The sequence below is a fragment of the Schistocerca piceifrons genome, unplaced genomic scaffold, assembly GCF_021461385.2.
Source record: "Schistocerca piceifrons isolate TAMUIC-IGC-003096 unplaced genomic scaffold, iqSchPice1.1 HiC_scaffold_866, whole genome shotgun sequence".
Classification (NCBI taxonomy): domain Eukaryota; kingdom Metazoa; phylum Arthropoda; class Insecta; order Orthoptera; family Acrididae; genus Schistocerca; species Schistocerca piceifrons.
Genome location: NW_025729131.1, coordinates 1,789,910 through 1,926,237, shown reverse-complemented (window position 1 = coordinate 1,926,237; position 136,328 = coordinate 1,789,910). Strand labels below are relative to the sequence as shown.

At 39.7% G+C, this 136,328-nt stretch overlaps 1 protein-coding gene across 1 annotated transcript; it reads left to right on the top strand.

The window, feature by feature from the left end:
- Window positions 1-15,025: 15,025 nt before the first annotated feature.
- On the top strand, window positions 15,026-101,628 carry LOC124771034 (protein HIRA-like; the record flags this gene model as incomplete). The annotated part of the gene is made up of 6 exons (XM_047249274.1): window positions 15,026-15,205; window positions 19,117-19,220; window positions 63,434-63,715; window positions 80,907-81,202; window positions 90,897-91,232; window positions 101,496-101,628. Coding segments are annotated over 6 exons (1,331 nt in total), but the record flags the coding sequence as incomplete, so codon positions are not given.
- Between the last annotated feature and the right edge of the window lie 34,700 nt (window positions 101,629-136,328).

Sequence of the window (136,328 nt, the reverse complement as noted above, 5' to 3'; positions counted from 1 at the left end):
GCATATGATTAATGGTACATCAAAACTTTACTTTCCAAATGCAGCAGTCATTTCTCTGTATCATGTGCAGTGTGAATGGGTGTTGTCTTTTCAATGTTAGCGTTGTAGCCTGATGGTTTGACATTCCATAGTAAACATCAGTATTGGTAGTGTGTTCTCAAGGCAAAAATGCTAAAACTATGCTAGTAGTGACCCTTCATTGTACCAAAATATCATTGACTGTATACTTTGGTATTATGTTGGAAATCTAGAGATTTTCTATGATGGTGAATGTGTCATGATGAACACAAGTTTCATCACTTGTTTTTGCCAGTCATAGTAGGCACAGTTTCCAGTAGCCTCATCTGTCTGTGACCACTTTATTAAGATTAGTTCTTGACATGCCTAGATATTTTTCATGAACTTAATTGATGAGTTATGCTTGGATCTTTCCTTGGGTGGTTATATGATTTCATAAGTCACTACAGTTTTTGTATGCTTCACCTGTTGGGAAATTTTCAGCATAAAAAGAAATCATATGCTGATACATTTTAAAAGCCTTTTTGTCATTTTTGTATAGAAAATGATTCTCAGTCTGATGATTGCATTTGGTGAGACTTTTAATTGATGCCATACTTTAGAAGTTACCTTTCATGCACATGAGTGGTAAAATTGGTGTCTGATAATTTAGGGCTTCTTGCGTGAATATTAGAAGAAAATACAATATTGACAACTCCAAAAAATTACTTTTCTTCCATTTCTTACCGCTCTGTTGCAAGAATTTTTTTAGGAAACTGATTTCAATGAAAGACCATCTGGTGGTAGGGACCAACACACATAATACAATATAACAGGTCAAACACAGAAATTTTGATTTATTCTATGTTTTGGGTTGTTGTCATATGGTAACAAACTGAAAATATTCATTAAATATTAATTGTTCTGTTACAGGGAATTGGAAACATAATGTGTGTTACCATAAAGCATCATTTTATGTTGTTGTTGTTGTTGTGGCCTTCAGTCCTGAGACTGGTTTGATGCAGCTCTCCATGCTACTCTATCCTGTGCAAGCTTCATCATCTCCCAGTACTTACTGCAACCTACATCCTTCTGAATCTGCTTAGTGTATTCAGCTCTTGGTCTCCCTCTTTGATTTTTACCCTCCACGCAGCCCTCCAATTCTAAATTGGTGATCCCCTGATGCCTCAGAACATGTCCTACCAACCGACCCCTTCTTCTAGTCACGTTGTGCCACAAACGCCTCTTCTCCCCAATTCTATTCAATACCTCCTCATTAGTTATGTGAACTACCCATCTAATCTTCAGCATTCTTCTGTAGCACCACATTTCCATTCTCATCTTGTCTAAACTATTTATCGACCATGTTTCACTTCCTTACATGGCCACACTCCATACAAATACTTTGAGAAACGATTTCCTGACACTTAAATCTATACTCCATGTTACGAAATTTCTCTTCTTCAGAAACACTTTCCTTGCCATTGCCAGTCTACATTTTATATCCTCTCTACTTCGAGCGTCATCAGTTATTTTGCTCCCCAAAAAGCAAAACTCCTTTACTACTTTAAGTGTCTCATTTCCTAATCTAATTCCCTCAGCATCACCCGACTTAATTCAACTACATTCCATTATCCTCATTTTGCTTTTGTTGATATTCATCTTATATTCTCCTTTCAAGACACTGTCCATTCCGTTCAACTGCTTGTCCAGGTTCTTTGCTGTCTCTGACAGAATTACAATGTCATCGGCAAACCTCAAAGTTTTTATTTCTTCTCCATGGATTTAAATACTTACTCCGAATTTTTCTTTTGTTTCCTTCACTACTTGCTCAATATACAGATTGAATAACATCGGGGAAAGGCTACAACCCTGTCTCACTCCCTTCCAAACCACTGCTTCCCTTTCATGCCCCTCAACTCTTATAACTGCCATCTGGTATCTGTACAAATTGTAAATAGCCTTCGCTCCCTGTATTTTACCCCTGCCACCTTTAGAATTTGAAAGAGAGTATTCCAGTCAACATTGTCAAAAGCTTTCTCTAAGTCTACAAATGCTAGAAACGTAGGTTTGCCTTTCCTTAATCTTTCTTCTAAGATAAGTTGCAAGATCAGTATTGCCTCACATGTTCGAACATTTCTACAGAGTCCAAACTGATCTTCCCCGAGGTCAGCTTTTACCAGTTTTTCCATTCGTCTGTAAACAATTCGCGTTAGTATTTTGCATCCGTGACTTATTAAACCGATAGTTCGTTAATTTTCACATCTGTCAACACCTGCTTTCTTTGGGATTGGAATTATTATATCCTTCTTCTAGTCTGAGGGTATTTTGCCTGTCTCGTACATCTTGCTCACCAGATGGTAGAGTTTTGTCAGGACTGGCTCTCGCAAGGCTGTCAGTAGTTCTAATGGAATGTTGTCTACTCCCGGGGCCTTGTTTCGACTTAGGTCTTTCAGTGCTCTGGCAAACTCTTCACACAGTATCATATCTCCCATTTCATCTTCATCTACATCGTCTTCCATTTCCATAATATTGTCCTCAAGAACATCGCCCTTGTATAGACCCTCTACATACTCCTTCCACCTTTCTGCTTTCCCTTCTTTGCTTAGAGCTGGGTTTCCATCTGAGCTCTTGATATTCATGCAAGTGGTTTTCATTCCTCCAAAGGTCTCTTTAATTTTCCTGTTGGCAGTATCTATCTTACCCCTAGTGATATGTGCCTCTACATGCTTACATTTGACCTCTAGCCATCCTTGCTTAGCCATTTTGCACTCCCTGTTTATCTAATTTTTGTATTCCTTTTTGCCTGCTTCATTTACTGCATTTTTATATTTTCTCCTTTCATCAATTAAATTCAATATTTCTTCTGTTACCCAAGGATTTCTACTAGCCCTCATCTTTTTACTTACTTGATCCTCTGCTGCCTTCCCTCAGAGCTAACCATTCTTCTTCTACTGTGTTTTTCCCCCATTCCTGTCAATTGTTCCTGTATGTTCTCCCTGAAACTCTGTACAACCTCTGGTTTAGTCAGTTTATCCAGGTCCAATCTCCTTAAATTCCCACCTTTTTGCAGTTTCTTCAGTTCTAATCTATAGTTCATAACCAATAGATTGTGGTCAGAGTCCGTATCTGACCCTGGAAGTGTCTTACAAGTTAAAACCTGGTTCCTGAATCTCTGTCTTACCATTATATGATCTATCTGATACCTTCTAGTATCTCCAGGGATTCTTCCATGTGTACAACCTTCTTTTATGGTTCTTGAACCAAGTGTTAGCTATGATTAAGTTGTGCTCTGTGCAAAATTCTGCCAGACGGCTTCCTCTTTCATTTCTTACCCCCAATCCATATTCACCTACTATGTTTCCTTCTCTCCCTTTTCCTACTCTCGAATTCCAATCACTCATGACTATTAAATTTTCGTCTCCCTTCACTACCTGAATAATTTCTTTTATCTCATCATACATTTCATGAATTTCTTCATCATCTGCAGAGCTAGTTGGCATATAAACTTGTACTACTACTGTAGTAGGTGTAGGCTTCGTGTCTATCTTGGCCACACTAATGCAATCACTACACTGTTTGTAGTAGCTTACCTGCACTTCTATTTTTTTATTCATTATCAAACCAACTCCTGCATTACCCTTATTTGATTTAGTATTTATAACCCTGTACTCGCCTGACCAGAAGTCTTGTTCCTCCCGCCACCGAACTTCACTAATTCCCACTATATCTAACCTTAACCTATCCATTTCCATTTATAAGTTTTCTAACCTACCTGCCAGATTAAGGGATCTGACATTCCACGCTCCGATCTGTAGAATGCTAGGTTTCTTTCTCCTGATAACGACATCCTCTTGAGTAGCCCCTGCCCGGACATCCGAAAGGGGGACTATTTTACCTCCAGAATATTTTACCCAAGAGGACGCCATCATCATTTAACCATACAGTAAAGCTGTATGCCCCTGGAAAAATTACAGCTGTAGTTTCCCCTTGCTTTCAGCCGTTCACAGTACCAGTACAGCTCAACCTTCACCAAAGATTGCCGCTAAACCCAGTCTGGGTCGATGCATCCAGATTGTGTGTGTTGCCAGATGTGTACATCATGCATATACAAGTGTTTTTCTTAACATTATATGTAAGTTTACAGTTTTTTGCTGCATGACAACACCATGCAATGCAGGGTTAATATTTTACATCATTACTTTCCAGATACTTGCTATATGCTGTGAGATACCAGAAACTTAAAATGATCCACCATTGAAAAAGCTACCAAACTTTTAATAGAAATATTTGTATTATTATTACCTTCTTACAAGAAGGGATGATTTTAAAATGTGCCAAGAAAGAAAAAGGTTGGTTGTAAATGCAATAACCTACTCTAGAGATTCTTGCATATTAATTTGGTGTTGTTGTTGTTGTTGTGGTGGTGGTGGTGGTGGTGGTGGTGGTGGTGGTCTTCAGTCCAAAGACTGGTTTGATGCAACTCTCCATGCTACTCTATCCTGTCCAAGCTTCTTCATCTCCAAGGAACTACTGCAACTTATACCCTTCTGAATCTGCTTACTGTATTCATCTCTTTGTCTCCCTGTACGATTCCCTCCAGCACTAAAATGATGATCCCTTGACGTCTCTAACTGTATACTACCAACTGATCCCTTCTTCTAGTCATGTTGTACCAGAAATTCCTTTTCTCTCCAATTTTATTCAGTACCTCATTGTTAGTTATATGGTCTACCCATCTAATCTTCAGCAGTCTTCTGTTGCACCACATTTCAAATGCTTCTAGTCTCTTTTTGTCTAGACTGTTCATCATCCATGTTTCACTTCAATACATGGCTATGCTCCATACAAATACTCTACGAAAGGGCTTCCTGACAGTTAAATCTGTACTTGATGTTACTATATTTCTCTTCTTTTGAAATGTCCGCCTCCTTAGCACAGCAGTAACTTTACCGCCTACCACGCTAGGGGGCCCGGGTTCGATTCCTGGCAGGGGACTTGGTGTTGTGTGTTCTTCATGATCATTTCATCATCACTGACACGCAAGTCACCGAAGTGGCTTCAACTAAAAAGACTTGCAATACAGCAGCTGAACCCCGAAAGGGATATCCCGGCCAATAAATGCCATATATTCATTTCATTTTTTCTTTTGAAATGCTTTTCTTGACACTGCCAGTCTGCAATTATATCCTCCTAACTTCAACCATCATCAGTTATTTTGCTTCTCAAATAGTGAAAGTCATCTACTACTTTAAGAGTCTCATTTCCTGGTCTAATTCCCCCTGCATCACCTGATATAATTAGACTAAATTCCATTATCTTTGTTTTGCTTTTGTTGATGTTTGTCTTATACCCTCCTTTCACGACACTGCCCATTGTGTTCAGCTGTTCTTCCAAGTCCTTTGCTGTCTCTGACAGAATTGCAATGTCAGTGCCAAACCTCAAAGTTTTTATTTCTTCTCCCTGTTTTGTTTTCTTTACTGCTTGGTCAATATACAGATTGAATAACATTGGGGATAGGCTACAGCCCTATCTCTCTGCCTTCTCAACCACTGCTTCCCTTTCGTGCCCCTCAACTCTTATGACTGTCATCTGGTTTCTGTACAAATTTTAAATAGCCTTTCTCTCCCTGTATTTTAGCCCTGCCACCTTTAGATTTGAAAAGAGTATTCCAGTCAACATTGTCAAAAGCTTTCTTTAAGTCTACAAATGCTATAAATGTAGGTTTGCTTTTCCTTAACCTGTCTTCTATTGGAAGTCGTAAAGTCAGTATTGCCTCACATCTCTACATTTCTATGGAATCCAAACTGGTCTCCCCTGAGGTCGACTTATACCAGTTTTTCCATTCTTCTGTAAAGGATTCATGTTAGTATTTTGCAGCCGTGACTTATTAAACTGATAGTTTGGTAATTTTCACACCTGTCAACAGCTGCTTTCTTTGGAATTGAAATTATTGTATTCTTCTTGAAGTCTGGGTGTTTCAAACACCTTGCTCACCAGATGGAAAAGTTTTCTCATGGCTGGCTCTCACAAGGCTATCAGTAGCTCTAACAGAATGTTGTCTACTCCCTGGGCCTTGTTTCGACTTAGGTCTTTCAGTGCTATGTCAAATTCTTCATGCAATATTATATCTTCCTTCTCATCTTCATCAACATCCTCTTTCATTTCGAAAATATTTCCCTCAAGTATATATGCTGTGTACTGACTCTCTAACTACTTCTTCCATCTTTCCGCTTTCCCTTCTTTGCTTAGGACTGGTTTTCTGTCTTAGCTCTTGATATTCATATAGGTGGTTCTCTTTCCTCCAAAGGTCTCTTTGATTTTCCTATAGACAGCATTTATCTCACCCCTAGTGATATATGCCTCTACATCCTTACATTTGTCCTCTAGCCATTCCTGTTTAGACATTTAGCACTTCCTTTTGATCTCATTTTTTAGAAGTTTGTATTCCCTTTTGTGTGCTTCATTTATTGCATCACTGGTAAAGTTAAATAGATAACTCTGGGTATAAAAATTTCTGGTGCTAGGAAGAGGCAACTACATAATGAACTGAAATATTTAATAAAAATAGGTATTTTACTGAATATGTTAGACTTTATAAAGCTACCTTCAAAAAAGTTGTGAAAGCAACCAAACAAATGCCAAACAATTAGTTCATTTCACAACATAAAAGTAAAACAAAGGCAGTGTGGTCTGTTGTCAAATCAGAGGTAGGTGTCAGAATTAATAGAAATGAAATATCTAGAATTAAAGTAAATGATAGCCTTATTGTAAACCCAGCTCAAATATCGGAGTGTTTAAATGAATTCTTTATAAATGTGGCAAAGTCAGATGTCGATATAGTAGAGAATCAGAGCAAAGTAAACCCCTTTGGATTCCAGCAAGGAGCTGAGTATGTCACAGATTTTAAAAAAGTCTAAATAAAGCATGTGCAAAATATTATATTATGATTAAAAAGTAAAAACTCAGCTGGGTGGAAGGGGATACCGACTAAAGTGATTAAAGCTGTGTATCACACAACAGCACCTCCACTAACTAAAATAATTAATCAATCTTTTCAACAGGGATACTTTCCTGATGTGTTGAAGTATGCTGAAGTCAGATTTCTGTTCAAGAAAGGGTCGAGGGAACACATGGGAAACTATCATCCTATTTCTATTCTTCCAATCTTGTCGAAAGTGTTTGAGAGAGTAGCTGCAAACCAGATACAAAATTTTATTGTGCAAAATGATATAATTATAAATAATCAATTTGGATTCCAACCAGGAAAAAACACCCTCAATACAGCAAATAACTTTATTGAAAAGATATGCAAAGCACTGGACCAGAGGAGTAAAGTTGCTGGTATTTTCTGTGATCTTACTAAAGCTTTCGACTCTGTAAGCCATGCCTTGCTTATCTGCAAATTAGATAAATATGGGTTTAAGGGCAATACTCTCAAATGGCTTACATTGTACCTGCAGAACTGAAAACAAAGGGTAACTATCACTTCAAATGTGGTGAATTATTTTTCAAAGTGGAGTTCTGTATCACAAGGTGTGCCTCAAGGCTCCAATTTGGGTCTAACTTGTTCCTATTCTATGTAAATGACTTATTCACAAATATCAATTCCCCATCAGTTCTGTTTGCCATCAATACTTGTGTTTTAATTGAAGATGGTGACGCAGACAAAAATTCCAAGCTTCATTGTGAGCACACTGGATACCCTAGAGAACTGGTTCCAGTTAAATGGGTTGAAACTGAACATTGCAAAAACCCATACGGGACATTTCCAAACCAAACACTCAAAATGTGGAGAGCTTAAAATACAATGCAATAATCAACTTATAGAAGAAGTTGACACTGTCAAATTTCTAGGACTAAATGTGGAAAAGTTCTTGAACTGGAACACACATATTGACTCATTATCAAATAAACTAAGCAGTTTTGCATTTGCAATGCAGATACTTGCAAATTCTACCGACATGAGTATACGAACAATAGCATACCATAGTTATTTTGAATCTGTAATTAGGTATGGTGTAATTTTCTGGGGAAGTTCAAGTAAAGTATTTTGTATGCTGAAACGTCAGAAAAAAATTATCAGATACATGTGTACCGTACAGAAAAAAGATTCTTGTTGCCCATTATTGCAACAACTGCAAATCCTAACTGTAGCCTCCATATACATTTATGAAATTATTATCTTCCTACATAGCAGGAAAAAATTATTTGAGGAAAATCAATTTATCCACATACACAACACAAGAAATAAAAATAATTTTATGCTTCCCCCACACAAATTGAAATTATATGAACAGGCTCCACAGTATATGGGGATGACAATAATAACAAATTAATGGGCAAAAATATATTTAATGTTAAGACAGAGATCCTAAAAATAAGAGTACGTCAGATTCTGGGGGAGACATGTTACTATTTGATAGAAGAATTTTTAGAGGATGACATGATAATTTGAGCTAGGGTAATTTAGTGTTAGATTTTTAGATGTTATTTTTATAATTGTTATTATTATTATTATTATTATTATTATTATTATTAGTCATAAAGCTCCCAACATGGAAGATGCTAAGTAAAGATGGTTCACTTCTGGGGCTTCTTATTCTTCTTGTTTGCCCACCAGGTCTTCATTCTTTGCGAGAATTCAGCTTTTCTTTCTTCGCTCCATTTCGTTCCAGTTCTCGGCGCTTTCGTCTCTGGTTTGACCTCCCATTTGTCAACTTTAAGTTTGAAATTGTTTCTTTTGTTCATGTCTTCAGTAGTAATGTTGGCTAATTCCAGATCTTTCTTTACATTTTTGATCCATTCTCCTCCATTAACAAGGGATGCTACATATCTTACTATTTTTTTTGTAAGTCTGTGATCGGGAAGTCTCATTATGTGGCCATAGAATTTTAGACGCCTCTTCCTCATGTCTATCTCTATGTTAGAATATTCTTCAATTTTAGAATTTTTCTGTAATCTATACCCCTCTTTGGTCCATCTTGGTCCCAGAATTTTCCTAATGATTTTCCTTTCCTCTTTCTTCAGGTTTTCCATATCTGTTTTCCTTTTAAGTGTCAAGGTTTCGCTGGCATATAGCATTATTGGTTTAATTACCGACTTATAATGTTTAATTTTTGTATTTATAGATAGACATTTTTTATTGTAAATGTTTTGTACCAGCCCTAGACCCCTACGAGCTTTTAATATTCTTTCTTGTTGTGACTATTTTTCAGAAAATATCTCTCCTAAATATTTAAAGTATGGTACCCTCTTAATTTCTCCATATTTGGTTTGTAACTTAGAAATTTCTCGATTTGTTGTTGTAAACACCGTTTTCTCAAAAGATATTTGTGGGCCAACTTTTCCTGCACACTCTTTTAAGGTTTCTATCTGTTTGACTGCCATTTCACTAGAATCTGCCATTATTGCAAGATCGTCTGCGTAGGCTAAGTAGGGGATTTGTAGGTCATCTTTTTTGGTTCCCAGTGATATTGGTTTCCAGTACTTTTCTTTTTTGAGTTCTTTTTCCCATTCTGCCATGACTCTATCCAGAACTAAGTTAAATAACAGAGGTGATAATCCATCACTTTGTCTAACCCCAGTTTTTATCTCAAATGATTTTGAAAGTTTTCCCATGAATTTCACTTTGCATTTTGTATTTGTTAATGTCTGCTCTATGATGTTCCATGTCTTCTTATCCAGTCCTTGTTCTTCAAGAATTTTAAATAGTGTGGGTCTGTGAATTGAATCATATGCCTTTTTAAAGTCGACAAAGACATGTATTATTATTATTATTATTATCATTATTATTATCATCATCATCATCTCTGCCACTTGTGTATATAAAACAAAATTGTGTTATTATTATGATGCTGTAGTATGGATGATTGACTGATCTGGCCTTGTAACACTAACCAATACAGCCTTGCTGTGCTGATACTGTGAATGGCTGAAATCAAGGGGAAACTACAGCTGTAATTTTTCCCGAGGGCATGCAGCTTTACCGTATGGTTAAATGATGATGGCGTCCTCTTGGGTAAAATATTCCGGAGGTAAAATAGACCCCCATTCGGATCTCCAGGCAGGGACTGCTCAAGAGGATGTCGTTATCAGGAGAAAGAAAACTGGCATTCTATGGATCGGAGTGTGGAATGTCAGATCCCTTAATCTGGCAGGTAGGTTAGAAAACTTAAAAAGGGAAATGGATAGGTTAAGGTTAGATATAGTGGGAATTAGTGAAGTTCGGTGGCAGGAGGAACAAGACTTCTGGTCAGGCGAGTACAGGGTTATAAATACTAAATCAAATAAGGTTAATGCAGGAGTCGGTTCAATAATGAATACAAAAATAGAAGTGTGGGTACGCTACTACAAACAGTATAGTGATTGCATTAGTGTGGCCAAGATAGACATGAAGCCCACACCTACTACAGTAGTACAAGGTTATATGCCAACTAGCTCTGCAGATGATGAAGAAATTGATGAAATGTATGATGAGATAAAAGAAATTATTCAGGTACTGAAGGGAAACTTGTAAGACACTTCCAGGGTCAGATAAGGACTCTGACCACAATCTATTGGTTATGAACTGTAGATTAGAACTGAAGAAACTGCAAAAAGGTGGGAATTTAAGGAGATGGGACCTGGATAAACTGACTAAACCAGAGATTGTACAGAGTTTCAGGGAGAGCATACAGGAACAATTGACAGAAATTGGGGAAAAAATACAGTAGAAGAAGAATGGTTAGCTCTGAGGGAAGGCAGCAGAGGATTAAGTAGGTAAAAAGACGAGGGCTAGTAGAAATCTTTGGGTAACAGAAGAAATATTGAATTTAATTGATGAAAGGAGAAAATATATCAATGCAGTAAATGAAGTAGGCAAAAAGAAATACAAACGTCTCAAAAATGAGATCGAACGGAAGTGCAAAATGGCTAAGAAGGCATGGCTAGAGGACAAATGTAAGGATGTAGAGGCTTATCTCACTAGGGGTAAGGTAGATACTGCCTACAGGAAAATTAAAGAGACCTTTGGAGAAAAGAGAGCCACTTGTATGAATATCAAGAGCTCAGATGGAAACCCAGCTCTAAGCAAAGAAGGGAAAGCAGAAAGGTGGAAGGAGTTTGTAGAGGGTCTATACAAGGGCGATGTTCTTGAGGACAATATTATGGAAATGGAAGACGATGTAGATGAAGATGAATTGGGAGATATGATACTGCGTGAAGAGTTTGACAGAGCACTGAAAGACCTAAGTCGAAACAAGGCCCCGGGAGTAGACAACATTCCATTAGAACTACTGACAGCCTTGGGAGAGCCAGTCCTGACAAAACTCTACCATCTGGTGAGCAAGATGTATGAGACAGGGGAAATACCCTCAGATTTGAAGCAGAATATAATAATTCCAATCCCAAAGAAAGCAGGTGTTGACAGATGTGAAAATTACTGAACTATCAGTTTAATAAGTCACTGCTGCAAAATACTAATGCGAATTATTTGCAGATGAATGGAAAAACTGGTAGAAGCCAACCTCAGGGAAGATCAGTTTGGATTCCATAGAAATCTTGGAACACATGAGGCAGTACTGACCTTACAACTTATCTTAGAAAATAGATTAAAGAAAGGCAAACATGTGTAGATTTAGAGAAAGCTTTTGACAATGTTGACTGGAATACTGTCTTTCAGGGGTAAAATACAGGGAGCGAAAGGCTATTTACAATGTGTACAGAAACAAGATGGCGGCTATAAGAGTAGAGGGGCATGAAAGGGAAGCAGTGGTTTGGAAGGGAGTGAGACAGGGTTGTATCCTTTCCCTGATGTTAATCAATCTGTATATTGAGCAAGCAGTGAAGGAAACAAAAGAAAAATTCAGAGTAGGTATTAAAATCCATGGAGAAGAAATAAAAACTTTGAGGTTCGCCGGTGACATTGTAATTCTGTCAGAGACAGCAAAGGACCTGGACAAGCAGTTGAATGGAATGGACAGTCTCTTAGAAGGAGGATATAAGATGAATGTCAACAAAACCAAAACAAGGATAACGGAATGTAGTCGAATTAAGTCAAGTGATGCTGAGGGAATTAGATTAGGAAATGAAACGCTTAAAGTAGTAAAGGAGTTTTGCTATTTGGGGAGCAAAATAACTGATGACGGTCGAGGTAGAGAGGATATAAAATGTAGACTGGCAATGGCAAGGAAAGCGTTTCTGAAGAAGAGAAAATTGTTAACATTCAGTATAGATTTAAGTGTCAGGAAGTCGTTTCTGAAAGTATTTGTATGGAATGTAGCCATGTATGGAAGTGAAACATGGTCGATAAATAGTTTGGACAAGAAGAGAATAGAAGCTTTCGAAATGTGGTTCTACAGAAGAATGTTGAAGATTAGGTGGGTAGATCACATAACTAATGAGGAGGTATTGAATAGGATTGGGGAGAAGAGAAGTTTGTGAAACAACTTGACTTGAAGAAGGGATCGGTTGGTAGGATATGTCCTGAGGCATCAAGGGATCACAAATTTAGCATTGGAGGGCAGCGTGGAGGGTAAAAATCGTAGAGGGAGACCAAGAGATGAATACACTAAACAGATTCAGAAGGATGTAGGTTGCAGTAGGTACTGGGAGATGAGGGTGCTTACGCAGGATAGAGTAGCATGAAGAGCTGCATCAAACCAATCTCAGGACTGAAGACCACAACAACAACAAATATAGACTTCAACTTTCTATGTCTATGGTAAATTTTACCAAACTTTGAAGTGTCTCCTGTACCTGAATCAAATGATTTTGATCATGTATGTTATGAGACACAATATATTTTCTTCTGTCATTGATTAAATTCAACCTCTTTTGTGTTACCCAAGGATTTCTACTATTGCTCCTCTTTTTACTTACTTGATGCTCTGCTGCATTCACTCTTTCATCTCTCAAAGCTACCCATTCTTCTTCTACAGTACTCATTTCCCCTGTTCTTGTCAGTCATTCTCTAATGCTCCCTCTGAAACATTCTAGTTTGCTGTTTCTTCAGTTTTAATCTGCAATTCATAATCAATAAATTGTAGTAAGAGTCCACATCTGCACCTGAAATGTCTTACTATTTAAAATCTGGTTCTGAAATCTCTGTCTTGCCATAATATAATCAATCTGGAACCTTCCAGTATCTCCAGGTCTCTTCCACATATAGAACCTTCTTTTACGATTCTTAAACCAAGTGTTAGCAGTGATTAAATTATCTCTGTGCAATCTTCTACCAGGTGGCTTCCTCTTTCATTTCTTTCTCTCAGTCCATATTAACCTACTACTTTTCCTTCTCTTCCTTTTCCTACTATGGAATTCCAGTCCCCCATGACTATTAAATTTTCATCTCCATTAACTATCTGAATAATTTCTTTTATCTCACCATACATTTTGTCTATGCCGTCCTCATCAGCAGAGCTAGTTGGCATATTAATCTTGTACTACTGTAGTGGGTGTGTGCTTTGCATCTATTTTGGCTACAATAATACGTTCAGTATGCTGGTCATCGTAGCTTATCCATATTCCTATTTTTTTATTCATTATTTTAGCTACTCCTGCATAACCCATATTTGATTTTGTATTTATAACCCTGTATTCACCTGACCAAAAGTCTTGTTCCTCCTGCCACTGAACTTCACTAATTCCCACTATATCTAGCTTTAACCTATCCATTTCCCTTTTTAAATTTTCTAACCTACTTACCCAATAAAGGAATCTGACATTCCACGCTCTGATCCATAGAACACCAGTTTTGTTTCCCCTTATAATGACGTCCTAAGTAGTCACCGCCCGGGGATCCATATGGGGGACTATTTTACCTCTGGAATTTTTTACACAAGAGGATGTCATCATAATTTAACCATACAGTAGAGCTGCATGACCTTGGAAAAATAACGCTGTAGTTTCCTCTTGCTTTCAGCCATTTTGAATAATGTTACAAGACCAGATCAGTCAATCATCCAGACTGTTGCCCCTGCAACTATTAAAAATGCTGCTGCCCCTCTTCAAGAACCACATGTTTGTCTGGCCTCTCAACAGATATCCCTCCATTATGGTTGCACATACGATGTGGCTATCCGTATCACTAAGGCATGCAAGCCTCCCCACCAAGGGCAAGGTCCATGGTTCATGTTAACTTATATCTATAAAATTTTCAAAATAACTGTAGCTTGGAAGTGATTCATTGTGGAACATTTTAAGGTGCTATGGTAGTTATGCATACAAGTAACTGATTTAATAGTCATGAAACATCAAAGAAAATGTGAATGAAACGTAAACACTCTTGGATGAGAATTTAAAATTTACCTAGCTATGACTGTTCACTTGAAACCATTATCTTCAGCTAAGTTGATTATTAACTGCACTTCTTAACATAACAGGTATTTGCTGTGGCAAGATAGTTTAAATGCACACACATGCACATGCTTGTCACCGATCGTCTGTCATTTTGTGGCTGTGGCACCATAATGGTACATTTCTGACCTTCGATTATTTCAGAAATTTTGTAGAATTTGAAGTCCCCCTGCTCAGAAATGACTATCAGGTTGTTTTTCTCCCCCTCTGTCCATGTATATGTTCACTGTTGGACAGACACAACAAAAAGACTGCTAAACAAGTGAGCTTTCACCTCAGCCAAAAAGCCTTCTCTTGAATTATACAAAAAGCGCACACACATATTCATGCAACTGCACATGACCACTGTCCACTGTCTCTGGCTGCTAAGGCAAAACTGTATGAAGAGTTGCATGTGCGTGAATGTGCGTGTGCTGTGTGTAGCTTACTTGTTTAGCAGTCTTTTGTTGCGCCTCAACATTTCTACTTTATGGTAAGATGAAATCTATCCTTTTTTATAATATTGTCGTTATTCCATCCTGGATTTTCCATTGTTTTAGATATTCACTCTGTGTCTTGTAGCCCCAACCCTATTTGATAAGTGTGTTGTAATTCTTTTGTGGGACTCTTGTTAGTCACCTTTTACAGTATTTGGTTTTTCCTATATCATATACATGATAACTTTTCTTCAGAAAGCATTGTAACATTGCAGGTGCAACAAATGTTTTTGGAAGTGTTGGGAAAGTAAATGTCGAGAGTTGGCATTGCTGCATGACTTTGTGTGGACATAATGGTGATGTCCTGGATATGGCATGGTCTCCACATGATGCGTGGCTTGCGTCTTGTTCTATTGACAACACAGTGATTGTGTGGAATGCTCTTAAGATGCCAGGTAATAACAATGATTTATACATTTCATACATAAAGTTTTGAAACACGAAGCAGTCCGTTGCTTCATAAATAGACAACTACTTGAACTATCGTTTGTGGTAAATATCTGTAAAGGTACCTCATAGGCTTTTGGAAAACAAATTAGATGAAAATAAACCAACTTAGAGGAGTTCCTCTTATTAAGGTTGTTTTTTGTTTTAGTAAATCCAGTCTCCTGAATTAAATGTAGTTCACAAACAAATAATCTTAGAATATTGAATAATATGCAGATTTTTGTGGCATTACAGAAGCACACAATTGTCAGATGATAGGGAATTTCTTGTTTATAAGGTAGTGCTCAGATGAGAGTTGGTCCTACAAATATATGTTCTGAAAAGCATGGCATGTTAAAACAGATGAAAACCTGATCATATCATAAGCAACAGAAAATAATTTTTGCTCATGAAGAATAAATATTAATGGCGTATGTCATATATATAGTGGAAATTAATGGTTAAAAAGTTGTTCTATAGTTCTGCCTTCTGTAAGACATCATTAATTTATTTTTTCTGCACCTGTACGTGTTTCAGCACATTATCGCACCTTCAGTGGACCATTTATTTGATTGTGTTATTTAAAAATAAGCAATATCTTGTATCGATAATGCCACAGGTACTCTTAACATCACGCTTTACTGGTTTAAATAATAAGTTATTATTTGACTTTTATTTATTTTGCAGATGAATTAGTTGGAACTCTAATTCAGTACATATTATCTAGAGTCAGTATTTTATCAGATAATAGTGAGAATAAGATAACGTGAATTCAACCAATGGAAAATCCTGAATGGAATGTAACAATAACATGAAAAGGATATTTGCTCTACTCACCATGTAGCAGAAATGTTGACTCGCAAGTAGGCTCAACAAAAAGACTGTCAGGGAGTGAGCTTTCAGCCAACTAAGCCTTCATCAGAAAAAAAACACACACACACACACACACACACACACACACACACACACACACACACACACACACACACCTGACAACAGTCTCTATATTCATGTGTGTGTGTGAGTTGTGAGTTGCATTTGTGTGTGTGTGTGTTTTTTATTTATTTCTGATGAAGGCTCACTTCCGGAGAGTCTTTTCGTTGTGCCTATCTGCAACTCAGCGTCTTCACTATAATGTGAATTCTTCACTTTGTTGTTGAATAAAGGGGTCCTGTGTTCTTAGACATAAATAAAATCCTGACAACATTTGTGTATGACTTCCCACTTATTTCTTTCCAGCCCAGCGGACAGATTAACAAATTTTAACAAACTTTGATTTGCTTTTGCAGATTAATCCAATTTCAAATCTTGATTTTACAGCCATCTTCATACAGTATTATGCAGAGAACTGGAAAACAATGTGCTGCTTGACATTTTATTTTAATATATTAGCTTATTTCAGCTTATTCCCTTCATCAGTACATGTCCTGATGTTGTAGGGACATATGTTAACTTAATATTATTTTCAAATTAATGATATGGTTGTAATAGAGGGAAACATTCCACGTAGCAAATATATATCTAAAAACAAAGATGATGTGACTTACCAAATGAAAGTGCTGGCAGGTCGACAGACACACAAACAAACACAAACATACACACAAAATTCAAGCTTTCGCAACAAACTGTTGCCTCGTCAGGAAAGAGGGAAGGAGAGGGAAAGACGAAAGGATGTTGGTTTTAAGGGAGAGGGTAAGGAGTCATTCCAATCCCGGGAGCGGAAAGACTTACATTAGGGGGAAAAAAGGACGGGTATACATTCGCACACACACACATATCCATCCACACATATACAGACACAAGCAGACATATGTCTGCAGAAATATGTCTGCTTGTGTCTGTATATGTGTGGATGGATATGTGTGTGTGTGCGAGTGTATACCCGTCCTTTTTTCCCCCTAATGTAAGTCTTTCCGCTCCCGGGATTGGAATGACTCCTTACCCTCTCCCTTAAAACCCACATCCTTTCGTCTTTCCCTCTCCTTCCCTCTTTCCTGATGAGGCAGCAGTTTGTTGCGAAAGCTTGAATTTTGTGTGTATGTTTGTGTGTCTGTCGACCTGCCAGCACTTTCATTTGGTAAGTCACATCATCTTTGTTTTTAGATAATATTATTTTCATATATTTGTATATTTTTCCCACGTTGAATGTTTCCCTATGATATTCATATCATTAATATTATTTTCACACAAACAAACACAAACATACACACAAAATTCTAGCTTTCGCAACCAATGGTTGCTTCGTCAGGAGAGAGGGAAGGAGAGGGAAAGACGAAAGGAACACACATACATATCCATCTGCACATACACAGACACAAGCAGACATTTGTAAAGGCAAAGAGTTTGGGCAGAGATGTCTCGACTGACATCTCTGCCCAAACTCTTTGCCTTTACAAATGTCTGCTTGTGTCTGTGTATGTGCAGATGGATATGTGTGTGTGTGCGAGTGTATACCCGTCCTTTTTTCCCCCTAAGGTAAGTCTTTCCGCTCCCGGGATTGGAATGACTCCTTACCCTCTCCCTTAAAACCCACATCCTTTCGTCTTTCCCTCTCCTTCCCTCTTTCCTGACGAAGCAACTGTTGGTTGCGAAAGCTAGAATTTTGTGTGTATGTTTGTGTTTGTTTGTGTGTCTATCGACCTGCCAGCACCTTTGTTTGGTAAGTCTCATCATCTTTGTTTTTAGATATATTTGTCCCACATGGAATGTTTCCCTTTATTATATTAATATTATTTTCAGCAACATTTTAAAATTGTCAATAATTTGCTGTTGTACATACATTACTACATAATTTTTTGGAAGCTAACAGTTGTAGGAGTTCAAGTTTGGCATCTAGTTGTTTCCTCAAAGATATTTCAACATATAATATATTCAGCATAACTTCATACAACTACTGCCATCATATATCTTCAACAATTACTAACTAACTGTGCTGACACAGCCACTTTAGTATGTATATTAATGTAACAAACACAAGCTTACAAGTGTTTTATTAAAACAGTTACTTTAATTACCTTAAAATGAAAATTACGTATTCACAAATATTCTGGTGCGACATTAGGCTTTACAAAAAGAAGGAAAAATATTTGATTTTCTGTGCAAACTTTCATGAAATGAATCTCTTTATGAAATTACTGTCAAGGTGCTTAATTATTTAAATTACTCTCATTTACAGAGGTTTCAATGGTGTAGCCAAATTATTTACTGCACCTAATTATTTTATGAGCTGTGTTGAAGGTCATGATCTAAAGAACACTATACAGTTTCAGTAATCAGACCGGACATTACTAAGTGTTTTTTTCTGGGACTTTATTTTTGTTAATTTTACAAAATTGGATTATCCAAGTGAAAATTCATCATTCTGGATTAGGAGTTACCATCCTAACAAAACAGAAAGATACATGCATGAAAATTCAAACTATCGTATTTTTGTAAATAAACTAGAATGACTGACTCGTCATTTGTGAGACATTTAGTAATCACAGATAGTATCAAATAAAGAATAATAACTGTGGAATAATTTCACTTAGGTTTAAATATAAGATAATGTGATAAAAGATACAGTGTATCAAGTAATATATTAAATATCGTACATCAAGGTGATTCGTAAACATACGTATCATATACTTCAATATTTGAGTCTCAGTCCATTATAGTACACACTCCTACAGCCTATTATAGTTTTTTTGTATTTTCTGTCTGTTTTTTAAATTGTTAAAGGTATAGCTAACAATAGATACACAATTGTGGTGATTAACAGTTTCCTGCCTGTGATAATGATACTTAAAGCAAGGCAGTTTCTTCTTCAGCTTTTGTTAGGAATAAGAGAATGCATAGAATATTTTCATGAATTAAGTCCCCAGTTTTCATCTTCTTACAGAAATGGTAGCAGTACTGAAAGGTCATTCTGGACTAGTGAAGGGTGTTGCATGGGATCCTGTAGGCAAATATATGGCTTCACAATCTGATGACAAGACATTGAGGGTTTGGAGAACAGCAGACTGGAAAGAGGATTCAGTCGTCACTGAATCATTTGAAGAGGATTTCATCTCTTAAAATTATAATTTTGCACAAATATTATTCTACGAATTTTCATGTTAATATGAATGTTGACTTCAGTGGCTGGTAACGTACTGGTGTCCTTATTTAAGTAATTACATTGTGGAAATACTGCTCCTTGTTTTATATCTGAGAGGGTAGAACATTAACAGTATTAGATCATAAATGTGTCCAAGAAACTCCTACTAGGGATTCAATTTTTAACTCTACCAAATCAGAAGGTATCATTTTAGGATGGAGCCAGATTTAAAAACCTGTTGATTGTTTCACTGTGGCTTCCTGAATAATCTGTTTGTTGATTGGCATATTTTCTTTCCCTTTGTTTATGTAACTGACACAGGTATTTGAAATGGGGTGCTGTGATTGAGGTAATGAATGCATGCCATTTGAATGAAATAAGGTCAAATGTAACTGTATTGTTGCATATTGCAACAGCATTGCCGGCAAGGCTTAGGAACATTGTTATTTGAATTTGATCATCTCAGTGTTATCTGATACATAAAATGAACACTAGGAATACAAGAATATACTCAAACCCTTACTCTTGGAGTACATTAATAATTTGATAAATAAAGTAGATACATTTTATGTATATTATTTCAGGATACTGCTGCTATTTTGGCTGGCTCTGAGCACTATGGGACTCAACTGCCGAAGTCATTAGTCCCCTAGAACTTAGAACTAGTTAAACCTAACTAACCTAAGGACATCACAAACACCCATGCCCGAGGCAGGATTCGAACCTGCGACCGTAGCGGTCTTGCGGTTCCAGACTGCAGCGCCTTTAACCGCACGGCCACTTCGGCCGGCTGCTGCTATTTTCTGAAGCTTGATTGTAGAGTTGTGTAGTTAGGTGATAAGTTTATTTCGGCAAGTTTATTTTGGCTGCAGGTGATCTGCAGTTAAAATGTGCTATTAATATATACAATTTTTATGTTATATATCTGATTGGTTTAGTAACAGTGTGTCGAATACTTACTTTCATATCTCATCATTGACATTGTGGCTGTCAAATTTTGCTGCTTATTGTATTTTGTAGTTGAAATTTTCATTTTTTATTAATTTTTAACAGCTTCACTTCACATAAGCCAATTATATTGTGTGGTTACATATTAATTTTTTTATCAGTACGGTTATGTGGTGGTTATATATTCTTTGTACAGGTCTGTATGAGTATTCTTTGCATATCATGTTATTTTTTACCACGTCCTAAAATTTTGACAAAATTTTCAATAAAATTTTTATGCTTGAGTTAAGTCAGTTCATTTAGGATCTTGTCTGGCCATTTTTTTATATTTAGCATCTATTTCTCTTTCTTCTAAAATGGTCATTATTGGGCCTTTTGGTATTATATGTAGGATTTTCATTGTGTGCTCAGACTGCTTTATGTTTTGGGTTTCTGTTTTCATATGGCAGAAAAATTTTGAGAGATTTGTGTCATTCTTTCAGCTGTGTTCTCGATATCTGATCAGAAAATTTCATTCTGTTTGGTTTACATAGAATTTTTACTATCATTAAAATTGATTTAATATAGTCCTGGATACTTGTGTGTTGGTGTTTTTGTTTTGCTGGCCTGGATTTGTGTTTTTATGTTATCTCACTGTAGTATTTTTTAACCCCATAACTTACCAATTTTTTTTAAAAATTATGTTCCAAAAAATGATTATTTTTTTTATTAATGAAAACATCCTGTAATGAATGGCAGCACCTACAGACATATGAAGACAACTTATAAAGCTCAAAATAATGAGTTACAAAGTTTTGAAAATAACCAATAATAAAATCCCATGTATATTTGGGCACTGAACTTTGACTAAAATATAGTGAAACTTGAATTCATTTTTTAGTTTTTGTATAGCTGTGAAATCTAACCATGTATTTCAGAATGTTTCCTGTGAACATAAACTTTGGAGGAGTTGTATGGAGCACAATGGATGTGTTTCATGTTGTTCCACTGGTGAGCACTTATCACCCTGCTGACGAACTGTCATCACTTTCAGTCTCTAATGAAGTAACATCATATTCTTCTTCACTTTCTGAGCTGCTAAACTCAGTGTCAAATTCAGGCTTGATATAGCAAATAGTTTTTGAAAGCATTGCTTAAACAACAATATAGGAGAAAGCACAAAGTTTGTTGTCAAATATCCAAAGCTGCACACAGTAAAGATGATATCTTATAGCAACCACATCAACCAAAACAGGACAACCAGGCTACAAATGTAGTACCGGGTGCTCTCTAGTGGCTGAACATGAAACTATTGTGCTGAAAGAGATATAAGCAGAGTCTTATGTTTTCAAAGCCCTCTTGTTAACTTGCCTGAGTGTACTTGGGAATTTTAAGTTTCTGTTAAAATAATAAATTCGAGGTAACTTGACATTTTATGTTAAGAATTTAGTAATGAATTTAATTTGTCTGATATATTCCCTATGTATGTATGTGGTTTTCCATCTTGTTGGCGTTTTTTGTGTTAGTTTTATGTCAGCATTAATATAAAATCAGTTGTAATGATTGCAAAAAATTCTATATAAGCCAGACAGGATGAAATTTTCTGTATATTGAGAGCAGTCCAGCAATAGAGATACAAATCCCTCCACTTTTTTTGCCCAATTGAAAACAGAAAACCATAATATAACTAATTTTATCATGCAATGAAAATTCTACATATAATACCTAAAGAAATGGAACCAATTATTCATCAGACTGGAAAACAGTTCCCCAAGGAGTCCCACAAGGTTCAATATTGGGTCCCTATCTGTTTCTTTTTTACATAAATGACCTACCACTTGCTATTGATGTTCATTCAGTCTTATTTGCTGATGATACATCAGTTCTAATTGAAAATGAGGTATCTGAAAATATTCAAGAAAAAGCCAAAAACACTTTAGAAAAACTTGAATCTTGGTTCTATCAAAATGGACTAAAACTAAATGTAACTAAAACCAAAATGATGCAATTTGAAGCTAAATCAGTAGAAAGGAGTGAAATAAAGATAACTTGCAATGATCAGGATATCACAGAAGCAAACCACGTGAAGTTCTTAGGCCTAAATCTTGACAAAAATTTAAATTGGAAGGTACACATAGATTACTTAGCAAATCAACTGAACAACTTAGCATTTGCAATGTGTATTTTGTCAGGTGCCACAAACATAGATACCAGAAAGGTAGTTTATCACTGCTACTTTGAGTCAGTTATTCGTTATGGCATAATCTTCTGGGGAAATTCAGCAAATGTCACTAGGCTCCTAGTATTACAAAAGAAAGTAATTAGAAACATGTGTGTTGCAAAAAAACGGGAATCCTGTCGACCACTGTTAAAAAATTTAAAAGTACTATCTATCCCCTCACTTTACATATATGAGATGGTGGTGTTCCTATATAGAAATCAACATACACTAGACAATTTCCATTTTGACCACAACTACAGCACTCGCCACAGAGATAACTTCAAACTTCCAACACATCGTTTAAAACTTTATGCCCAAACGCCAGAGTATATGGGGTTAAAAATTTTCAATAAAATAAAAGGCAGTAATATATTTAAAATGGAGATTGGTTCACTGAAAAGATTGCTCTTTACTCTCCTGGTGGAAAAGTGTTATTATTCTGTCGATGAATTCATTGAGGACAGCTTCACAATCTGAACACAGGGATTGTAATACATTTATTATTTTATGTACATGTGTAGCTGTAACTTAGAAATGTAAAATATAATGTAAACTTTTGTAGTTCTCTTAAAAAAGTGAAAAAGTTTCTTTTGTAAACCTTGACATGTCTCCTGTACATCAAATCAAATGATTTGAAAATTGTATGTAATGAGATGAATAAACCACATAACATAACATAACAAGAAAGAAAACTGGCCATCTGTGGATCAGAGCGTGGAATGTCACATCCCTTAATTGGGCAGGTAGGTTAGAAAATTTAAAAAGGGAAATGGAAAGGTTAAAGTTAGATATAGTGGGAATTAGTGAAGTTTGGTGGCAGAAGGAAGAAGACTTCTGGTCAGGTGAATACAGGGTTATAAATACAGAATCAAGTAGGGGTAATGTAGGAGTAGGTTTAATAATGTATAGCATAATAGGAATGTGGGTAAGCTACTACAAACAGCATAGTGAACGCATTATTGTGGTCAAGATAGATACGAAGCGTACCACAGTAGTACGAGTTTATATGCCAACTAGCTCCGCAGATGACAAAGAAAGTGGTGAAATGTATCATGAGATAAAAGAAATTATTCTTATAGTGAAGGGAGATGAAAATTTAATAGTCATGGGTGACTGGAGCTCGATAGTAGGAAAAGGAAGAGAAGGAAGCATAGTAGGTGAATATGGAATGGAAGTAAGGAATGAAAGAGGAAGCATCCTGGTAGAATTTTGTACAGAGCATAACTAAATCATAGCTAACACTTGGTTCAAGAATCATGAAAGAACGTTGTATACATGGAAGAAGCCTGGAGATACTGGGAGGTCTCAGATAGAGAATATAATGGTAAGACAGAGATTCAGGAACCAGGTTTTAACTTGTAAGACATTTCCAGGGGCAGATGTGGACTCTGACCTCAGTCTATTGGTTATGAACTGTAGATTAAAACTGAAGAAATTGGAAAAAGGTGGGAATTTAAGGAGATGGGACCTGGATAAACTGACTAAACCAGAGGTTGTATAGAGTTTCAGGGAGAGCATAAGGGAACAATTGACAGGGATGGGGGAAAGAAATACAGTAGAAGAAGAATGGGTAGCTCTGAGGGATGAAGTAGTGAAGGCAGCAGAGGATCAAGTAGGTAAAAAGTCAAGGGCTAATTGAATTGCTAGGGTAACAGAAGAGAGATTGCATTTAATTGATGAAAGGAGAAAATATAAAAATGCAGTAAATGAAGCAGGCAAAAAGAAATACAAATGTCTCAAAAATGAGATCGACAGGAAGTGCAAAGTGGCTAAGCAGGGATGGCTAGAGGACAAACGTAAGGATCTAGAGGCTTATCTCATGAGGGGTAAGATAGATACTGCCTACAGGAAAATTAAAGAGATTTTTGGAGAAATGAAAACCACTTGCATGAATATCAAGAGCTCAGATGGAAACCCAGTTCGAAGAAAAGAAGGGAAAGCAGAAAGGTGGAAGGAGTATATAGAGGGTCTATACAAGGGCGATGTTCTTGAGGGCAAATTTATGGAAGTGGAAGAGGATGTAGATGAAGAAGAAATAGGAGATATGTTACTGTGTGAAGAGTTTGACAGAGCACTGAAAGACATAAGTTGCAACAAGGCCCCGGGAGTAGACAACATTCCATTAGAACTACTGACAGCCTTGGAGAGTCAGGCCTAACAAAACTCTACCATCTAGTGAGCAAGATGTACGAGACAGGCAAAATATCCTCAGACTTCAAGAAGAATATAATAATTCCAGTCTGAAAGACAGCAGGTGTTGACAGATGTGAAAATTACCGAACTATCTATTTAATAAGCCACAGCTGCAAAATACTATCACAAATTCTTTACAGACGAATGGAAAAACTGGTAGAAGCCGACCTTGGGGAATTCCATAGAAAAGTTGGAACACATGAGGCAATACTGACCTTAAAACCTATATTAGAAAATAGATTAAAGAAAGGCAAACGTGTGTAGACTTAGAGAAAGCTTTTGACAATGTTGACTGGAATACTGTCTTTCAGGGGTAAAATACAGGGAGCGAAAGGCTATTTACAATGTGTACAGAAACAAGATGGCGGCTATAAGAGTAGATGGGCATGAAAGGGAAGCAGTGGTTTGGAAGGGAGTGAGACAGGGTTGTAGCCTATCCCCGATGTTATTCATTCTGTATATTGACCAAGCAGTAAAGGAAACAAAAGAAAAATTCGGAGTAGGTATTAAAATCCGTGGAGAAGAAATAAAAACTTTGAGGTTCACCAATGACATTGTAATTATGTCGAAGACAGCAAAGGACCTGGAAGAGCAGCTGAACAGAATGGACAGTGTCTTGAAAGGAGGATATAAGATGAACATCAACTAAAGCAAAACAAAGATAATGGAATGTAGTTAAATTAAATAGGGTGATGCTGAGGGAATTAGATTAGGAAATGAGACATTTAAAGTAGTAATTTTGCTATTTGGGGAGCAAAATAATTGATGATGGTCGAAGTAGAGAGGATATTAAATGTAGACTCGTAATTGTGAGGAAAGTGTTACTGAAGAAGAGAAATTTGTTAACATTGAGTATAGTTTTAAGTGTCAGGAAGTCGTTTCTGATAGTTTTTGTATGTAGTGTAGCCGTGTATGGAATTGAAATGTGGACGAAAAATAGTTTAGACAAGAAGAGAATAGAAGCTTTCGAAATGTGGTTCTACAGAAGAATGCTGAAGATAAGATGGGTAGATCACATAACTAATGAGGAGGTTTTGAAGAGAATTGGGGAGAAGAGAAATTTGTGGCACAACTTGACTAGAAGAAGGGATTGGTTGGTAGGGCATATTCTGAGGCATCAAGGGATCACCAATTTAGTATTGGAGGGCAGCATGCAGGGTAAAAATTGTAGAGGGAGACCAAGAGATGAATACACTAAACAGATTCAAAAGGACGTAGGTTGCAGTAGGTACTGGGAGATGAAGAAGCTTGCAGAGGATAGAGTAGCATGGAGAGCTGCATCAAACCAGTCTCTGGACTCAAGACCTCAACGACAACAACAACAACAACAACAACAACATCCAATAATGGCCCTTTTAGAAGAAGTAGAAACACACACACAAAAACCCCTAAGTGAACAGAGTGAACTTAAACATAAAAATTTTGTTAAAAGTTTTGTCAAAATAGATATTATGATAGGGAAAGACTATTCATACAAACCCGCACAGAGAATCTATAAGCACTATATAATTCCATAGATGAATAAGATAAATATGTAATGATACAACATCATCGACTTTGTCAAGGAAAGCTGTCAAATTTATAGAAAACAAAAATTTAAACCAAAAATTACTCAGCAACAACATCCTTTGTTGAGAAAAGAATATATATAATCAAAACCAACTCATTCTGCACTACAAATCCGATACATGGTCTTATTTGACAGCCACAATGTCAATGATGAGATATGGAAGTAAGTACTTGAACATTACTTTAAAAAAAAATTGCAATGTGCTGGTATAATATACATAAAATGTCACTAAAAGATAACTACTACACTTCAAGCCCTGACTAATACAAAATTGTACCACTATTGATAACTAAAGTGTTGAGTTTTATTGCAGAGAACATACATAAACTCTTCTTCTTCTTTCGAATAACCCATTTGGAGGGTACCATGAATCAACTTTGGCTACTCTTTGTTGTATTAGATTTCCTTAGTTTCCAAATTTCCTTCATCCTTTTAGAGTGTTGTTCCCTTTCTTCTTGGGTCCACTATTGTCTAGTTGTTTTCTTTCTCTCCTGAAATTCTGCTTTTCGAACTGCCTTTCTGAAATATGTTCTGTTTTCTATTGTGTCCATTGCAATTCCAGCATTTTCCATGTCCTTTTCAATCTCTTATGAACTATGCGGGCTTGGATTTGTAGCTATTGAGTAATGTGAATATCCACTTGGTCAGTCTGTTCTTATCGATTCTGAATATATGTCCAAAAAACTGCAGCCTCCTCTTCCTCATTACATCAGTTAGTTTTTCAGATTTCGAGTATAGCTCTCTGTTTGTTTATCAAATTATTTGTTGCTTGCTTAAGGTAGGTTTCAGGATGCTCTGACTCATCCTTTGCACACTGCTGTAGACCCCCAGAATCCGAATGCCTACTTTTAATTTCCTTACATAAACTCTGTGTGTCGCCTTTGTCGAAAATACCTATTTGGCATTCTGATAAAACCCAAATGTTGAATCAGATTCCAGTTGAGCTTGAGAGAAGTGTGTCATCTAATTATGCATTACAAAATCTTCAATGAGTGGCTTCCAGACTCTTGTTTTAACATATGTATACAAATGGAACTTAAAAATTTTGGTTCTTATTATTAATAATAAAGAGGGAATGGCAACTGGATCATATATTTATGGGTAAATTTCACCATCGTGAAATCTACAGTGTCAAAGTTTTAAGAGGTGAAGACTCAGGGTCAGACCACTATGTTCTGAAGATCAAAATAAAATTAACACCAATGGTAAAGAAAAGATCTCAGAAAAAAACTAGAAGAAAATTCAATCCAACCATCTTAACAAAAAATGAGGAAATACGCTAGGAAATCAGGTGAAGGATCTATCAACTATAATACGCTAGTAGAATTAACAACTAAATTAAAATCCATAGCAGAAGAGTTGGCTCCAATAAATCCTAGGAAGAAACATGAGTGGTGGAATGAAGGCATTAGAAAGAAGACACCAAGCTTGGATAAAGCATCAAGTCCAAAAGTCTGAAGAATCACATCTAGAACTTATGAAGCAAAGAAAGTCAAATCATAAAATCATCAGACAGACAAAACACAAACATCTTAAAATACCATAGAGAAGATAGAAGAAAACTTCCAGAAGAAACAGTCAAGAGATTATTACAAAACCTATGGGAGATATCTTAAAAAGTATGAGTTCCCAACATTGCTGCTGAGAGATAAGTCAGGAAAGTTGGGGCATAGTAATCAAGAAAATGCAGAGATCCTTGCAGAGACTTTCAATAAACTTTTAAATTGTGATGGCCCACTGGAAACATTTCAAGTAGACACTGAAGCACCTATTTTAACCACTCCAGAGCTAATAGACCCTCCAACTATCAAAGAGGTAGAGGTGCAATTCAGGAACAAAAATATTACAAGGCATGTGGTGAAGACTATGTATTTGCAGAAATCTGGAAGAATGCTGGAAAATGTGCAGTCATAAATTCCACCAACATCTAATTGAAATGTGGATCACAGAGAAAATTCCAGAGCACCGGACCACAGGAATAATACATAAATTGTTCAAACAAATTTCGGGCTTGCAGCCGGGAAAAGTTTAGAATTCAAATCCATCCAGCTTTTTTTTTATTTTTTATTTATTTTTTTAATTTTTAAAGATAATTAAAGAGGAATAAACCTTCTGGACTGCACATACAAAATTCTCTCCCGCATAATTTACAATAGGATGAAAAACATTCTGGAACAACAACTTGGAGAATACCAAGGATGATTTCGACCATACAGAAGGTGCACAGACCAAATTCTTAGCCTGAAACTAATAATGGAGTGTTACAAGTGTAGAAGCAAACAGTTATTCATCCCATTCATAGATTTGGAAAAAAAATGTATAATAGTGTTCATAGGAAACACACTTCTAAAAATCCTTAGATCATATGGCCGCCATCCCACATTGGGAAAACTCATTCAGCTAACTTTAACTAACACAAATTCAAAGGTCAAATTTAGAGGAGAAATGTCAAAAGCTTTCACAATAAAAACAGGACTCAGACATGGTGATGGATTTTGCTGACAATTTATATCTCTAAGCCCTTGACATAGAAGTAGTTCATGTTCAGATCACAAGTTTCCAGAAAATTGCTTCAAATACAGGAATCTGAAACCATGCCCATTAAACCTCTATGCATAGATAAAATCTTCATAAATGATGAATCAATTAACATAGTTCTACCGTTCAAATATCTTGGAGAAATTATTTTGCACTACTTGGGTGGGAAAGCAACATGGATAAATAGAACCAACAAAATGAAAAAAAGCACAATTTCTAACCTGGTCAACATATAATAAGAAATGCCCATTAGTAGACACTACAATCCAACATTACAAAACTGTAACTCTCCCGGAAGCAACTTATACTTGTGAAAGTCTGTCCCAATCACCAGCACAAAGAAAAAGAAAAGAATCTCATATTTCTTTCATGTCTTATGACTCCCTGATAACAGGATTTTAAAACAACTAGTTATGAGAAGTCTCGAAAAGAAGACAGGAGGACAGTGGGCCAAAGAAATTCAACAAGATCTTGAAGCAGTCGGACTTAGAATTACTGATGCAGAGAACAAAAACAAAATCAACACTCTCCTTATGAATAATAAATTTTCAGCAGAAATGATGTACAGAAGACTGGTAGATATTTCAGACGAGTTAAGAAAATTGTGTTTGGAACAAATGAAAAATACTGGACTGTGCACAAAAAGCAAGTAGTCCAATCTTCAAAGAGAAAGTGAACATGGAATGTGGTTCAGTGTGGCCAATCAAGTTAGTAATAATAATAATAATAATAATAATAATAATAATAAATTGCTGTTATTCTTGCACTGGAGAAAACTTGCAAAATACTTCTGACATACCTTCCTGTCCACATCTAAACCTACTGCTTCAAAACTGCTATTAACTAAAGGAAATTGTTTTAAGATGTCAGGTCATGACAGGAGTAGTATGCAGAATTTATTAAATGTTTAGCTGTTGAAGCTGGAACATTGTCATTGCTCAGTGAGAGGTTTGGGACTTAATAGAAACTATAGAACTAAACACAGATTGATGTGTCGTATTCTTGTTCTGCTTTTGTGGCCTCATTGGACCACTTCAGTCAGAAATTTTCTGATAATCATCATCAATAAGTTTTCTTTCCGACTTGCCCAGTACTGTTTCATGTGCTACAACCTTTTTTATCATTCCTCATCTGTAAATACTCCTTGTGTTTTATATTGTATGTCTGTTTTTAATTTGAATCATATTTTTATGTTTTCAGGGGTCCTCACACCTGTGACCAAAAAAGAGAGATTCTTTTTTTCCCATATAGTGTCTGTAATTGGCTCCCATTCATTGTACATCACTTTATTTGGAGCAATCTGCCATTGTCCATCTTTTTGATATTTCTTATTAATACACGTTCCGGTTATCTTTTCTCTGCTTTTGGGATTATGTCAATCCTACTTTTCTAGGTGACTTTGAAAGGAGTTTCATTTCTGTTGAATCGCCATCCTGTAATGTTTTAAGCCTTGATTGATAGACTCTTTTTGTTGTATGTAGATCATGTTAAATTTAAGGTTTTTGAGCAGTGTTCTCCTTGCTAGCGCATCTGGACCTGCACCTTGTTAACGGTTCTTATGGTCATCAAGAAATTTAAGATTTGAAGACGATCTCTTAGAAGATTGAAGTGGCCATCTGAAAATAGAATTAGACAACTTAAATGTGGGCACAAGTGTGTGTTCTGAAATAAATTATAATATTATAAAGGTCACTGTTTCTCCTATGACAATGTCCCAAAAAATGTTATCATTTTATTAGTTCTTTCTTCCCATGCAGGTTTCTCATCTTTGTGTGTTATAATTTCTCCTAGGTATTTAAATTATTTCTCTATTTTTACTTTCCTGTTATTTACTGTTATGTGGTTGATTACTAGTGGATCTGCTCAGTCTTTTCGAATGGTGTCTGGAATCCTATTGATTGTTGTTTTTTTGTAGGCTTGTTATTGGATGTCTGTCTTGTTGACTGTTATTAACTAGGAACACCAACTCATCTGTGAATCCCAAGCTGTTTAAGTTTATTTGGTCTTTCTTGGTTCCAATTCTTATGTTTTGAGCATTTTCCTTGTACCATTATGGTGATTAACTGTCTCCCTGTCTTAACCCTATTTTAATCATAAATAGCTCAGATGTTTCTCCTCTGAACTTTACTTTAGAGTTGGTGTTTTTTTGAGTTAATTTTATCATATTTATTAATTTGGGATGGCATCTCAAATTCCTTTGTATCTTCATCATTGAAGAACTGTGAATATAATCATAAGCTTTTTTGAAGTTTACCAAGGTTACAACTTCCTGTTTTTTTTCCTTCCTTTATAATAATCCATTACCAATTTCAAATTGATTATTTGTTCCGGCTAGCTTCTCCAAGACATAAATCCTTCTGGCATTATCCTAGTTCCAGTTCAAGTTGATCTTTACAAAGATTATATAAAATTCTTCTATTGACTTCATATGTGTTATCATTCCTCTGCAGTTGTGTGGATTTTGTTTGTCTCCTTTTTTGTGTAGTGATTGGACTATAGCTGCAGTCCAATGTTCAGATAGTTCTTTGTTGTTGCAGATTTTCTCTGTGTATTGGTGTAGCGATATCTTCACTGATTCTACTGCATATTTCCAAAGTTTCACTAATATTTGGTGTTCTCCACTTGCTTTGTAATTTTTGAGCTCTTTCAAAGCTTTGTAGACTTCATGGATTGTGTATGGGTTTATATTTTCTGCTGGTGTTTTAATAGGAGTATCTGTGTTTATTTGCAGTAGTTTACATTTTAGTAACTTGTTTAATGTCCCTGCTAAAATTTCTGTATTTTTCCAGTCACTTTGGGCCATCTTATTATTTTCATCTTTTTACATTAATATTGGAGAGTCACACCATTGTAATTGTCTGCTAAATATTTTGTAATAATCCTGTCTGCTAAATATTTTCTAATAATTCCTTGAGTTTGTTTTCTGATTATTTGTTTCTATCATTAGAAGCATGGTGGCCTTTCACCGCACATCTATCTTAGATTTTCCCTATGTTCCTAGCTCACTGTGACCATCTGCTAAGGCAGTGAGGTTCTTCCTTGTTCACTTACTTCCACCCCAAGCTGTTGGTTCTGTTGTGCAAGCAGATAGCTGCCTGTTATGGTCACTGGCATTGGTGTGGTGCAGTAGCTTGGTTCCTAGCAAGGCTTCCATTGACCTGGCATCGCCCTCAGTCTTGTTCTTTTTCTTGTGGAGTCAATATCGATTACAGCCCCCATGACAATGCCGCTATGAGTATTCCACATGGTGATGCACTTTGAACCAAGAATCTCATCAACAAGTTTCAAGACTCCCCCATGCCATGCTGTCTTTATACTTTCTACACAGCCCGGTGTGTAAATTTGTGATGTACGCCATGGGAAATTCCATCTGTGTTGATGCCCAAATGAGTACTATTAGAGTTTGAATTTAGCCACCAAGCTTCCATCACTGGCCCAACTGCACCTTGCCACATGCTACTGCCACTCCAGCCATGTGACATGATCACCGAGCTGACTGCATGCTCCCGAACCTGAATGCTGCAACACGAATCAGTGTGTGCAATTCATGGAGATGCGACCACTGATGGCCCAGCTCCCAGCACTAGACTCCATGCCAATACACACACAGACCTCTGCATGTACTGCCACTGCCATTCATGGCTGAGATATGAATGGGAATGTGGATTGCTAGGGAGGCATGCCAGGGTAGTCTGTGCTGTTGTGCACTGTGCCTGCCTAGTGAACATCAGACCTGGATTTGAATTCCGGCCTTGGTAAGCATTTTCATTCATCACTTGAGTCTGCACTATACATTATAGATGGTTGAGACTTAGAAAGATCTCTGGAATCATATATAGTTTCACAGACAGCTGTGACATCGCATGCCTACTGCTCTGTCACCAACGCTGCCAGCCTCATCAAAAGGATCCCTGAGGTGCTTCTAACGACACCACCAGCCGACCTGCAACACATTGCCTAGCAACTGTAGGTATACGACATCCTCACCTGACTCAGTGCCAACGTGGCAATGCTGCAGGCAGCTGTGACTCACCTCAACCCTGACCGCTGCCATCACCGCAGCCCCAGCCACAGCTGCAGTGACGGCTACAACATCTGCTGCAGCTCTAACCGTTCTGCTGACACCTCTAGCAATATGGCCAGCCTCTGCTGATACCACAAACACTTCAGCCCAGATGCTGCAAACTACAGGGAACCCTACTCTTGGCACTCAGACCCATACAGCTGCTGGGATAAGGTGTGCCCAGCTGCTGCTCAGTCTCCCAGCACTTGTTTGTTTGCAATGGTTGCTCTGCCATGCCATTCCTGATAGATACCAGGTCCAAGTTGCTTCCTGCAGAAGCTCATATGGGGCAATGGTGCTGCCTCAGCTATTCTCCTGATGGCAGTAAATCTCTACCATTGCCGCAGCGTATATCGTCATATCGTAGACCATGGCCTGTAACAGAACCTTCCCTGGACCTTCACTGACATTGCTGTTACAGACCCATTATCTGAGTGGACTTGATCGGGCACTATCATCTGCTCCCTGACGTAGCCAGCAACTATCTCATTGGAAGTGATACTGGGAGGTCAACGAAATGCGTCACTCATTCTGCTGTTTTCTCTAGTGTGAAGCATGTGGAATATTCTGGCCCATAAGCTGACCCCCAACACAATTTCCTGCTCTCACAAACTCATTCAGTGCACCAAGGGAGATCTGCACTTCAACTGCCCACTACACCAACACCTCTCCTGGTTCACCCATCTTCTGCCAGTCAAAGCCCCTACCACCGCACCCAGGTCACCAAGGCCAAGTTTGATGAGCTACTCATTGCTGGCCTATTGCATTGTGCAAAGAGCCTGTGGGTGTCCACCCCCCACCTTACCTAGAAGGGGGATGGCTCCTGGCACCTATGCAGTGATTACCATCTCTGATTGGTAACAACAACAACAAAGTACTAGTTAGGGCTACAATTTTTGGCACAATCAACTATGTCTAGACTTTCACTCCTATTTCTAGTTGCAACCAAGGACATTTAAAAGACCACCATCATCACAACATTTGGTCTCTAAGAGACCATCTTTATGACCTGTGGCCTCCATAATGCTGCCTAACATTACAGCATTCGTAAACGGTGCCTTTTGATGCTTGCATGCTGTTTTGCTTACTTGGACAACTTGCTCGTTATTTCCGTGTTCCCCGAGGAACATCACAAGCACCTCTGGAGTATTTTTGAATGCCTCCAGGATCATCAAAACAGCAAAGTGCATTCATGATGCCAGTTGAGGTGGTATTCCTATGTATTATCATCTCCACTGCCAGCTGGTGACCCTGCCTGACAAGGTACAAGCTGTCCTCGATTTCCTATGCTCGGTGACATTCAAGGATCTCTGCCACTTCCTTGGCATTTTAAACTACTTCTGCTGCCATCTGAGAAATACTGCTGATATGCAAGAGATTTTTGTTCAGTGCTGCCCTTTATGTGGTCAAAACAATGGGAAACAAGCTGGTGCAGTGGACACCGCAAATGGAAGACAATTACACCACAAAGAGCAACCTGGCAGACACATTGGCCCACCCCAAATCCACTGCCCTGCTTTGCCATCTTGGTCTACACCTGCCAGACACTCATCAGCACTGTCCTGCAGGAGCACACTGACTACATCTGGCAGCCATTCACTCTCTTCTCCAGCAAGCTCTCTGCTGTTCAACAGCATTGGAGCACACACGAAAGGGAGCTCCTTGCCATCTACAAGGCAGTCAGATATTTCCAGCTGTTTGAGAAGGCCCATCACTTCATGGTATTCATTGACCACAAATCTATAACGTCTTCCCTGTCAAAAAAACACTGATCTGTGCTCCCCACATCAATTCCAGCAGCTGTCATTCAACTCCATATTTACTACTGACATATGCCATGTCACTGGTATTGACTGGTATTGTCATCGCCAACTGCCTCAGCCGCATCTGCACTGTCAGTTCATCCTTGGAATAAGAGGCACTTAGCAATGACCAAGAGCAAGACCTGAAACTCACCCACCTTTGCCTAGATGCTGCATCCAGACTCCCCTTTCAGTGTACATCCACTCCCGCTCAAACAACAGCAACTAGTGTGATGTATCCACTGGCTCACCAATCCCGTTCTTGCCCGCTGCCTTCTGAAAGCCCACATTCTACATGTTAGACAATGTGATGCACTCCACTGTCTACATGTCTGTTGCTCTGGTGATGCAGTATTTTGTGTAGTCAGGTATTCAGGGAGACTGTAAGAGTTGAACCTGCACACGCCTCACCTGTCAGTGCGTAAATATTGGCCCCATGTAGATGTCGACATTACCATTTTTCCGGACTTCGTGCATGTTCGTGTGGACTTTGACAACCATCTACTTTTCTCTGACTGCTGCCGTTGCCTCTCACGCTGGTGGACAGATTCACCAGCTTCCTTGAGGCAATGCAAATACTCGACATCATGACCACCACGGTAACCACCACCTTTGTCTCCACGTGGTTGCCCGTTTTGGCTGCCCGTGCTATGTCACAGTGGACTACAAGTGCCTATTTACATGTGCCTGACAGACTTCTGTGGGACTGAAATGCACCTGACATTGAGCTACCACCTAGCTGCCAATGGCTCGATGGAACGGTTTCACCAGTTTGAAGTATACACTCAGCTATCATAACAGCAAGTGGAATACTGTCATGGTGCTGGTATTTATCAGCCTCCTTGTTGTTCACAGGGCTAAACTTGAGACATCAGCTACTGACCTCATTTACAGCTAGCCTCTCGCTGTGCTGAACGACTTCCTGGAGTCTGCCAACTAGCTCATGGATGACGTCATCCCCGGGTTTGTCATTGGCTTGCAGGATTGCATGGCTCATCTGCTGTCAACCCCCTGCCCGTCCATCTGTAAGCACTATGGCAGATGTAAAGGATTCATTCATAGAAACCTTGTCTCGTGCTATTCTGTGCATTGACCCTTGTCAGCTCCCACTTCGCACGCACTGCCACACCCAGACTAGGTCCTGAAGTGTGACTCAAAGACATTTATCCTACATCTTCATGGCACCCCTACCAGCAGTGTGATTGATAGACTGAAGCCCACCTATGTGCTGCCTGTTCTCATGCAGCCCAGTCTGACTACCACCTTTGCCCGGGCAAGGTGGTGTTGTGGTTAGCACACTGGACTCGCATTCGGGAGGATGATGGTTGAAACACACATGCGGCAATCCTGACTTAGGTTTTCTGTGACTTCCCTAAATCATTCTATGCAAATTTTGTGCTGGTTCCTTTGAAAGGGCACAACTGACTTCCTTCCCTAATCCGATTGGATCAATGACTTTGCCATTTCGTACCCTCCCCCGAATCAATCAACCAACCAACCAATCAACCAACTACCATCTCTGTGCAAATCTCATAGGCGATCACTTCCAACAACAGTGGTGCCACTGCTGCCAATGCCAGTGCTGACACCATGACAAGTGTCCCGCCACCAAAGACCTCGAGATGCTAGCCTACCACACTACGGCCAAGGACACTGTGGGAAACCCACTATGCTACATCAGTGCTGGCCGTATCCCTGACCCACTGGTCATTGACAACACAGACATCAGCACCCTTGACATGTAGGATGTCCCTGCTCCTATGCCTGTCCTACAGCCTACGCCTAACTCGGCAATTTCGCCTTGACAGCAGGTTAACATCCCCCCATCCAGCCCCCACCCTCCCACCCTCCCATCCCCCATCCCACTGCCACCACCAATGCTGCATACAACTTCTACAATAGTGTTATTTCATCCTTTTCCAGCACCACATCCTCAGCTGCTGCTCATCCTCATACTGGAGGCACCAGCCAAGCCATTCATGCTCACAGTGCCTGGCGCGTGTGCTGTCAATGGCCAGAGTCTGCTGTCGGCCTGCCAGCCTATCCTCGCAGCCACCCGGCAACACCTCTGTGCTCTTGCTTCTCCAGCCCCAAGCTGGCAACTGCGCCTTGCGCCTGCCCACTGCTGCAAGCACAGCACTGAACACAGCTCAGGCTGGCCCCGCACTCTCCACCCTGCACTGCACCAGGTTACTCACCACTTGGGCCCACTGATGGTACTGCACCACTGTCTGCTGTCATGGAGTGGACTAGCATACTTGACCGTCAGCCACCCCACCCACCTCACACCCAGCATCCTAACACCTGGCACCCGCCTCCATTGCATGGCTGACAACTGCAGACCTGCAGTGTTGACCGCTCTGCTCATGGCCTCAACACTGATACAGTACACAGTCCTCACACCTCACCCTCCAGCCCCCATCCCCCGCCATTGGTAGCAGCCTTCACCATCACCAACTCGCTCACCATCTGAGCTCCACTCTCATGAGGGGCAGGTGGGCCTTCATGTGGCAGTCCTTCCCCGCACATGTGTCTTAGCATATCTGTACATTCCTACTTCACTATGACTGTCTCCTAACACAGCAAGTTTCTTTCTTTGTGCGTATACTTCCGCAACAAGCTGTCGATTCTGTCGTGTGACCGGATACCTTCCTACTACAGTCGCTGGCTACAGGACAGTAGCTCAGTCCCTAGCAAGGTGTTCGCTGATCTAGCCCCACCCTTAGTTTTGCCCTTCTCCTCATGGCATCACATTGACTTTGGCCCAGCGACAGCAGTGGGCCGAACACACTATGTGGTAACATGCTTTGCTCTGAAACTTTCAGCTTGAGTTTCATGACTCATCCACACCACACCATCTCTACATCTATACAGCCCAGTGAGTAAATCAGTGACTCGTACCACAGAACATTCTGATTGGCGCATATTAGTACCCCCATGAGTGCTATTAGAATGCTGAGCTGTGCCTGTCACTGCTGGCACACTCATTGTTCAAATCCTGTCCAGACCACGTCTTCTGCAAGAGACAATTAATTCTGTGCATTGCATTGTAAAAATTTGTTGTTGTACTGGCAATACTCAGGGACGAGGTAGTGACTTTGTTCGATGTTCACTAGTTCTAGTGTGCCATGCCTTTGTTTAGTGCCACCACATGAGTGACTCTCTCGAATATTTGTTAATTTTAAGACCATTTCATGCTTTTCTTTTGTAGTAATTTAGTCATTAAATAAATGTTTTGTTTATTAACCACTTGTGAACACTTCCTATTATGCCACATTTCACGGTTTAGTAAGATAGGTAGGAAAATGTTCGTACAGAAGTGTACACACAAAAAAGAACATCATAGAGAACTGCCTAACTGCTTCACAAAACTGCTTCCACAAACTGGTTTGGCACTGGCCATTACACAGGATGGGCAAAATAAAACTGTCCCAGAAAATATTTACAAGATTGACATAGAATTGACCCTTGTTAATGAACTGGAGAACTGCATATCACAGAAAATACTGGAAAACATAAATTTGATACACCAGTCAATTGCTGTCACATGTCTGTGCATTTGCAGCTCCCACTTGCTCTGTCCCAGTACACAATTGTGTTATTGTGTTTGAGTCAGTGAGGGGAGATGACATATTTAGTGACCAGTTGTATTGGCACAAAATTGTGCTCACAATAACATACTTCTTTTAGCCATTTCTAGTATTCACCCAAAATTCTAACATACAACAAAAGGTTAGCTGAAAAAGCTGCTATTGCTTCTGTTTCTTGGAAGTGTGATAACAGGTTTGGACCTAGTGATTATCTGAAATTTCAGTAAACTTAGTATTAGACTTAGAACTTCATTGTGTGCTAAGTTGTGTTGCTTGCCACTGTATAAACTGGTGTTCTCAGTGAGGTATGAATTTAGTATCTTATTTCTTGCTTTCTCATCACTGAAAAAATATTTTAATATATTACATTTAGTCTAATAATACTGTAAATTGTAGTGTTGCAAAGTGCTTACAACATGTCAGTTCAATTTTGTTTTATTTATTTGTATTTTTTCTTAAATTTTTAGCGAGGAGGTACAACACATGTCAATACTTAGTATCAGCACACGCCATGAACAGTGGAGGTCCCACTGCTCAAATTGTTGAACGTGAGGGATGGCGGAAAGATAAGGATTTTTTTGGACACCGAAAGGCTGTCACATGCGTTGTAAGTTTACTACATTTTCCTACAGTAGGAATAATTCGTTTCTTATTATACACTCGTGCTCATAAATTAAGGATAATTGCATAGTGTGGTGCCACACAATGTGGCACTACACAAACCTGGCACTAATAGCATAGTCACATAGGAAACAGACATGACACAGATTGTTAAGTCCACGGTATTGGTGATAAGTTTACAAAACCGTCCCGAAACACATGTGCTACAAAACGCCACTGTTTCCTGCGCATGTACCCCAACATCAATATTGGATATGATAACCACACACACTTACACAGGCCACACAATGGGTTGGCATACTCTGGATCAAGTGGTCGAGCGGCTGCTGGGGTATAGCCTCCCATTCTTGTACCCGTGCCTGTCAGAGCTCCTGAAGTGTTGTAGGGGTTTGAAGACATGCAGCGATACGTCAACTGAGAGCATCCCAGACGTGCTCGATGGTGTTTAGGTCTGGAGAACAGGCAGACCACTCCATTCGCCCGATATCTTCTGTTTCAAGGTACTCCTTCATGATGGCAGCTCGGTGGGGCTGTGCGTTATCACCAATCAGGAGGAAGGTGGGACCCACTGCACCCCTGAAAAGATGGACATACTGGTGCAAAATGATGTCCCAAAACCCCTGACGTGTTACAGTTCCTCTGTGAAAGACATACAGGGGTTACATGCACCAATCATAATCCCACCCCACACCATCAAACCACGACCTCCATACAGCCCCTTTCAAGGACATTAAGGGGTTGGTATGTGGTTCCTGCTTCACGCCAGATGAAAACCCGGTGAGAATCACTGTTCAGACTATACCTGGACTCGTCCGTGAACATAACCTGGGACCACTGTTCCAATGACCACGTACTGTGTTCTTGACACCAGCCTTTGGCCAGGGGTCAGTGAATGCACCTTGCAGGTCTCCAGGTGAATAAACCATGTCTGTTCAGTCATCTGTAGACTGTGCATCTGGAGACAACTGTTCCAGTGGCTGCAGTAAGGTCCTGAGCAAGGCTACCTGCAGTACTCTGTGGCTATCTGTGAGCACTGATGGTGAGATATCAGTCTTCTTGTGGTGTTGTACACTGTGGACATCCCGTACTGTAGCGCTTGGGCACGTTTCCTGTCTTCTGGAATCATTGCCATAATCTTGAGATCACACTTTGTGGCACACAGAGGGCCTGTGCTACAACCTCCTGTGTTTGACCAGAGTACAGTCGCCCTAGTACTCTACCCCTCATAACATCATCAATATGTGTTCTTTGAGCCATTTTCAAGACACAGTCACCGTTAGCATGCCTGAAAACGTCTGCACACTTACTTGGTGCACCATACTCTTTCATGCACCAACACACCTCTGTGTATGTGACTGCTGCCAGCACCACCGTGCAATGACCGAAGGTCAAATGCACCGCATGGTCATACCCCAAGGTGATTTAAACCCACAAACCACCCACCAGAGCGTTGTTTCAGCATGTATCAGCATCATCCTTAATTTATGAACATGAGTGTAGTATGTAATAAATTATGAGTATGAATTACTGACCATTACTTACATTCAGTAGGTGAAATGTGTATAACTGCTGATACACACATATAAAAGAGTGACTCACTACCTGGCTCTTGGCATTAATAGTTTCTCCTTGGGAGAGGAGATAATAGTTTCTCCTTGGGAGAGGAGAGGGAAGGTTGGGAGAAGGTTTGATAGAAAAGGCAGTGTAAAAAGGCACCATCTATAATGAGCAGGGTTTATACACTTCGGGACAACTGGAAAATCTGGGAAAAACCCAGGAATTTTTTCATCCAGGAAGAACCTTGAATTTTTAGAGATCTGGAAATTTTTTATTGTTTTATTTCTCAGTTAAATTTTTGTAATTTTAACTGGTAAGAACTTAATGCAGCAATGAATCTATAAATGAGAGAATAACACCAAAATAAAACTTTAGTTGCATAGAAAATGTGCCATTTACAACAACAAAACACAGTGCATGCACATTTCTCTGCTGGCAGTGAAATGTGTCAAAAGCTTTAGCACGAATCCCATGCAGTACTTAGTAACAACAAACTGCTTTCGATGAGCATGACATCACAACTGTTTGCAATTCTAAAAGTTTGTGGAAAAATATTACAAATGGTGGTGTGAGAAGCTTTAGTTTTCAAAGTAAATTTCCTTTTAAGCAAGATGAATTGTGTTATGTTTGAGGATGTGCAATGAATTTCTTAAATCAAAGAATGTTTGACTCACAATCAAAATTTAACACTATGGGGACCAGTCAGTTGGAAAAGTTTTGGACCCAGAAGACAAGGGATTTATGCCATTATTTATAATTTATCTGAGACATTTGTCTTTGATGTTTCTTAAAGGGTAACACGTGCAAAAAAAGACAAATCTTCAAGGTGAGTTTTTCATATTTATTTTAGTTCTTTCATAGATTACAAATTATCAGTGACAATGGCAAATAAAGTTATCATCCTTCCAAAGAGAAGTATGAGATGAGGTCTTGAGCAATTTCACATTTAATTGGCTTTTCTGTGGAAAAATAGAAGTGATCGACGGAACATGTATTCAGCCAGGTAACCCATGAAATGTTTGGTCCACATCAGTGAAATTTATAATTTTACTTGTCAGAAAAATTCATCAGCTGTAATTTAAACTGTGCTTTTAAGATCATGCATAACCACACCCTCATAAAAAAAACTGCAAAAAATTTTTGACCACCAGTATTATACGTGGGAGTTTAGCTTTTCTTGTAACTGTACTGCATATATATCAATTTAAATCGTTAACATTTCCTATTTGTGTATTTGCACTAGTTAACAGTGATGTTGCTATTTGCTGACGACATTGTGTGTCTTACGGTCCGAATATCTGCTGTCATTGGCTGGCGATCATGTGACACGAGTTACGATTGGCTGACAAAAGTGTACCAGGCAGTGAAATCTCAATTTCAGTGCTTTTGAAGTGCTGTATTTTGTGGAATTCTTGTTTATTTTTTTATTTTTTTTTTTTTTTTATTTATTTATTGTTCCGTGGGACCACATTTAGGAGAAGTCTCCATGGTCATGGAACGAGTCAATACATGAAATTATAACACGATTGTAGAAACAGATAAAATGAAACAAGTCGTTAGTTTAAATAAAGAAAATCAAGAATGTAACACTGGAATTTGCTTAATTTTTTATCTCTTCCAGGAGCTCCTCGACAGAATAGAAGGAGTGAGCCATGAGGAAACTCTTCAGTTTAGACTTAAAAGTGTTTGGGCTACTGCTAAGATTTTTGAGCTCTTGTGGTAGCTTATTGAAAATGGATGCAACAGAATACTGCACTCCTTTCTGCACAAGAGTCAAGGAAGTGCATTCCACATGCAGATTTGATTTCTGCCTAGTATTAACTGAGTGAAAGCTGCTAACTCTTGGGAATAAGCTAATATTGCTAACAACAAACGACATTAAAGAAAATACATACTGTGAGGGCAATGTCAAAATTCCCAGACTATTGAATAGGGGTCGACAAGAGGTTTTCGAACTTACACCATACATAGCTCGAACAGCCCGTTTTTGAGCCAAAAATACCCTTTTTGGATCAGAAGAATTACCCCAAAAAATAATACCATATGACATAAGCGTATGAAAATATGCGAAGTATACTACTTTTCGTGTTGAAATGTCACTTATTTCAGATACTGTTCTAATGGTAAATAAAGCGGCATTTAGTTTCTGAACAAGATCCTGAACATGGGCTTTCCACAACAGCTTACTATCTATCCGTACGCCTAGGAACTTGAACTGTTCCGTCTCGCTTATAACATGCCCATTCTGTCTGATTAAAATGTCAGTTCTTGTTGAATTGTGGGTTAGAAACTGTAAAAACTGAGTCTTACTGTGATTTAGCATCAAATTATTTTCCACAAGCCACGAACTTACTTCATGAACTACATTATTTGATAATGTTTCAATATTACACACAAGATCCTTCACTACCAAGGTGGTGTCATCAGCAAACAGAAATATTTTTGAATCACCTGTAATACTAGAAGGCATATCATTTACATAAATAAGGAACAGCAGTGGCCCCAGCACCGACCCTTGGGGAACGCCCCATTTAACAGTGCCCCATTGGGACTGAACATCATTACCACTCTCAATATTGCGGAGGATTACCTTCTGCTTTCTGTTCTACTTTCATAATACTAAAATATGCACTCTTCGCGTCCTGAACACCTCTCCAAAATATGTAGGTTTTTGCTAAAATGTCAGGAAGTTCGCTCAAAACCTTAACCATCCAAAGAATTGATAAATAAGTTTTACAGCTCTATGGGAATTTTACAGTTCCATGGGAAAGTATTTTGTCATTTAACACAGAAAAAATGTACTTTCATCCAGGAAAAGGTGTGTTTTTAACTGTAAAACTCGGAAATTATCATTTTTTTCTCTCTCTTTTTCCACGTGTACACTCTGATGAGGTTGAGGATACACAAAGCTCTGTCTGAAGCCTCACTACAATTGGCTCTCTCTCATTCTATGGTCTGAGAGCCTTGCCCAACCTGTCTCCTCTCAGCTGTGAGGAAGGAATTATTAGTGTGTCATTTTCACTGCAGTACTGTATATACTGTCTGTGAAGATAAATACTCATCAGTGACGCTGTCTCATAATTTGTTGGTTTTCTTGTATGAATTTTGTTTTGTTGGTAGTACTGTCGATAAAAGTTTAGTTCACAAATGTTTTCATTATTGGAGGTTGGCTATTTCTTTGAGTAGCTTTATAAACTGTTTGGAAACTGAAGAATAAGGATGTGTGCTCCCATTCTCTGTAGCTAAATATGTTACAAGGAACACCTACAGAGATTTCACAAGGAGGGTATATCAGCACTTCTATTGGGTACCTTTACCTTTCACGTAAGTGGTGCACCATCACATAGACAGGTCCTGATGTGTTTCTTTCCCTAAATGCATTAAAAGAAAACAAAGAACAGAATATGACTGCCGTGCTTCAAATTGTAACACTATATTGTAAACTTTACTAATGTAGAAAGAAAAGTAATAAGACTAATAGAATTTAAATTAGGTTTATGCCCTTTTTTCAATAATTCTTTCTAATGGTTCATTGCTGTCTTCTATCTTTCCCTATCTTCCCTGGATCTTTATATATTTATATGACTGCTACAATCAACATCCTCTGTAAACTGTTTTCAGCAGTCTAGTCTATGTTTGCTCCTGCTATTTTTCCCCTTTACTGTTCATTCCAGCACCAAGTTAACTGTTTCTGCATTCTGTAGCAGTTGTGCTAACATGTCCATTTTTGTAATGTTGTTTCATAGAATTTGTTTCTCACTTATTCTTTTTAATACTTCATTTTACATTTTGATCTTGCCATTTAATTTTTAACACATCTTGAGAGAACCATTTTTCAAATGCTTCCAATTTCTTCTTCCCCAGATTTCTGATGATACGTATTTCATGTTGTGCTCCAGACACACACATTCAGGAACTTCTTTGTTTCCAATGGAATATGTGCTGTAGAGCTCTCCTATTGCAGAAAGCCTTCTTCACCTTTGTCAGTTTCTTTCTGATATCTTTCTTACTGCAACCTGTCTCTGTACTCTTACTTCCTAGACTGGAGAATTCTATCACTTCTTCCACTCTGCATTGACTTCATATTTGCTTTGTTTATCCTAAAGCCATATTCTGTGCTTCCTGTACTGTCTGTTCCTTACAATAGATCTTCTAAGTCTTCCTTGCTTATGGTAAGGTGGTGTGCAAACCATAACATTATCTGTTCTCTTTCGACTTTATTCCTCTTCTGAAACTGTCTGTCACTATTTCATTGTTGCTTTGATGTACTAATTGCAGAACAGTTGTGAGAAGCTGCAACCTTGCCTTACACGCTCCCTAATACTTCCCTGTCTTGACATTCCATGTTTATTCCTCCCACTTGGCTTTTGCACATTTACAGTTAATTCTCCCATCTCTTTACTTTAGCCCCCAGTCTTCCAAAGATTGTGAACAACTTACTCCATTTTATATTTTTGAATGCTTCCTCTAGGTCCACAAATGCTAGGAAGCTATCCTTATTTTTACTCATCTGCCTTCCATTACTAAGCACAACACCACAACTGCTTATCTAATACATTTTGTCTTTCTGAAGCCAAACTGTTCTTTTTCCAGTATATCTTCAGTTTTAGTTTCCACTCTTATGTACATTATTTTGCTCGGCAGTTTACAAGTGTGACTTATCCGACCTGTCATCTGACACAGTTGTCACATTTATCCATATGTGCCTTCTATGGTAATGTGATGGCAGTACTTGTCTGGAAGTCTCATGGTAAGTAACATGTATCATAGATTTTTTTCCAAATCTGGATGGTTGCCTGTTTCCATTGTCTTTGATTCTGAGCAACCCGGTACCGTAGTGTTCCAGGCACCTGCTTCATGTAGTCAACCCTCTCTTTTGAGATCTTCCAGTCCCTTGTTGCAGTCCCATTGCCCCCAGTGAAAAATTCTAGAGTCCACATGCTGTGATTTTCACTGTGTCTTCACTGTATCTATGTAAATTGTTTTTTCCTTGTTCTCTCCACTTCCACAAAACTACTCTACATTTTTTACTTTTGATGTTTCTCAGTGCTTCAGAGAATTTCCCCTTAATAGCATTGTATCCTAAATTTTCAGTATTGCTTTTATTCATATACACCTTTTTCATTCTCTTCAGCTTCAATCTGTTGTTTATCACTACCAGATTATAGTCTGAGTCTGTTTCACACCTGGATATCCTGTGTAGACCAGGATTTATTTCTAAATCTTTCTCTAAACATAATGTAGTCTACTTGATATCTCTCTTTGTCTCCTGGTCTTTCTTTTGTGATTTTGGTAATGAATGTTTGCTATAAACAGTTGAAACCTATGACAGAAGATTTAATCAAGTGAACATCAGCAGCTGAGGAACGTGTTTATAGAATAAAAATCCACTTCAATTGCATGTGATTCCTTAATTTACTCCATGATTTCTTTCAAAGCCTAAAACTTTATCTTTAGGTGACACCAAGTAATTATGGGAACATACAGGAATTGTATGAAATAAAATTGTCATAACTTCTGAAAGGTCTGCCTTAGGATGTTCAAAATGGATGGTCGGCTGCAGGGCATGATGTATGCACATGGCTTGGTTTAGCTCACTTGGATGGGTTCATCAGTAAGCAAAATTGGTTCATTTGGGGGACTGAGAATCTGTATTTCATGACCAAGAAGTCTCTTCACCCTCAGTGGGCGACTTTGTAGTGCGCAGTGTCCAGTTATGGTATAATATGTGTGATATTTCTTGATGGCATGGTGGCTACCGAATGGTACGTGAAGGTTTCGGTAGATGATTTCATTCCCATTTTGACAAGATGTGGTTCGTGCAAGATGGAGCATGACCTCATCGAAGCAGGAGAGTGTTCGATGTCGTGGAGGAGCACATTGAGGATGACTGCATTCTGGCTCTGGGGTACTCAGAGGCCACTGGCATGGGCCTTGATTGGTCGCCATATTCCCTGGATCTGAACACTGGCAACTTCTTTTTGTGGGGCTATATTAGAGGCAACGTGTACAACAACAACCTCAAGACCTTTGCTGAGCTGAAAACAGCCATTGAGGAGTCATTGACATCATTGATGCTCAGGCACTTCAATGGATCATGCAGAATTTTGCTATTCGTCTGCACCACATTATGGCAGGCATATCAAACATGTCGTAATCTAAATCTGAATATCTGTAGTGACTTTTACATGTTGAATAAAGTGTGTGTACAAATTAATTTACATTTTTTTTTCATATAGTTCAATAGTCACCACCCTGTAACTACCACACATTTTTGTTCCCATAATTATTTGTTGGCACCTAATATGGAGTTTTATGCTTTGAAACCGGTCGTGGAAAAACATACAAACTTTCATCTCTCTACACAATGTTGCCTTAGCTTCAGTTCTTGGTCACTGTGCTGCTCATAGTAACTCTTGTTACCTACCTTTCTGTTCATAATCATGCCAATACCCATTATACCATTCATTGATACTGTTTATATTGTACCCTACAATGATTTTACCAGAATTCTCTGGCCCCTTTACATTTCATTTCACTAATCCCCATCACTTCTAACTTAAGCAACAGACCCCCAGGGGGCTCACCACTCTTTGGCGGGTTTGTGCTTGGCTACCACAGGGCCCCAGCCTTTACAGCATTTTTACCTTCTGTGCTGCATGTCTTTCCTCTTGCTATTCTTTTTCCCCTCCCTTGGGGAACATGTCTCTGGTGTTATTGAGAATGTTCTGCATTGTCTGTCGCTGACCTAAGAACAGTCTCACCTTTTGTTTTTTTGCTCCCTTTCCTTTCTTTGTTTCCCTTCTCCTCTTGTTCCTCCACTTTGGCGTTTGAGGTTTCTCTTTCTCTTCTTCCTCCCTGTGTGCTCCTGAAGGTCGGCCCATGCATCTGACTTGTAACAGGTGACTGCGTAACACGTAATTCCTAGTTCTGGGTTGACAGGCAGGGTTCGCACATACACCCTGGTACATGCCAGGGCCAGGGAGGGGTGATTGCAGCTCAGGCAATCTTCCCAAATTGCTGATTTGGTCCCTCTGTCAGGTGTTCAGGAGGTGCAACCTGAGGTGTGAACAGTCACCTAAGGTGGGTGCGCCCCCTAGTGAATGGGGCCCCTAGTTGGAAAAAGCATGCCATCAGAGATGCTGGCAATCATGGGGGATTTTCTCACAATTAATCTGTCAGCTTCCCAATCAACATCTATGATACGTAAATGTAATGAGGCTAATGATTCAAAGACCCTTACCCAGCACGACTGTTCCTAATGGTCTCACGTACTGAAGACGATTTTTCCTTCGCCATGGTAAATCTGTTTATTATTCAGAAAGGTGCTGATGCAATTGCTGGCCCTGTGAAATCCTGCTCTCATTTACAGAATGGCATTTGGATTTTGGAAACCATGTCTGATTCTCAAGCACAAATGCTTGCTGCCTCGCTTCTCCATGGGTGCCCTGTTTATGTCAGTGCCCAAAGAACTTTGAATTCTTCCCATGGTGTAATTTACACCAGGCTGCTCGACTGTCTAACCGAGGCCAAAATCCAATCTTACCTATCTGATCAGGGTGTCACTGCCGTCCATTATGTAATGAAAAAAATTGATCTCTCCTTACTGCCCACCCGCACCCTTTTTTCTCACCTTTGATAGAATTGTGCTTCCATCCAAGATCAAAGCAGACTATGAAATTATCACAGTTCGGCCATACATTCCAAAACCTATGCGCTGCTACCGGTGTCATCATTTCAACCACATGAGATCATCTTGTCGACACCCAGCCAAATGTGTAATCTGTGGTAGGGATGCGTACAAGAGCGATTGTCCGCCTCCTCCTCCCCGCGGTATCAACTGCAATGGCAGACATGCCGACTCCTCTTGGGATTTTCCCTTGTATCTTGATGAGCAGGCTGTCCAAGAGATCCAGGTAAAGGAAAAAGTCCCTTACCCAGTCACTTGCAAGTTAATGACTAGTCACAAATCCTGTGTTCTCCTGTCTGGCACCTATAGTTCTGCTCTTGTTATCCCTCGCTCCATAAAGGGCATGGCCACGCAGGCATGCGACCTCAAGTTCAGCTCTGAGGTAGTGAAATCACCCAGTGTCAATGTAGTATCGCCATCCTCCCCATCCAGCTGTGCAACTTGTCGTCAAACTCTTGCCTCAAGGGGCGAAGCCACCAGCTACTTAACCGATAGGCCAGAAAGGACAGAAGGAGTACTTCCATGAAGACTTCCTCTGTTCCTCCAGTGGAACAACACCCGAGTCTTCCTCTAACTGGAAAGGCTCAAGTAAGTCCACCAAAGGCAAAAGGTCTTCTCCTTCACCAACTCAAAGATCCTCTACAATGGTGTTGCCACTTGATACGTTAACCTGGCTAGCCTCCGTGTCGCCAGTGCTCACACCAACTGTTTTTCAGTGTTTGACTCCACAGACCGACAACACAATCAAACTGATGCTTCTGTGGACCCCATGGGGCAGGATACTCCTGCTTCTGTCCCCTGTCATAGTCTCTCTTCACCAACTGTCACTGGGCAGCCACCGAGGTGACACCCCTTCATCTCTTTCTCATCATTACACTCTTCCAATGGAACGTTCGCGGCCTTTGGTGCCACAATGAGGATTTACAGCTGCTTTTAGCATCACAGCGTCCCCTTGTACTCTGCATTCAGGAAACGAAATTGCACCCTCACACCCGCATTGAGCTTTCACATTTCTTACCAATTCGTTTTGACCTTCTCCCAGAGATCAGCATTCCATCTCATGCGGGCATCATGCTGCTCATACAGGATGACATTCATAGTCAACCCACCTTCCTGACTATCCAGCTTAAAGCTGTTGCAGTTCAGCTTTCCTTTCCCTACCTGATTTTTTTCCGTCTGTACCATTTATGTCCCTTTGTCATTCGATGTCACCAGGGCACACTTCATTCAGCTTATTGGGCAGCTGCCTCCCCCATTTTTATTACTCAGTGACTTTAATGCATGTTATCCCCTTTGGGGCTCTCCCAGGATCTGTCAGAGAGGTGCCCTCTTGGCTGATATTCTTAACCAACTTAAGCTCTTCTGCCTTAACACTGGAGCATACTCTTTCCTTTCCGACTCCTTGCACTCCCATTTGGACCTATCCTTCTCCACTGCCAGCTTGCCTATCGTCTTGAGTGTTCCATTCTTTCTGACACTTACTCGAGCAACCATTTCCTATGTGCTATCCATTTTCTGACTTGTACTCTATCTGCATGCACACCAAAATGGCAGCTTACTAGGGCTGACTGGCAGCTTTAGTCCTCCCTGGTGACCTTTGAAGAGCAAGATTTCCTCAGTTGTGATGACCAGGTGGAATTTCTCACAAACGTTATCCATACCTCTGCAGAACATTCCAATCCTCACACTTCCTCTTTACCAAATTGTGTCCCAGTCCCTTGGTGGACTGAGGCATGCCGTGATGCAATTCGCACACGGAGACATGCTCTCCACATTTTTAACCACCATCCTAATGGCAAACTGCATTCATGATAACCAGATACGTGCAAAGTGTCATAGCAAAAGAGCTTGCTGGATTTCATTCACTAGTTCTTTTAACAGTTGCACCTCTTCCTCTCTCATGTGGGCCAACCTCCAATGGCTCACTGAGATCAAGATCCATTCCCCAATTTCCGACCTGAAAGTAGCAGACGACATCAGAGTGGATCCTATTGCTATCTCCAACACCTTGGGCCACCATTTTGCAGAACTTTTGAGCTCTTCCCACTATCACCCTGCCTTCATCCATCGGAAACAAGCAGAGGAGGCTCTGGTGATAACCTTTCTCTTCTGCAAATTGTGAGTGCTACCATGCCGCCTTTACTATGAGGGAGCTAGATCATGCTCTCAGTTCATTCCAATCCTCAGCCCCAGGGCCAGACGCCATCCACATTCAAATGTTGCAGCACCTTTCTCTTGCTGTCAAGCACTTTCTGCTTAACACATACAACTGCATCTAGGCAGAGGACACATTTCCCACACACTTGCTTGAAGCCACCATCATACCTATACCTAAACCCGGTAAGGACAAAAACCTTCCTTCTAGCTACCGCCCCATCTCTCTTACCAGCTGCATTTGCTAGGTGATGGAACACATGGGAATGCCCTTCTGGTACGGTGGCTCGAGTCTCGCAGTTTACTGACGAGTGCGCAGTGTGGATTTTGTTACTTTAGCCACCCATGTCATGAATGGTTTTCTGCAGAAATCCCAGACTGTCACTATGTTTTTCGATTTGAAGAAGGCCTACGACACCTGCAGGAGAACTGATATCCTCCATAGTCTCTGCACGTGGGGCTCCCATGGCTGCCTGCCCTGTTTCCTTCAGGCATTTTTAAAAGACTGAGTTTTCAAGGTGTGTGTAGGTTCTGCCATGTCGGACACCTTTATCCAGGAAAACAGTGTGCCTCAGAGTTTCATCCGGGGTGTTGTCCTCTTTGCTGTCACCATTAATCCTATAATGGCTTTTCTGCCACCAGGCATCTCCAGCTCCCTTTTTGTTGATGATTTTTCCATCTGTTGCAGTTCTCCATGGACCTGTCTCACTTGCAGTTCTCCATGGACCTGTCTGACGGAGCGGCATCTTCAGCGATGTGTTGATCGTCTTTAGTCGTGGAGCATTGACAATTGCTTTTGTTTTTCCACTGACAAAACCATCTGTATGAATTTCTGTCGACGTAATTGGTTTTCCCCATCATCTTTATATCTTTGGCCTTTTGCCCTTTTCTTCATTGAAACTACAAAATTCCTCGAGTTCATGCTTGATAGGAAACTCTCTTTGTCCTCCCATGTGTCTTACCTGGCAGCCCGCTGTTCACAATTCCCCAAAGTCCTACATGTCCTGAATGGTACTTCCTGAGGTGCTGATCGAACACCATCCTCTGTTTGTACCGGTCCCTTGTCCGTTTGAAACACGACTATGGGTGCTTTGTTAACGCGTCTGCCCTTTCATCCCTCTTAATGCTGTCTCAACACTATCCACCATTGTGGCATCCGTTTGGCCCCTGGTGCCTTTTACACTAGCCCGGTTGAGAGTTTAACAGAAGCTGCTGAACTACCACTGTCCTACCACGGTGACTTCCTCCTCAGCAGGTATGCATGCTGTTTGTCTGCCATGCATAGCCACCCATCCTATGCCACCTCCTTCAATGATTCCTGTGATGGCCAGTATGGGGCGCGTCCCTCTTCTCTGATACCTCCTGGAGTACGTTCAGCTTTTGCTACAGCGGCTTAGCTTCACACTACCTGCAACTTTCCCGGTGGGTGTGAACCCTTCACCACATTGGCTTTGTGAGGCAGCCCATGTTAACCTTGGCTTTCGTTTGCTTCCTAAGGACACTACTCCAGCCTTGGTCTATCACCTTCAGTTTCACGACCTTCGCATGGAACTTTGCAATAGTACCTTTGTATACACTGATGGCTCTTGGACTGACCATGGGGTTGCATGTGCCTTCGTCATTGGCACCTGTGTCTTTCGACATTGGCTTCTGGCACACTGCTCAGTATTTACAGCCAAGCTCTTCTCCATTTATCAGACCACGGAGTACATCCGGCGACACAGCCTTTTCAATTGTGTCCTCTGCTCAGCCTCACTTAATGCCCTTCAAAGTCTAAGTGCACTGTACACCACCCATCCCTTAGTGCAGTTGGTCCAGGAAAACTGTCACCTGCTCACTCTTGGTGGAGCAGTGTGATATTTCTGTGGGTTCCTGGTCATGTTGGTCTGCCAGGAAACGAGCCGGCTGATACTGCTTCCAAGGCTGCAGTCCTCGTACTTCAGTCCCTCCAATGATCTCTGTGTTTCTATTTGTCAGGAGGTAGTGTCCCTTTGGCATCGTCAATGGTCCTCCCTTCATGGGCTTATTAAGCCTCTCCAAGCAGCTTGGACAACCTTCTCTCGGCCCTTCTGCTGGGAGTAGGTCATTTTAACTAGGCTGCGTATAGGGCACTGCCTTTTTAGCCATTGTCATTTGATAAGTGGCGCTACCCCACTACTTTGTACACATTGTGCCCAAGTTGTAACTGCCTGCCTCTTCCTTATGGAATGCCCAATTTTTAACCGTTTATGTTCCCACTTGGGTTTGCCCTCATGAGTTATCGGCTGTTTTAGCATATGACGGGCAGGCTGTTGACCGTCTTTTACTTTTTACCCGCCAAACCAATGTGGCAAAGTCCATTTAATTTTTAGTTTTCGACTTCCATTTCTGTATGTCGTTGTTTTAGCCCTTTTTCCACGTGCCCCCAGAGGCTCGGCATTCATTTGCTGGGTACAGGCTTGGCGACCCCGGGGTTCCTGAGCTGGGGATTGGTAAGCACCAGCAGTCCCGTCACCTTAAGTTCTGGGCATGCTGTTGCAACTGACAATCAGATGGTTGGAGGAATGGTCTCGCACCACAGGTTTTAAATTCTCATTAGAGAAAACAGTTTGTGTTGCTTTTAATCGTTCCTGCTCTCTGTTTAATTTGCCCGTTTTAAGACTGGGGGTACTGATCTCACTTTTAAGGAAAAGGTGAAGTGTCTGGGTCTTATCTTTGATGAGAAGTTAACATGGTTGCCACAACTTAAAGAAATGAAACTGAGATTTCTCAAGGCCTTCAACATCCTTAAATGTGTTAATCATAGGTCTTGGGGAGCCGACAGAGCATGTCTGCTCCAACTTCATAAGGCCTTCGTGCAACCCCAGCTTGAATACAGATGCCAGATTTATGGGTCAGCAAGGCCTTCATACCTTAAAGTGCTGGATGCCATTCACCACAAGGGTATTAGGTTGTCAACAGGGACTTACCACACGAGCCCTGTTGTTAGTTTGTGTGCAGAGGCTGGTGAGCCTCCGCTGTCTATTGGACGTCTTCTTCTCGTGGTATGCCACACATATAGGTCTTTGTCCGTTCCTACATTGCCAGCATCCAGTTACATTGTTCAGCTGCCACTGGAACGGCTATTCAATCATCGACCACAAGCAACATGGCCATTTGGGATCTGTGCAAGGGAGAGCCTTGAATTATTACAGGTGGGAGGGGGGGGGGGGGGGGCATTAAGGTCCAAAGCCAGGGGTGGAGTAGGGTATCCCCATGACTACTGCCAAGGCCTAGATTGCTTTTAGAACTAACTATTTACAAGAAGCATTGTTCCCCAGACCATGTTTATAAAATTAAATTTAATGAATTTTTACATAGCCACCCAGATTTTATTTCTGTCTACACAGATGGTTCTAAGCAGGGAGATGTTTTTGGTTGTTCTGTCGTGTTCCCTGACACTGTCCTCAGGATAGGGCTCCCAGAGCAGTTTTTAGTTTATTATGTGGAATTGTTTGCTATCATGAGGGCAATGGAGCAGATGAGACAGTGCTGTGACAAAAAATTTATTATCTGCTCCAATTCTCAAAGTGCCCTTCTCGCTGTTGGACAGATGTACCCAGCAGATTGGATGGTGCAACAAGTGCAGGACACTCTCCTTCTCTTGCCCAGGCAAGACAAGGAAATCGTTTTGTGCTGGGTTCCAGGGCACATAGGCATCCAGGGTAATGAACTCACTGATGCTACTGCTAAGGAGGCTTGCTCCTTTCCTCCTCCTGCCAGCTGTTCAGTCCCTCTGTGGGCTGTCACTTCATTTGTGACCAGAAAGGCAACATTTTGGTGGGAGTCCCAGTGGCTGGAAGTGAGGAACAGTAAACTACGTTCCATCTAAACTTTAGTGTGACCATGGATCACCTCCTTTCGCTTGCGATGGTGTGAAGAAGTAGCCCTTACTTGGCTTAGAGTGGGACATATTGCCCACTGACACACGGAGTACTCTTACATTGGGAGGAGCCCCCAGTATGTCAGAGACGCGGGACAAAGCTGACATCTTTTAACCGATTGTGTTCTCTTGCCGACCTGAGGCTTGAACTGGATATCCCACAGGATCTTCTCTCTATTGTAACTGATAACTAGGTGAGTATTGTTTGTGTCTTAAAATTTTGTGCGGTGTCTGGAATTCTTCCCAAAATACTTGGTGTGCAATCTTAATGTGTCACATATTATTTCTAAGTTGTCATCCAGCCACACTCATTGGTCCCTTTCTTAACAGCGTCTTTACAGATATATTCTCCATGATTTCGTTTAGTTATCCCGCTGTGTCTCACTGGGGTTTTATTATGGGCTTTTCTGAACCTCACATTTCTGGTGTTGCTTTACGTTTCCTGTGGTGGGATCAAACGTAGTTTTCCAGTTTATTGATCTCCTTCCATAGATTATGGAAATCTTCTTCAGTATAATTTTAATACTAGGGCGCTGATGACGTAGCTAAATCATCATCATCTTTTAGCTGTCTTCTATTATGTCAGTTGGGACTGACATATAGTCATTTTTAACTCCTCTCTGTCTTCGTGTTCTGTAGTTTTGATTTGGACACGTATGACCTCAATTGTTTTTTGCACCCTAAAGCAATGCAAAATCAAACCCTTAGTAACAGAACTGTTGTTCCAGATTATCCTCTTTCCCTACAACATTACATGCAATGCTTCGATTTGTAGAATATATTCTTATTTTCCCGAGCAGCGTCATTTGAAGATTCAAATGCGAGAATAGTTTACCGCTAGAATGTTTTTCGATAAAAATTATCAATATATTTAATTTGGATGACTGCATATATTGTGGATACATATTAAATGTCTTTAATGCAGTGGTTTCCATTAACTTCTGTATCAATATTCTGCTGATTGTTGTTGAATTTTCTGCCCTTAGGAGCATTTCCCAACCCAGTGGCAAGAGAGTGGTCTGAACTTTCACTCTCTCATTTGCACTCTTTTAACGAGGTCACTGTCATTATTGTCAAAGTTTTAAGCAATAACTAGGATTGAACGTATGACCCCAGACCTTTCTGGATTCATAGTTAGTTGCTATCCCTAAAACGAGATTTAAACCATATTGCACAATTATGTCAAAGAGTTTCTTATTTTATAAATTTTGAGTTATCAGTGGAAGGTAGAGGTAATTTTTGACAGAACACATTGGAAAGTAAGTTTTCATGTGTCTCCAATTTTTTCATATGCAACTAGAGGATCAGCATGTGTGTTTCAGTGGCATTTTTATCACTGTATAAAACAAAACAAACACCATCCTAACAAAACCTTGAAGGCTCAATAGAACAGTCTCATCCCAAGGCAAGAAGAGCTCTTGTCAAGACTATCAGGTGGACAGTACTTTTCGAGAATTGGTTTATCCTAATCTTATTTACAGTTGCAGCTATACAGACAATCCTGTAAATTCATGGTCATCATTATCCATTTGGATTACACAGATACAATAAATTGCTTTTCAGAATTCCTAGCGCACCAGCAGTTTTCCAGTGTTTTTGAGCAGATGAGTCAAAACATTCTGATCAGACAAGTATCAGAACAATACAGTAGTAAATGATGAACTTATGTCTGCCATTCCAGACCACTTCAACAGAATGGGCTTAAGTGTAACCTACAAAAGAATGAACTCTTTCAAAAGTGAGTTGAGTATTTCATCTACATGTTCAATCTTAAAGGACTTCAACTGAATTGACAACATATGTAAAGCAAAGAAAAAATTCAGGGGCTTACCAACTTAAGATCTTCAATCATTTCTTGACAAAATAAATTATTATGTATATTTTATGTTGGACCCTCTTCCTCACCAGTTACAAGTATTCTATTTATTATTGATAGGCAACACAACATGCTAATGCCAATGTCCTGTCTAGACTACCTGTGGGACCAATCTCACATTTGACTCTCAGAGGCACTATGCTTCCAAGTAGACAGCATCTTACAAAACTGTCTTCAAGAGTGCCCTGTTGATTACACTGTGTCATGCTGGTTCATTTATTGTAGATGTCATAATTTTCGCATCTGTCATCTGTCAAAATTACAACAGCACCTACTCCAAACAAGCCAGCATGACACACAGTGTAACCCAATATCTAATAAGAACAAATTCTCCATTGTGTATAAAATATTGTTGTCATGTGGATCACATCATGCTAGATAATAAATGTGACTTATGAAAATGGGCAGAGCCTTAAATGAGTTATTTAGTATATAAACAGCAGCTTTGGTGTTAAAATGTCTTTCTTCAATATTTGATAGCTGCAAGACACAACACACTGAAAACGTTTATAAAACTCAATGTCAAAACTCTCCTTTGTACAAAAGTTGGTCAGCATTTTCAGGTAAATATTCTTCTTGATATTGTAATGTACAGGATGTCAAATTGTTATCTTTCTTTCTATATTTCGATCCATTAAAAAAAAAGAATCAGTCATGGTACAGCATTGTTCACTGCCCCACTTGGAAAAACACAGAGAGAAGTCTCATTCTGATATTTTGGATCTCAGACTGTCAGACCTGTGAGATAGTTGACATTTGGCGTTCATTTCGGCCGCGTGTCTGAAATCTGTGCTCGAGAGCTCAAGTGACAACAATGAGCAGGAGGGCCTGCACACACCAATAACAGCTTCTAGAACAGACAAACCCAGTATTAACACACAATTCACAAAAAACTAAAGCCAACTGCAAGCACTGGGTAGCGACAAATACAGGACGAGACGTTAAATGTTATAGTGTGACAACCGCAATTACTATTAAAGCAATAGTTCATTAAACAATCTCCAATGATATGAAATTTCACTTGATAAATTTATAAATCACCACTATCTCAAGGTGATAATGACCAGACAGTCTGCACACAACCTTAAATAACAAAGCACCATTTGATGGCACAAAATCGTTACCATTATAGTTGCCAACAAGGAAGAAGTTTGCAATTCTAGTTTAAATTAGCAGCTGAATTTTTATGTAGAAAATTAACTTTGATTCATAAAATTTACCACTTAATACATTAACAATAATAATAAAAAATGAATCACTGAATATCAGCCACACTTGCAATTCAAAATAAATGCAGTGGAATCAGGGCACAGTGCAGTTTCATGGACTTGCAATACCAAGTATCGTGGACCCTCATCCAAGTGGTTTACACATCCAAAAGTTCCACCACAAAATTGCTCATCGCTTAAAGTTAGTCCAGGAGCTCGCTGTTAACATGCACACCTGGGTAAACTCCCATGCTCTCCTCAGGACTCGAGATAGACACGACTCTTAAACAGAGCCCGTGATGACTGGTGACTGTTTTCGCACTCCAGTTCCGCTCGCCGCCAGACCCAGGCGCTGGAATGTCAACACTATGCCCACTGCAGTACACTAAGCATCGACCGACTACTCACGATGCTCCATACGCTATCTTCCCTCTGTCAATGTCCCCAACCACATCTCCATCACTGCCCCGACCGAGTCTCCTTTGCTGCCCCTGACCTTGTGAGCCACAGCCATCCTAAATAGATGGTGCTAGCCAACCATGACACCACAAAGCATGACAGAGAAACTATCCTGCTAAGAGCATCACAAGAAGTCACAGCTCAATAACATTATTTTACTAGTTAGGTAATAATAATTATTAGACAGAAAATATTTACCTGGAAAAGAATAAAAAGTAAACTGCAATTTATGAAATGAGTATTTGAACCATTATTTCTAATTGTGAATGTGATACAAAACCTTGTTGGTTTTATTTTATTTCTATCTGCAATGGTCTCTCGTTATTGATGTGCAAATGACATCATGTTGTGATGAGAAAGTTTGCCAGTGCACATGACTTGCTGGTGTAGGCACTTTTTCACACACACAGGACAATGAATGTAGTATGTATTTTCATTTTTTTACTGCATGTCTAATTCAGTGTTCCATTCAGAAACATCATGTTCATATTACATTATTTTTCTCCATGATTAAAAACTTATTTTATTGTTGACAAATATGTCTTTCTCTATTCATCTGTACTCACCAAGCCATCTTATGGTGTGTGGTGGACGGTACTATGTGTACCACTGTCACAGCCTCTTCCCTGTACCAGTCACGAATAGTTCACAGGAAGATTGCTGGTAAGGCTTTGTGTGGGCTCAATGCTTCTAATTCATGCTCATGATCTTCTCACGAGATATACATAGAAGGAAGCTATATACACTGAAGAGCCAAAGAAACTGGTACACCTGCATAATATCGTGTAGGACCCCTGTGAGCACGCGGAAGTGCCGCAACACGATGTGGCATGAACTCGACTAATGTCTGAAGAAGGGATGGAGGGAATTTACATCATAAATCCTGCAGGGCTGTCCATAAATCTGTAAGGGTACGAGGGTGTGGTGATCTCTTCTGAACAGCACGTTGCAAGGCATCCCAGATATGCCCAATAATGAGGATATTGAAAGGGTAATGCAGTATGTAAAGGGGGACGAAAATCTAATAGTCATGGGCGACTGGAATGCAGTTGTAGGGGAAGGAGTAGAAGAAAAGGTTACAGGAGAATATGGACTTGGGACGAGGAATGAAAGAGGAGAAAGACTAATTGAGTTCTGTAACAAGTTTCAGCTAGTAATAGTGAATACCCTGTTCAAGAATCACAAGAGGAGGAGGTATACCTGAAAAAGGCCGGGAGATACGGGAAGATTTCAATTAGATTACATCATGGTCAGACAGAGATTCCAAAATCAGATACTGGATTGTAAGGCATACCCAGGAGCAGATATAGACTCAGATCACAATATAGTAGTGATGAAGAGTAGGCTGAAGTTCAAGACATTAGTCAGGAAGAATCAATATGCAAAGAAGTGGGATACGGAAGTACTAAGGAATGACGAGATACGTTTGAAGTTCTCTAACGCTATAGATACAGCAATAAGAAAAAGTGCAGTAAGCAGTACAGTTGAAGAGGAATGGACATCTCTAAAAAGGGCCATCACAGAAGTTGGGAAGGAAAACATAGGTACAAAGAAGGTAGCTGCGAAGAAACCATGGGTAACAGAAGAAATACTTCAGTTGATTGATGAAAGGAGGAAGTACAAACATGTTCCGGGAAAATCAGGAATACAGAAATTTAAGTCGCTGAGGAATGAAATAAATAGGAAGTGCAGGGAAGCTAAGACAAAATGGCTGCAGGAAAAATGTGAAGACATCGAAAAAGATATGATTGTGGGAAGGACAGACTCAGCATACAGGAAAGTCAAAACAACCTTTGGTGACATTAAAAGCAAAAGTGGTAACATTAAGAGGGCAACGGGAATTCCACTGTTAAACGCAGAGGAGAGAGCAGATAGGTGGAAAGAATACATTGAAAGCCTCTATGAGGGTGAAGATTGGTCTGATGTGATAGAAGGAGTCGATTTAGAAGAGATAGGGGATCCAGTATTAGAATCGGAATTTAAAAGAGCTTTGGAGGACTTACAGTCAAATAAGGCAGAAGGGATAGATAATATTCCATCAGAATTTCTAAAATCAGTGGGGGAAGTGACAACAAAACGACTATTCACGTTGGTGTGTAGAATATATGAGTCTGGCGACATACCATCTGACTTTCGGAAAAGCATCATCCACACAATTCCGAAGATGGCAAGAGCTGACAAGTGCGATAATTATTGCACAATCAGCTTAACAGCTCATGCATCGAAGCAGCTTACAAGAATAATATACAGAAGAATGGAAAAGAAAATTGAGAATGCGCTAGGTGATGATCAGTTTGGCTTTAGGAAAAGTAAAGGGACGAGAGAGGCAATATGACGTTACGGCTAATAATGGAAGCAAGGCTAAAGAAAAATCAAGACACTTTCATAGGATTTGTCGACCTGGAAAAAGTGTTTGACAATATATAATGGCGCAAGCTGTTAGAGATTCTGAAAAAAGTAGGGGTAAGCTATAGGGAGAGACGGGTCATATACAATATGTACAACAACCAAGAGGGAATAATAAGAGTGGACGATCCAGAATGAAGAGCTCATATTAAGAAGGGTGTAAGACAAGGCTGTAGCCTTTCGCCCCTACTCTTCAATCTGTACATCGAGGAAGCAATGATGGAAATAAAAGAAAGGTTCAGGAGTGGAATTAAAATACAAGGTGAAAGGATATCAACAATATGATTCGCTGATGAAATTGCTATCCTGAGTGAAAGTGAAGAAGAATTAAATGATATGCTGAATGGAATGAACAGTCTAATGAGTACACAGTATGGTTTGAGAGTAAATCGGAGAAAGACGAAGGTAATGAGAAGTAGCAGAAATGAGAACAGCGAGAAACTTAACATCAGGATTGATGGTCACGAAGTCAATGAAGTTAAGGAATTCTGCTACCTAGGCAGTAAAATAACCAATGACGGACGGAGCAAGGAGGACATCAAAAGCAGACTCGCTATGGCAAAAAAGGCATTTCTGGCCAAGAGAAGTCTACTAATATCAAATACCGGCCTTAATTTGAGGAAGAAATTTCTGAGGATGTACTTCTGGAGTACAGCATTGTATGGTAGTGAAACATGGACTGTGGGAAAACCGGAACAGAAGAGAATTGAAGCATTTGAGATGTGGTGCTATAGACGAATGTTGAAAATTAGGTGGACTGATAAGGTAAGGAATGAGGAGGTTCTACGTGGAATCGGAGAGGAAAGGAATATGTGGAAAACACTGATAAGGAGAAGGGACAGTATGATAGGACATCTGCTAAGACATGAGGGAATGACTTCCATGGTACTAGAGGGAGCAGTAGAGGGCAAAAACTGTAGAGGAATACAGAGATTGGAATACGTCAAGCAAATAATTGAGGACGTAGGTTGCAGGTGCTACTCTGAGATGAAGAGGTTAGCACAGGAAAGGTATTCGTGGTGGGCCACATCAAACCAGTCAGCAGACTGATTACCAAAAGAAAAAAAAAAAAAAAAAGTTCATGTCCTGGGATTTTGGTGGCCAGTAGAAGTGTTTAAACTCGGAAGAGTGTCCCGGGGGCCACTCTGTAACAATTCTGGGAGTATTTGGTATTGCATTGTCCTGCTGGAATTGGTCAAGTCCATCAGAATGCACAGTGGACATGAATAGATGCAGGTGATCAGATAAGATGCTTACGTACGTGTCACCTGTTAGTCATATCTAGATGTACCAAGGGTCCCATATCACTCCAACTGCCCATGCCCCACATGATTAGAGAGCCTTCACCAACTTGAACTGTCCCCTGCTGACATGCCAGGTCCATGGATTCATGTGGTTGTCTCCATACCTGTACATGTCCAAAATACTCGATACAAGATGAAATGAGACTTGTCTCACCAGGCAGCATGTTTCCAGTCATCAACAGTCCAATGTCATTGTTGACGGGCCCAGGTGAAGCATAAAGCTTTGTGTTGTGCAGTCATCAAGGGTACACAAGTGGGCTTTCAGCTCCGAAAGCCCATATCAATGTTTCTTTGAATGGTTCACATGCTGACACTTGTTGATGGCCCAGCATTGAAATTTGCAGCAGTTTGCAGAATGGTTGCACTTCTGTCATGTTGAATGATTCTCTTCAGTTGTCATTGGTCCCATTCTTGCAGGATCTTTTTCCAGCTGCAGCGATGTCAGAGATTTGATGTTTTAATGGATTCCTGATATTCATGGTACACTCGTGATACAGTCATCTGGGAAAATTCCCACTTCTTTGCTACCTCAGAGATGCTGTGTCTCATCGCTCATGCACCGATTGTAACAGCACATTCAAACTCACTTAAATCTTGATAACCTGCCTTTGTAGCAGCAGTAACTGATCTAACAACTACATCAAGACACTTGTCTTAAATAGGCATTGCCAACTGCAGCACTGTATTCTGCCTGTTTACATATCCCTATATTTGAATATGCATACCTATATGGTAAATACATGGTATATACATATTATATACATGGTATATACTGGGACTGAAGACCACAACAACAACATACCTGTACCAGTTTCTTTGGCACTTCAGTGTATTTGTTGACTCTTCTGGGAATGTATGATCTTGGAACATTAACAATAAGTCTCACTGTGATGCAGAACGTCTCTCTTACAGTGTCTGACACTGGAGTTGGTTGACACTTTAGTGTTTACTAAATGACCCTGTAACAAAATGGATTGCTCTTCTTTGGAACATCTCTATTTCCTCTGTCAGTCCTATCTGGTATGGATCCCATACTGATGAGCAATATTCAAGTATTCGTCTCTCTCTCTCTCTCTCTCTCTCTCTCTCTCTCTCTCTCTCTCTCTCTCTGTGTGTGTGTGTGTGTGTGTGTGTGTGTGTGTGTGTGTGTGTGTGTGTGTGTTGAAGACCAGCTGCTTAGAAGAATATCGGGTCTAGGAAACCAATCATTTATGCCATTATTTAAAGTATTTCTGGCATATATGTAATTGATGCATCTTCAAGAGTAACACATACTAAGAAAAGACCAAGCTTCAAGATTTAATTATAATGGAAAGTAAATTATTCTTCCAAAAACAGGTTCTCGGTGAGTTGTTGAGCAATTTCTTCCTTGTGAGCTTCCAAAATTTCTGCTTACTCAATGAACATGATGTGTTTATAGCAGAATTACAGTAAACTGTGAAACCTAACAAATAAGTGCCTGAAATTACATCAATGCAATTGTATTCACTCAGGCAATTGCGACTGCATCTTTTACATTTACTAATGTTTCTTTCGACATAATTCTAGAAATTGACAACAGAAGGCATCATCAGTTAGTGGACAGGTAACGAGATGTCCGTACATTGTTCTCATACACCGTAAGTCAAGTTTTCGTGTGGTTTATGCTCGTGCTTTGAGAAATCACGGCCAGACCTATACTCGGGTATGGTCTTTTTAACACAAAGTTGTGGCCTGAGCCATGCTTGGGCTTGACCTGCATAGTGTTAGAGTGTGACACTGATGGCACCCATCACCAAATTATAATAAAACAACAAGAGCATGTGTGGCAAAACCTTCATCCTTTATGGATGTGCTCCTGAACACAAATCTTTAATTCTAGAATTTAATGAAAAGTTGTGTAATTTTCAAGTTTCTGTTCACATTGTATTATTACACATGATAACCGAACCACTGGCATCTATCTATCACACAAACTTTTAATTTTGTTTTTAAAATGTGTAGAGGCTGTCTTGATATAGCATTGCTCTGAAGTTTTAATGTATTGTTCATTGTTTCAGCGCTTCAATTCCAACATTCTGCAGAAACAATATCATTCTTCATCGAAGCCTCAGCAGTACTGCTGTTGTGCAATTGGTTCTCGAGATCGATCGTTATCAGTATGGCTTACAGCACTCAAACGACCTCTTGTTGTGTTGCACGAGTTGTTTACTAATTCTGTGCTTGATCTGTCATGGAGCTGTACAGGTCTGCAGTTGATGGCTTGTTCATGGGATGGAACTGTTGCTTTTGTAGAGTTCTCAGAAGATGAACTTGGGAAACCACTTACAATGGAAGAGAAGGTGTGTTTAATTAATATTATTTGTAATTCATTTTAATTACTGAAAGATAATGTTGACTCCTTCATTGATGGAATTATGTTTTATTCATGAATTGTTATTTCTTTAGTGTGAAAAGCTAACATGGATTACTGGATTACTTTCACAACTTTCCTGGGGGGGGGGGGGGGGGGGCGGGAGGGGGGGGGGGGACAAACAAAGATGATGTATCTTACCAAACGAAAGCGTTGGCATGTTGACAGACACACAAACAAACACACAAAAACACACACAAAAACACACACACACACACACACACACACACACACACACACACACACACACACACACAATTCAAGCTTCCGCAACCAACAGGTGCTTCATCAGGAAAGAGGGAAAGACAAAAGGATGTGGGTTTTAAGGGAGAGGGTAAGGAGTCATTCCAATCCTGGGAGCAGAAAGACTTACCTTAGGGGGCAAAAAGGAAGGTATACAGTCGCGCACACACACACACACACACACACACATATCCATCTGCACATACACAGACACAAGCAGACATTTGTAAAGGCAAGAGTTTGGGCAGAGATGTCAGTCGAGGGGGAAGTACAGAGTACATTTGCCTCTGTGTTTGTGTGTTTATCAACATGCCAACGCTTTCGTTTGGTAAGTTACATCATCTTTGTTTTTAGATATATTTTTCCCACGTGGAATAAATGTGACTGTTCAGATAGAAGTTATACTAAAAATTTTCTGATCATTGGTCTGGCACTAAACAGAAGTAGCATTTCATAGGGATCCTTTTATGTTCCACACTTAAAGTTCTTTATCCACTTTTTAAAAGTCTTCTTTTGCATGTTTATAATAAACTGTACTGGCAACAGTATTTGAAGACTAAATGGAGCATTTTATTTTATTTGTCTGAAAACAAACAAAATAGACTGAGTTGTTAGATATGCTGATAAAATGAATCCCATCTTCTGTCGTGTATTTTTTATACATCACTCCAAAACTCACAAACCTTGTCTCCTCTTCTTTTTTTTTGCCATGACAAAGAAATTACTTTAACATTTTGTGTTTGCCAGCCCTGTTGCTGTTTTTGTGAATGATAAATGAATGTTTCCTTTCTCTGAAATTGTAGTGAGAGACTCCCTACCAATTCAAAAGAAAGTTAAAAACATACCTCATCAGTCACTTTTTCTACAAATTATGTAAATACCCAGATTTAGATATTTAAGAATTCTGTTAGCTAGATGGCCAGTAGCAGTGTGGGTTTATATAGGAAGCTGTATAGTAATAATATACTATAAATAGGACTTGTTTTTAAAGATTTATACATATTCTTGAAAACTACCATTGTAATCAAGTAAATAGTATGCTATTAATGGCAGACAAACAGCAGCTGTATGATGAAACTAACGAGGCAGCATTATTTTTCAAAGAAACAGCTTTATTACTAATTATCTTGATTAAATTTAGATGGCGTTAGTGTGAATAGCATTAAGTAGTGTAGTGATAGTTTATTGTTGAAAAGTTTGTCATATCTTTCTCATATGTTACGTGTATACCTTGACTTGTTCCACATCATTGGAGGTACCCCTTCTTGATAGTATCTACTGAATATGACAATGAATTTGCATATCGCTATAATTTGTGTATTTTTAATAACTTTTTTCTTTTTGTTTCACTTATGGTTTACATAATTGGTAGCACCACAGCATGTAAGCAAATAATTTATTCTGCTTTAATTTTTATGTCTTCCTGATCCTTATCCTGTAGATTGTGTTATCATCATCAGCTGTAGTTTATCAACAGGCAGGTTTTCATTCATTCAAGATTAGGTTTGCTCATGCTATTTTATATATTTCTCTATCCCCCATTTTGTTTCAGTTGTTAAATAATACACAACTGCCCTGTTTTATACTGTCATGAATAAAGTTTTCTTGAAAGGTAATGGAATTGCTCCAAATGTGGAACATCTACATGACTTTTCTGCAATTCACACTTAGTGTGGCAAACCACCTTCAGACATCCTGTACTGTTCACCCTCAAACAGCACATATGGAAAATGAACACTTAAATCTTTTGGTATGAGCTCTGATTTTTTAAATTTTATTACAACAATCACTTCTTTCTTGTAAGTGGCAATAAAATATTTTAACATTCAGAGGAGGAAGTTGGAGGCTGAAATTTTGTGAAAATATCTTGCCACAGTGAAAAATGCCGTTGTTTTAACCCTTTCGTGGCTACAAGGGCCAAGTGTCCTGGCTACTTGGCCGGCTGATAAGAGGAAATGCAGCATTCGCCTGGCCGGTAGACTGCGGACTCAGCCCTGTGGTCGCTGTAGGCTATGGCCACTGTTGGCATCCCACACATTCTGGTGCATACAGAACCGCTGTACTGTCTCAGTGGTCATAGTTTCTGATGACCATGAAAGAGAGCTTGGAACTAAGTAACACTTTCTGTTATATGTTTATTATGGGCTGATAAACAGTTGGTTTAGAAAAATGATAGGAATGTTTTTAATAATAATTCCTATAACTTGAGGCTTATTCCATCGATATGTGTGCCTACAACATATTAAAATTTCCTTAACATCGAATGAATGTGTTCCAAGATATATAGTGTTAAAGTGAGTAGCGTGTAGTGAAAACGCCCAAATATTGGACAGTTCTTGCTACTATCTTAATTAAAAAATAATTACAGGAATTTAAAACCAAATTATGGCACATATCCGGACTCTGAGTTAAACAAAGGATATATCTGGATAATTCATTTTTCGATAGGCCCATGGCTTGGTTTGTAACTAAAGCCTAAAGTCGATTCTCCACAATAAGATTGGTTGGTTTAAGGGGGGAGGGGGGCGGGGCAGATAGTAAATGCCTACCTTCTTCTTGCTCAATGTTTCCTTTTTCAGCTCGTCATGTTCAGTACAGTTTCCTTTAATGGTTTCCCATTCTCATTTTTGATGCAGGCTTTGACTGCCACTGGCTGAATTAAAAACCCTTTTTATTTACTTTTTTAAATTTTTTGATTTTAATTTATTACTTTCCTTTGCTTGAAATGTACACAGTTACTAAAACATACTAATATATCATTAGTGTGTGATATTTTTCAAAACATGGCACCATGCAGAGAACCACATCACACTTTTTGCATCTTATGTGTGTAATTTTTCATTGTGAATGAGCAGTACATACTACACAGTGTGTCCGGGGAATCTCCTTTTTCTCTGTTGCTTCTAGGAACCCTGAATAATGTCCCTCTTTATTCTGCAGTTGGAAAGGGATTTCTTCTTTGGTTGTTCATAGGATTGCACTTTTACAAGTTTGACTATGAAATTCATTAAGCAACTGACGGATTGTTTCCAAGTGGTATTTCACTAGTGGTATCTTCCGTTACTTTTGCATTTCAAAAAATACTTTTTGCATTAAACACACACAAGTCAGTCATATGAAAGAATACTTTTTTGTACCACTTCATTGTCTTTCGGATGAACTGTTCAGAAGACAACAGCATGTCTGTCTTACCAACTGCACCCATTGACTTATTATAGCTGACAACACAGGTAGGTTTCAATTTGTTTTTGCCCACTCTATGGTCTTTTTTCTCTATCTCCACAAACTCTGGTCAATTTATGGCAGAAGGCATCCAGACTTCTCTCTTGTCCATCCATTTTAGTGTCATTAATGTTCCACAGGACTAGGACTGTATTTCTCCGTTTTTCAAACTGTCTGGCAACGGTGGTAGATGTTTCCTGTTTTTGCATGTCGTTCCAGTGGTGTTTGTACATTTATCATGGAGCCACAGGAATAATTCAAGGCTCAAATACCAATTGTCTAAATAAATGGTATGACCTTTGTTGGGGTATGGCTATAACAAACTCACAACAACATCGCCTGATTTTCCCCAGTCAGCATTTCTAGATTCTATTTCTGAGGCAGCACCAGTGTAGACAATATAATCCAAAATATAATTGATTTGTACGTTACAAAGGACAAAAATTTTAATGTCAAAATGGTTCCTTTGAAAAGTAGTAGACTTTCATCAATCACTAGGTTTTCAAAGGGTACTAATGCCTGGCAGAATTTAGTTTTTGTGTGATCTACAATGAGACATATTTTTACAAGAATGTCTTGGAGGTGTGGTGGAATTGTCACTGAAGTGCGATAAAGGCAGGATCAACTTGTACCAGTCCCTGGCCATTATGTTAGAGAATATTGGTGTTTGAAGCAGAGAATATGTCGACCAATGTCCATTCGCTTCTAACTTTTTACTTCTAGGCATAAACAGAGAACATGGTAGGAAGCAATAAAATTAAGCTGGCTCTGCGTGCTTCCAGCATGCAAATTTCCTGGGTACTGTTTTCATTTTTCCAGTAATAAATTTATGATAATTATTGATCTGTGTACAGATAGCAGAAACGAATTCCATGGACATGAAGTACAAAAATATCTAAATGACTTGCTGACTCTTTGAAGTCTGCTTTTAATGCACTAAATGTGTTCACAAAATGGCGTCGTTTCATCACTGGATGATTCTCCGTCCAGTCATACTTTCTTTTTTCTGATGAAGTTTCACTTACTTCATCTTCTTTTCTGTCTTCAGAGGTAGAATTTTCTATTCTTGATGTCGAGGATTCAGCAGTACATTGACACGCATCCAACTCTTCATTGGAAGAAAGTTCCGCAGTATCACTACAATCTTTGTCACTACTATTCATAAGAATATCCATAATTTCCTTGTCTGATAAATTGTGTCCCATGATGGTGCGAATAAATTGAAGTGTTGTGGACAGATGAAGTTGCATGAGAAAACATCGTTTTAGCCATCATCATTTGTTAAGTGGCACTCCCCTGCCATTTTGTATGCATTGTGCCATAGTTTTAACTGCCCGCCATTTCATGATGGAACGCCCATTTTTTAACCATTTATGTTCCCACTTGGGTTTGCCATATGAGTTATCGACTGTTTTAGCAAATGACGTGCAGGCTGTCGAGCACATTTTACTTTTTATGTGTCAAACGAATATGTCGAAGGCCATTTAATTTGTAATTTAGGACCTCCGTTTCCGCCAGTAGCCGTCTGGAGTTACCGCCCGCTGAGTGTACATCTAGGCCAATAGCAATGACTTTTCTACCTGCTGGACATACATGTATGCCCATAGTCACGAAAGGGTTAATGACTGCCACCACAACTCACTTATCGTATCTGTGATACTCCTTCCCCTCTTGCCGGGTAATACAGAATGAGCTACACTTCTGTGAACTTTTTCAGTGTCCTCCATCACTCCTATTCAGTAAGGATTCAATACTGAAAATCAGTACTCTAGCAGAGGACAGAGAAGTGTAGGTAAACAGTCTTTTTAGCAGACCTGTTGCATCTGCTAAGTGTTCCACCTATAAAATGCAGTGTTTGGTTTGCCTTCCCCACAACATTACCTATGTGATCATTTCAATTTAAGTTCTTCGTAATTGTAATTCTTAGGTACTTAGTTAAATTTACAGCCCTTAAAGTTGTATTATTTATCATGTAACTGGAGTATAATGGATTTCTTTTTGTACACATGTGGATGACCTCATGGTTTTCCTTATTCAGGGACATTTTTTCATTTTTTCACCAAACAGATATCATGTCTTAAGTCATATTGCAGTGGGTTTGACTTTTGATGATTTCACTGATTCTTTGACACACAGTTTATATCAGATAATTATTATTTAATTACTGTTCTACAACTAGCTGCATAAATATTTTAAGAAAGTCATTGTTTGTTTTCTTTCCCTGGAAACTGTGAAACTTCAGCTAGCTTTCCTTCTAATAATACTGTCTTAAAAAGGTTGCTAGGAAAGTCTGTCACTATAACTCCATTTAAATTACATTTTGTTTCCTTCTTTTCTTTTCTTTTGTTTTCACGGTGTCTTCATCTTGTGAAATCATTAGAATCGACTGTTATTAACAAAGTGTAGGGATGATAAGGTTTTCACCAAAATTGGAATAATAAGAATATAGTGTAAAGCAGATAACAGCACATCTTGTTTAGGCCTCTACAAAGACCTATTATTATTATGCTCTTAGGTGACAATGAAGGATGAAATAATGGTATCTACGTATGTTTTGCCTTCTTATTAAGCTTTAGAGTAGTAATATATTCTGTTGCCAAGGTCTTATAACAAGCTCCTAGTAGATATAAAGTAATAAACTGGAAACCCTTAAAAAAGTCATTGCTGCTTTTCTGCTAGAATCATGACAAAAGAACAGAGTTTACTTTAAATAAACTTTTATTCTTACACCACCTATGTAATTGTTATTTACTGGAAATTATTAATGCAGCCATATAAACTCTAAGCAAGTTGGTTGGTTGGTAGACAATGGCAACGTAGTAAAAATGAATCATAATGTTGTTGTTGTTGTTGTTGTGGTCTTCAGTCATGAGACTGGTTTGATGCAGCTCTCCATGCTACTCTATCCTGTGCAAGCTTCTTCATCTCCCAGTACCTACTGCAACCTACATCCTTCTGAATCTGCTTAGTGTATTGATCTCTTGGTCTCCCTCTACGATTTTTACCCTCCATGCTGCCCTCCAATGCTAAATTTGTGATCCCTTGATGCCTCAAAACATGTCCTACCAACCGGTCCCTTCTTCTTGTCAAGTTGTGCCACAAACTTCTCTTCTCCCCAATCCTATTCAATACCTCCTCATTAGTTATGTGATCTACCCACCTTATCTTCAGCATTCTTCTGTAGCACAACATTTCGAAAGCTTCCATTCTCGTCTTGTCCAAACTGGTTATCGTCCATGTTTCACTTCCATACATGGCTACACTCCATACAAATACTTTCAGAAATGACTTCCTGACACTTAAATCTATACTTGATGTTAACAAATTTCTCTTCTTCAGAAACGATTTTACCTGTGATAATATATAATGTGTATCCTCTCCGAAGCTCAAAATTTTGTTCATGATTGTCTTTGTTGCTCACATCTGTCTTCACACTATCATCAGATATTTCTCATAGTTTCATAACATTGCCTGGCATGCTATGACCAGTGATGTATATGATTTAATAAACTCAACACCAGGAAAAGAGAGAATGTAGTTTGTGGATACTGTACATAAGTTCGATATTTCTGTGTCTTCAGCAATGTGTAACTACCTCCTTGAGATGAGACTTCTCATCTAGAAAAATAGTACTACTTGCTAGTTTACTAATATAATGCATATATCCATATCCAGTGGTCACGAGCCCTGAAGACCACACGCTGCCTGCACAAAGTGCCTGTGTCCCTTTCTGTTGTGCATGGTTTCTCCAGGTGTCTTTAATCCCTAGGGCTGCCAGACCCAAATGTCAGTACTAATGGCAGAATTGTAAATGACATAGACAAATGAAACCAATGAAAGCAAAGTTGAGAAGAAGCTGGTTTAAACACATTGTTCAAGACATGGTGACAATAGCTTTCTGGGAAACCTACTTATGTAAAGCTGCTCTGCATTTCATAATGTCACTTGGCTGTCACTGACTTTTGATATGAAATTGTAGTGGATAGTAAATTTGATAGCACCATTTGTATCAAAACAAAACATATCTCGCATAGTACCTGAAGTTAGTGGTGCACCAATTGAAGATCATGTAGATTAAATAGTTTGGTTATGTGAATTACATTAATATGAATGCACATAGCTGAAGATTGAGAAATCTGTAGGAGGCTTTTATGCAGTAGTGGATACCAAATGTGTGATGATGATGCTGTTTTGTAACTAACCTAACCAACAAACATTTAATCTACAGATAATCAGTGTTATTCAATCGTAAAAATAACTTACGTGTTTCTTTCACTGCACCATCATCGCAAGACTATTTTCTAAGCTAATTAGAAATTGATTTGGAGCAAAATAAAGAAGGTTAAGGCAAGTGCTCATGAGAATCCTGGACCAGCATCAGTTCTCAGCTTTTGTTATTGCATTAGCACAATGCCCTGTGTGCCTCGAAGTGATGAATTTCCTTGCATCCTTTCCGTTTCTTTCCCCATTCTGTGTTTCGTATCAATGTAAGCATCAGCCATGTCATCATGAGTGATGTCTGATCTGTCTGACAGGTTGTAATGTTGTGTGTGTCTCACTGCTTTTTTAAACTAATTTGTGCCTAATTTTATTCCGAGAACTCAGTAATGTATATAAATACCGTAAATGTAAATGTGATTAAAAAAGTACTTGAAGTTAAGTGAAGCGCAGCTGAACAGCAAGAAATTCTTTAGTGCGCAATCCCCACAACGATAGTAGTTGTGAATCTTTGAGTATGGACTCTAAAAAACAAAAATAAGATTTATTAAAAATAAAAAATAAAAAAAAATAAAAAAAGACAGACTGTTAATCTGTATCTTGTGGAAAGAGGACATGTTGCTATGCCGTCACTCAGACCGTATTGTTACATTTAATGAAAATTGATATTTTAGTGATAAAACCGAGTAAAGTATGTGTAAGAGTTGCCAAACATTTATGTATACAAATTTTTCCTGGAAGTGAAGAATAGAAATATCTTGTTTTTGGAAGAGGAGGTAAACTTCATTGTCATTGCTGTCTATCAACCAACAGAATTGTAGGTGTATGAAGTTCACTAAAATACAGGAAAAGAAATGCATTCTCTATAGTTTTCATTCAATAAGTAACAATCTCTCAGAATTTCTGAATTACAGTAATTGGATTATATTCTTGTACAATAGTATTGTGCTGAACTCCACTGACCAATTCTGATGTAGCAGGACATGTAGTTTGAAGGGAGTTTGTGTGATAAGCAATCTCTTTTTCTCACAAAAAGCGGATTGCTGTTTGATCTTATTTACTTACAACAGTGGTCCCTTAGGTATGAAAAGCTATGAAAATTTAGGCTCAAAGCTATCCACAGTATGGCCAAGTAACTAACAGAGTTGTATTTTAAACCTTAAAGAGCAGTAGCTTCCTCCAAATTGTAATACGTCACCAACTGGTGCAGAAGCTGATCATTCAAGGAGGCAGCAACCAAAATTCAGATACCAGTTACGGCTTAAAGTAAAATCTCAATCAAAAATCAGTCTCTCTCTCTCTCTCTCTCTCTCTCTCTCTCTCTCTCTCTCTCTCTCTCTCTCTCTCTCTCTCCAAACACATATATAAAAATTCATATTATTAAAAAAAAGTAGGTCTGACAGAATGTACACATCTCAAATATATCAAACAAGACTGAAGCTTGTGCACATCACAGAATTCAAATAAAAAATAGTAAGTGTGTATATCCATGCATAGTGTGTCACTCATTTCAGTTTAATTCATGTATGCCAAGGAAATGCAGGCGTTCATCTTAAAGCATGTGCCATTCCAGGTTTCATAGCATTTCTGTGATAGCCTCCTGTGAGTCAAGCTGACCTGTAACCATTTTCACTACCCTTCTTCATATTTGCTCAATGTCCTCTGTTAGTCATATGTGGTATGTGTCACACACACTCTAGCAATATTCTAGGTTGGGGTCACACAAGTGTTTTTCATGCTGTCTCCTCTGTAGAGTGATTGCATTTTCCTACAGTGAACCAAAATCTGCTGTCTATTTTACTTTCAGCAGAACCAGTGTGATCATTCCATTTCATATCCCCACAAATTTTTACACCGAGGTGTTTGTATGAAATGACTGACTGTAATTGTCAGTCATTGGTATTGTAACCATAGGAACCACATTTTCTCATTTTGTAAAGTGTACACTTTTACATACCCGTCATTTAAAGCAAGGTTCCAATCTTTGCACCACTTTGACATGACGGAATACTAATGCAACCCTTTCCAGATATTGCTGCATCATCTGCAAAATGACTGACGCTATTATTAATGTCGTCTATAATGTCATGTGTATACAACAGTAACAATAAAGAGCCCCAACACAGTTACCTGTGGCCTGCCTGAAGTTACTTCTACATCTGTTGATGATTATACATACTATAAATACCAGTTATCCCCACAGCCCAAGTGTTTAAAGAGACAGTCTCCCATGTATAAAAGAGCTTCAGATGTCTGACTTTACAAATGAGTTTGTGTGTTAAATATTTTACACTAAGTGTGTAAACCTTTATGTTTGAAGACTCAAAACCCCAATTACTTACGAGGACTATTCAGAAAGATGAAGAAGAAGAAGAAGAAGAAGAAGAAGAAGAAGATGTATATACATTTTATTATATACATGTGAAAGAGCGACTGACATACTACTTTTCCACATAGTCACCAAACACATTGAGGCACTTATCATAGTGGTGGACAAGCTTTGAAAAACCTTTGTTGTAAAATTCTGCCACCTGAGACTTCAGCCAGTGAGTCAGCCTGCCTGGAGTTCTGCATCATCATCAAAGCACTGCGTTGCAAGCCATTTCTTCATATTGGGAAACAAGTGGAAGTCGCTTGGTGCAGGATCGGGGATATAGGGCAGATGAGGGAAAATTTCCCATTTGAATGAATTAGGAGTTCTTTAGTGCGGTTTGCCATGTGAGGTTGGGCATTGTCAAGCAAAAACAAAATTTTGGACATAAGCTTTCCTCGGCATTTGTTTTGAACTGCTCTTCTAAGGCCGTGCAAAGTTTGACAGTACTGGGCAGAATTTATGGTTGCTCCATGTTCGAGAAAATCAATAAGAAGCACACCCTGCCTATCCCAAAACACTGTCACCAACAGCTTTCTTACCAACAAGGTTTGCAAACATTTTCTTTTTTTCTGGTAGGACCTTGTGACCCCCACTCCATGGACTGTAATTTTGTCTCACAATTGACGTGTTTCACCCAAGTCTGGTTATGATTGGTTATGATTTGATCCAATAATGAATCACCACGTTTGTGTTTTGATTTGATCCAATAATGAATCACCATGTTTGTGGCAGGCCTCCAGAAATGTCAACGTTGCCTCCATTTGCTGTTCTTTATTGTGCTCTGTAAGCATTTTGGGCACCCACCATGCACAAAATTTGTGGTAGCCTAGCTTTCGAGTGACAATTTCAAACAATAATTTCAATGAAACTTGTGGAAAAGAAAGTGAAAGCTCCACTATCGTGAAGCGACAATTTTCATAAATCGTTTCATCAGCTTTAGCGACAAGATTGTCAGTCACAATGCTCAGGTGTTCACTCTTCTCTTCATCATGAACATTGGTTTAGCCATTTTAAAACCGAATGCACCATTCCTGGACAAAACATTCACTCGTTACATTGTTTCCGTATACTTCGCACAGTTCACGATAAATTTCTATAAGTTTTAGGTTTTTTGCCAATTAAAACTGTGTTGCAGACCGCAGCTCACAACTGGCAGAATTTTCGAAATGCAGCGCACATTTCAAATTCAAATATCAAAAAATCCAGACGTGCAGAGACGTTCCCACTGTCACGGATGGATGCTAACTGAGCTGCCGAGCTCACACATATACCAAAATATACGTGATTGGTGCGTGCCTAGCGGCGTCAGATGGAAATGTTCCCTACTTTCTGAATGGCCCTCATAGAATGTATTAGTTTCACCTTAGTGACCCATAGATTGGTGAAAAATTCCAAACCAAAATCGATTCATTTTAGATTCTGGCAGTTTTAAAATATCACATCTCTGGAACTGTGTCATACAATGACACAATTTTGCAGGTACATTCAGTGACGTATGTGGATACTGTCTCTAAAACATGTTGCAAATAATCTAGAAATGCAGTTGTAATACATTAAAATGAGATACCTGATGCTGAAGTTTTACTTCATGAATCACGAAAACGTAGTAAGCATTAAAAAGTTTTCCTTGCATTATTTCTGCATCTACATCTACATCTATACTCTGTAAACCAACATGAGGTTCATGTGAGAGGATACATCCCATTGTAGTAGTTATAAGGGTTTCTTCCTGTTCCATTCACATATGCAGCATGGAAAGAATGATTGTTTGAATGCTTCTGTATGTGCAGTAATTATTCTGATCTTACATTCATGATTAGTATGTGAGCGATATGTAGGGGGCTGTAGTACATACCTGGAGCAATCATTTGATTTTCTCAGTATAGTTTACATATATCTTAAAGAGTCTTCCAGCTTAGTTTCTTCAGTATTTTTGTGACTGTCTTCCAAGGATTATAAAATCTTTGACCATTCATGCTGCCCTACTCCATATTTGTTCAATATTCCCTGTTAGTCCTATCTGCTATGGGTCCCGTACGCTTGTACACTTAAGCAATATTCTAGAATGGGTCACACAAGTGACTTGTAAGCAATCTCCAGTGTAGATTGATAGCACTTCCCCAGTATTCTACCTGTAAACCAAAGTCTACCACCTGCTGTACTTACAACTGAACCTATGTGATCATTCAATTTCATATCCCTAAAAAGTGTTACACCCAGGTATTTGTATGAGTTGGCCAATTCCAGCAGTAACTCATTGATATTTTACTAACTCATTGATATTATCCTGATAGGTAAGGACGGGAAAATATATTTTTGTAAAATCCACATCTGTGTTTTGCAAAATTCGCATATAGTTTTGTTGAAATTCGCATATATTTTCTTTGTTTGTAAATTATTAGACACACAAATTTATAAGATTGTCATACTACACGAGTGAAGACTGACAAATTACTAGTTCTTTGAAATTGAACTTTTTGATGGGAGTGTTTGCTTTTGCAAAAAACTTCAAGACCTTTTTCTTCCAAAATGGCACTTCTTTTCTTCATTTGGCTGCATTTATGCTTTCAAAACTGGTTGTTCTGTTGAAAAGCAGCAGCACTTTCCCTCTAGTTAAATGAATGTGTCTCCAATGTAAGATGTTTCTGAACATTACTTGTCTTTTCTCACCCAATTTGAAGATTAAAAAACCTGCAGACTACTAAATTCAACCTTTCATGGGCATTCACAGCCATGTGACCCATGCTTGACAACACTACAGATAGAGCTGACAAGGCATTTAGCATAGAAGTAGAATTGAATGTACGGCAACTCAATTTTAATGTTAGGAGAAAAACTGCAGAAAAAAAAGCACTGTTAGAAAACTTTACAGATTTTGTGTTCCAGTCACTATAGCGCAGAGAGATGGTGCTATAGGCTATAGTCACAGATGGCTGCGAACATAAACAGACTAGTATTTTGACCACCACAGAGGAAGGAGCAGTGCGCAGAAACAAACTCTGCCTCCATTTCGCTGAGCAGAAGCTTACACAAGAACTGACATATTGTCACAGGGGATCACTGACCTCTTCTGGTTTTGTAAAGGTCATAATCTGGATTAGCCGCTTCAAAAGAAGAAAATGAGCAATGCACAACACAAAGCATTCAGGCACAGCTACTGCACAATGGCTTGATGAAGTTAGCAGATTACTGTTAAAGATGTAGTTAAGGCCCAACCTCAAGCGATATTATATGCAAATACAACTCAAACCATCTGCCACCTAATTTCCCACGTTAAAACTGTCCCCGTTATACTATCTTTTAAGCTTTAGCTAACAAACAAACAGGCACGTTTCCTTCTTATAAAATGCTAGGTCTCATGGCTGAGTACTGTGTTGCATTATGTGCCGTGTAACTTAAACAGTCCATTTAACCACCTACATTGGCATGGCTCCAGATCATTGAGCACACTGATACATCGTTGGGTTTGTACACTTCATTTTCCATGTAGGTTCTTGTGCACGTTATCATTCTTAACTGGGCTTTGCCAGATGATGTACAATGCCAGTAACTGCTTATGTTTTGATATTCGATGCAGAAAATAAAGCTATTTCAACCTGTCTCTGACAAATAACTTGTCTGGATACAATTCGCTATGGAACAGCATCTGTTAAGTAATTTTGCATATTGTCATTTTGAGGGAAATTTTTGCAGTCGTTAGTCATAGGATACTATTCTCTCTCTCTCTCTCTCTCTCTCTCTCTCTCTCTCTCTCTCTCTCTCTCTCTCTCTCTCTCTTCTTTTTGTTTTTTTTTTCCGAAGTGCAAAATTTTAAATTTCTGAACACTTAAAGCAAGTTACCAGTCTCTGCTCTGCACCACTTTGAAAGATCTGACTGAATATTTATGCAGCTTCTTTCAGATAGTACTTCATTATAGCTAACTGCATCATGTGCAAGATCATTAATATGTGATACGAGCAGCAAGGGTCCCTACACACTTCCATGGGTTACACTTGAAGTTACTTCTACATCTGATGTTGAATCTCCATCCAAGGTAACATGATAAGTCTCCCTACCAAAAGGTCCTCAATTCAGTAACAAATTTCACTTGATACCCCATATGATGATACTTTTGACAATAAGCATAGGTGTGATATGGAGTTGAATGTGTTTTGGAAATCAAGAAATACATCATCTAGCTGTTCAAGATACTTCATTATGTTTGAACTCAAAATATGGTCTAAGATTCTACAACAAATAGATGTCAAGGATGTTGGATGGTAGTTTTGTGGATCACTTGTACTCCCTTTCTTGTAGATGGGTGTGACCTGTGCCTTTTTCCAAGAACTAGACTTGGTCTTTTTTTTTTTTTTTTTTTTTTTTCAAGATATCTGTGATACATTATAGTTACAAGAGGATGAAACTCAGCCACAAATTTAGTATAGAATATGATAGGGATTCCATCAGGTCCTGGATCTTTGTTCAATTTTAATGATTTAAGCTGTTTCTCAAAGCCACTGACTAATTCTTATTCTGTTCATCTTTTCAGTGGTACGAGGATTAAATTGTGGCAATTATCCAGGGTTTTCTTTTGTAAAGGAACATTTGAAAATTTAGTTAAGCATTTCAGCTTTTGCTTTGGTATCCTCAATTTCACTTCATGTCTCATTCACTAGGGTCTGGACACTAACTTTGGTGCAATAACAGCTTTTACATATGACCAGAATTTCTTTGGGTTCTGTGAAAGATCACTTGACAGTAATCTGCTAAGGTAGTCATTGAAGGCATCACAGATTGCTCTCTTGACAGGTAAACTCGTTTCACTCATTATCTCTCTCCCTATAGCCCTACGCTTTGTTTCACACCTATGATGCAGTGATCTCTGTTTCGTTAGAAGTTCTTTTACAGTGACTGTATCCCATGGAGATTCCCTCCCACTATGAACTGTTCTATTGGGTACTTATCTGTCCAGTGCATGGTCAACTATTCTTTTAAACTTGAGCCAGATTTGCTCTTTACCTGTGCTGAAAGTTTAAAGTTCCCCATTGTGAGATGTCACTACTGATTTTTTATCTAGTCTACTGAGCATACTTTCCTAATCATTGTTGCCACAACTGTGTCATGGTCACTGATACTAGTTTTGATGTGGACATCCTCAAAGAGGTCAGCTCTATTTGTTGCCATTACATTCAATATATTTCCATCATGAGTGGGGATCTTAACTATGTGTTCCAGGCAGTTTTCAGAGAAGGCATTTAGTAATGCTTCACAGAATGTCTTATAACACCAACAGCCAACAAAACTATAATTGTCCTAATTAATTGTTGGATGATTAAAGTCTCCCCTGATGATTATGCTATGATTGGGGAACTTATGTACAATTGAACTAAGATTTTCTATAAAGTTTTTGTTTATATCAGGAGATGAGTCTGGTGGGCAATAAAAGCATCCATTTATCATTTTATTCCCACCCCTGATACTGGGTCTTGCCCAAACAGTCTCACATGCCGCTTCGGTTTCTATGTAGCTGGATTTAAGTTTCTTGTTGCTGGGGGACATTGCTGCAGATTGTGACAAAAGTCATTGAAACTCCATGCTCAAGGCTGATCTCCTGAACTATCTCTGCCAGTTGGTGGAATGACCCAAGAGTGGCCTCAGATCCCAGGTGAAAGGCATCTTTGTTCCAGCTTGTGCCACAATCTGCAGTTGCTTGCACACTGTTCCCTCACTGGCTGCTTGATTAGCCTCTTCAACATGTTGAATGTGGCATGCAGGCATACACACTGAGTGCACCTGGTGTCCTTTTGCGTCCCTTGCTGCAATTTTCCTACCATCATTTGCTGTACATTTCAACTGCTGACGATTAATAGACCTCCTACCCTTTTGTGTTCACCTCATCTTGCCACCACACAAAACAGATTTTCCTAAAACAGGTGAAGTGGGTCCCTCTAGATCAGTTTCAGTGAAAGACATCAGCTCGGACTGAGTCCTCCCTGGTCCTCGTCCACCCTGTAGAAGATGCCTAGATCTACCATTGACATGCCTCTCTCAGTAAAGTGAATGGTTAATGACAGATCCCATACTTTCTGCAGAGGAGACAGGATTCATGGGAGAGAATAGTACATGAGGTACCTCTGGTACAGATGTCACAGGTCACTCTCGGGAGCTCTCCACCAATTCTCAGCAACTGCCGATTGTTTGTCTGTAGTCAGGGTGATTTCCAGATGCTTATGAATGTCAACCATTTCATCCAACTATTTTGTTTGTGTGTGTGTGTGTGGGGGGGGGGGGGGGTCATACTTTCATTAACAGTCTTTGTTGTGGTGATGAGGCAAATGCTTCTTGAAAGTCAAGAAATACCTCTGCTTGATTGCTTTTATCTGTGGCTTTCAAAATGTCATGGGAGAGAAGCTCAATCTGAGTTACAAGTGACTGAAGTTTTCAGAATTCGTGCTCATTGGCATGGAGGTCATTCTAGTTGAGAATCTGGTTGAATTTTGAGCACAGAATATGTTGTTCTTAAATGAGTCTATCCCACTTCCCAGCCTCTTGTTCTCTTCTATTTTGTGTTTCTCTTGTTAACATTGTGTCTACAGTAACCCAACCTGCTCTTCAATATTGCTGCCACTGGCATTGAAAATTTTCAATTAGAAATCCTGTTTTAATTTAATATTTATGTTGTGAGCACTTTGCATTTTCCATAGCCAAACCTCTGCTTAATTTTGAAAGATAAATTTCTCGATTTGTTTCCTTAACTGGTGCAGACCAAATCGATAGCACCACAAGTAGATATGAGATTTGTGTCATTAAACATAAGTAAAACTGTCAAACAACCACACAACTGTGATGTGTGTGTATGGACATAAACAGTGCTTCATTTGATTTAAACCAAGCGTGGTCTTTATTGCAGTTTTTGTTTTTTCTGCATTTTCATAACATGTTAGTGCAGCTGTAGCTGATAATATTTTGTAAGTACTCTTGTGAACAGTGTTAAGCGAGCCAGTGTGGAGCACCTGTCCATGACATTATTTGTAACGTCTTAAAATCCTGATACTAATATTGAACCTGTCATAATTGAGACAGACAATGCTTCATGAGCACATGTATGGCAAGTCACTATCAGCTGCCAGTGGTGCAGGTGCAGGTGTGGTGGAGACACCAGAGTTGCTTGCTGTCCGGGAGAAGGCAGAAAAAGCTGCAGCAGAGAAAGTGGCAGCAGACACTCGGCAGACTAACGGATCACTGGAACAGCCAGCTGCTTCTGTATCCCAGCCTTCAACACCTCTTAAGGGCCCCACCAATAAACAGATAGAGACTCGTACTTCAGATGGAAAGAGAAGAATAACACCTATGTACATACCTCCTGCACCAGATGCTGGGTGAGCCTTGATTAATTTTTCTGTAATTTTAAATTGTATTTGTGTGTTGTATGTGTATTGTGTTCATTTTAAATTGAGTTTGATTGGGGGCCTGCACTAGTGCCTATTAACTTCACATCAGTCATGTTTTGTGTCATAAATATAATGTAATTGTACAGATAAAAAACCTACTTACCAAGGAGCAGCAGGAGAAAACGTATATGAAGGTTAAAGAAATATGCAAGCTTTTGGAGCCAGTGGCTCTTTCTTCTGGCAGAAAGGTTGAGGGGAAAGGAAGAGTGATGAAGAAAAAGGATTTGTGAGGTTTAGGAAGTGAGGAGAGTACAGAAAAGTCACTCAGAACCTTGGGTCATGGGAGACTTACCAGATGTGGTGAGAAGGGGAGGGGGTGGGGGGAGGGAATGTTTAATTTGGACAGTGAATGTCACTGAGGAACTTTGGCATTTTGGTCGGCAGTGCTCTTTCCAGTGTTATTTCCAGACATTGTGAACATCAAAGTTTGAGTGTGTCAGTTCCTTAGCAGTGGATAGTGCCTATTTTCTTGATATCAGTGTTCTGTGAGTCAGGCCAGCAATTTCAGTATGTATGAACAGCTGAGGGATACTGCTAATTTTATGGTACTCTCTAAGGAAAGCATTTTTACGCCATATCTCTGGTAGTCGTATGAGTATATGGCTCAAGGAGGGCAGTCATGCAGTAGGAGTTGATTGTACTGTGCCCAAATAGATGCCACACAGTTTATTAATCATTTTAATTCTTGCCCTTCTTTTACCTGTGGTCTTTGTCAGGTGCTCCTTCTAAGCAAGCACTCTGTCCACGGTAGTTGTCACGGTTGAGACCTTCGCCTTCAGAGTTAATGTTAAGCTCTCTTCTTGTGACCATTACAAAGGTGGAAGCATGATACTTCTGTCTTAGTTGTGTTAAGCTGCAGCCTCCATTTATGAAAGTAGTTGCTTGGCAGCTTTAAGTCGGAGATCAAAATGTCTTTGGAGGCCTCAAATGATTCATGTTGTGCAACTTTGGCTGAGTCATCTGTGTAAATGAACTTTCTGGATTGTGTGTTTAGCTTGTTTGAAATATAAATATTCAAGAAGATAAAGGCAAGTTTTGAACCTTTGGCAGTTCGTCTCCATGTGGTGTACCCTGTGTAATGTCAAAAAGGTAACAATGCCTGGTATTCAGACAGTCATCAATTGCTGACCTCCTGGCAAGTTTTAAAACATCTATGGCTGCATCTTATTGATTTCTGAAGAAGACCTTTTGTTGCATTATATCTAGGGTTCTTTGGGTCAGTCTTCTTCAATGTTTGACTCCAGATGTTTAGAAATGGAATTTACTCCTCCGTGATAATGCTCCGTTTAACCTTCCAGGTAATGCATTATACAGGGAAAGATAAATGAGCTAGTTGAATAAATAAAATGTGAAGGAAGAGAGATTACATTTGCAGAAGTGCCAAAATAAACTATGAGTTATCAGTGCAAAGGGAGAGGGAATGAATGAATAGAGAGAGAGAGCATGTGCATTTGTGTTTGTGATCACATGCTTGCATGTATGTCTGTGGTGAACGACTGGATTAATCATAAAACGTCGAACTCAGTAAATGAGAAAGTGACAAGGGAGAATACAATGTTAGGAAGAGAGAGGATTGTAATATGAGGGGAAAACAATGAGAGGTGGTGTGTACTTGGCAGGTGTTGGGCATCAACAGTAAATGTAATAAATAGTGGTTTGTTTGATTCAGATGACCATTCTCTGGACTGTAATGGTTTAATTTTCCTGTTCACTCTGATTTTGCCAGGGATGATTTTGTAGCTGTAATGCACAAGGTTTGAAACTGTACAATGATTTACTGTATCCATAAATATATTCTCCAGTCACTGTTAGTACAGTACCAGTGCTTATTTGAAGTTTCTTGATAAGAAGTATTTTATGTGTTTTTGGGAAATAACAGTTAGATGTTCAGTCAGTAATGAAAGAAAGGGACATTGTTAAGTATATTAACAAAAGTGATCTTAATTGTTATTGCAACGTTAGTTTTAATGAACACATGCACAATGCAATCCCACATTATGTAGCTGGCATCCTGCAGGGAATATTTTAGGCCAACACTTAGTGCATAAAAGTCAAAGGTGTCTTGAAGGATAGTTCCTCGTCATACAGTTATGTTCACTGCTGGCACGCAACTGTTTACAGTATATAATATCATAATTTCTTATGATGTTACGTCGACTATATTAATATAGCTGTTATTCATGATTGAAAATTTGGTTTGCTTTTAGTAATGTAAAGGTGATTGGTGGCTGAAGCTGAGATGTCATTGCTTTCAGTTGTATTAAGAAGGATAATATGAACAGAATTTCTATTTTGTATAATATATGTCCTTGTGATGTTTTAGCATACCACACGTTAAAGTTGTCTGAGGCTGTGTGGACCTATTCAGGAAGGTTCACAGTATCTGTTTCTGTTGCTAAATCTTTGTATATACATTTTTGTTGCCTGTATAAATGAAGTGCTGATGATATGTGGCTAATTTGGATAGAAGTTCATGGTGATGCTTGTAAAATTAGAATTATTGGCAATTGTACCATATATACATTAATTTGGTCTGTGTTTAAACACCCATTCTGCCTCATTCTGACTTACTAAATACAAATGCCAGCTGTCATAGCTGAGGATGGGGTTTAACAGATACTTAGTATCAAAATACTCCCTTCATACTGCAACCCCCCCACCCCCACCCTGCCACAAAATTGTGGCTTCCACCACTCACCCAACCTATTTAATATCCTAGTCCCACCACTGTATTCCACTTCTTATCCCAAACCATCATCCATGTGTCACTACAATGTCAACAGCCAAAATACAAAACATATCATATACATCTTAACTATCAGTTTGTAACTATCTGTCCCACACATCTGTTCCAGCAAACTCCCTGACCTAAAACTCCACCCTTGGACATTTCTATCTCATTCACTTTTCCATTCACCCTTACCTTTGTCCCCCTCACCATTTTTCACTTCTGCACTCATCCCTCCCTCCCTCCCTCCCTCCCTCCTTCCCTCCCTCCCTCTTCTATTTTGGGCTTGTTTCACTGCTGTCACTAAAACCCATCTGTCTCCCCCCTCCGATATTTCAACACTGCTCTATACTGTCCTTTCATCTTCTCCCACACTTTTGCCTAGATGACTATCACTGGCTAGTGCCTGTACACACACATTTTTCTGAGTAATTTCCATTATAATAATGACAAGCATGTTTGCTGTGTCACATTATGTAGCTGATGAATACAGATATTGTGAGATGTTTCTTACACAAATACTAACTGCTTCTGCTACCCTATCTTACCTCATCTAATATTTACAAATTATGTGCCCTGTACATTATGGTGAATATTAGTTGTCCATCATCCTTTATTGTGTTTTAGCTGATTGTCTGCTGTTCCCAGTTACTTATTTACCTCAGCCTTATGTCAGATAGAAAAAGGAATTAAATTATTGTACAGCATAAAACAAACAGTGGTAGGGCACTGGACTCGCATTCGGGAGGATGACGGTTCAATCCCGCGTCCGGCCATCCTGATTTAGGTTTTCCGTGATTTCCCTATATCACTCCAGGCAAATGCCGGGATGGTTCCTTTGAAAGGGCACGGCCGACTTCCTTCCCCATCCTTCCCTAATCTGAGCTTGTGCTCCGTCTCTAATGACCTCATTGTCGATGGGACGTTAAACACCAATGTCCTCCTCCTCCTCCTCCATAAAACAAACCTACTGTATTTATTTGTTTTTAAAAGTATAAATACAATACACAAACTATAAAATTAAGCCCTTTACAAATTTATTGTAAAATTAATTCAAGACAAAACTTGATTACCTAAAATATTTGTCACTCCCTTTCCATTTATGCTCATACTCCTAAGAGGGAAATGTCTTTGAGCTTAGCAACTCCCTGCACCAACCCTGAGTGCCTGAAACAGACATCGAACACCTCTGCCATAATTTCACAAGGAGTCCACAGAAACCTGTTCGCTGTGCAGCTCGACAGCTCAACATGCTCCTGCTGTGCATCTGGCATGTGTTGCGTCGACATTTACACATGAAACCATACAAAATTGAGCTACGGCAAGTTCTTCGTGAAAGTGGCAAACAACAACGTGTGGTGTTCTGTAATTTCGTTCTGGGAAAGATGGAGGATGACAGTTATCTTCCACGTTTAGTGTTTAGTGATGGGGCAACATTCCATTTAAATGGAAAGGTGAACCATTGTAATGTGAAAATATGTGGTACGGAACAACCACATGAGGCTGTACAACATGAGAGGGCTTTCCAAAATTTAATGTGTTTCATGCAGTTTCATGAGAAAAGGTGTATGGTCCATTTTTCTTTGCCAAGAACACTGTTGCAGGAAGCACATATCTTGATATTCTTTAGAACTTTCTTTTCCCACAGTTGGAGACTGATTCGAACAACTTCATTTACCAACAGGATGGGAAACCGCCACACTGTCATCAGGAAGTGAGGGAGTTTTTAAATCAAAGGATTACTGAACAATGGATCGATTGCACTGGAGGAAATGATTCAGCCATACATTACTGCCTTCCAAGGTCACTAGATCTGACTGTATGTAATTATTTCTTGTGGGGGCTTATAAAAAACTCTATTTGTGTGCCTCCATTACAAACAACAATGAATGATCTGAGACATCGCATAACAGCAGCTGGGAAAGCTGTAACTCAAACATGCTTGTTGCAGTGTGGGAACAATTTGAATACCGCATTTCCATATGCCGTGCATCTCAAGGGGGGCCATATTGAACACCTACACCTATGAAAAGGTATTGGGGGGACTTTTGAGTCTCCTGTTCATCAAAAATAGAAAAACCATTGTATACATTTATTAGTTCAGAAATATAGATGTGCCAAATCAGATGATTCTTTTTTCTATAAACCCTGTACTCTGCAGTAGAATATTGCACATGAGTGTGGTTCTGCAGCACACATGTGAAAAAAAGATGATTACTTGAATGATTCTATGAAAACTGTTAGTGACTCAGTGCTGGCTACGAATACTATCGAACATCTGTGTTGTCTGCTTTTGTTGAAAGGTGAATCTGTACAATCTTTGCAAGCAAGTCTAAAAATGAATCAGTCCCCCTTCACAAAGTTTTACTCTTGCCGCATAGGAAATGCCTCAAATCCAGAAGACCAGCATATGAAAGAGAAATCCAAATGCTCTCCACTGGGTTGAACTGTGATGCTAAATGGAAATGTAAGTGGTAAGCCGTGAAAACCGGGAGTCATGAGCTTATTGGCAACTCAACTTTTAAAGTTCCAGGCTTTCATCATCCTGGAAAGGTGTTGTGTAAAGCTTAATACATTTCGAACTGGAGAAGGTATGTGCAAATACACCATGCACAAATGGCGTGTTTGCACTGATGGGATGTGTGTCTTTGATGATGTACAGACAATAAGCCACATTGTAAATACGTGCCCTAATAGATGTTTCCCTAGTGGTATTGAGTCTGCATGAAGTATCTGAAAAGGTGCTTCACTGGGCTTAGTCTTCCAACATTTGTTTGTAGTCTGAACTACTGAATGTTTATATACCCTAAATAGTTGTGCATGTGTATTTTTTGGTGCACCAAGCTACATAAATTTAAGTATTAACTGTGTTTTTTGTACTTGTCACTTCTTTTTCCACATGTTGTTACTTTTAGGAAGCTTTAATTTTCGAGTACTAGTAATAGTGTTCCATAGATTTTGTGTTTGTTTTGAATACAGTCCAGAGACAGTTAGTGTTTATTTTCATTGTTTCCAACAAGAAGTGTCTAGTAACCACAGTTTAGTCAGCTATCAGCCGCCTTTAGTGAATTAGCAGTCCAGTTAAAAGTTGATTACTTAACTCTCTACAGTAAATTGTTGATTTCTTAGGATGGATAGGATGTGTGACTGCTGTGTACGGATGCAGGAGGAGCTGGCCACTGTTTGCAAACAGCTGAACATGCTGATGGCCACGGTCAGCTGTCTTTAGGCTGCTGCCTCAGAGTGTAGCGGCAATGGGGAATCTGGTGCGTCACATGGCACACACCAGGTGTTACATGCTTCACCCACGGTCCCTGCTTTCGAGACATCATCGCGGGTACTGGACCCGGTTGGGCCAACCTCTCCCCAAGGAGAGTGGCGGGTTCAACGGCGTTCGCGTTGCTTGACGCGGAGTGTCAATGTGGAGGCTGGCCGTGCCAGTGAGTGGACATGTGGCCGCTCCTTCAGCAAGGTCTGAACAGGCACACGGGGGAGGGGTTTATTAGTGATTAGGAGCTCCAATGTTAGGTGGGTGATGGAGCCCCTAAGGGAAATAGCAGAAAGGTCGGGGAAGAAGGCCAGTGTTCACTCTGTCTGCTTGCCGGTGGGGGTCTCATCCGAGATGTGGAGGAGGCCCTGCCAGCGGTAATAGAGAGCAGTTGGTGCACCTGACTGCAAATTGTTGCTCATGTTGACAGCAATGAGTTCTGCTGTCTGGATTCAGGGTTCATCCTGAGTTCATACAGGCGGTTGGCAGAGTTGGTGAAGGTGGAAAGTCTCGCTCATGGGGTGGAATCTGAACTAACTATTTGGAGTGTCGTTCCCAGAACCGATCGCGGTCCTCCGCTTTGGAGCCGATTGGAAGGCTTAAACCAGAGGCTGAGACGATTCTCCCGAGATCTGGGGTGCAAATTTCTTGACCTCCACTATCGGGTGGGGAAATGTAGGGTCCCCCTGAATAGGTCAGGCATGCACTACACACAGGGAATGACAATATTAATGTGGTAATAGTAAACTGCAGGAGGGTCTATAGAAAGATCCCAGAACTGCTCTCATTAATAAATGGTTACAATGCCCACATATTACTAGGGACGGAAAGTTGGCTGAAACCAGATGTAAACAGCAATGAAATTTTAAACTCAGATTGGAATGTATATCACAGAGACAGGCTGGACAGTGAAGGGGGAGGCGTGTTTATAGCGATAAAAAGTGCAATAGTAGCAAAGGAAATTGACAGGGATCCAAAATGTGAAATAATTTGGGTGAAGATCACGGTTAAAGCAGACTCAAACATGGTAATTGGATGTCTTTATAGGCCCCCTGGCTCAGCAGCTGTTGTGGCAGAACGCCTGAAGGAAAATTTGAAAAGTATTTCGAGTAGATTTCCCGACCATGTTATAGTTCTGGGTGGAGATTTTAATTTACCAGATATAGACTGGGAGACTCAAACGTTTATAACAGGTGGCAGGGACAAAGAATCCAGTGAAATTTTTTTTAATGCATTATCTGAAAACTACCTTGAGCAGTTAAACAGAGAATCGACTCGCGATAACATGTTAGACCTTCTGGTGACAAACAGACCTGAACTATTTGAAACAGTTAACGCAGAACAGGGACTCAGTGATCATAAAGCAGTTACAGCATCAGTGATTTCAGCCGTAAATAGAAATATTAAAAAAGGAGCTAAATTTTTCTGTGTAGTGAAAGAGACAAAAAACAGATTTCAGAGTACTTGATGGCTCCACAAAAGTATTATCTCATGTACAGATAGTGTTGAGGATCAGTGGACAAAGTTCAAAACCATCGTACAATATGCATTAGATGAGTATGTGCCAAGCAAGACTATAAGAGATGGAAAAGAGCCACAGTGGTACAACAACTGAGTTAGAAAACTGCTGCGGAAGCAAAGGGAACTTCACAGTAAACATAAACATAGCCAAAGCCTTGCATACGAACAAAAATTACGTGAAGCAAAATGTAGTGTGAGGAGGGCTATGTGAGAGGTGTTCAGCGAATTCGAAAGCAAAGTTCTATGTTCTGACTTGGCAGAAAATCCTAAGAAATTTTGATCTTATGTCAAAGCGGTAAGTGGATCAAAACAAAATGTCCAGACACTCTGTGACCAAAATGGTACTGAAGCAGAGGATGACAGACTAAAGGCTGAAATACTAAGTGTCTTTCTCCAAAGCTGTTTCACAGAGGAATGCTGCACTCTAATTCCTTCTCCAGATTGTCGCACAGATGACAAAATGGTAGATATCGAAACAGATGACAGAGGGATAGAAAAACAATTAAGATCGCTCAAAAGAGGAAGGGCCGCGGGACCTGATGGGATATCAGTTCGATTTTACACAGAGTACATGAAGGAACTTGCCCCCCTTTTTGCAGCAGTGTATCATAGGTCTCTAGAAGAGTGTAGCGTTCCAAAGGATTGGAAAAGGGCACAGGTCATCCCCGTTTTCAAGAAGGGACGTCGAACAGACGTGCAGAACTATAGACCTATATTTCTTACGTTGATCAGTTGTAGAATTTTGGAACACATATTATGTTCGAGTATAATGACTTTTCTGGAGACTGGAAATCTACTCTGTAGGAATCAGCATGGGTTTCAAAAAGACGATTGTGTGAAACCCAGCTCGCGCTATTTGTCCATAAGACTCATAGGGCCATAGACATGCGCTCCCAGGAAGATGCTGTGTTTCTTGACTTCCGCAAGGCGTTTGATACAGTTTCCCACAGTCATTTAATGAACAAAGTAAGAGCATATGGACTATCAGACAAATTGTGTGATTGGATTGAAGAGTTCCTAGGTAACAGATCGCAGCACGTCATTCTCAATGGAGAGAAGTCCTCCGAAGTAAGAGTGATTTCAGGTATGCCGCAGGGGAATGTCGTAGGACCATTGCTATTCACAATATATATAAATGACCTTGTGGATAACATCGGAAATTCACTGAGGCTTATTGTGGATGATGCTGTAGTATATCGAGAGGTCGTAACAATGGAAAATTGTACTGAAATGCAGGAGGATCTGCAACGAATTGATGCATGGTGTGGGGAATGGCAATTGAATCTCAATGTAGACAAGTGGAATGTGCTGTGAATACATAGAAAGATCATTTATCATTTAGCTACAATATAGCAGCTCAGCAATTGGAAGCAGTTAATTCCGTAAATTATCTGGGAGTAGGCATTAGGAGTGATTTAAAATCGAATGACCATATAAAATTAATCAAAAGTAAAGCAGATGCCAGACTGAGATTCATTGGAAGAATCCTAAGAAAATGCAGTTCGAAAACGAAGGGAGTAGGTTACAGTACACTTGTTCACCCACTGCTTGAATACTGCTCACTGGTGTGGGATCCATACCAGATAAGGTTGATAGAAGAGATAGAGAAGATCCAACGGAGAGCAGTGCGCTTCGTTACAGGATCATTTAGCAATCATGAAAGCATTACGGAGATGATAGATACACTCCAGTGGAAGACTCTGCAAGAGAGACGCTCAGTAGTTCGGTACGGGCTTTTGTTGAAATTTCGAGAACATACTTTCACCGAGGAGTCAAGCAGTATATTGCTCCCCCCTACATATACCTCATGAAGAGACCATGAGGATAAAATGAGAGAGATTAGAGCCCACACAGAGGCATACCGACAATCTTGCTTTCCACGAACAACACGAGACTGGAATAGAAGGGAGAACTGATAGAGGTACTCAAGGTACCCTCTGCCACACACCATCAGGTGGCTTGTGAACTATGGATGTAGATGTAAATGTAGATGTATAAATATGTATGTCAGTTTTCTTGTTGCCATTGATACATGTGGTGGTGCTGCTGCTGCTGCTAGTAATCATATGTTATATTATCACAATGATTTACTTTCGAATTTTCAGTGATATTGTTATTAAAATAAATTTTTTGTATTTTCCTCACAAGGATGGGCCTCGCCCTTTTGGGTTGGCAATTACTGGTAGTGCACACCAGCCAACATTTAGCAGTTCCTCTGAGACCAAAAGTCGTATTATGACTGAAAAACGGGATGATGTGGTGCGGCCAAATGTTAGTAGCAGTGGAGGAACTCCTGGTTCCAGCAAATCTTGTGATGGCACACCAAGCCCTGCTGGAAGTACACCTGTCAAAGGTGTTCAGGCAGATAATAGCCTAGCTGGAACCCAAGTAGTTATCGGAGTAACTGACAACAAGCATCGCTCAACAAGCAATGCAGAAACGTAAGTTAATAAATGAAAATATATCTCCAGCAAGTTGTGTGTACTCTTTCCTTTCTTCTTGACTGTAATTGTATCCAAGCTATCTTAGAAAATTTGCAGTTGGTTCTTGGTTATCACCTTGCAATTTATGTGTTAAACAATGGCAACTCTAGGTTGGAATATCAGTAATATTAGGAAAATGATAGATTGCTACTTACCATAAAGATGACCTGTTGAGCTGCAGGCAGACACAATGAAAACCCTGTTACACATTAATAGCTTTTGGACAAAGCCTTTTTCAGCAAAGGAAACATCTCATATCCTGACAAGAAAGCACACATCATGCATGCATGACCACTAGCAAATGATCGAAGCATCTAACCTTTGGCATTCTTCTGTAGCACTATATTCACTTACATACGTGACTCACTCCTTCAAATACACTGGTCAACACAATTAGGAAATCAGTTGAGATGTCTTGGTTCTGAAGTATTGTCATTGGCAGAATGAACTAAAATGGTTCAACATCTTTCTGTCGGTTCTACGGGGTGGAGACAACAACATTATGAAACTTTCTGGCAGATTAAAACTGTGTGCTGGAGTGAGACTCAAACTTGGGTCCTTTGCCTTTCATGGGCAAGTGCTCTACCTCTGAACTACAGAAGCATTCCTGGAGTGCTAATTCTGCAAGGTTCGCAGGAGAGCTTCTGTGAAGTTTGGGAGGTAGGAGACGGGATACTGGCAGAACTGAAGCTGTGAGGATGGGGCATGAATCATGCTTGGGTAGCTCAGATGGTAGAACACTTGCCACGAAAGGCAAAGTTCCCGAGTTCGAGTCTCAGTCCGGCACACAGTTTTAATCTGCCAGGAAGTTTCATATTAGCACACACTCCGCTGCAGAGGGCAAATCTCTTTCAACAATATTATGATCACTGAGATAGTGGTAATAACGTAAAGCTACTGCAGATGGGATTGGTGTTGACTTGTGTTTACTCTACCAAACGAATTACACAAGTAGTTGGATTCAGGGAGAGCCATAGGATGGATGGAAGTGGGACAGACACAGAGAGAGGTGCCTGCAGGCATTTGAGTGTCCCAGAGTGTAATATCTAGGACCTGGACACAATTTCAGACAACAGGAACCGTTAAAAGAAGGCAAGGCCAAGGTCATCCGTGGGTAACATCAACAAGAAATGACAATTATCTCTGGTTAACAGCTCACCGAGACAGGAGGCTGAATGCACCTCAACTGCAATGCACCCTCCAGGCAGCAACAAGACGAAATCGCCTTCGGGAATGTGGCCTGTACACATGGAGGCCTATGGTGTGTGTCCCATTAAAACCATGACACCAGTTAGCCCACAGAAACTGGGTGAAGGAACATCAGGATTGGAGTCTTACTTTTCACAGATGAGTTTAAGATTTTGTGTTCAGCCGGACAACGCCATTCCCTTATCTGGAGAGAATGTGGAATTCAGAACAATCCTGCTTCTGTGCAGGAAACATCACCATATCATGGTGGTTGACGAATAGTGTGGGCAGGAGTCAGTATTGGTGGATGTACGGACCTCTATGCTGTTCAGAATGGTGCTTTGACTGCTCAGAGGTATAGATACGAGATCCTTTGACCTTCTGTTGTGCCCTACACAGGTGCCATGGGAGATGGGTTCCTTTTGGTGAACGATAACACTCTTCGTACAGAGCTGCACTGGTGAACAATGTGCTTGAAGCTGAGGGAATTGAACAAATGGAGTGGCTAGCTTTTTCACTGGATTTCAACACAATTGAGCATGTCTAGGATGCATTTGGCAGGCACATTGCAGCCACATCAGCACCTCCCACAACGGTTGCAGAGCTGGATATTGCACTCGTGGAAGAATGGTCAAATATCCCTCAAGAGCTGATTGATAACCTCACACTGTCCGTGCCATGCAGACGTGCACCTGTACTGGCTGCCTGAGTTGATTACGCACAATATCATAGGGGAACGAAATGACTGTATCACTATTATGGTAGCCTCATGGTGCCTCACTCTATGTAAATGCCATGTAAACCTCAAGTAAAGAGTTGAGACAGCAAAATATCGTACTTTATCACACACACATTCCACTTGTAACTGCTTCCCTTTCATGCATCTCAACTCTTACAACTGCTATCTGATTTCTGTACAAATTGTAAAGAGCCTTCTGCTCCCTGTATTTTATGCCTGCCACCTTAAGAGTTTGAAAGAGAATATTCCAGTCAAAATTGTCAAAAGCTTTCTCTAACTCTACAGATGCTATAAATGTAGGTTTGTCTTTCCTTAACCTGTCTTCTATGAGAAGTTGTAAGATCAGTATTGCCTCACATCTTCCTACATTTCTATGGAATCAAAACTGAACTTCCCCTAGTTCAGCTTCTATCAGTTTTCCCAATCTTCTATAAAGAATTCATGTTAGTATTTTGCAGCCGTGACTTATTAAACTGATAGTTTCTCACCTGTCAGCACCTGCTTTCTTTGGAATTAGAAATATTATATTCTTCTTGAAGTCTGAAGTCTGAGAGTATTTTGCTTGTCTCATACATCTTGCTCACCAGATGGAAGAGGTTAGTCATGGCTGGCTCTCCCTGAGTTTTCAGTAGTTCTAACAGAACGTTGTCTACTCTCGGGGCCTTGTTTCGGCTTAGGACTTTCAGTACTCTGTGAAATTCTTCACGCAGTATTATATATTCCTTCTCACCTTCATCAAGATCCTCTTCCATTTCCAAAATGTTACCCTCAAGTGTATTTCCTGTCTATTGACTCTCTATATACTCCTTCCACCTTTCTGCTTTCCCATCTTTGCTTAGGTCTGGTTTTCCATCTGATGTCTTGATAGTAACACAGGTAGTTCCCTTTTCTGCAAAAGTTCCTGCTTAGCCATTTTGCATTTCCTGTCAGTCTCAGTTTTTAGACATTTGTATTCTCTTTTGCCTGCTTCATGTACTGCATTTTTATATTGTCTCCATTCATCAAGTAAATTCAATATCTCTCATTTTACCCAAGGACTTCTGCTAGCACTTGTCTTTTTACCTACTTGATCCTCTGCTGCTTTCACTATTTCATCTCTCAAAGCTATCCATTCTTGTTCTATTCTATTCTATTCCTTTCCCCCCATCTTGTCAGTCATTCTCTAATGCTTCCTCTGAAACTCTTTACAATCTCATGTTCTCTAAGAGTATTCCTATGTTTTTGCAGTTTCTTCAGTTTTAAACTACAGTTCATCACCAATAAATTGTGCCCAGGGGCCACATCTGCCCCTCGAAATGTCCTACAATTTAAAACCTTGTTCCTCCATCTTTCTGTGTCATCTGGCCATTTTCAGAATCTTATCAATACTCATCCATAAACTTTCAGGTGCTAATCTTGTACTCAAATGAAGAAGCTTGTTCAAGATCTTCCAAAATTCAGGTACAGTCTGAGCCCTCAAATATGTTTGTCCAAGCAACGAGTGCGACATAGGCATCTCAACTCTGCCATGTTGGCTATAGATGAATTTTTGAAATGAACATGTGCTTCAGAGGGAACAATTGACGAGAATGGGGAAAGAAATACAGTAGAAGTAGAATGGGTAGCTTTGAGGAATGAAATAGTAAAGGCAGCAGAGGATCAAGTAGGTAAAAAGGCGAGGGCTAGTAGAAATCCTTGGGTAACAGAAGAGATAGTAAATTTAATTGATGAAAGGGGAAAATACAAAAATGCAGTGAGTGAAGCAGGCAAAAAGGAATACGAACGTCTCAGAAATGAGATCGACAGGAAGTGCAAAATGGCTAAGCAGGGATGGCTAGCGGACAAATGTAAGGATGTAGAGGCTTATCTTAAGAGGGGTAAGATAGATACTGCACACAGGAAAATTAAAGAGACCTTTGGAGAAAAGATAACCACTTGTATGAATATCAAGAGCTCAGATGGAAACCCAGTTCTAAGCAAAGAAGGGAAAGCAGAAAGGTGGAAGGAGTATATAAAGGGTCTATACAGGGGCGATGTTCTTGAGGACAATATTATGGAAATGGAAGAGGAGGTAGATGAAGATGAAATGGGAGATATGATACTGTGTGAAGAGTTTGACAGAGCACTGAAAGACATAAGTTGCAACAAGGCCCCGGGAGGAGACAACATTCCATTAGAACTACTGACAGCCTTGGGAGAGCCAGGCCTAACAAAACTCTACCATCTTGTGAGTAAGATGTATGAGACAGGCGAAATTCCCTCAGACTTCAAGAAGAATGTAGTAATTCCAATCCCAAAGAAAGCAGGTGTTGACAGATGTGAAAATTACCGAACTCTCAGTTTAATAAGCCACAGCTGCAAAATACTAATGTGAATTCTTTACAGACGAATGGAAAAACTGGTAGAAGCTGGCCTCGGGGAAGATCAGTTTGGATTCTGTAGAAAAGTTGGAACACGTGAGGCAATACTGACCCTACGACTTATCTTAGAAGCTAGATTAAGGAAAGGCAAACCTACGTTTCTAGCATTTGTAGACTTAGAGAAAGCTTTTGACAATGTTGACTGGAATACTCTCTTTCAAATTCTGAAGGTGACAGGGGTAAAATACAGGGAGCAAAAGGCTATTTACAATTTGTACAAAAACCAGATGGCAATTGTAAGAGTCTAGGGACATGAAAGGGAAGCAGTCGTTGGGAAGGGAGTGAGACAGGGTTGTAGCCTTTCCCCGATGTTATTCAATCTGTATATTGAGCAAGTAGTAAAGGAAACAAAAAGGAGTAGGTATTAAAATCCATGGAGAAGAAATAAAAACTTTGAGGTTCGCCGATGACATTGTAATTCTGTCAGAGACAGCAAAGAACCTAGACAAGCAGTTGAACGGAATGGACAGTGTCTTGAAAGGAGAATATAAGATGAATATCAACAAAAGCAAAACGAGGATAATGGAATGTAGTTGAATTAAGTCGGGTGATGCTGAGGGAATTAGATTAGGAAATGAGACACTTAAAGTAGTAAAGGAGTTTTGCTTTTTGGGGAGCAAAATAACTGATGACGGTCGAAGTAGAGAGGATATAAAATGTAGACTGGCAATGGCAAGGAAAGCGTTTCTGAAGAAGAGAAATTTCGTAACATGGAGTATAGATTTAAGTGTCAGGAAGTTGCTTCTGAAAGTATTTGTATGGAGTGTAGCCATGTATGGAAGTGAAACATGGTCAATAAATAGTCTGTACAAGACGAGATTAGAAATGTGATGCTACAGAAGAATGCTGAAGATTAGATGGGTAGTTCACATAACTAATGAGGAGGTATTGAATAGAATTGGGGATAAGAGAGTTTGTGGCACAACGTGACTAGAAGAAGGGATCGGTTGGTAGGACATGTTCTGAGGCATCAAGGGATCACCAGTTTGGTACTGGAGGGCAGCTTGGAGGGTAAAAATCGTAGAGGGAGACCAAGAGATGAATACACTAAGCAGATTCAGAAGGATGTAGGCTGCAGTAGGTACTGGGAGATGAAGAAGCTTGCACAGGATAGAGCAGCATGGAGAGCTGCATCAAACCAGTCTCAGGACTGAAGACCACAACACAACAACAACAACAACACATGTGCTTCAGCCTTTCCCACACTACAAATTTTTTGAATGAATTGCTAACAAACTGGACACCATTTCAACAAGAGCCTGTGTGGCCTCAGTTGTAATTAGGGATTTTTTATCAGGTAAAATACTACATACAGTACTGAGACCAACAGTCCATCAACACTAGAATTTACTCTGTCGAGGAGTTCCTTGAAAAATTAAGCTGATTCTTGTTTTATTGTTGACTGCGTTTACTTAAACTTATGGAATGACTTTTTTCGGTTTCATAAACATTTTGTTTTTATCTGTTATTACTTTTATGTTGTAATTTCATGTAGAGACTTTTCCATGATCTTGGAGATTTGCTCCCATGGAACTTGATGTGTAAATAATAAATAAATGAATTATCTCTTCCCCTTAGATTTAATCTGAAAATATCAAATATGGCTAAACCATTAATGCTTTGTAGGATTATAGGACATGTCCTGTAGTGTGTGACCCTGACATAGTTCTCATTGTAGTTTCAACTCATTTATTCAGATTTTTAAAATAATTAAATTTTAATGTATTCACTAATTTATATGAAATGACTATGTCTTTCATGCAGATACCAAATCAAGGGTACTCTGCAGGTACTCAAATCCACCAATGTCTTTTATCTGTAGTAATTTTCTTGGATCCAATTGTCAAATCAGGTGTGTTAATAGAAGACTCAAGTCTTTGGAAATTTTTGTTTGACAAAATAAGTTACTTCCACATCCAAATTAATCAGTGCAATTCCAGAAACAATTTCTCATTAACAGCTCATCAGTTTCAGTTAGTATGTTCTGGGTATCTGAAAACTTTTCCTGGACTTTAGAAAATTGTTAGTGCATCTTTAATTATCTCTTGCCTGTGAGAGTAAGTGTAAAGTATTGTTTTGAAGTTCATCGAGACCCCAATACGACTGCATCTTCTTGATTCAGGATACAATTAGATTATTTTTCATTCCACAGAAACCATTGTGAAGAGATCCTCAAGGATACTGACCATGTCATAAAACAAGAAATAGGCTTATTAAAAGGAAATTAAACTATTGGACAGTGTCCTTCATCACATTTAGAAAAATTCACACACAGATTTATACATCAACAACTCAGACATTTGGACTACATTGTCTCTGAGAAAAGAAATTTACAACCAATGACTGTATGACATAAGAAAACTTTCCCTGGGAGGCCAAATTGAACATTTGCATATATTCACAATTTATTCAAGACTTACTATCTTTGTCAGAATTCAGTGTTGCTTATTACAATTATTACTGTGAAAATAAACTTTTTCACACACAATTTATTTTCAGTTTGACACTTCATTCCATTTTGTCTTTCTGTTTCACCAGTAAATCTTGGGACGTCCATAGTTGATACTAATAAAGAAAACTCAAGCAGGGATTAATATCTAAGTGTGACTCCGAGTGATGTTACAATATAAATGCTATGATAATGCTGTCTACACTTTTGCCACTATACTAGTACTGTCACTCTTGTCATTGACCACAACTTCAATATACCGTATTTACTCGAATCTAAGCCGCACCTGAAAAATGAAACTTGAAATGAAGGAAAAAAGAAAATTTCCCGAATCTAAGCCACACCTGAAATTTGAGGCTCAATATTCAAGGGGAGAGAAAAGTTTTAGACTGCACCTCCAAATCGAAGCAAAGTTCGTCCGTTTTAACATGAGACACAATTTCAGTTGAATGGGTGAAGATACAGCTACATTAGTTTGGTTCGAGTTGTAAGCTTAACAGTTAAGCTTTACCAACTAGCCATTGTTATGTGTCAGGCGTTCCGCCTGTATTTATAAGGGTACCCTTCCTTTTTCATGTGCTCCATCTGGTTTGAATCGATTGCTTATTTTGCTTCGATCTGACAAGTGCCGTTCTCTTTGTTATAGGTGTTTACGTCACTCTAAGCTGAAAATGCATTATTGTACTGTGTCATGCATTGTTTGTCGCAGTCTGATAATGAGTGTTTACGACCTGTCACCGCTCGCGGCATGACTCACTTTCATGTGCGCTACCGTGGCCTACAATAAAAAAAAGAGAGGAATTGTCTCATAAGGGAAACAATGGCAAGAGACTACTATTTGTTGTTACTTACGCTGCCACTTTCTTTGATAATGATCAAAAAGAACCAAATAATAGACTGCGTATGATAGAAGATGTTCTGAACGAGAGTTTAGCGAAAATTTTTCTCCATTTGAAAATCTTTTCAGACGCCTCTTTAGTACATTACATTCTGCACAGCAATTAGAGTCATCTTAGATTTACAAAATCTAGTCAGTTGCCAAGCTTCATTTCTGACTCTATCACTGTTCAGCATAAGAATAATACAAATATAAACATGGCATGATATGTATATCCTTCCGCGTTTGCCGTTGTCTCACTCTAGTTTCGTAGTTTATTAGGCGTACAGGATTTAAATGAGATAGCAGCAAACAGAAAGAATACATGGCATAATGTTCACATTCTTCTACCTTTTCTTTTACTTTATTTACTGACGCAGAGGTTTTGATTCCAGTGTTTATATTTGTGCCTGCAAAGCATGCCGGTGTAGCACTACATATATTCAATGACAGAAGTTAGTTGTGGCGAAACCTACCAAAATTTTTTAGAACTTCCGCTTACTTTGCACTCGATTCTAAGCTGCAGGCAGTTTTTTGGATTACAAAAACTGGAAAAAAAGTGCGGCTTAGATTCGAGTAAATATGGTAAATGTACCCTAAGTCCTGTTTCTTAAAATGGAAAACTGTAACTAAATGAGCCTATGGTCACCCAGGTTGGCTAGTCATATTGTAGTCATGCCGTGAGATGTCCAATATCAGAGGGGCAAGGGCATGGGAAAAGGTAAGTCCAAGGTGTGCACATGCAACACAAGTAGTCCAAGTTCTAGTAGCAAACATCGGCCATCTCATTGTTAGTAAGATGAGTGGTCCAATGTTGACAGCTAAAGCTGCGGTGTTGGCACCAGGTCATATTCCCACAAGCTGCTGCAACTTCTCCTGGCACAAGGATAGTATGACTCATTCCTGAATGCTGATGTTGTTCCATGTATCACCCTTCTGCACCAGAAAATGTCAGTTCACATTTGTAGGCACAATTAAAGCTGCTCCTTTCTGCTGTTGATAAATTGGTTAGCTGTGTATGGTCTCCTTGAGCAACCAGCAACATCAATCCCTTCTTTTGACTTTCTTTTTTAATTTATTGATTTGTCAACCTTCAAATATTTGATGTGGCTTCAAATTTGTGTGTTGCTCACAGTATTTCAGCTTAACATTTTCTTCACATGCTGTTGTACTCTCTGACAGATCTAGTGTGCAAAATTCTCATTAAAAGCTAATTTATTCTTCTTTCAGTCAATTTAATGTCTTCATCTTTATTTATTTAATTCACAGTCACTGCTTATTTCGGCCTCTTCACAGGCCTGACAGCTACACTCACCAAAATGAGATGTTAGATTTCATGATATAAAGTTGATCTTGTCTTCTTGGTTCAGACACCGGACATTCAAAATGGTTGCTATTATTTGCATGTAGATAACACCATCATTGTTTTTAAAAAAAGAGTAATTAGTTGTGTACTTAATATAATAATCTGTTGTATTGACTCATAACCATGTACATCACTCTCCTTGCATTAGATCAGTTCAAGTTTTCCTCTCTGTGTATAAGTTATTATCCTTAGGAAAATATGATGATGACTCAGTTTTACCCAAAATTGTATGTTAGTTCATTATAATGTAATTCTGACATTTAACATACGACCATTGACAATTGTCATGTATGTCTCACCCTAATGTGTGACGTGTTTGTGTGAAACAACCTATTCTAAACACACAAGTATATGATTGCATTTCACAACAACATGTAATGTGATAAGTAAATAGATCCATTAACATCTTTTATTAAATTTTGCTCTAGAACATGCCTTGGTCTTCAATCATTGGTAGGAAAATTTGTGAGAAATGCACTGATGGCTTGTCTCACTACAAAATACAAAATTATGCACATAATGAGAAAAGGCACTTAGTCCAAAATGATGGGTTTGTGGTGAATGACCGTAAAAGTTTAATTGTGTCTGAGAAATCTGATCTTGCTTTATTTGACAGTAGGGCATTTTTATTGCTGTCTACATTTGTTTAGCCACATTTTAATGAATTCTTTATAACTATAAATTTTAATTCTGTTATTTGCCTGTTACAAAGTAGAGCACCACTGTTGCTTAATATAACGCAGTACTACTCTTGTCTTTGGATCATAGTAATTATTAAATACAAAATGACACTATAGCATAAAAATTATCATGTTGCTCATGGACTCTGAAATGTTATATAATGGTATAAAGTACAACATTGATGAAATAACTGTTTACAGACACAAATGACTTGATCTTTTTCCTCTGACAATATTTTGTACAAAACAGAGAGAGTCTTTCACATTCACTTTGTAAGGCTTAGTGAGGGCTTGAACTAAAGCAAAAAATGCATATTACCTGTAGTTAGTAACAAAGAATTTGGACTTTTAATCCTACATAATTCAGTTTTTGCATTTCACTTATGGCTGTTTCCCAGTAAACCCCTGATATAAAGACATACAATGTGTTAGATCACAAACTAATTAAATCAGCAGTTTGTGAGGTTGATTTCAGTGTCATAGATAAATTGCAAAACAGATATATTGTGTTTCTATTTTACAGGAAACTGGAGCTGCAGAAAGTAGAAGGCAGTGCACCAGTTGCTGCAAAGAGACGGCTGGATAGGGAGCCATTGGGAGGGAAGGGGAAGCGGATGCGTCTGTTACCACCAGCTGATAGCAAACCAGCACCATAACCAGTGCAACCTCCTGCCCCTGCAGCCTCTGAGCATCCGGCTCTTTCTCTCCCTGTTCTTTGGCTATCAAAGTCGGCATCTGTACCAGTGAGTTGTTCACTGATTTAGAAATAGTTCTAAGTTGTAAATGAAGATATTAATTAAAGAATTCTCATCATTATTAGTAAAATTCCATCCTGAAACACCAAGATCAAATGAGACTTCACCTATGTACAAATTTAGTTAACTTTTAATTCTTTAAGTGATCTAACAATTCAGAAACTGTAGGCAACAGGAAAAATATTGTCTAATTCCTATGCAAAACCTGGACGTGTCTTTCTTCTTTGTATTGGGGCATGTAGAAACTGAGGGCAGAAGCAAATTCTATAAAATGTTTTCAGTGAACTGTGCATGTAAAATTTTTATAAAATTCAGACTTTTGACAGTACTCATCAGTATCTTCATTAGGAAAGCAACTGATACCAAATAGTTGCTTTTCTCTTGAAGACAGTTGTAGATAATGTTGAAAACTTGGACCTTTATACAGGTTAAATGCAATAAAATCACCAACGATATTGTATACATCAAATCTGCCCTGGAAAAAATTGTGATTACTTTAAGCGAGTTGATATATCAGCAAGGGATTGCATTTGGCACCACAATGTGACACAGTATGCTGCCCCATAGCATGTTATTATTAGAGTGATGTTAAGGGGCTATTTACAGTAAAACGTTATTGTCTTAAAAAATTGAACTGAACACAATAACTCCATCTGTCAGGGTGTATACGACCTGGGACAACCGGGAGATCCGGGAAAAACCCGGGAATTTTTCATTGTTCTTGTTCTCAGTTAAATTTTCGTAATTTTGACTGGTAAGAACTGATACTCTAACGAAGGATATTACTGTATCCCGCTACTGCAGAATAATACTGCAGCAATAAAACATGAACGAAGGAAAAAACGAAAATAAAAGTTAAAACTGTAAAGGAAATGCGCCATATACAACAACAAAACACAGTGCTCATACAAGCATTTGCCAACAGGAAAATATGTCAAAGGCTTTAGGAAGACTATGCAATGCTTCGTAACAACAAATTGCCTCTGATGAGTGTGACATCACAACTGTTTACATTAGATTCATTTTAGCAGTTACAAGCAGGATCATGCGTATGCGCAGGTGAGTAGTAGCTTCTCCCACTTCTGGCTACAGAAATGTGGCTGTTGGCTGTGTAAGCAGTCGCAGCAAGCAGCTAGATGTTACCGGGAAAAATTTTAGTGGAGCGCCCAAGCTGCCAGATTCATGCTTGCGCAGCAGGCCAAGATCTGGGAGGGGGGCAAATTCATAATCTTGAGGAAAAAAAACATTTTTTGTTAGACAAAGCGCATAGCATCTAGCGCACGTTAGTCTATCGATTATTAATGTGACTTTGAAACGCATCCCTGTCGGTTTTTGAACATTTTTGAACACATTCTAAGTTGATTTCTGAATGAATCTTAAGTTGATTTGTGAATATGTGCGTAGTGTTCATGATGTCTCTGTCAGAAACAAACTTTCATGAGTGGAGTAAGGCCGAATGGATGAATGCCAACCGCTGTATGATTGTGTGTTTGATTGGGTTTGCGAATGATGAGCGTTGTTATAATTACTAGCAAAATCCATAGATTCAGACTACTGGAGTGGAAATAAATGAATAACAGGTAAGATAGATTACGTATTAAAATGACTCTGAGCACTATGGGACTTAACATCTGAGGCCATCAGTCCCCTAGAACTTAGAAATACTTAAACCTAGCTAACCTAAGAACATCACATACACATCCAAGCCCGAGGCAGGATTCGAACCTGCGACTGTAGCGGTCACACAGTTCCAGACTGAAGTGCCTAGAACCGCTTGGCCACTGCGTTCGGTGATTACATATTACCTTCTCGGTGTATCCAAGAAAATGAAATTTTGACAGAAAATTTTTTGCCAGATCGCTATACTAGTAAGGGTTAGTTGTACAGTCCATGACTAGCAGCCGCCTTGAGTACTATTCTGGAAGTAGCACGGAAAACGCGTTGTATGAACATGTAACAATGCCTAACCGGAGAACAATCGTGGGATAACTAAACTGGTGATTCTGGTAGAGTTAGTGAAGTTAACCGGCAAATAAGCTTTGACATTGTCAGGAATAGTTACAGAATTAGTGATAACAAGACTCTTTGTTAGAACAAGGAAGGAGGAGAAATGGGGACACCACACAAACTGTGGAACAATATGACGATTCTAAGTTTCTATAAAAATTTTGTACTACTACTTTTCGATCTCATGGTTGGGAATCTGGAGCGTATGAATGAAGTGTGAAACTATTTCCTAAAGTAAACCTTTTGCTTGTAGTAGGCCTAATAGGCATTTGATATTGGTTCTTTGTGAATTATATTCTGTTGTTAAAAATGACTGTTTGTGCCAAAATAGTCTCGTTTATTTGGTGTGTGTTTCAATTGTGGCAGTATGAGAAAGGCCTATTTTGTTTTATCTACCAGAGAGTGACAAAATAGACATAATAAGATCGAGAAACACCACCATTCTTGTGCCCTATTTTTATTAACAGCTATTAGTATTAGACAACTACATTTCAATTTTTCATGTAGCAAAATGTTTGCAGAACTTTGATGAGGCAACAGATTCTTTCGCAGAAACGAAAGCACGCCATGTAAAGCTGTAGCAAGATTAGAGAGAAAAAGTTCTTGGAGCTAAGGATTGAAGAAATGTGTATTGTCTTGCTTGTTTCATGTCTTTAATGGTTTTATGTATCCTATATTTAATTTTATGTCACACAAAGCAGCAAGTTGTTAGCTGATAGGGAATAAAGAATACAAATTTTCTGAAGAGTTTTTATTCTAAGTAGAGGGACAGGATGTCAAACCGGCCGACTGTAAGCATGAGAGGCACCACAGGACATTTTAATTTCCACTGTCCTGAATATGGTTTGATGGTATCCATTACAAAATACACGTTTCAATTCCACAGAGCGAAATACGGTGATGTGCGATAGGGGAATGCTGTATGAAGAGGTGTGGTGCTGCGCTTTGACACACTTAAGACCAAATAACATGTCTTACATTTCCTCGAACACATATGTTTTATGCATTAGAATCTTCAGAAAGATTTACACAACAAAAGGTATATATTTTTGAAAATTCAATTTTTTTCTAATTGGCATCCTGTCTGAAACGCTTGAGGGAGTGGCAGGGTATTGCCCCGGTTTGGAAATATTGTAGATCCAGGGGTGATGCGCAGAGCAGTCTAAGTTATAGTGGGCAAGTGGGTAGTCTCCACGTGACCCGTATTTACATTTAGTGATTTTGCTGTTTCCCCTTCATTTACTGCTCTCATGTGAAATGAAAACAAAATAGATTTCTGTGGCCAAGGGCTATCAAGTGAATTAAAATACATTCACATAATTACGGAAGGCTAAAATGTGTTGTTAGTTGCAGATTTTATTTTATTTCCACCTTTCTGACAGTCAAGCATTAATTGCCTTCCAGAACAATGAAGTTAATTTTGTCAGTTTGCTAAAGAAATTTTCTTTTATTAATCTTCTCCGCTGAGGCAGACAATATATTTGAAACAAAGTGTTTATTCCACACACTGTTCGCTGCATTTCAAGTGCACGTTTTCAACTTCTAGCACGTATGGCATTATGCCATAATAAAGAACCAAACATGAGATAACATAGTACTGGTACTCCGAGTAATTTTACATCCCGAAAACTACATTGAAAAGCTTAATATCAGGTCGTGGCCTACTTCACTGGGAATTTGGATATATGAATGTGCACTTTAAATGTGCACATTTTAGTATGGGTCACAAAATTCCGATGCTTTTGGAGTATCCTCTGATGTCTTGTCTCTTTTATGACATAATGTAAGATCTTCTAAAGTTTTACACACATGAACATATGGGCTCCCGCAGAAACGAACCTATTTCTAGTAGGTCGCGGGAAAATATTCCAATTGGTGGTTTGAAAAGCTTTGCTATCAAAGTAAATTTCCTTTTATGCCAAGTTGAACTGTGTGCGAGAATGTATGATGAATTTCTTAAATCAAAGAGTTTTTCATTCTCATTTAGAAATCAACTCTTTGATGATGAGCAGCAGATCGAAGTAAGAGATATTGGTCTGTAATTTAGTGGGTCCATTCTTTTTTCCTTCTTATATTCTGGAGTCACCCGTGCCTTTTTCCAATTGCTTGTGACTTTGCTCTGGGTGAGATATTCACCATAAAAGCAAGCTAGGCAAGGGGCTAGTGTCATTAGAGTACTCTTTGTAAAACCAAATTGGGATGTCATCTGCACCTGGTGATTTATTTGCTTTCAGTTGTTTCTCTGTGCCCTCGTTGCTTGTTACTATTTCGTCCATACTGGAGTCTGTCCAATGGTCAAATGATGTTAGTACAGTTCTCCTGTGTGAGTGATTTCTTGAATGTGAAATCTAAAACTTCAGCTTTCATTTTGCTGTCTTCAACTGCTACACCAGATGGTCAACAAGGATATGGAGCCACTGTGATACCAATAACTAAGCCCAGTAAGGGCAAACACCATCCTTCTAGCTACCGCCCCATCTCTCTCACCAGCTGTGTTTGCAAGATGATGGAATGTACGATTCATGGCTGGCTGGTATGGTGGATCAAGTCTCGCAATTTACTAACCACTGCACAGTGTGGACTTTGAGCACACCGTTCTGCAGTTGACCACTTTGTCCACACATGACATGGAATGGTTTTCTGTGGAAATCCCAGACTGTGGCCATGTTTTTCAATTTGGAGAAAGCCTATGACACTTGCTGTAGGACGGGTATCCTCTGTACTCTCTGCCTGTGGGCCTTTCATGGCCGCCTGTTCCGTTTCCCTAAGAAATTTTTAAGAGACAGAGATTTCATGGTCCGTGTGGGTTCTGCCATGTCGGACACCTTTATCCAGGAGCCTGAGAGCCAATTAAAGATTTTACACAGCACCAGGATTTTCACAGGTTCTGTGACAAATCTTTTGCTAAGTTATGATAGTGGTAGTTGTAAGCTCTGCACATAGATCTTTTCATAGATGCACAAATGTCTACTAACCTTTGCTTGTTGTCATTTGTGCGTTTCCTTTTGAACAAGAGTGCAACAGCCTCCGCTTCCTCAGCATCTTCCGAATTTCATTATTAAACCATAGTTAGTCTTTTCCATACTTTATCCACTTCCTAGGCAAATAAATCTCCAGACCACAATTTACAATCTGCTTAAACTTCGTCTATAATTCCTCAGTGTCTATCTTACTGGAACTAAGTGATACCAGTTCACTGTCTAAGTGAGATGCTAACAAATGCATATCTCCTTCTGCTATTTAGTAGAAACACTCCCCTAGCCTTCTAGACTGATTTATTAATTTCCGTAACCATGTTGCTATAATGACATCATGATTACCTATCCCCCTTTCTGTATTGACATTGTCGATAAGGTCCGGCCTAATTGTAGTTACAAGGTCTTAAATATTTCCATTGTGTATAGCATGCTCAAGACAGTTTTCAGAAAATGTGTTCAAAAATATTTCACATGACTATCTACCTCCCCCCTAGCAATGAATCCTTAGACATCCCAGTATATACATCCCAGTATATACTCGGTTAGTTAAAGTTGCCTTCAAATAGTACTACATGATCTGGCTATTTACGCACTACTGACCATAGACTTTCTTTGAATGATTCTAAAACTGTCACAGCAGAATCGGGTGGCCAGTAAAAACAATCTCCCTCCCATGGCCTGTAATCTGTCTTTTTGATGTACGCTCAATGACGCGCAAAATATCTCAGAACTTTCCACTTCGGGTTTCAGCCAGCTCTCGGTCCCAAAAATAATTTTAGCACAGGACTTTCCAGGGGGGCAGTAAATTCAGGAACTTTATTACAAAGACTTTGACAGTTCACTGATAATATTTTGACAGTCAATGTGTCTTTAGTCCGAACACGGTATGATGTCTCTTGCTGCATATCTACGTGAGTATTCATCAGAGCACCTCAAACTATCATCTAGTCTAAAAAGACCTCATGTGCACTCCTCAAGTACTGTGCTATGCGTCTAGCGGCTTCCTTTGTGTAGTGCAACCCTGATCTATCAGGGGAGTCCTAAAAATGCAGCTCTAGAAATCTGCAGCCAGGTTTTGCCTTCTCACACTAGAGGGGATCACAAAGCAGTGTGAAATTTGTCAAGAGGCTACGAAATCATATATTTTTGACTGAAGCTACCATATGTGTACAAATGCTCAAATATGCCATTATCACTGACTGAGTTATGTGTAACTCAATTCTAGCTGTGGAGTCATTCCATGTAAGAACCAAATGCATAGGGATCCTTTTGAATTACTGTGATTAGAGGAGGTTGAATATGTAATTGAATTGCAGCACATAGTGAAGGAGATGATCTCAAGAAAGTGACATTTCTGAAAATTTATTTTATTTACCTTGCTTCCATAACTTTATTTGTAAAGTTATAGCATACACTTTATTCTATAAAAATAGGGATGAAGTAAAATTTTACTCAATACAGCTCCCATATAGAAGTGACCTAATAATGTTAGCTTAGGAGGAACTAAATGTTAAAGTGTCCTAAAAATATCTGTTTTACACACAAAATGTTTTTTAGCAATATCTTGGACATTATTCACCTTCAAGTAGCCCCAATGTAATGTTTGAATGTACAAATTTCTCTACAGAAAGACAACATTAGTAATATACACCAATGATGCAATTGTTATTCGTCAAGAGTGCTATACTAGCATTGATCTATTTTTATCGCATCAGATTTTGTGGGAAAGTTTTTACATTATACCTATAGTTTTTACATTATACCTGTAGTGTTTGGGAAGACGTGATTTTCCTCTAAATAAATAACACTGTTGGCCCAGTATATAATGTACATAATTTATTTGTAGACATAAAAATGCAGTTCCTGGTTCAAAAATATGCCCCCAAAAGTGGCACTGAGTGTCCAGAAGGAACTGCTTACTCCATTAACAAAATTACAGTGTTTCATCAGCTTTAGCCCCTACATGGTGACTTCATAACGAACACGGATGCCCAAGCCTTTGTGTACTGGCCTTGAGTGCAACATATTTGTGGTTCATTCCAAAATTTCTCTCAAGAGCGCACTTACGTGGTATCTGTAGGAAAAGTAAGCTGTGTGTATTACATCCACATTCATCACATAATAATAACCACTTAGAATTTGAAGCTATTAGGAATGGTGTAGCACTGAGTTCTATTTTTGGACCTTTGTTGTTTCTTAAACACATATAAAATTTTGCTGAGGATGCAAGTATAGGAATTTTTATTGTGCCATTGCCTTGAGGGAAAAGGCAACTTATGGAATATCTGATAACATTAACAGATGATTAAAGGCAAATGGTGTATCATCAAATTAAGAAAAGACTCAGTACTTTCACACCAATACTTTGCATAGAACTGAGGCATAAAGATGTTTATTTGAAAGGAGCAAGGGAGTGGCTGTGTGGGGTAAACATATAATATGGGGACCATTGCTAATAATGTATTAACAGGTGATCTCCCAATAGGCACTCATGGAAATATTTAAAGAAATAAGGGACTGTGTCAAGGGAATGACTATCTTAGATTGTCTGTCTCCTCTAACAATACAACATAACATGCGACTATTTATCAAATATGGTCTAACATATTCACCTATTGCTAAACGTTCTGTCTCTATAGCACTTACATGTGAGACATGGAAAAAGTCATGAACCCTTTAAGGCAGTGAGGGAATCATTGGGATCTGTGAGCAGTTTGCCAAAATCACTAGTCAACATCCTACAAATCCATTATTTGAACCATTTTTAATTGGATGCTATGGTCTGTTCAGCCGATAAATACAGGAAATATGTGCTGCTTAATGTGGTAAAGCCTAAGTACACAATACTTGTATTTTTCATGTGAGTCAGCATAGTGAGTTTACTCATTTAATCATTGTTTGTAATTAGAATGGAGTTACTTCTGTGTAAAAATTGAGGGTCCTGTTTTATCGTTAAATGCTGCATATTTATTGTTTCAAGCAGTTTCCCCTGTAATTCAATCTTTTTGGTAGGAATTTACTGCATCACTCTTGAAATCATAAACAAAATTTCATTCTACACCCAATTTGCTAATTTAATCTCTCTTTCATTGACAAGTGTTCATAAATTCGCATTTTCATATGTCTGAGATAAAGATTTAATTCCATTTAATTATTTGTACTGTACCTAACAATTATGTTTCCAGCTGTTGGGAGGGCGTAAACGATTAGAAGTATCGAATGGTGCTCTCAACACTCCACATGGTCCACTGACACGGGTCTGTGTGTGCAGTGTAGCAGACACTGAACAGCCACCAGACTGGGAGGCTGTGTTGGGTTCTCCGGCAGCTGGAGTAGCTGCCAATAACCAGGTTGTTGCTATTGCGTGCCAAGATGCTATGCTCCATCTGCTTGATTTGAAAACAGGTACCGTAGCATCACATTATTATTTCATTACAGTTGCAGAGGATTGGCTGAGAACAATCTTAAGACTATTTTCTAAGTATATTATTTGTTAATTGAAATTATAACTAAATGAAGAACATGAAATAAGTCTTTACCCAAAAAATGGTTTAGTTAAACATATAAGATAATCGTATATCTAATTAGGTATGTTTATTCCTGTTGTGTCATAAATAAGAGCTTTACAGGAGGAAATGGGGGCTATATAAGGGGAGTTCAGTATTCCAAAAAACATTTGATATTCAGTAACAAGTACTAGCTGTAACTCATTGTATTGTAATGTGCATGGGTAAATATTAGTCATTTAGTGCATACCAAAACTAGTTAAAACACACAATGTACTGTTCCTCAGAATCCAAGCAATGTCAGGGCTCATTATTTTGATGGGAGTAATATAGACTGTCTGACATTCATTTGGTTAAAGACTCAGTGTTGGTTTATTTTTCACTCACTGTACTCTCAGTTAATCTGCACAACTGGATTGCACATGTTGGAGGTTACATTTTGCACAGTCTCTTTGTGAGTGCTTGCTTGTCTATTTGAGTTTTGTTGATTCTTTTTAACTGTGTCAAGGAGAGGAGGATCCATAGACCTTAGTATTTGACATAAAATTTCAACATGATACATCTAATTGTTCCTGAGAGGAGGGGGGGTTTTAACTGACAGCTGGACAACAAAATGCTCCTCTTAGAATTCTGTTTCTACCAATTACGGTACGGAACCTTAAGAATGAGCTCCAAGGTCTCATAGAAGATGCACAGTTGTGTCAAAACTTGCTACAGTTGCTGTCAACTGTTCTGCTTCCCTTACTTTGTGTTCAAGGTGCCATTATTAATGACTTATGTCTCTCCATTAACTCAACAAAAAATAATGAAGTTAGAGTTGTTAAGAGAGTGATAAAACCCCTAAATAGCAAAAGTCAGATTTGTTGAAGCACTTATCGTACTCCTAACTAAAGTAAAAGAGAGTTTGCACTTGAAATACTATAGTGTTTTGGTGCCACGTAAGCTGACATAAACCAGATTTATGTCTCCAATTCATCTACTATCTGCTTTGAAAACACAAATAAGATCATATAATTCCTGTGTAGATGTGTCCTAGTGAGGGAAAAAGTGAGTCTTTTGTGCTAATACAGAGTGTGAAAACTTCTTCAGGGCAGAGATGTACCGTATTTACTCGAATCCACAGCAAAAAAAAAAAAAAAAAAAAAAAAGGGTGGGAGACGAACGAGCACCTTCGACCACTGCATTTTCATACGTTATCCAACGAAGTAAATACAAATTCCGTATTGTCCATCTTCGAATGTAGCAGCATTTCAATGTACTACGAAAATCCGACTGGCAAGACTGTTTGGGATGTTTGACAAAATATGGCCAACTCTACGTTCTGAATTCTATCCTACCTGTGAGAAGAGATGGTTCCTTATAGGAACTTTTATGAATTGTGAATCACATGCAGTATTCTCTTCACCATGAGAATAATATGAATATAAAGATTTTGCCATGTATTCTTTCATGTTTGCTGCCAACTCATTTAAATCCTGCCTGCTTAATAAACTACAAAACTAGAGTGAGACAACAGCAAATGCGGAAGAATATACATATCATGTCATGTTTATATTCGTATTATTCTTATGCCTAATAGTGATACAGTCAGAAACGAAGCACAGCAATTGACTAGATTTTTAAATCTAAGATGACTCTAATTTCAGTGCAGAGTGTAATGTACTAAAGAGGTGTCTGCTAAGATTTTCAAAAAGAGAAAAATTTTTGCTAAACTCTCGTTCAGAACACCTTTTATCATATGCTGTCTATTATTTGATTCTTGTTGATCATTATCAAATAAAGCAGCAGTGTAAGTAACAACAAATAGCAGTCTCTTGCCATTGTTTCGCTAATGAGACAGTTCCTCTCTCTTTTTTTTTTTTAAATTGTAAGTGGCAGTGGTGTGCACAAAAGCAAGCCAAGCCACATTATCAGAAAGCGACAAACAGTGCATGACACAGTACAATAATGCATTTTCAGCTTAGAGTGACGTAAACACCTATAACAAAGAGAATGACACTTATCAGATCGAAGAAAAATAAGCAATCAATTTAAACCAGACGAAGTACGTGATAAAGGAAGAGTACCCATATAAATACGGATGGAGCACCTGATGCATAACAATGGCTACCTGGTAAAGCTTAACTGCTAAGCTTACGACTCGAACCAAACTGCTGTAGCTGTACCGTCATTCATGCAATCTAAATTGTGTCTCATATTACAATGGATCAACTTTGTCTCGAATTGGAGCTGCAGCCTAAAACTTTTCTCTCCCCTTGAATTTCGAGACTCAAATTTCAGGTGCGGCTTAGATTCACGAAATTTTTTTTTTTTTTCCTTCATTTCGAGTCTCATTTTTCAGGTGCGGCTCAGATTCGAGTGCAGCTTAAATTCGAGTATATACAGTGAGTTGTTGTGGAGATTCTGAGGCAGGGTTCCATGTGAAGAACTCCATCCTATCTTTGTGATGGCAAAACATTGATGCTGTCTTTTCATTGTCTGAGAGTAAATTTACTTGTGAATTGCTCATAGTTATCATGACTCAACTAAACATTAAAAAGTCACAAATCAGAGGAATGTGTCGCTTTCTGTGATAAAAACCAGAGTAGAGCCATGTGTCATTTACCAATATTGAGAAACTATAAAGTGTTGGGTGATACATCCAGTTTCGACAGACTATTAAGGATTGGTTGACACATCTTGTCTCCTACACTGTATTCCTTGGGCTTGAAGCTTCTTCAGACCACACACACACAAAACACACACACACACACACACACACACACACACACACACACACACACACACACACACAGTGGAGCCTAACAGGTTGATAATCTACATTCATGCTCATAAATTAAGGATAATTCTGATACATGGAGAAACAACGCTCTGGTGAGCGATTTGCAGGTTTAAATCACCTCAGGGTATGACCGTGTAGTGCATTTGACCTGTGGTCATCACACGGTGGTGCTGGCAGGAGTTCACATATGCAGAGGTGTGTTGGTGCATGTCAAAGTACGGTGCAGCGAGTAAGTGTGCAGACGTTTTCAGACATGCTAATGGTGACTGTGTGTTGAAAATGGCTCAAAGAGCACATATTGATGACATTGTGAGGGGTAGAATACTAGGGCGACTGGAGTCTATTCAAACACAGCAGGTTGTAGCACAGCCTTCTGTGTGCCACAAAGTGTGATCTCACGATTATGGCAATGATTCCAGTAGACAGGAAATGTGTCCAGGTTCTACAGTACGGGATGTCCACAGTGTACATCACCACAAGAAGACTGATGTCTCACCATCAGTGCCCACAGATAGCCGCGAAGTACTGCAGGTAGCCTTGCTTGGCACCTTACTGCAGCCACTGGAACAGTTGTCTCCACACACACAGTTTATAGATTACTGAACAGGCATGGTTTATTTTCCCCTAGACCTGCAAGGTGCAGTCCACTGACCCCTGGTCACAGGAGAGCCCGTAACCCCTGATATCAAGAACACAGTACATGGTCATTGAAACAGTGGTCCCAGGCTATGTTCATGGATGTGTACACGTATAGTCTGAACAGTGATTCCCACTGGGTTTTCATCTGGTGTGAAGCAAGAACCAGATACCAACTCCTTAATGTACTTGAAAGGGACATGTATGGAGGTCATGGTTTGATGGTTGGGTGGGATTATGATTGGTGCATGTAACCCCTGGATGTCTTTACAGACAAACTGTAACAGGTCAGGTGTATCGGGACGTCATTTTGCCCCAGTACGTCCGCCTTTTCAGGGGTGCAGTGGGTCCCACCTTCCTCCTGATGGATGATAATGCACGGCCTCGCCGAGCTACCATCATGGAGGAGTACCTTGAAACAGAAGATATCAGGCGAATGGAGTGGCCTGCCTGTTCCAACATCAAGCATATCTGGGATGCTTTTGGTCGACGTATGGCTGCACATCTTCAAACTCCTATGACACTTCAGGAGCCCCGACAGGCACTGGTGCAGGAATGGGAGGCTATACTCCAGCAGTTGCTCGACTACCTGATTGAGAGTACGCCAAACTGTTGTGCGGCCTGAGTACGTGTGCATGGTGATCATATCCCATACTGATATCGGGGTACATGCACAGGAAACAGTGGCGTCTAGTAGCACATGTGTTTCGGGTCGGTTTTCTCAACTTATCACCAGTACCGTGGACTTGCAGATCTGTGTCATGTATGTTCCTTATGTGCCTATGCTATTAGTGCCAGTTTTGTGTAGTGCTATGTTGTGGGGCACCACATTCTGCAATTATCCTTAATTTGTGAACATGAGTGTAATTACAACCAGAAAGCAAAGAAAAGTAGTATAATTCACACTTACGATGATGATGATGATGATGATGATGATGATTGGTTTTTTGGCACACTCAACTGCGCGGTCATCAGCGCCTATACAGAGTCCCAATTTTTACACAGTCCAATTTTTTTACACAGTCCAATCCACCCATAGTCACATATGATGATGATCAAATGATGAGGACAACACAAACACCCAGTCCCCAGGCAGGAAAATCCTCAACGCAGCCGGGAATCGAACCCGGGACCCCCTGATCCAGAGGGAGCAATGCTAGCCACAAGACGACGAGCTGTGGACATAATTCATACTTAACAGTGCACTTACGTACTTACCATTTCACAAAGTGCTCGATGATGACATTCTACCATTCCTCAGCAAGATTAGAACTTTGGTTTATTACAAATCAGTTACATAATAATTTTTGATATAATTTAAAGGGCACTGTTACTTAAAAATTTAATATCTTTCTAGAAAGTGAAAATCTTCATAATTTGTAAGAAAAAGTTGGCTAATTACCCATAATCTCTCCATTTGTAAATAATATGTTTTACTGTCACTTTTCTAGTTTTTTACATTATGGTTTGAATTTTAGTGAAAGACTTGGGAACACGAATTCATACTGTATCATCAGTTGTATACTATCTTCGTGTTTCTACAAATGTTGCACGTGATATCCTCATTCAAACAAACTGTTACCCCTAATTTCTTTGTCCATCTATGTGATTTAAGGTATATTTTTGAGAATTTTTGATGGTATACAAATGTTGTTTGCAAAATGGTTTAGTTTAACACTTCAGATAATCTTTGTTGTTTTTGTGGTCTTCAGTCCTGAGACTGGTTTGTTGCAGCTCTCCATGCTACTCTATCCTGTGCAAGCTTCTTCATCTCCCAGTACCTACTGCAACCTACATCCTGTATCTGTTTGGTGTATTCATCTCTTGGTCTCCCTCTACAATTTTTACCCTCCATACTGCCCTCCAATACCAAATTTGTGATCCCTTGATGCCTCAGAACATGTCCTACCAACCGATCCCTTCTTCTAGTCAAGTTGTGCCACAAACTTCTCCTCTCCCCAATCCTATTCAGTGCTTCCTCATTAGTCATGTGATCTACCCATCTAATCTTCAGCATTCTTCTGTAGCACCACATTTCGAAAGCTTCCATTCTCTTCTTGTCCAAACTATTTATTGCCCATGTTTCACTTCCATATAGGGCTACACTCCATACAAATATTTTCAGAAACGACTTCCTGACACTTAAATCAATACTCGATGTTAACAAATTTCTCTTCTTCAGAAACGCTTTTCTTGCCATTGCCAGTCTACATTTTATATCCTCCTAACTTCAACCATCATCAGTTATTTTGCTCCCCAAATAGCAAAACTCCTTTACTACTTTAAGTGTCTCATTTCCTAATCTAATTCCCTCAGCATCACCCGACTTAATTCGACTACATTCCATTATCCTTGTTTTGCTTTTGTTGATGTTCATATTATATCCTCCTTTCAAGACACTATCCATTCCGTTCAACTGCTCTTCCAAGTCCTTTGCTGTCTCTGACATAATTACAATGTCATTGGCGAACCTCAAAGTTTTTATTTCTTCTCCATGGATTTTAATACCTTTTCTGAATTTTTCTTTTGATTCCTTCTCTGCTTGCTGAATATAGAGATTGAATAACATCAGGGAGAGGCTACAACCGTGTCTCACTCCCTTCCAACCACTGCTTCCCTTTGATGTCCCTCGACTCTTATAACTGCCATCTGGTTTCTGTACAAATTGTAAATAGCTTTTCGCTCCCTGTGTTTTACCCCTGCCACTGATAATCATTTTCTGAACAATGTTTATTCCAGTTGTCATAAATAAGAACTTTGCAGGAGGAAGAGGGTGCTTTGAAAGAGGAGTTCATTATTCCAAACGACTGCTATACAGTAACAATTGTGAGCTAAAGTTGTGTGTTATAAAAAATTTGTCAGCAATATCTTGCAGGGAAAATCATGTAATATTGGGTTTTGTGCATATTGTAACTGTCATAATTTGTTCCATTTAATTTCCCCCTTCAATAGCAATGTATATTGTTTAAAGTGCTGCTGTTTCCAAGTTAGTTACATGGATCTGTTAGCATAAAACACACACACAAACACACATCTTCAGAAACTGGGGCAATGTGAAATGGTTATCTTACGTAGCACAAAATATTCGGGAATATGATGAGAACTATCATTAGAAGCAAAAAAGGTCAAGTAAACATGGGCTCAAAGATGCATACCTTGAAGAGCTGTGAGCATTTGATTATTTTCAATACTGTAAAACAAATATCTTCTACTGCAAACTCTTTGCTTTCCATATTTTGAGAAGTGATAGTGTGGACCAAAACAATAAAAATATGTCCAGTAAGCATGGGTTCTAAAATGTGTACCTTAAGAGCTATGAGCCTTATTCAATAGGAGATATGTTTCAAAGTAGCAAAGATGTCCTCCTGGACCATCCTGTATATAGAAGTGAGGCATACTGTATTAAAAGGATAGCAAAAACAAAATAACTTACCAAAAATTCTAGTGTACAGGAGTATCATGGACTAGTGTCACTGTTAGTAATTTAGGCTGCTTGAAGTAAAACTAGCTGTGGTTGTTAAATGGCATTAGAACAGAAATGCTTTCAAATGTAGAATCTAAAGTTTTAGTATTAGGTATACAGTCATATTCTATAAAATAAACAAAATATATAAATGTAATAAAATATTCTGTGAACTAGTATGGCAGTGGAACCACTTTAAAATATGACACAATTTTATGAAAAGCAGCAGTGTTTTTAAGTATTGTAGCAGTTACCTCTTGGATCAGGATTTGTAATGGTCATGGAAGCTAAATATGTGAGGTGGTCACACTAGTGGTGCAGGTGGTCAACCTCGGGAACTGGAGGAGGTGGCTGTCATGCATCCTAAGGTGTCACTGAAACAGCAGTGTCTGGAAACATGTTTTTTACTTGTGAGTTTACAGTACTGATTGTCTTGTCTGGTGGTGTGGAAGACCTGCTGAGTCACATACCAGAGTGCAACAAGGAATGCAGGCACACAGCTTTCTTGGTTATAGCCATTGTGTAGGTCAGGACCCAGTGGCCATGTCAGGCAGGTAACTGGAATAGGAATCTGTAGGCGCAAGCCTGCTTTGGCTCACTGGCAATTAGTGTGGTGCACCCCAGCACTCTCAAAGATGATTGTGCACTTAAGCAGGTGCCAACAGGATATCACAAATGGCAGACATTCTAAAGGAGGAAGCCTAGGCACAGATCAGCAGCACAGCGTACAGCCAGGAAGGAGGTACTATGAGGGCTTTGCAGAAAGTTTTTTAGCAGCTCTGAAACTGGAATCTCACAACAGTGGGATTATTTCAGTTTTAAAGTGCATTGTTTTTCGACCTTGGAGCACGTGCCCAACAGTTCCCCCACCACTGGACTTCAAACCATGTTGTGAAGGCGAATGAAGATGCATGCAGTGCTGAGCGAGTCTGACACAGTGTGAGATGGTTCTATCGTGCCACAATTTTCATGCAGTGGCCAAAAAAAGAAGTCGAATGCAGAAGATCTCCAACCTTGTCCGTTACAGTGAGTGTAGGGCCAATCTGGAAATTGATTTCATAAGCTTTCAAGAGGTTGGGAGTCTCCTGAAGATGAACCTTGTCCTGGTCACCTAGCAGTGGCAGTGATCCAAGAAAACACTGATTCTGCGAGGAAAATGATTGGAGACAATCCTCATCTCACAATTAGTGGCATTAAAGGTACTCTAAATATTAGATTAACTACATTGCAGAACATTGTGCACAATAATTTAGACCTTTGTGAGAGATGTGCCCATTGGGTGGCACAGTCCTGGCAGAAGTCCAAAAACATCTGAGAATGTGTTGCCCAACATGTTGTAGGTGGTAATTTGTTGTTACTTGAATAACCCTTCCCCAGGGGAAGTCTCAGACTCGCCAACATCTTCTTGTACCACAGAAATGACCATACAGCAGTGGCAGCTGTCTGAATGTGGTCTCTTATTTTGGCAGCAGTCAGCACATTACGATTCACCAATTGAGTCATCCTGTAAATAGCGAGAATGTCATTCCGTCATAATCAGAGATGCAGGTGGGATCACCACACATCGAGACTGAGGCTTTCTGAAACGGTCGTATTTAAGCTGGACATAATGTCATCAAGGCTGGTGATATGGTCATTTGCTCTCATTATCTGGAGATGATAGCAGACTTGCTCCCAACATGGTGTCTCAGTTATTGTCAGTTCCCCTTGCCTTCATATTTTTCTTCAGTGCAATAATGCCTTGAATAAGCTGAGCTTAGATGTTACATATTATGGCTCCATATTGCAAGACTCACAGAGTAACACATTAGGCGCTGTCATACTGCATTATTTGCATGTATTAATTATGGCTCGGCTCAGTGTGGAAATGTGGTGCCTAGTCTGCTGGAACAGTGCATTCTGAATAGGTATGTGTGCAGATCTACATCTACATCTACATTGATACTCCGCAAGCCACCCAACGGTGTGTGGCGGAGGGCACTTTACGTGCCACTGTCATTACCTCCCTTTCCTGTTCCAGTCGCGTATGGTTCGCGGGAAGAACGACTGTCTGAAAGCTTCTGTGCGCGTTCTAATCTCTCTAATTTTACATTCGTGATCTCCTCGGGAAGTATAAGTAGGGGGAAGCAATATATTCGATACCTCATCCAGAAACGCACCCTCTCGAAACCTGGCGAGCAAGCTACACCGCGATGCAGAGCGCCTCTCTTGCAGAGTCTGCCACTTGAGTTTATTAAACATCTCCGTAACGCTATCACGGTTACCAAATAACCCAGTGACGAAACGCGCCGCTCTTCTTTGGATCTTCTCTATCTCCTCCGTCAACCCGACCTGGTACGGATCCCACACTGATGAGCAATGAGATGTGGAAATGGATTAATAATTGTGTGAATAATTGGAAAAACTTTGAAGATAATTTATGAATATGTGCATAATCTTGGGTAAACTTTAACTTTTAACAATATTAACAGACCTTTAATATCATTACATTCAATAGACATAATTTGCATTACATACTGTTGCTTCCAGTAGTATGCGGTACCAGATAATCACTGCAACCATTGAAATTGTTGATCTTCACATTAATTCCATTGTGTGTAGCCTTGATCGTGACATCTAGATAAAGGAATGCTCTTTCGGATACTGTGTGAATTATTGTTGTCTGCACCGAATCTCTTGATGCAGGATCTTGGCGGCAAGTGAAATGATGAACAGAGGATTTGAACTCTTAACTGTGTGAGCAAATATTCTTTTTCTAATAATTTATTGTAATATTTTAATGAATGGTTAAAATACACATTTTTAATGATGCTGGTATGACAGAACCAAGCATACGTCTGTATGCTACCACTTTCTGAAACAAAAAGATGAAGATACATGAATTAATGAATTGAAGAGCATATTTCTTACTTTGTTTCATACAGGTATTGAACAATGTATCAAAACATTATCCTTGCATAAAACAACCCATTAATTTGCTTTTGGCTGTGTGTGTAATTCATTCAGTTTACATATAGCTTATATATAAGAAAAGAAAAGAAAAGAATAATATGATTCAATAAAATTCCTTCTGTGCCCCAGATACTGCTTGTGACATATATGAGCCAGCTCTGATGATGTGCCGTCTGTGTCAAGTCACAACTTTAAAAATTTGTATGTACACCCCAGGAGTCAGCCTCCTATGCAACAGAATGTAAAAGCTAAATGTACCTAAAATAAGAATACTACACAGTCATAAAAACTTTTTTTTATTTGTACGAGGACAGTTCAATAAGTAATGCAACACATTTTTTTTCTCGGCCAATTGTGGTTGAAAAAACCGGAAATTTCTTGTGGAATATTTTCAAACATTCCCGCTTCGTCTCGTATAGTTTCATTGACTTCCGACAGGTGGCAGCGCTGTACGGAGCTGTTAAAATGGCGTCTGTAACGGATGTGCGTTGCAAACAACGGGCAGTGATCGAGTTTCTTTTGGCGGAAAACCAGGGCATCTCAGATATTCATAGGCGCTTGTAGAATGTCTACGGTGATCTGGCAGTGGACAAAAGCGCGGTGAGTCGTTGGGCAAAGCGCGTGTCATCATCGCCGCAAGGTCAAGCGAGACTGTCTGATCTCCCGCGTGCGGGCCGGCCGTGCACAGCTGTGACTACTGCAATGGCGGAGCGTGCGAACACACTCGTTCGAGATGATCGACGGATCACCATCAAACAACTCAGTGCTCAACTTGACATCTCTGTTGGTAGTGCTGTCACAATTGTTCACCAGTTGGGATATTCAAAGGTTTGTTCCCGCTGGGTCCCTCGTTGTCTAACCGAACACCATAAAGAGCAGAGGAGAACCATCTGTGCGGAATTGCTTGCTCGTCATGTGGCTGAGGGTGACAATTTCTTATCAAAGATTGTTACAGGCGATGAAACATGGGTTCCTCACTTCGAACCTGAAACAAAACGGCAATCAATGGAGTGGCGCCACACCCACTCCCCTACCAAGAAAAAGTTTAAAGCCATACCCTCAGCTGGTAAAGTCATGGTTACAGTCTTCTGGGACGCTGAAGGGGTTATTCTGTTCGATGTCCTTCCCCGTGGTCAAACGATCAACTCTGAAGTGTATTGTGCTACTCTTCAGAAATTGAAGAAACGACTTCAGCGTGTTCGTAGGCACAAAAATCTGAACCAACTTCTCCTTCTTCATGACAACGCAAGACCTCACACATGTCTTCGCACCCGAGAGGAGCTCACAAAACTTCAGTGGACAGTTCTTCCTCATGCACCCTACAGCCCCAATCTCGCACCGTCGGATTTCCATATGTTTGGCCCAATGAAGGACGCAATCCGTGGGAGGCACTACGCGGATGATGAAGAAGTTATTGATGCAGTACGACGTTGGCTCCGACATCGATCAGTGGAATGGTACCGTGCAGGCAAACAGGCCGTCATTTCAAGGTGGCGTAAGGCCGTTGCATTGAATGGAGATTACGTTGAAAAATAGTCTTGTGTAGCTAAAAGATTGGGGAATAACCTGGTGTATTTCAATGCTGAATAAAACAACCCCTGTTTCAGAAAAAAAATGTGTTGCATTACTTATTGAACTGCCCTCGTATAAATAGGGAGGGGTTGAGATATTTAAATTAACAGGAATGTTGGACAGTAGTACCATCGTCAACTCATGGTACCATGTTTACTACTTGGGATATTGAGAGTGGTCTCATGGCTACATGATACCTCTTGTGGGTGAAATGGTACCAATGGAAGATAGGTAACCATGAGCTCCAACATGGGTCTGCCACATTTGCCTTCTTGAAAGATGTCAAAATACAAGTTTAATGTGATGTTTCGTTCTTTCAGTGAGTGTTGTGGCTCTCTCTTACTGTGAACAAAGATTTCCATTCCTTGCAATATGTTTAAAGTGTACCTGTTTGTTCCCTTATGTAAAATTTCTAAATTGCCATGTATTGTCCCACTTTATGTTTAAGGGAGCTCAGATGATTACTGAAAGGATTTCCGTTCATACGTGTACTTTTTAAATTGGACAGCAAAATTTCTGTATGTTTCACCAACTTAAAATTTGTTACAGTCCTGACAATTAATTTTATACTTGCCCATAAATTTGTTAAGTCTCTCGCTGATTTTATGTCATATTCCTGCTTCTGATTTTCCTGTATTACCAAAGCCTAAATTCACTTTTAACTATTAGCAATTTGGTGTGAGTGAGCACACTTTTTGTCATGAGCCTTCTTTCTTCTGCTTCTTCTTTTTCTATGTTTGTAGTATGGTCCTTTCTTTTCTTTTAACTACTTAAACATGTTCTTGACACTATTGTTCTTATATTCATTGACCTTCGCTACTTCTGTAAGTACGCTAAGCAGTTTCGGCATTTCTTTATTTTTGAACAGAAATGGTAGGCTCCTATGGACAACTAATCTAAAACAAGCTCTTTGCAGCTTTTGTGATAGTTAGAGTTGACTTCTGTGATTATATCTGTGTTAATGGTTTTTTGAACACTCCAAATAAATATTTACCATCTTTTGTGGTCAGTAATATCACACAAAAATTGGTAAGCTCTGATTTGTATGAATTTTTTAGTACTGATTTCATACAATAATGGAAAATCTTAGTTGTAATACAACTGAATAAGCAATGATATTGAGTAGCTGATAGAAGAAACTGAACATCAAATATGTTTCCAAACAGTCACTCACGAATACTCTCACTTCATTGTAAAAGATAATGGATTGATTCTAAGGCCTTACTCAGTTAGGTATCTAGCCATACGAATTTAATGCACAATTATTGTGTATTGTGTGAAACAGTATCTATATTACTAAATGGCTAAAATGGTCATCAGGTCCCAATTACTGTTACCAATCTTACGGAGTTCAGGGGCAACCTTGGCTGACATTTTAAACTAGAGAACAGTTGTTTTGATATACATCCATACACATTTGATAAAGTAATTTAATATAGACAGTATCTGGATGGTATTGTACTACTTTATTAAAGTGATACAACGAAGTGTGTACTGTAGGTTATTCATCTTACAACCCTGTTCACTCCTTCATTTTTTCCTCCTCATGACTCTCCTCCAATGGAATATTTGCAGCCTTTGATCCAACAAAGAGGATTTGCAGCTGCTTGTAGAATCACAGCGGCCCCTTGTACTCTGCCTTCAGGAAACAAAATTGTGTCTACATTTGTGTTTCTTGACAGTCTATTTTGACCTCCCCCTGAGGTCGACATTCCACCTCGTGTGGGAGTCACACTCTGTTCATATGGGATGACATTCATAGTCAACCCATTTCCCTGACTGCCTGTCTTCAAGCTGTTGCAGTTTTCCTTCCTCACCTGACATTTTCCCTTCGATCCATTTACATCCTTCCGTCATTCGATGTCACCAGGGCAGCATTCCTCCAGCTTATTGGGCAGCTACCTCACCCATTTCTGCTTCTCGGTGACTTCAATGCGCACCATATCCAGGAACCTGTCGGACATGTCCTCTTGGCAGACCTTCGTAATCAATTTAACCTCTTCTGCCTTAACATGCAAGTACCCACAATCCTTTCTGACTCCTCGCACACCTGTTCCCATTTGGACCTATCCTTCAGCAGTGCCCAGCTTGCCCATTTTCTCGAGTGATCCATTCTTTCTGACACCTACTCGAGTGACCATTTCCCATGTGCTGTCTGTTTTCTTACACCTACCCCACCTGCATGCACACCCAAATGGCAGCTTACTAAGGCCGACTGGTGGCTGTACTCCTCCCTGGCGACCTACTACAAACACCATTTCCCCAGTTGTGTTGACCAGGTGTACTACCTTACAAACATTATCCTTACCACTGCAGATCCCCACACTTCCTCTTCACCACACTGTGTCCTGCTTTCTTGGTGGACTGAGGCATGCCACAATGCGATTCGCGCACAGACTTACTCTCCACATTTTTGACAGTCACCCTATGATGGCAAACTGGGCTCATTATAAACAGATGCTTGCACAGCGTTATCGTGTTATTCGGGATAGCAAAAAGCTAGCTGGATTGCATTCAGTAGTTCTTTTAACAGTGCAACTCCCTCTCTGTTGTGTGGGCTAACCTCCAGCGGCTCTTTGGGACCAAGATTCATTCTCCAATTTCCGGCCTGACAGTAGCTGATGATGTCATCATGGACCCTATTGCTATCTCCAACACCTTGGACAGCCATTTTGTGGAAATTTCTTGCTCTTCCCACTGTCACACTACCTTTCTCTATAGAAACAATCAGAGGGGGCTTGGGCGTTATCATTCTCTTTTCAGAATTGTGAGTGCTACAATGCCACCTTTACTATGAGGGAGCTAGATCATGCTCTAACTTCATCTAATCCTTTGCCCCAGGGTTAGATGCTTTTCACATTCAGATGCTACAGCACCTTTCTCTTGCAGACAAGCACTTGTCTGCTTCAAAACTGCACATGGGCAGTCGGCACATTTCCCAGACACTGGTATGAAGCCACTGTGATACCAATAACTAAGCCCAGTAAGGGCAAACACCATCCTTCTAGCTACCGCCCCATCTCTCTCACCAGCTGTGCTTGCAAGATGATGGAATGTATGATTCATGGCTGGCTGGTATGGTGGCTCAAGTCTCGCAATTTACTACCACTGCACAGTGTGGACTTTGAGCACACCATTCTGCAGTTGACCATTTTGTCCACACATGACATGACATGGAATGGTTTTCTGTGGAAATCCCAGACTGTGGCCATGTTTTTCAATTTTGAGAAAGCCTACGACACTTGCTGTAGGACTGGTATCCTCTGTACTCTCTGCCTGTGGGCCTTTCATGGCCGCCTGCTCCCATTCCCTAAGAAATTTTTAAGAGACAGAGTTTTCATGGTCCGTGTGGGTTCTGCCATGTCAGACACCTTTATCCAGGAAAACAATGTGTCTCAGGGTTCTGCCCTTAGCATCCTCCTCCTTGATATCGTCACTAACCCTATAATGGCCTGTCTCCCATTGGTCATTTGCGGCTCCCTTTTTGTTGACTATTTTGCCATCTATTGCAGTTCTCGGACCTGTCTCATTGAGTGGCATCTTCATCGATGTCTTGATCATCTTTTACTCATGGAGTGTCAACAATAGCTTTCATTTTTCCACTGACAAAACCATTTGTATGAATTTCTGGCAGCACAATTGATTTATCCCACCCTCTTCACATCTTGGGCCTGTTGCTCTTCTGTTCGTTGAAACTACAAAATTCCTGGGGCTAATGCTCAATAGGAAACACTCTTAGTCCTCCCACATGTCTTACCTGGCAGCCCGCTGTACATGGTCCCTCAATGTCCTACATGTCCCCAATGGTACTTCCTGGGGTGCCAATCGAACCACCTGCCTCCATTTGTACCAGTCCTTTGTCCATTTGAAACTAGACTATGGGTACTTTGTTTATGCATCTGCACATCCGTCCCTCTTGTGCTGTCTCAATGCTATCCCCCATCGTGGCATCTGTTTGGCCACTGGTGCCTTTTACAGTAGCCCGATTGAGAATCTGTATGCTGTAGCTGCTGACCTAGTGCTGTCCTACCAATGTGTAGGTATGCATGCCATTTGTTTGCCAAGTGTGACCACCCATCCTACACCTCCTCCTTCGATGACACCTTTGATCGCCATATGGGGCGTGACCTTCTCTGTTACCTTCTGGAGCTCACTTTCGGCTCTTACTCTGGCAGCTTAACTTCTCACTCCCTGCAACTTTCCCGGTAGGTGTGAACCTGTCACCACCTTGGCTTCATGTGGCAGCCTGTGGTCACCTCGGCCTTCACTCGCTTCCTAAGAACACTACACCAGCCTTGCTCTATCACCTTCAATTTCACAACCTTCACATGGAACTTTGCGACTGTACCTTTGTGTACACTCATTGCTCTCGGACTAACTGTGGTGTCGGGTATGCCGTCGTCATTGGCTACGAAGTTTTTCGGTATTGACTTCCAGCACACTGCTCAGTATTTACAACAGAGCTGTTCGCCCTGTATCAAGCCACGGAGTACATCTGGCGACACAGCATTCTCAATTGCGTCATCTGCTCAGACTCTCTCAGAGCCCTTCAAGACCTGTGTGCACTATACACTGCCCATACCTTAATGCAGCAGGTCCAAGAAAACTGTCATTTGCTCACTGTGCTATTTATGTGGGTTCCTGATCATGGCAGACAGGTTCCTGGTCATGTCAGTCTGATAGGAAACGAGGCTGCTGACACTGTTGCCACGGCTGCAGTCCTCGTGCCTTAGCCCACTATTTCTTGCATCCCCTTCGATGGTATATGTGTTTCTGTCTGTCAGGAGGCAGTGTCACTTTGGCATCGCCACAGGTCCTCCCTTCATGGGAATAAGCTACAGGTTATTAACCCTCTCCCAGCAGCTTGGACGACCTCCTCTCAGCCTTCCCGCTGTGAGGAGGTCATTTTCACTAGGTTGTGTATTGGGCACTCCTTTTTAGCCATTGTCATTTGTTAAGTGGTGCTCCCCCACTAGTTTGTACATATTGCACCAAAGTTTTACCTGTCCATCATTTCCTGATGGAATGCCCATTTTTAACCATTTATATTCCCACTTGGGTTTCCCACCTGAGTTATCGGGCATTTTAGCAAATGCCACATGGGCTGTCGACCATGTTTTATTTTTTTACCCGTCATGGCAATATGGTGAAGGCCATTTAAAATTTAGTCATGAACCTCCATTTCTTTATGGTCTATTTTATAGACCTTTCTCCATATTCCTGATTTTAGCTGTCTTCTCTTACATGGATTGAGATTGATGTGTAGTCACTTTTAAACTCCTCTCTGTCCTCTGTTCTATAGTTTTGACAGGGGCGTGAATGATCCTAGTTGTTCCGATGCCCTAGAACAAAACAAACAAACCAACCCTGTTCAAAACACTGCCCATTACATTCATATGATTTTCCAGGCCCTTTCTCATCTGTGACAGAATTATAATGTCAGTGACAGAGCTCAAGAGGTTTTATTTCTTCTCACTGAACTTCATTTCTCTTCCCCAGATTTCTCCTTGCTTTCCTGTACTATTTGCTCGGTGTACAGATTGAATAACTTCAGGGATAGGCTACAGTCTTGTCTCACTCCTTTTTCCAACTACTGCTTCTCTTTCATGTCCTTAAACTCTTATAACTGGACTTTGATTTCTGTACAAGTTGGAGATAACCAATCACATGCTTTGTTTTATTGTCAAAAGCTTTCTTTACGTTAGCAAATGCTATAAGTATAGCTTTGCCTTTCTTCAACTTGTCTTGTAGGATAAATCATAGATAGGGTCACTATTGCCTTGCATATTCCTATATTTGTCCAGATCTTCCCTGAGAATTAGCCATTCTTGTGTAAATTGTCTGTGCCAGTATTTTGCAACCATGACTTTCTAAACCGATGGTTCATACTTGTCAGCACCAACATTTTTTGAACTGAAATTATTCTTGAAATCTGAGGGTATTTTGCCTGTCCCATATATCTTGGACACAAAGCCCATAGTGTTGCTATGGCTGGCTGTCCTAAGTATCTTAATAATTCCAAGAAAATGTTGTGCTCTGTCAAATTCTTTTCACAATATCATTTCTCATCTTCCTCTTTCGTATATATAATATTGTATTCAAGTTTGTTTCCATTGCCTAACTCCTGTAACATATTCTTTCAAACTTTCCTTCAACCTTTCAATCTCCAATTCTTTGCTTAGTTCTGGTTCCCCATGTGAGATTTTAATAATCATACAGGTGCTTCTCTTTTCCCCAAAGATCTGCTGAATTAGCCTCTTTGCAACATGTATCAACCTTAGCATTTCTCTTCTAACCATTTATGTTTTACCATTTAGCACTTTCTGTCAATCTCAATTTTTAAATGTCTGTATGCCTTTTTGCCTGTTTTGTTTGCACCATTTTCTCCTTTGATCAGTTAATTTCAGTATCTCATTTGTTACCCAAAGATTTCTACTGTGGTTTGTCCTCTAGACTGTTTGACCCCCTGCTGCCCCTGCTATTTGAAATGATGGTTTAGCAGTAGCAACAAGCTGAGAAGTGGAAGTGTGTGATTATTGTGGTGATGCAAATATGTTTATATGGTCACACAACTTTCATCAACCTTTTCTACTTGGTTATGGTTATCAAATATCAATAAAAGCAATCCCAAAAAGATGTGTATCAAAATGACATAGTAACCACAAAAACTGTAATGTTTTCCCTTTTAAATTCTTAGATCAACTGGGCAAAAGTCTTCTGTGAGTGGGGTCATTTCAGTTAACAGTGGAATTAAATCACACTTCATACGTACGTTACAATAAAATCCATGAAGTAATTGAGCTCTAGGTCAAACATCTCAAAATTCTCAGAAAGAGAGGGAGAGGATAGAAATGAAACTGACACGCTTGGTAACCACACTTATGAATTAAGATAAATAACATTGCTGGGAGGCACATTCAGACAATTCATTCTAAACTGTTGTAGAGTATTTCGTAAGCAACTGTAAGGGGAGATGGGCTACAGAGTGGTGCAGCATCTGTCGTCCTAGGGACGTGGACAGGAGCAGAAGTCTCCATAGGGGCTCAGCATTCATTTGCCAAGTACAGGATAGACGACCCCAGGGTTCCTGAGCTCTGGGCATGCTTCAGCGGCCACCGAGTGGCGCAGTGGTGGAATGTTGTCTGTTTCAGAGAATGGGGGTTTCGGCTTCACCGCCTGGACCATGAGGAAGGTATACACACCTTTATAAAAAGCCCTTCAACCTCAAGGTGTGCTACATATTGATGAGGTGAATGGATGTTGAGGTAAAACAGTCTCTAGTGGGAAACCTCTGGGGCACCTGCTGCCCCTCCCCCAGTTGTACAAGGCTTGCTCAGGCATGTAGGGCTCCGCCTGAGTTGACAGTTGTTACCATAGCATCTTGTGGGATCCTATGGAACAGTCTCATCAAACTACTACTACTGACAGGACGGGTGTACTGTCAGGTAGTGCTTACACCCAATCCTCAAAGAGAGCTCGGTTGGTCAGTCCTCCTAAAAAGAAGTCCCAGAATCGTAGTAACAGAGCATTAGTGTGCCATAACACTTTCATTGTAATCAAGCGAACAGAGGGAACCTTTGAGAAGATCTCCCATTTGTATGTTCACAAGGCATTGGAAGGTATTTCTGAGTCTCTAAAAAGTGCCAGACAACTTCGTAATGGAACACTTCTAGTTGAAACTGCTAATTCAAATCAGATATCTAAGCTTTAAGCTTCTGGGATGTAAGGCCTTAGGTGACTACCCAGTTGAGACGGAGTTGTATAACACCCTTAACTTTAGTAAGGAGCGGGCACCTGCTCTGATATAATGGAGGTGGACCCTGTGGAGTTACGTGAAGAATGGAAAAATATGGGCATCACGGAAGTGCAGAACTATATGAGGAGAGTCAACGGCAAATTGAAAAAATTGGCAACATTTATTGTAACATATAGTACCCAGGAATTACTTGAACTTATCCTTGCAGGCTGTATCCATCTTAACATTCAACCGTTTGTTTCTAATCCAATGATATGTTAAAAATGTCAACGATTTGGCCATACCACTGTGAGATGTAATGGGCAGGCTAAGTGTAGCAATTGTGGAGGTTCAGCTCACAAATCAGGCAATTCTTGTACACTTCCTCCAAAATGTGTAACCTCCTCCGGGAATCACCCAGTATGGAGCAGAAAGAGTGAGATTTACAACAAGAAAAGTAAAATTCAGCAGTTGAAGGTCAAGAGACGCATACCTTATGGTGAAGTTAAAAAACCTATCATAGCTATGCAACCTCCGGGTTTTGTTGCTGCTTCTTGCATCAGCCCTTAAGTGTGATGCCTTCACACAAACTCAGACCACAGATTCCAATATGAGCACATGTACTTGTCGGTTAACCTGTGGGGAAATGCTACACTTGAAGCAGAAGTCATTTGGTAACTGTCAGCAATGGGCTTACCACCTAAGCCACATACCACTACCCCGCATCAGAAGCCAACTAAGCCATCCCCACAACCCAAGCAAACAGCTCCTCCCATAAGTAAAGAGAAACATCCTTCAAAAAGTAGTTCCAAATCCAAGAAAGTGGTAGTTAAACCTTTAGATTGATGAGCTCTCTCCCTCTCTGATGGGGGACTCTGCTCTTGAGGATATGGATTTCCAGCTACAGGAACCAGAGAGTCGGGAACTAGCAAATGTTCCCTCTGATCTCCCCTGTAAATCACTACTTCCGAGGAAGAAAGATAAGAACAACCTTCACTAAACAGTGGCCTCCACAGGGACATTTGTGTTGCAGTGGAATTTAAATGGATATCACTCGCATTTGAAAGAATCACAGGTCCTGGTCCAGGAAAAACCAGTCTGCCTCTGCTTACTTCCACAGGTCCTGCCTTTTGAAGTTTTATAGCGCATTTGTTCAATCACATTTAGAGTATGGCAGCGTAGTCTACGGATCAGCCCATACTTCCTACTTCAAGATGTTAGACACTGTCCACCATGAAGACATTTGGATACCAACTGGTGCCTTTCAGACCAGCCCACTTCAGAGTCTGTGTGCAGTGGCTGGTGAACCACCACTTGGATTCAGTGACATATCCTTTTGGCTCAGCAGGTGCTGAAAATCTCAGAATCACCTCAGTCATTGGCATTTAATGATGTGGGCCAACACACCTTTGAATGGCTGTTCAGGAATCGGCCCCATGCGACCAAGCCATTTGGGAAACATGCTACAAACTGTCTCCAGGATCTGGATATCAATCATCAAAATACGCACCCAGGGATGGAACGCATTGCCGCTTTGGTGTCTTCAGAGGCCCAAAGTGATTTTAAGCTTGACACAGTACAAGAAAACTTGTACTCCAGATTATGTTTTTACAACTTTGTTTTTGTCCACTCCAAGTATGTACCAAAGTTTCATCACAGTTTACTGTATTTACTCAAATCCAAGCCGCACCTGAAAAATGAGACTCGAAATCAAGGAAAAAAAATTTTCCGAATCTAAGCCGCACCTGAAATTTGAGACTCGAAATTCAAGGGGAGAGAGAAGTTTTAGGCTGCACCTCCAAATCGAAACAATGTTGGTCTATTGTAATATGAGACATGATTTGGGTCGAATGAATGACGATACAGCTACAGTAGTTTGGTTCGAGTCGTAAGCTTGGCAGTTAAGCTATACCAGGTAGCCATTGCTATGCGTCAGGCACTCCATCCGTATTTATTCGGGTACCCTTCCTTTTTCACGTGCTTTGTCTGGTTTGAATTGATTGCTTATTTTTCTTTGATTTGATTAGTGCCGTTCCCTTTGTTATAGGTGTTTAGTCACTCTAAGCTAAAAATGTATTACTATACTGTGTCATGCATTATTTATGGCATTCTGTGTTTGCAGCCTGTTGCCGCTCGTGGCATGGCTTGCTTTTGTGCACGCTTACAATAAAAAAATAAATAAAAAAATAAAGAGAGAGAGAGAGAAGAATCATCTCATTAGCAAAACAATGGCAAGGGACTGCTATTTGTTGTTACTTACACTGCTGCTTTCTTTGATAATGATCAACAAGAACCAAATAATAGAATGCGTATGATAGATGATGTTCTGAACGAGAGTTTAGCGAAAATTTTTCTCCATTTGAAAATCTTTGCAGACGCCTCTTTAGTACATTACATTCTGCACAGAAATTATAGTTATCTTAGATTTAAAAATCTAGTCCATTACCGTGCTTCATTTCTGGCTGTATCACTATTAGGCACAAGAATTATATGAATATAAACATGACATGATACGTATATTCTTCCGCGTTTGCTGTTGTCTCACTCTAGTTTCGTAGTTTATTAGGCAGACAGGTTTTTAATGAGATAACAGCAAACACGGAAGAATACATGGCAAAATGTTTATATTCGTATTATTATTATGGTGAAGAGAATATTGCATGTGATTCACAATTCATAAAAGTTCCTATTAGCAACCATCTCTTCTCATAGGTAAGAAAAAATTCAGAACATAGAGTTGGCCATATTGACAAACATCCTAAACAGTCTTGCCAGTCGGATTTTCATAGTACTTTGAAATGCTGCTAAATTCGAAGATGAACAATACTTAATTTGTATTTACTTCATTGGATAATGTATGAAAATGCAGTGGTCGAAACTCGGGGCGGGGAAAAAAGCTCCGGCAGAAGTTAGTTGTGGTGGCACCTACCAAGATTTTTCAGAACTTCCGCTTAATTTGCACTCGATTCTAAGCCACAGACAGTTTTTCGGATTACTAAAACCAGAAAAAAAGTGCGGCTTAGATTCGAGTAAATACAATATACAGATGGATTCCAGCAAGAGAATGTCCTCAGATGTTCTGCTGTTTTCTCTGATAGAGTTTTTAAAGTATGTCTTCCGGAAGAATTTACAAATTATGATGTGGAATTATATGGCATTCCAATGGCACTAGAGAGCGTTTACAGACACCACTGTACAATATTTCTGGTCTGTTCCAACTCACTTTGTGCACTCCAAGGACTTCACCAAATGTATCCAGTAGACCATATGATTCAGCTCATCCATGACTCCTTACAGCAGCTCCAACATCATGGCAAGGAGGTGATCTTTTTGCTGGGTACCTGGCCACATTGGGACACAGGGAAATGACATGGCTGATAAAGTTGCAAAGGAAGCATGTCGACATGGTGCTGTCCATCAATATCCCATCCAGTTGCACACTGTCATCTCATTTTCTGATAGACGCATCTTGTGTCAGTGGGAGACTGAATGGTTGCAGGTGACAGAAAACAAACTGCACTCACTCAAATCGACCACACAGGCATGGCAGACTTTGTCAGCCTCAACGCTGGAAGGAGGTTCTGCTTACCAGACTGCACATTGGACATAGCCCATTAACACAGGGCTTCCTCCTCCAGTGGGAGGATCCACCACTCTGTGAAATTCGTGGCATGCCACTTTCAGTTCGGCATATTCTGGCAACATATGTATTATACAGGGTGTCCCCACTATCTTGTCCACCCAAAATATCTCTGGAACAATAACAGCTATTGGAAAACGACTTTCACCTGTATCAATGTAGGACTGGGGCCAATGAATGTACATATTTGGAAACATTCTAAAACGAAAGCATATGTGTTCTTTAACATAAACTTATGTTTTTTTAAATGGACCTCCTGTATTTTTTCTTCAGCAATCCATAGCATGACAAAGCACATACACAATGACATTGATTGCATCGCAATATTCCCATTACATCCCGAGATATTGAGACGTGAAGTTGACACTTGAAACATCTGACATGCGCTGTTAGCGCACGTCCTGAGGCTCAGGCGTGAACCCCATGCTGCCCGTAATCGCGCAGCAGACCGTATTATTCGTTTCGGACCTCTTGATAAGTATGGAAGTGTGATTACACATGTCAATCACATCATTGGCCCCAGCCCTACATTGATACCGGTGAATGTCGTTTTCCAATAGCTGTTATTGTTCCAGAGATATTTTGGGTGGACAAGATAGCTGGGACACCCTGTATACTGATTTTAGGGCAGCCCTTTGTCTCGATGGAGATCTGCCCACCATCCTCGCAGATGCCGATTCCTGCGGTGAAATTTTGTGAACTGTCAGGCCTCATCCCTAAATTGGTGATGAAGGGAGACAGACTTTAATACATTATAAACTGCTCCACATGTGGGGTCAGCCTTCATTCCCATCCATGAGATTAGCATGCTGACTTTTCATCAGGGCGCTGATAACTATTATGTTGAGCGCCCCTCACCTCGAATCATCATCATCATCATCATCATCAGGAGCAGAAATTAACAGTGAACATGCAAATACAGTAAAAAGAAGTTTTACTTAATTTGTAACTTTCTTCAAGTGTTGTGAAGAAACTTTACAAAAGAATAAACAGTAGTAAAGTCCAGCTAAGCTGTTACAAGAAGAAAAAAGCATTGTGCAGTGTGAGCCTCTTGCTACTAACACACAAGTGAACTTTCGAAGGCTGACTAACACTGAAGACTGTGATTGAGACTGGGCAGTGCAGCTGCCACCAGCCATCCTATATCATGGCAGCAGAAGATATTCTTCATCACAGCCACTGAAGGCATGGCTCAGCAGATGCACATCGTTGGATCTGACAGATCCTCATGCAACTGCTATTGACATCTGTTGAAAACCTGTGTTTCTGCTTCTGACTGTGAGATGCCAGGAGTGTAGTGTCAATATGTGATTTCGCAACCCTTTCCCCAAACCACCTAACCATCTCTGTGTACTGTGGATGAGCGAATGATAACTGGCTGGAGGGCTGGTTGCACGTGAGGAGATGGGAGCCAAACCGAAGGCTGGCGCTGAGTACCTGCCCATGACCCAGCATATGCTCAGCCTGCCTGGGAACATCACCCAAAAAAACAGGCAGGGAGGATGTACCGACATCCCGAGGCAGAACAGCAAATGAAGACAGAGCACCTCAACAACTGCAAAGGGCTCTGTAGTGGCATGTGGGACAGCTACCAGGAAGAGGGTCCCATTCCCAGGCAGTGGTGGCTGTCAAGATAGTGATGTACATAGAAGGGCATTGACTTCCATTGGCTCCAGGACTGGCACTGATGACGTGGGGTCCCTGGGAGCTGGATGCAATGAGGGCTGCTGCATCCAAGTGGGCATGGAATGTGAAAGCACAAAGCTTGCAGCAGGATCAAACAATTTACATAGAAGAATTTGATTGTGGTGGCACCTGAGCAATCCTTTCAGTTCTTGCAGTACAAACACATAATGTCCAAGAAGTCATACTATGATGCCATGCTACCAGTGCCTCCATGCACCATACAATCTGTAAAACACCATATCGTTAGTGTGATACTTTGCCTCAGTGGGTGGAATGGGCATCACTCGCTGTAGCAGGTGCAGCAAATAAAGCAAAGTGTGGTGGTGCTGTCCACATACCAACTCTGCCGGTGGTTGTCTGTTGTGTGATGGGGAATGGTAGAAATAAAAAAATAGCAGCAGAGTTAGATCCTGTGTGTGAGAGGTATGAAGTTTGTCCATCCATTGCATAGATGTTAGTACACAGCAATCAGCTTCACTGTTGTATTGTGGGTGGAATGATGCACTCATGGTATTTGACGCCGGAGGTGGTGCAAAACTGTTCACACTCGGTGCAAATAAATTGAGGTCCATTGTCAGACGTAATCACGGTAGGCAATCACTCGAGGCAGAAGATTGATGCCAAGGCCTGGATTGTGGAGCGAGTTGTCATAGTAGAGAGCATAGGAACCACAAAGGGAAATTTGCTGAAATCATTAGCGAAGATGAGCCAACGTGTATTCCAGTTAGGACCCCTGAAATCCAAGTGCATAAATCACCAATGTGCTTGTGGTTTGGTCATTCAAAGAACTGCTGAAACACAGCTGACTGATGTTCAGCACAGGATTGGCACTGAGAAGTCATCTGTTCAATATGCGCATTGACTCTGTGCCAAGTGCAGTAACGCCACACCAGCTGCAAGGTGCGAATGATGCCACAGTGGCCATGGTAAAGCAAATGAAGTGTGTCAGAGTGGAGAGCCTGGGGAATGACAACATATGGTCATTATCCATGCGAATCAAACTGATACCTTGATGAACGGAAAATTTTGTGCCGATGGGCAGAGTATCAGTGGACCACATAACTACAAATCTTTGGCTGAATGTGGCCAACCAGTGCTGACAGAGTGCGACTGAATCTGCAAATTGGGATCCGCTGCTGCAGCCTGAGCAATTTTCCAGTGGCTAAGTGGAAAGCTATGCAAAGCATCTGTGTCTCGTACATCAATATAGCAACAAGATGTGGAGGACTCATTGAATGCTGAATCTGGGCCAACAGGGAGGTGAGAAAAAGCTTCTGTGTTGGCATGCTTTGAAGTGAGCTGATACACAATCTCATATTAGTAATTTGACAAAAGAAGAGCCCACCATTGTAGCTTCTGCACTGTGCGATTTTGGACTGAATGAGAAGGACTAAACAAAGATTGAAGAGGGTTATGGTCAGACACCAAGTAAACTTTTCTGCCATGGAGATTCTGGTGAAACGTAGTTACATGATATACAATGGTAAGCGCCTCCTTTTCAATTTTCAAGTAATTACACTGAGCTTTGGACAACAACTTTGTAGCAAAGATAAGTGGCCTGTCAACATGACCAAATGTATGTGACGGAACTGCACTAATACCATAAGAGGAAGTATCCACAACCAAAACCTCCAGTTTGGCTGG